Source organism: Macaca thibetana, chromosome 2 (genome assembly GCF_024542745.1).
Source record: "Macaca thibetana thibetana isolate TM-01 chromosome 2, ASM2454274v1, whole genome shotgun sequence".
In the NCBI taxonomy this organism is placed as follows: domain Eukaryota; kingdom Metazoa; phylum Chordata; class Mammalia; order Primates; family Cercopithecidae; genus Macaca; species Macaca thibetana.
In genome coordinates this window covers 1,055,382-1,194,858 of record NC_065579.1, presented here as the reverse complement: position 1 = coordinate 1,194,858, position 139,477 = coordinate 1,055,382, and the positions used below count along the sequence as shown (strand labels likewise).

Genomic DNA, 139,477 nt, shown 5'->3' with positions numbered 1-139,477 from the left:
GTCTGTTGTCTTTTTGTGTGTGTCACTTTTTTTTTTTTTTTTGAGACGGAATTTTGCTCTTATTGCCCAGGCTGGAGTGCAATGGTGTGATCTTGGCTCACCGTAACCTCCGCTCCCCGGGTTCAAGTGATTCTCCTGCCTCAGCCTCCCGAGTAGCTGGGATTACAGGTGCACACCACCATGCCCAGCTGATTTTTGTATTTTTAGTAGAGACAGGGTTTCACCATGTTGGTTAGGCTGGTCTCGAACTCAGGCTGGTCTCGAACTCCTGACCTCAGGTGATCCACCAGCCTCAGCCTCCCAAAGTGCTGGCATTACAGGCGTGAGCCACCGCACCCGGCAGTATGTGTCACTTCTTTGTCTACTCAGAGCATAGTGGTTCATACCTGTAATCGCAGCCCTTTGGGATGCCAAGGTGGGAGGATTGTTTGAGGCCAGGAGTTCAAGACCAGCCTGGGCAACATAGAGTGACCTTGTCTCTACAAAAAAAAAAAAAAAGGAAATACATATATAACAAGTATTAAAAAGGATCACACTTAATTTAGTTGTCATGTAAATTGTGGTTAAATGCCTTTTCTAGAAAAGTGATAAGGTATTTTAAAAATTTGATACAACATTTAGCCTGGTAATAGAAAGTTCACTAATGTGATACAGTAGTATCTTTCTCAATAATTCTCTATTCTGATACCTAGGTTCTTCTGTGTGGCAGTTCGGGATGATGGATCAAGCTAGATCAGCATTCTCTAACTTGGTAAGATATTTTCAGTTGTATTTCTGTCTGCAAGAATGTGAAATATACAAGCATGACTTGAAGCATGAAATAATAACCCAAATCTATTATCAGGTATTCATTTACATTTGAATTGGTCTTGAGGCATAACTGATCCCACAGAGTTCAGCCTTCAATAGGGTTGATTATAGAAGGTCTTGGAAGAATTCTCAGCGTGGTTCTGGGTGTGGTAGAGGGGCAGCCGAGTAGACAAGGTGAACTAAAGAAAGCGCTGATCAAAATGTCTCCTTAGTGAGAGAGGTAAAAAGCAAAGTTGGCCGGGCGTCGCGGCTCACGCCTGTAATCACAGCACTTTGGGAGGCTGAAGTAGGTCAATCACCTGTGGTCAGGAGTTCAAGACCAGCCTGACCAACACGGTGAAACTCCATCTCTACTAAAAATACAAAAAGAAAAAAAAAAAAAATTAGTGGAGTGTCATGGCGCACGCCTGTAGTCCCAGCTACTCGGGAGGCTGAGGCAGGAGAATGGCTTGAACCTGGGAGGTGGAGGTTGCAATGAGCCGAGATCGCGCCACTGCACTCCAGCCTGGGTCACAGAGGGAGACTCCATCTCAAAAAAAAAAAAAAAAAAGCAAAGACTGAATGAGGCCAAGTGTGGTGGCTCAGTCCTGTAATCCCAGCACTTTGGGAGGTGAGGCAGGAGGATCACTTGAGGAGTTTGAGACTTGCCTGGGCAACATAGCAATCCCATCTCTATAAAAAAAAAAAATGAAATTTTAAGAAACATTGAGTAGACAGTATGAGCGAAAGCTGAAAGAACATACAGAAAAGACAGCCATCCAGGACATGATGAAAAGGAGCCTAACTCTTGACACACTATCTGGACCTCAATTCTCTCTTTTATTTATTTATTTTTTGGGATGGAGTCTCAGCGTGGGCTCTTGTTGCCCATGTTGGAGTGCTCACCGCAACCTCCGCCTCCTGAGCTCAAGTAATTCTCCTGCCTTAGCCTCCTGAGTGGCTGAGATTATAGGCGTGCACCACCATGCCCAGCTGGTGTTTTGTTTTTTTTTTTAAATTTTTAATTTTTAAATTTTTAAATTTTTTTATTTTAGTAGAGACGGGATTTCACCGTGTTGGTCAAGCTGGCCTCAAACTCCTGACCTCAAATGATCCGTCTGCCTTGGCCCCCCAGAGTGTTGGGATTACAGGCGTGAGCCACCGCGTCCGGCCTATTCTCTCTTTTCTGTCTTCTATCTTATGCTTAGTCAGAATTTCTGCTTATTTATAACCTTGTTTTATTCTTGTTCCCTGGCTCCCGCCAGCATCATGGTCTGGGTTACTGCATAGTATCCTAAAGTGATTTGTGCCCCTAGTCCCAGCTGCTCAGGAGACTGAGACAGCAGAATCAGTAGAGCCCAGGATTTTGAGGCTGCAGTGAGCTGTGATGACACCACTGCACTTCATCCTGGGAGAGAGAGGGAGACCTTGTCTCAAAAAAAAAAACCAAAAAACCATTTACAGAAAAGGAAAGACTGATTGAGAAGACCAGTGTGAACTAGCCCTTGACTGGGCCCAGGGAAGAATGTTGGTTTGAAAGGAAAACACTGAGGAATACATAGCAAGTCATAGTAATGGCCCAATAACAAGCATATACCTACGCAAGCTTTTCCTAAACATTCCTGTGCCTGTTCTTCATCATGCCTTTTTCCCCAAAACAGTTTGGTGGAGAACCATTGTCATATACCCGGTTCAGCCTGGCTCGGCAAGTAGACGGCGATAACAGTCATGTGGAGATGAAACTTGGTGTAGATGAAGAAGAAAATACTGACAATAACACAAAGGCCAATGGCACAAAACCAAAAAGGTGTGGTGGAAATATCTGCTATGGGACTATTGCCGTGATCATCTTTTTCTTGATTGGTAAGAATGACCATTCCAAACTTCAATATTTTCCATAACCAACTCTGAGAAGTCTGTTATTTCAGTTCAGCATATAGTTATTTTGTGCCTTTTTGTTTTGTTTTGTTTTGTGACAGTCTTACTCTGTTGCCTAGGCTAGAATGCAGTGGCACCGTCTTGGCTCACTGCAACCTCTGCCTACCAGGTTTAAGCGATTCTTTGCATTAGCCTCCTGAGTAGCTGGGACTATAGGGGCTCACCACCACACCTGGCTATTTTTTTTTTTTTTTTTTTTTTTTTTGAGATGGAGTCTCTGTCGCCCAGGCTGGAGTGCAGTGGCGTGATCTTGGCTCATAGCAACCTCTGCCTCCTGGGTTCAAGCGATTCTTTTGCCTCAGCCTCCTGAGGAGCTGAGACTACAGGTGTGCGCCACCACACCTGGCTAGTTTTTGTATTTTTAGTAGAGACGGGGTTTCACCATGTTGGGCAGGCTGGTCTCTAATTCCTGACCTTGTGATCCATCCACCTTGGCCTCCGAAGGTGCTAGGATTACAGACACGAGCCACTTCACCCGTCTACTTTGTGCCTTTTTAAGTCCCACTAGGAAGACAATCATGAGTAGATTCTATACCTGTCATTGAATTTAGTCTGGTTGGAGAGAGAGACCCATGAATTCTTTCAATATGACGAGCAAGTGTTTTTATTTATGTATTTTTTTGTTTGCTACCACTCCACCAGGAAACAAATGTTACACTAAAACATATACACAGGATACTGGTGGTGTAGAAGCTCAGTCTGATGTTTCAAGGAGGTCTTTTGGAAAAAGTACCTATGTTTTGAATAGGTAACTATTTGCAATAAAGCTAGTATACAGTTCATTAAGTGGCTTAAAGTATACAAAACTGAGATGCATTATATACTTTAAAACTACTTAGAATTTGAAAACCAGTATTTTCAAGGCTTACCTGAAAAGTATTAACAGGGATAGATCACAAGTGAAATTCTGAGTTCAGCTCTGGAACTTTGTCTCTTTAGGGTTTATGATTGGCTACTTGGGCTATTGTAAAGGGGTAGAACCAAAAACTGAGTGTGAGAGACTGGCAGGCACCGAGTCTCCAGCGAGGGAGGAGCCAGAAGAGGACTTCCCTGCGGCACCGCGCTTATACTGGGACGACCTGAAGAGAAAGTTGTCAGAGAAACTGGACACCACAGACTTCACCAGCACCATCAAGTGAGCATAAGCTACTTTGCAAGTATCTAGATGAGTAATTCAGGAATTATGATAGGCTGCAGGGAAACAATAATGGTGACACTGTGGGAATGGCTTTTCAGAGAAGACAAGACTTGCCATGTTTAGCTAAAGAGGGTGAGGGGCCTGTAAAGAACTGAAACTATACTGGTAGGAAAAAAGGTAGAACTTCTAGGGAGTCTCCTTTTTCTTAAAAAATTCATAGGCCCTTGATGTTTTCCTGATCTTTGTAGCTTATTGCTTGCTGTCATTCTTTGGCTCTGATTTTTCTTCTTAATCTCTCTTTTTTTTTTTTTTTTTTTTTTTTGTTTTTTGAGGAGTCTTGCTCTGTCGCCCAGGCTGGAGTGCAGTGGCACGATCTCAGCTCACCGCAAGCTCTGCCTCCTGCCTCAGCCTCCCGAGTAGCTGGGACTACAGGCGACCATCACCACGCCCGGCTAATTTTTTGTGTTTTTAGTAGACACAGGGTTTCACTGTGTTAGCCAGGGTGGTCTCGATCTCCTGACCTCGTGATCTGCCCGCCTTGGCCTTCCAAAGTGGTGGGATTACAGGTGTGAGGCACCGCGCCTGGCTCTTCTTAGCCTCTTATAATGTTGTACTAAGCTCTCCTTTGTTGACAAGGGCATCAGTAGCTTTTCTCTTTTATAGGAAACAACACATGCCAGAAGTAGCCTTTTTCATCTTCTAGATCATGGGTAATTTAACTGCCTGACTTAAGTCTCTAGTGCTTCTTAGTTTCTGCTGATACTCACCCATTAACCCATAGGCCAATAAGTATCCAGAGACAGTGTCTCCCTCTGGTGGAGGCTGGAATACAGTGGTATGATCTCATCTCACTGCAGCTTCAACCTCCCAGGCTCAAACGGTCCCGCCACCATAGCCTCCTGAGTAGCTGGGACTATAAGCACGCAGCACCACACCCAGCTAATTTGTTTTTTAAGAGACGGAGTCTCACCATGTCTTCCAGGCCGGTCTGTCCTTAGATTTTTATTTTTATTTATTTAGTTATTTATTTTGAGATGGAGTCTTCCTGTGTTGTCCAGACTGGAGTGTAGTGGCACGATCTCAGCTCACTGCAACCTCTGTCTCCCAGGTTCAAGTGATTCTCCTACCTCAGTCTCCTGAGTAGCTGAGATCACAGGCTTGTGCCACCACACTCTGCTAATTTTGTTTTTGGTAGAAACGGGATTTCACCATGTTGGCCAGGCTGGTCTCGAACTTCTGACCTCAGGTGACCGACCCTCCTGCCTCGGCCTCCCAAAGTGCTGGAATTACAGGTGTGAGCCACCACACCTGGCCAGATTTTTATTTTATATTTATTTATTTTATTTTTAATGGGCTTTCTGGCAAAAGCCAGAAAGCATGCTAGACAGATTCTAAGAGCTGTAACACTTGTCCATATAGTTTTACTATCTTTGCACATCCATGCCTCTGTGCAAATAATAAATTTATCTTTTCCTTTTTTCAAGCTTCCTATAGTTAGCGTGGTACTGTAATTCTTTAGTCTTAAGTTATGGCATTTTCTACTTCATCTAGTTGATGCTTTTGTGCTTATTTACTGTACACCAGATATTATGGATAAAGTGAGAATATAGTCCACCCCACAAACATGTGAGAACTAATATGCTGAGTAAATAGAAAGAGTGATGGGAGATCAGACCAAGGAGCAGCTTTGCTTCAGGGTATTCAGAAATGCTTCACAAGTAGGTGAAAATTGAAACTATGCACCCTGTTTAGCACAGTAGTACTATCTTAGATTTTATAATTGACTTTATAGTAGATCTCCTGGAAGCTACTCATTTCCCCTCAGCAGATACATTATGATGAGGCTCTTGAAGGGGTCCTTTATAGTGGGTAAAGAAGCTGTGAAGTTATAAATTAAGATTTGGGGCACAGTTTTTTTTTCTTAGTTTGTGTTAATCTAGAAGTTTTGGGTCACAGTTCGTTTATCTAAACTATGAGGGATAATATTTTGCTTTCAAAACAATTTGTTTAATCCTTGAGTTAAATGTTTATTTTAAATTAAACTTAAGTTTATTTAAAAGACATTTTCTCCTCCAGGCTGCTGAATGAAAATTTATATGTCCCTCGTGAGGCTGGATCTCAAAAAGATGAAAATCTTGCATTGTATATTGAAAATCAATTTCGTGAATTTAAACTCAGCAAAGTCTGGCGTGATCAACATTTTGTTAAGATTCAGGTCAAGGACAGGTATGTTGAAAGATGGTAAACTTATTTTTATACAGGTAGCTATTTTCAGGTGTGCTAAATATAGCAAAGACTTTTTGTTACTGTTGCTTTTTTTGAAACAGAGTCTTGCTCTGTCGCCCAGGCTGGAGTGCAGTGACACAGTCTCTGCTCACTGCAGCCTCTGCCTTCTGGGTTCAACTGATTCTCCTGCCTCAGCCTCCAAAGCAGCTAGGATTACAGGTGTACACCTCCATGCCCAGCTAATTCTTGTATTTTTAGTAGAGGTGGGGTTTCACCATATTGGCCAGGCTGGTCTTGAACTTTTGACCTCAGGTGATCTGCCCGCCTCGGCCTCCCAAAAGTGCTGGGATTACAGGCGTGAGCCACCACACGTGGCCCAAAGGCTTTTAAAATAAAAATTAAGCTTAAGATTTAGAGGTAAATTTCCTGAAGCCAAATAATGCAAGACATACTAAATGTAAGCTGTTGTGTTTTTTGGAAGGATGACCTTAGGCTTATTTTAACTTCATCTTTTTAACAGTGCTCAAAACTCGGTGATCATAGTTGATAAGAATGGTGGACTTGTTTACCTGGTGGAGAATCCTGGGGGTTATGTGGCATATAGTAAGGCTGCAACAGTTACTGTAAGTAAGGCAAAACAGTGCATGAGATGCTTTTCCCTCTTTAATCATTCAAAACTCATCTTTTCTATTCTTAGGAGTTATACATTTACTTGTAAAATGTAAATTATCGAGAGATATTTTGGTTTTCAACCCTCTAATGACACAGTCAACATGCAATGTCTTCTCTCTCTAATTACTTTCCCCATATCCTGCTTTATTTTTTCTTTATGGTACTGATAGCACCTGGCATTATCTATACCTTTGTTTCCGTTAGAATGTGAGCCAAATGAAGAACCATGGGTTAGTTCTATTTACTGCCATGTCACAGAGCTTTGGAGAATGGCTGACCATACATAGTAGTATTTGCTAAACAAATGCATATCCTCCCTGTGGGGACAGATCTAAATATCCATCTTGGATGGGGCCTAGTCTTAGCTTGATTCATTAATGCTTGATCTTTTTTTATTTTTGTTTTGAGACAGGGTGTCACTCTTTTGCCTTAGCTGGAATGCAGTGGCGTGAGCTTGGCTGACTGCAACCTCCACCACCACCCAGGCTCAAGTGAACCTCCCGAGTAGCTGGGACGTCCTGCTAATTTTTATTTTTTGTTGTTATTATTATTATTATTATTATTATTATTTGTGGTAGAGACAGGGTTTTGCCATGTTGACCAGGCTGGTCTTGAATTCAAACTCCTGGGCTCAAGCCATTCATGCACCTCGGCCTCCCAAAGTGCTGGGATTACAGGAGTAAGCTGCTGCACCCAGCCCTTGATCTTTTTAAACTTAGGCAGATACAGTCAAATTAACACAGAAATAGAGAACAGATAGATGGAATAATTTTCAGCTTAAAAATCACATTTGTGGTTGGGCGTGGTGGCTCACGCCCATAATGCCAGCACTTTGGGAGTCCAAGGTAGACAGATCACCTGAGGTCAGAGACAAGCCTGGCCAACATGTTGAAGTCTACTAAAAATACAAAAATTAGCTAGGCGTGGTGGTGGGTGCCTGTAATCCCAGCTACTTGGGAGACTGGGGCAGGAGAATCCCTTGAACCCAGGAGGCGGAGGTTGCAGTGAGTGGAGATTGCGCCATTGCACTCCAGCAGGAGCAACAAGAGCGAAATTCATCTCAAAAAAAAAAATCACATTTGTGAGTCGGGCATCTCCAGTGGATACCTTTCGAGGCAGGTGCAGGTCTGTGGTGATTCCTTGCCTTTCTGGATACTTGTGCTTTATCACTTTGCCTGGCTGCCTGTAAGCCAGGAGTTTAGAGATGGTAGATTGTTCTGCTAAAGAACATTGAAGATTTTTCTTCAGCTTCCAGCTTTCTGTGTTCAGGTGCTTGGTGTTAGTGTCTGTCTATAGCTGTTCATCTGGACTCTTCTTAGCTTAGGAACATAATGACACATCCAAAGTTGGTGTATGCAAGTCACTTTGTTGTAACAGATGGTATTTTAATTTTGGGACAGATGTATTGTCAGGTCTTTCGGTTAAAACCTCTTTCTATGATGTCCTCAAGGCGGAGATTGTTCCAGGCCTCCAGTCCCATGACCAGCCTACACAGGCCTCTTTAATCTAAATGCCCTTTACATGAAAGGCAGTGTGGAATAAAAGCATGAAAGACATAGGAGGCTAAAACTTTTGATTTTATTCTAATACCTCTGACCTAAAAATTATAAAGTTTTTTAGAACTCATGTCTTTTTTAGGCCTTGGCCTCCTTTTATCTCTTACTTGGGTTGCCTGTCTTAGGTTTGATCTATAAAACTCTTTTGTCTCAAGATTTTAGAGCTGTTCCAATACCATAATGCTCATTAAATCTAATGTCTTTGTTCTAGGGTAAACTGGTCCATGCTAATTTTGGTACTAAAAAAGACTTTGAGGATTTAGACTCTCCTGTGAATGGATCTATAGTGATTGTCAGAGCAGGAAAAATCACCTTTGCAGAAAAGGTGAGTGTGGGTTATTTTATATATATATATATATAATATTCAATACAGTACTTTGGTATCTTACTCTTCAGGTAAGTTATATTTCTTGTTAATATTCTTACATTCTGAAAACCAGCGATCTTAAACTCTCATACCAGATAATATAATTTATTAAAAGTGCTAAGCAAATCAAATAAGTTCCACTTCCCTAATCAGAAATGCTTAAGTGAAAGCTGTTTGTCTGTATAACTCAGTTTTATGCATATACAGAATACAGTTAAAAGCATGTTTTATAAAAAGGAAAATAAATAGCCAAACATACACAAGGAACTAGATTGGAACCTATCAAAGGACAGTGGTGATTTCTGCATTTTTAAAGAAGTGGCAGGGCTCACACTTGTAATCCCAACACTTGGAGAGGCTGAGGTGAGAGGACTGCTTGAGCCCTGGAGGCTGTGAGATGTGACTTGTGCCACTCCAGCCTGGGTGACAGTGGGACTCAAAAAAGTGGTTGTCTTAGATGGGTTTTTGTTATTTTTCTTTTCTTTTCTTTTTTTTTTTTTATTTGAGATGGAGTCTCTGTCACCCTGGCTGGAATGCAGTGGCGTGATCTCAGCTCACTGCAAGCAACCTCTGCCTCCCGTGTTCAAGTGATGCTCCTGCCTCAGCCTCCTGAGTAGCTGGGATTACAGGCGTCTGCCACCACGCCCGGCTAATGTTTGCATTTTTAGTAGAGAGGGGATTTCACCAAGTTGGCCTGGCTGGTCTTGAACTCCTGACCTCAGGTGATCCGCCTGCCTCGGCCTCCCAGATTGCTGGGATTACAGGCGTGAGCCACCACTCCTGGCCTTCGTTATTCTTTGTTTTTTTTTTTTTTTTTGAGACGGAGTTTTGCTCTTTTGTTCAGGCTAGAGTGCAGTGGCTTACTGCAACCTCTGCCTTACAGTTTCAAGCAATTCTCCTGCCTCAGCCTCCCGAGTATGGCTACAGGGGATTACAGGACGGGGCCTGCCACTCCATCTCCTGAGCCCAGCAAATTTTTGTATTTTTTATTTTTAGTAGAGACAGGATTTCACCATGTTGGCCAGGCTGGTTTCAAACTCCTGACCTCATGATCTGCCTGCCTCAGCCTTGCAAGGTGTTGGGATTACAGGCGTGAGCCACCACGCCCGGCCCGTTATTCTTACTTTGCAAACAAGTGAGTTAATTTTTCAGGAAACAATTAACACATTACTAGATAAACAATTTGAAATATTTGGAAGTATTCTGAGTTTAGTCCTCTGTAACCATTTGGCCTTTAGCATAATGTCCAAGATGTATTCTCATTTCATATGATCAGATTTTCATTTTCTGAGCTTTATATGTTTTCTTTTAGGTTGCAAATGCTGAAAGCTTAAATGCAATTGGTGTCTTGATATATATGGACCAGACTAAATTTCCTATTGTTAAGGCAGACCTTTCATTCTTTGGACATGTGAGTTATTTCTTGAGTAAATCGCTGTTTTGAGTTCTTTGAATTGTTCTTGGATTCCTATATTAGCAGAAATAGCACTGTGTCTTCCTTAAATGCTCTTTTTCTGGGAGGGCATTAGCAGTAAGCAAGAAGATAGATTACATTGACTTTGAGGCTTTATTATTTGTTGGTAGAAGTACTTTATCAATAGTACCTTGAACTGAGAATTTCCATGTGCCATGAAAACAGGAGTCACATTGTATAGCCACTCAGATTTTTGAGGCTTCAAGTTGGTAAACTAAGGTTGGGCTGCAGCCTTATACCAAATCCGAATCTTATACCAACTCCGAATCTTACAGAGAACTTTTGAGGAAGTATGTGATGGAGCGAATTGCTCTTTGTTTTTCTAGGCTCATCTGGGAACAGGTGACCCTTACACGCCTGGATTCCCTTCCTTCAATCACACTCAGTTTCCACCATCTCAGTCGTCAGGATTGCCTAATATACCTGTCCAAACGATCTCCAGAGCTGCTGCAGAAAAGCTGTTTGGGTAAGTTTTTATTTGAAAGCTGTCTTGCAGGGTGAGGTTTTATGGTTAGGGAAGAACGGTAATATGTTGATTAAAATGTTAAACATGATTATAATTTTCCACATTTGGGAATTTGGAAGATAGTTAGCTGTTACCTTGGTATAGATAAAAATGAATTTTTCTCCTTAAAGAGATCTTAATAATGGACTTACAAATGCAGGAGAATAAGGAGACTTACAACCCCAGTGAATTCCTTGTGCAAGATTCCTGGCATGCATAACTTCTGCTCAAGTACTTCTGTGCTGAGGCACGATGCCTGTGGCAACCCATTCAGTTAGTGGAGAGAATCTGTTAGAATTCATATTGGGATAAAATCCCATTCCCTGAAACATCCATTTGTCTGGATTTTTCTTCTAAGCAACACGGGATAATTCCAGTTTCCTTGTCTGTAGATTGAGAAGCCTCACTTCTCATGCTGGTTTCCAGAGAAACCATTTATGGTCATGGGGCTCCTGGATATCCTCCCTGTAGTGTTAGTGTTCCTCTTTAAAAACAGCCCAGTTCCGTTACAGTACGTAGCATTAATTTTGATTTGGATGTGGACATATTTCTCATTTCCTGTTATAGGATAGAGATCGAGTTTCAGACCTTTATGAAAGCATTTATCTCCTGTATGACATAGGCTCTCTGATCCTGTTTCTTTAACATAATTCGATAGTGAAAATATATTCTACTTGATAGTCTCAAATGAAGAACGTCTCTATGTAAGGACTATGTGAAATACCATGACTATTGATCATGCTAAGAGGCCTTTAGCGTAGGGGAGGGAGTGTGTAACATACTATGGCCATTGATAATGCTAAGAGGCGTTTAGCATAGGAAGGAGTGTGTAACATACTATGATCATTGATAATGCTAAGAGGCCTTTAGCATAGGTGATTTTTGTTGACTCATTCTACCTACCACCTACAAGTCGTAACCAACCTGTGAAGCCAGTGACGCATCTTACCCTTATGTAGTAGGGGAGTAATAATGTTTCAACCTATATTTGTGTAATTAAGCCCCCTTAGGAACAGCTATTATTTGGGGTAACACAGAGGAATTAGATGGGGGAAGCATAGGATTTTTTTTTTTTTTTTTTTTTTTTTGGTGATAGTCTTACTCTGTTGCCCAGGCTGGAGTGCAGTAGTGTGACCCTGGCTCACTGCAACCTCCACCTCCTGGGTTCAAGGAATTCTGCCTTAGCCTCCCAAAGTGCTGGGATTACAGGCGTGAGCCACTGCACCCAGCTGAGGAATATTTTTTATAACTGAGATAAGAATGTATACTATCCTTATTAGTGGTGACAGTTGGGAAACATAAAAATGTATTACTATCCTTTTATATATTAAAAGAACTTCATTTTGAGTCCATCTTGGTATGTATTCCAAATATAAACTACATAACTATATCTGGCGGAAAGGCATATATCAGATGAGGACAGTTGGAAGTTTTGTAAAATATTGCTTAAACTAGGAATTCATGGTTTTCAGTTGGCTGCCTACAGATCAAAGTAAGACACAAATGGTTCACCACTACAGAGTAAGTTTGTTTTTGTTTTTGTTTTTGAGACAGGAATTTTGCTCTGTTGCCCAGGGTAGGGTGCAATGGTGTGATCTCAGCTCACTGCAGCCTCTGCCTCCCAGGTTCAAGCGATTCTCCTGCCTCAGCCTCCTGAGTAGCTGGGATTACAGGCACCCGCCACCATGCCCAGTTAATTTTTGTATTTTTAGTAGTAACGGGGTTTCACCATGTTGGTCAGGCTGGTCTTGAACTCCTGACCTTGTGATCCACCTGCCTCGGCCTCCCAAAGTGCTGGGATTAAAGGGGTGAGGCACTGCGCCTGCCCGAGAGTAAGTTTTGTTTGTATGTCCTCTTAATCTAGAGCCTCACTAGACAAAAGTAAACTTTGGGCAAGGAACAATAACTCAGAACTTTCTGGTTCTAGAAATATGGAGGGAGACTGTCCCTCTGACTGGAAAACAGACTCTACGTGTAAGATGGTAACCTCGGAAAACAAGAGTGTGAAGCTCACGGTGAGCAATGTGCTGAAAGAGACAAAAATTCTTAACATCTTTGGAGTTATTAAAGGCTTCGTAGAACCAGGTAAAGACCGCCCCCACCCCTCTTGGTTTTGTTGTTGTTGTTGTTGTTTTCTTTGCTGTTCTTAAGGATGTGGCTAGGGAAGGAGGGAGTGTACGATGCTGGCTTGGCTTGGTTTTATGAAGTGCTTAATCTTATCTGTCCTAAAGTGAATTGTTTATGTGTCAGATTTTTTTGTTTTTGTTTTTGTTTTTTTGAGAAGGAGTTTCACTCTTGTTGCCCAGGCTGGAGTGCGGTGGTGCGATCTCGGCTCACTGCAACCTCCACCTCCCAGGTTCAAGTGATTCTCCTGCCTCAGCCTCCCCAGTAGCTGGGATTACAGGCGTGTACCACCATGCCTGGCTAATTTTGTATTTTTAGTAGACAGGGTTTCTCCATGTTGGTCAGGCTCTATGAGGTCAGCTCCTGACCTCACGTGATCTGCCTGCCTCGGCCTCCCAAAGTGCTGGGATTACAGGTGTGAGCCACTGTGCCCGGCCTATGTGTCAGTTTTACTGGGAGGTAATAAGGCCCTAGGAAATTCTTGTTAAAAATTGACCATTGTGACTAGAAAATCTATTTATTCTAAGTTATTGACTAGACCAGTGATAAGCAAATTTCTTAAGGGGGCAGATAATAAACCTTTTGCAGGCTATACAGTCTCTATTTTAGCTGTTCAACTCTGTAGAAGCAAGAAAATAGGCATAGACTGTACGTAATGAATGGGTATGCAGGCTGTAGTTTGCCAGTCCCTGGAGTTGAGTTTAAATGCAATCAAATAGCCAAACCTACTAAGAAATAAGAAAATGACTGCTGGCCCCGCTACATACTCAAAATCTTATTTGCAGATCTCCCATATTGCTGCTCTTTGTAGGTTACTTAAAAAAAATTATTCCTGTTCTTTTTTTCTTTCACTTAAGTAGTCAGTAAATTTAATTAGTAGTGTAGGAAAAAAGTAGCTCTACTAGTAAAGTAAAATTAATATTCTCATGTGAATTTTTAATTCCCAGAGTTTTTAGTCAGATTTGAAGTAAGGTGCTTTTATTCTTAATACATATACTGCACTTTTACCTTTCTACTGATGTGCTAATTGTAGAAAAGTTTAGAAGCTTATTTAAATTCTTCCTCTTTTGTTTTTAAAGATCACTATGTTGTGGTTGGGGCCCAGAGAGATGCGTGGGGCCCCGGAGCTGCAAAATCCAGTGTGGGGACAGCTCTCCTGTTGAAACTTGCCCAGATGTTCTCAGATATGGTCTTAAAAGGTAGAGTACAAATTTTGGTTCCTTTGAATATTGGTGCACTACAGATGGTTCTAGATGTTGTACTGTGCTTTGCTCGCTTTGCCTGCATTCCTGTGGTACCCTCATGCCAGACTCTAGTTCTTAAATACAAGGCAGATTGTCTTTTGTAGCTACCTTTTTCTTTGAAACAGCTTTCCATAAAATGTCTTAGCTGTGCTAAAAATCACCAGTTTCTTTGAGACAGTGGATTATTGAGCCCTAGTGCTTAGTTTGATGTATCCAGCATGATAAGGCGGACCATAGTCCCTAAGTAATCTATTTGAAAGCAGTAGCATACCTCTATACTCATGTACTGAGGCCTAACAGCTATTGAAATTTTGTTATGTTTATTCATTTATTTTTTGAGACAGAGTTTAACTCTGTTGCCCAGGCTGGAGTGCAGTGGCACGATCTCAGCTCACTGCAACCTCCTCCTCCTGACTTTAAGCCATTCTCCTGCCTCAGCCTCCTGAGTAGCTGGGATTACAGGCGCCCACCACCACGCCTGGCTAATTTTTGTATTTTTAGTAGAGACGGGGCTTCACCATGTTGGCCAGGCTGGTCTCCTGACCTCAAGTGATTCACCCGCCTCAGCCTCCCAAACTGCTACGAGTGAGCCACCGTGCCCCGCCTGTTTTATTTTTGAGCCTTTCTGTCCTGCTTGCCACTCTTTCACACTCCTACCCACCCACACATTCAAAATCATCATATTCTTGAATCTTTGGGTCACAGGGCAAATTGCAATGCTTATCTTTATTTAATACAGAGTACATTAATGGAGAAAAAAAAATACTGAGGGAAGTGGGTGGGATGGAGGGCAGTGACATATGTATCCCCAAAAGGCGCTGTCACAAGTGTAGTTTCTCTGCAAACTCTTCTTATAACTTAAATTTGTGAATTTTTATTTTATTTTAGAGTTATTTTTTAAAAATCCAATGTTTTGATTTACTTCTATGCAAATTATTCTCAAGATGTGCATCATCATGCTTACACTGTTTTCAGTGATCTCTGGGTCCAGAAGTTAAGGAACTGAAAGAATGAAATTGTAAAAGGGCGACTACTGGCCCCTGCTATGTACTCGAAATCTTATTTGCAGATCTCCTATATTGCTTTTTGTAGGTTGCTTAAAAAAAAATTATTCCTATTCTTTTATTCTTTCACCTGGAGTCTCAAAGATTTTGTTAGTATTTTTTTTTTCTTTTTTGGCTCAGAAAAGAAGATTTTGGAATCTGCTATCTTGGAGTTAGACTTTCTGATTCATCTGAAGTAGGATACCTTCCATCCTTGCCCGTGTATAACCGTTCCCAAGATAAAGCTAACTTTCTTCTCTTTCAGATGGGTTTCAGCCCAGCAGAAGCATTATCTTTGCCAGTTGGAGTGCTGGAGACTTTGGATCGGTTGGTGCCACTGAATGGCTAGAGGTATTCTTTATCATCATCTATTCCCATATTGGGCACCTGAGCTTGTGGGTTCAGGCTGTCCTCCAGAAATGATGTTCTTATAGGTTTGATTTTACCATTTGTGCCTTTGCGCTTAGTCTCAATAGAGTCCAGAATTGAAAATGAATCCCTATTGCTACTGTATGTGATAAATGAACAGATTTGTACTTATTAGTGTTTTCTCTTCTAGGGATACCTTTCATCCTTGCATTTAAAGGCTTTCACTTATATTAATCTGGATAAAGCGGTGCTTGGTAAGTATCCCTTTGTTTAGCTGTTTATGAATTCAGGTAAATTACTTTTTTTTTTTTTGAGATGGAGTTTCATTCTTGTCGCCCAGGCTGGAGTGCAATGGCACAATCTTGGCCCACTGCAAGCCCCGCCTCCCAGGTTCAAGTGATTCTCCTGCCTCAGCCTCCCAAGTAGCTGGGATTACAGGTGCTCACTACCACGCCCAGCTAATTTTTTGTATTTTTAGTACAAAAAATTGACTATGCTTCACTATGTTGGCCAGTATGGTCTCGAACTCCTGACCTCAGGCAATTCGCCTGCCTTGGCCTGGGATTACAGACGTGAGCCACCATGCCTGGCCGGGTAAACTACTTTGAAGTGGAAGGAAGCTTTTTTTTGAGACAGGGTCTCACTCGATTGCTCAGGCTAGAGTGCAGTGGCGCAATCTTGGCTCACTGCAGCCTTGACCTCCTGGGCTCAGGTGATCCTCCCACTTCAGCCACCTGGCTAATTTTTTTTATAGAGATGGGGTTTTGCCATGTTGCACAGGCTGGTCTCAAACTCCTGAGTTAAGGCATTCTACTTCGGCTGCCCAAAATGCTGCGGTTACATGCGTGAGCCGTTGCCCTCAGCCTGTATCTTAACCTTCCTTTAAATAGTCGGTCAAGTTACACAATGAACACATATTGCCTTGTCTAGAGCAGTGGGTGGTTCTCAATGTGGCCCCCAGATCAGCAGCATCAGGAACTGTTACAATGCAAACTTTCAGGTCCACCCCAGACCTTTGAGTCAGAAATGGGAGTGTTGGTCTAAAAACTGGGCTTTTTTGGCTGGGCATGGTGGCGCACGCCTGTAATCCCAGCACTTGGGGAGGCCAAGGCAGGCGGATCACCTGAGGTCAGGAGTTCGAGACCAGCCTGGCCAACATGGTGAAACCCCATCTCTACTAAATACAAAAATTAGCTGGGCGTGGTGGTGGGCACCTGTAATCCCTGCTACTCAGGAGGCTGAGGCAGGGGAATCACTTAAACCCGGGAGGCAGAGGTTGCAGTGAGCCGAGATGGTGCCTTTGCACTCCAGCCTGGGTGACAGAGCGATACTCCATCTCAAAGAAACAAACAAAAAAACTGGGCTTTTTTTTTTGGGCAACCTTTGGGGAATAAAAACTTACTATTTTCTTAAGGACAAAGTATCCTGAAGCAAAGAAACCCAAACAAATAAACAAAAAACTTTAACAAGCATGCCAGGTAATTCTGATGCACTAAAGTTTTAGGACCATAAGTCTGGACTATTTTGAGGTGAGAAGAAACTAAACTATGCCATATAGAATGGTGCTTAGAGAGTAATTCACATCCTGTTATGTTGTGGCATCACTGATAGAAATATTGGATAATCATACTTCTAGAAGAGTTTGAATGTTCACTGGCAGCAGAAAATTGACAGAGTTTGAGTGTTATTTAAAGTGCAGATTACATTCAACAGGAATGGGGTAAAGAAAGTGCAGATGTAGCTGATGAACTGAGAATAGTGAAATGTCTACATGGGGGGAAAAAGGAAAGAGTTACAATTAAGCCTCTAGGTTAGTTATTTCCCTGTTGTGTGTTTGCCGCAGAATGTGCTGAGTATAGCAAGCATGTTGTAGCTCTAACCTGGGTGAACCAGAAAGTTAAATGTGAAATTGCTAATGGGGGAGGCTGCACATGTGTCGGGGCAGTGGATTTATGGGACCTCTAGGTACCTTTATCTTAATTTTGCTGCTGAACCTAAAACTGCTGATATTTTTAAAAAGATCACTAGGATTAAAGTATGCAAACTCAAGGAGTAGTAAGAGCCTCACTTGAGTCAAGTTATCATAGTTGCTAAAGAACTTGATACCAAAATTACTTTTGTCTACTTGATGAATAGGATAGCTGTTGCGTAGGGCCACTGATGTAGATTACTGTCTTGTCAAGTACTTGTAGAAGTAGCAGTGTGAAAATTACTGGAGTGGAGAAGGGGCAATGATAAAATAATTTCTTTTCAGGTACCAGCAACTTCAAGGTTTCTGCCAGCCCGTTGTTGTATACGCTGATTGAGAAAACAATGCAAGATGTGAGTATATACCTCATTACAAAAATGGATGACTTAATTTTTTGTTGAATCGACCTGAGATAAAAAACACTGATATGTAAAACCATAGTCAGTAACAAAAACTAGGAATTGAGAATAAATTCTATAGCAGCATCATTAAAGAGATACTTGCCTGTTGAACCATATGAGATGAGGAGGTATATGAAGGGCTGCAATCTCAAAAAATATGTCGTCTCTTTAGGAATGTATAACAAAATGCCATGAGGCCTGAGCTGTAGTGCAGGTGCCCACAGGGGATTGTCTGTAGAGTCACAATGCTAAGGAAGGCTGAAATCAACTTGAACTATACTTTGAGAAAGCCGTATGAAATATTCATTGAATAAAGAATTACCATAGTTTTGAGTGAGGGAGCAGCATATGAAAGAAAACATTTGCTTAATGGGATTAGAGGCTGTGTATTGGAGTGAGTAAAGTTAGATACAGGTCAGACAGCAGATATTGGCTTTGATCCCAAGGGATACTAGGGATTATAGGATCTCAAGCAAGGCAATAATGAATTTACCAGTTAGGTTGGTGGCATAAGATGCACTAGAAGGAGGAAACCAGAAACAAGATAGGCATATTATGGAGCCTAAAGAGGGCTTTTACAGTTGTGGGTATGCCACCGTGGTTTTTTGGGTGCTTTTTTTTTTTTTTTTTTGAGACGGAGTCTCCCTCTGTTGCCCAGGCTGGGGTGTAGTGGAGCAATCCTGGCTCACCGCAGCCTCCGCCTCCTGGGTTCAAGTGATTGTCCTGCCACAGCCTCCCGAGTAGCTGGAATTACAGGCATGCACCACCACACCTGGCTAATGTTTGTATTTTTAGTGGAGACGGGGTTTCACCATGTTGGCCAGGATGGTCTCGATCTCTTGACCATGTGATCATCCCACTCGGCCTCCCAAAGTGCTGGGATTACAGGCATGAGCCACTGTGCCCGGCTTTTTTTTTTTTTTTTAAGAGACAGGGTCTTGCTCTGTTGCCCAGGCTGGTCTCAAACTTCTGGGCTCAAGTGGTCTCCCACCTTGGCCTCCCAAAGTGTTGGGATTGCAGGTGTGAACTACCCCACCTGGCCTAGGCCACACTTTTAAAATGTTAATTAAGAAGGAAACATTTTTTCCTAACCATAACTAAAGGAACTGAAAACATGAGCCTAGTTAGTAATAACTTAAAATTGAGACTGTTTTAACTGTCATAAATAATTTCTTTTCAAGAAGATATAATACAAGTTTCCTATTTATAAATTTTTATAGAGTAACATGTTAGTGACTAGCCTGAATAAATAAGTTCCAAAAGGTTAGTTTTAATGATAATTTCTTACAGGTGAAACATCCGGTTACTGGGCGATCTCTATATCAGGACAGCAACTGGGCCAGCAAAGTGTAAGTTGAGAAAAGTGAATGAACAAACTAATAGAAAAGCAGAGATTCTGCCTCCTGTGTCAAGTAGAATCCAAATCTGTCCTTGCATTGAGCTTACTTACACCTAAAGATACTCAACTAAAGAATTTATTTCGGATGTGAGGACTAGCATGATAGAACAGTCTTCTTTAGAAAACTTTCTAAAGACACATCCTTTCTTCTTGCAGTGAGAAACTCACTTTAGACAATGCTGCTTTCCCTTTCCTTGCGTATTCTGGAATCCCAGCAGTTTCTTTCTGTTTTTGTGAGGTAAGTCTGAGGAACCCAAAACCAAAAGCATTCCATCAGTTCATTTAAATGACAAATGGAGAGAGGCTCTCTAAAAGAAATGATCTTTATTTGGGAATGGGAAAGTACATGGGAATGTGCTTTATTCAGAGAGGTAAAGGAAAGCAAGTTTTTAAAGGACAAATGACAAGGATTACATAATTATTTTGAGGTAATTATTCTTGACTACCAAGATCAGTCAAGGTTTACAGGCAGTTGCTCGGCAGATTTTCTCACAAGAGAATTTTTTTGGTGCAAGGTGTCAGTGGCCTCTGTGTAAGGTTGTATTTTCGTAAAAAGGAAAACAAAAACCCTTAGTCCTTGTTATCAGACATAGAAGGGTGAGACCCTTCTCTTCAGGGTTGCATTTTTGTTAACACTAGTGACTCCATTTTGCTTTTGCACGTATCTTAGTTGTTGGGGTTTTTTTGTTTGTTTTTTGACAATGATGTCTTGCTGTGTCACCAAGGCTGGGGTACAGTGGCCCAATCATGGCTCACTGCAGTCTCAAGCCGTCTTCCCCCTTCAGCCTCCAAACCGTTCGGATTACAGGCAAGAGCTACTTACTACACCTGGCCATGGATCTTCTTGTGTCAACTTTGAGACCAAGTTTACTGGAGTGCTTAAAATTTTTTTTTTTTTTTTTTTGAGACGGAGTCTTGCTCTGTCGCCCAGGCTGGAGTGCAGTGGCCGGATCTCAGCTCACTGCAAGCTCCGCCTCCCGGGTTCACGCCATTCTCCTGCCTCAGCCTCCCAAGTAGCTGGGACTACAGGCGCCCGCCACCTCGCCCGGCTAGTGTTTTGTATTTTTTTTTAGTAGAGACGGGGTTTCACCAGGTTAGCCAGGATGGTCTCGATCTCCTGACCTTGCGATCCGCCCATCTCGGCCTCCCAAAGTGCTGGGATTACAGGCTTGAGCCACCGCGCCCGGCCTTAAAATGTTTTAAGAAGTTATACACAAGTGCTGGACGTGGTAGCTCACGTCTGTAATCCTGTAGCAGGACCAGCCGCAGACAAAACCCCCCAGACACCGAGTTAAAGAAGGAAGAACTTTATTGGGCTGGAAGCTTTGGCAAGACTCACGTCTCTAAAAACTGAGCTCCCTGAGTGAGCAATTCTGTCCCTTTTAAGGGCTCACAACTCTAAGGGGGTCGGCGTGAGAGGGTCATGGTTGATCAGGCAGTGGGAACGTGACTGGGGGCTGTATGTACTGGTAATTTGAACAGAACAGGACAGGGATTTTCACAATGCTTTTCCATACAATGTCTGGAATCTATAGATAACATAACCCGTAGGTCAGGGGTCGATCTTTAACTATGCCCAGGGTGCGGCGCTGGGCTGTCTGCCTCTGCCTTTTAGTTTCTACTTCTTTCTTTGAAGGCAGAAATTGGGCATAAGACAATATGAGGGGTGGTCTCCTCCCTTAATCCCAGCACTTTGGGAGGCCAAGGCAGGCAGATCACGAGGTCAGGAGTTTGAGACTAGCCTGACCAAAATGTTGAAACCCCGTCTCTGCTAAAAATACAAAAAATTAGTCAGATGTGGTGGCGGGCACCTGTAAGCCCACTACTCAGGAGGCTGAGGCAGGAGAATGGCTTGAACCTGGGAGGTGGAGGTTGCAGTGAGCTGAGATGGAGCCACTGCACTCCAGCTTGGGCGACAGAGTGAGACCCTGTCTCAAAAAAAAAGTTATACACATGTAATTATTGCATGTTCCTTCATTATCAGTTTTAATATTAGCTTAATTAGCATTTGAGTTTATTGCTAAAACTTCTTTAAGTATGAGTTTTAATAATGAGTGTGGTGGGTCACACCTGTAATCCCAGCATTTGGGAGGCCAAGGTGGGTGGATCATTTGAGGTCAGGAGTTGAAGACCAGCCTGGCCAACGTGGTGAAACCCCATCTCTACTAAAAATACAAAAAAATTAGCTGGGTGTGGTGGCTCATGCCTATGATCCCAGCTACTCAGGAGGCTGAGGTGGAAGAATCGCTTGAACCCAGGCGGCAGAGGTTGCAGTGAGCCGAGATCACGCCATTGCACTCCAGCCTGGGCGACAGAGCAGGACTCTGTCTAACAACAACAAAAAAACGAGGCTGATTTTCTTGAGTGATTGAGCAGTGGCCTGCCTATTGGACAGTCCAGCTGAACAGTATTTTCATCAGGCGGGGTGCAATAGCTCACACCTATAATTCCAGCACATTGGGTGGCTGAGGTGGGCAGGAGTGAGACCAGCCTGGGTAACATGCCTAGTCTATATCTCTACAAACATTTTTTTAATTAAGCTGCCCAGTGGCATCTGTAGTCCCAGCTTCTTGGGAGGCTGAGGCAGGGGGTGTCCCTTGAGCCAGGAGCTCAAGCCTGCAGAGAGCCAGGAGTGCATGAGCACACGCTAGCCTGGGTGACAGAGTGAGACCTCGTCTCAAGGTACATTTCATGTGTGTTCTCTTTTTCCATGATAAAGGCCCAAACTTCCCAGAATGAAAAACGTACAGCCTTAAGAATTTGGCTAGAAATCTATTCGAGGCATATGATACGATAGGACAGGGATTCTGTAGAATCTGGAAGAAAGTCATCACTCTAGGAGTGGGTTAGATTCAGAGAAGTAGCAAGAATGTACTTAAAGCAGCAGATAACGAGATCACACTGGGGTGGGAATGTGTTAGAAGCAGCGGGGAGCTGTAGTAACTTACCTCGATGGGGAAGCCAGAATGTGAGGCTTTTGCTGGTAGACCTCACATGAGTGCCATAGCCTCGCTTTTTCTTGCAGGACACAGATTATCCTTACTTGGGCACCACCATGGACACCTATAAGGAGCTGGTGGAGAGGATTCCTGAGCTGAACAAAGTGGCACGAGCAGCGGCAGAAGTAGCTGGTCAGTTCGTGATTAAACTGACCCATGATACTGAATTGAACCTGGACTATGAGAGGTACAACAGCCAGCTGCTTTTGTTTTTGAGGGATCTGAACCAGTACAGAGCAGATGTAAAGGTGAGCACTGATTCCAAGTATGTTTTTACTGCTGAATGTCAAGTAGTTTGAAGTGTGATGTGTTCCTCTGTGTTCCTGGTGGGTGGAAGGATGATTGTAGCCAAAGTACATTTTAAAGTGAACGGAGGCACAATTTTACATAGAATTTGTAACTTGTTTGACAGAAGTTGGGAGGCTGTGGATCAGAGACATAGGACAGAGCTCAGCAGTATTTCGGAATCTAGAGCAATGTCAGGTTTTCTATCACTCATGTCTCCCAGGCAGCCCGCCACAGAATATGACGGTCTCACAAGGAGTTGGGCTGTGTGCGTTTCAGACATGACGTGGATGGAAAGACAGCACAGCTAGTAGGATTCTGTCTCGTATTGATCCTGTGCATCTAAAATTCAAATATTCCATTAAGTGAAACTGATAAGCAGGGTGAGGTGGTGCACGCCCGTAGCCCCAGCTACTTCTGCTGAGGCAGGAGAATTACTGGAGCCCAGCCTGGTCGACATAGCAAAATCCCATCTCTAAATAAATTAATAAAATTAATATTAAGTGGCTTCCAGATAGTTTTATGGTACTAGGAGTTGATTTTTTAACAGATCTCTTAATTGAAGTAAATCACTGATAACCAAATCTTTTTATGTTTGTCTTTTCTTTTTTTTTTTTTTTTTTTTTTTTTTTGAGAGACAAAATCTCACTCTCGTCCCCCAGGCAGAAGTGCAATGGTATGATCCCGGCTCACTGAAACCTCCGCCTCCCGGGTTCAAGCAATTCTTCTGCCTCAGCTCCCCAAGTAGCTGGGATTACAGGCGTGTGCCACCATGCCCGGATAGTTTTTGTATTTTTAGTAGAGCTGAGGTTTTACCCTGTTGGACAGGCTGGTTTCAAACTCCTTCCCTCAGGTGATCCACCCGCCTCAGCCTCCCAAAGTGCTGGGATTACAGGTGTGAGCCACCGCGCCTGGCCCCTTATGTCTTTCTTGAAACTAATTGTAACTGTTGAAAATGGAACTTACCAGATGGAGATAACGATCCTGAAGTACATTGAACCACAATGTTTTCCCCTATAGGGAAGTTTTCCCCCAGAAGGAGAATTGAACTGGAAACAATATAGTACATAGGATTGTATAATTATGTTTAAATTCCTAATGAGAATGGTTTTCTTACATGCTGGGCTGAAATAGAGTGTATATCACAGTCTATAGAGCTTGGAACCCTGTGCAAGGTGCTTTTGGAGTCTTGAGCTTATCTGCGAGTTCCTTTTATCAGAATCTTATTAACACACGTTAAATTAGAAAGGCACGCAAAAGAGCGTCCTTAGAAACAAAACTCATAGCGAAGAATGTCTGTTTCAGGAAATGGGCCTGAGCTTGCAGTGGCTGTATTCTGCTCGTGGAGACTTTTTCCGTGCTACTTCCAGGCTAACAACAGATTTCAGGAATGCTGAGAAAAGGGACAAGTTTGTCATGAAGAAGCTCAATGATCGTGTCATGAGAGTAAGTGAACTTTTGGGAAAGGAGGAACTAAAGTATGTGTAAAATTTTAGTGGATAAATCTTCCACTTCCGCAGAGTGGACAAACTCTAGGAGTCTAGAATTCCGTTAAGAAGGGAAGAAGGAGCATTAATGGCTTAGCTGTCATTTTCTATTTCTGCTAATTCAGACCTTGGCCAAACCTAGTCTTCTTGGAAGAGACTTGCTGTAAACCTTCCGGGTATACTCCAGTGGGGAAAAGAATCTGAACACATTTAAAGTTTTCCTTCATAAAATGAATCCGTTTCCTTTAAACTTTTTATTTATTTATTTATTTTTGAGACGGAGTTTCACTGTTGTTGTCCAAGCTGGAGTGCAGTGGCGTAATCTCGGCTCACTGCACCCTCTGCCTCCTGGGTTCAAGTGATTCTCCTGCCTCAGCCTCCCGAGTAGCTGGGATTACAGGTGCCCGCCACTACGCCCGGCTCATTTTTTGTATTTTTAGTGGAAACGGAGTTTCACCATGTTAGCCAGGCTAGTCTTTTTTTTTTTTTTTTTTTTTTTTTTTTTTTTTTTTTTGAGACGGAGTCTTGCTCTGTTGCCCAGGCTGGAGTGCAGTGGCCGGATCTCAGCTCACTGCAAGCTCCGCCTCCCGGGTTCACGCCATTCTCGTGCCTCAGCCTCCCGAGTAGCTGGGACTACAGGCGCCCGCCACCTCGCCCGGCTAGATTTTTGTAGTTTTTAGTAGAGACGGGGTTTCACCGTGTTAGCCAGGATGGTCTTGATCTCCTGACCTCGTGATCTGCCCGTCTCGACCTCCCAAAGTGCTGGGATTACAGGCTTGAGCCACCGTGCCCGGCCCCCAGGCCAGTCTTGAACTCCCAACCTCAGGTGATCCACCGGCCTCTGCCTCCCCAAGTGCTGGTATTACAGGCGTGAGCCGCTGTGCCCGGCCTCCTTTAGAATTTTAACCTTAGAAGATTAGCATTAGCCTGGTTCCCAGCATTCTGTTTTCCTCACTCTGCTACAGAAAGTCTGATCAGCTGCTGGACTCAGTGGCTCACGCCTGTCATCCCAGCACTGTGGGAGGCCAAGACAAGCAGATCACCTGAGGTCCGGAGTTTAAGACCAGCCTGACCAACATGGAGAAACCCCGTCCCTACTAAAAATACAAAAATCAGTCGGGTGTGGTGGCGGCGCCTGTAATCCCAGCTACTCAGGAGGCTGAGGCAGGAGAATTGCTTGAAGTCAGGAGGTAGAGGTGGCGGTGAGCCGAGATTGTGCTATTGCACTCCAGCCTGGGCGACAGAGAAACTCTGTCTCAAAAAAAAAATAAAAGAGCGATCAGCATTCCTAATTTGGGAAACTTTATGTTGGAAGTGAACAGTTGTTTTGCTACAGAAGTCACAGGACAGTGTAAATTGCCCGACGTTTTGTTTTATAGGTCGAGTATTACTTCCTCTCACCCTATGTGTCTCCAAAAGAGTCTCCTTTCCGGCACGTCTTCTGGGGCTCCGGCTCCCACACGCTGTCCGCTTTACTGGAGAGCTTGAAACTGCGTAGACAGAATAACAGTGCTTTTAATGAAACGCTGTTCAGAAACCAGCTGGCTCTCGCGACTTGGACTATTCAGGGAGCTGCAAATGCCCTTTCTGGTGACGTTTGGGACATTGACAATGAGTTTTAAACGTGATACCCGTAGCTTACGTCAGAACAGCAGGATAGTCTAGTTTCTAGACTCGTGCTGATTGTGCTACGTTTTCAGTAGGGCTTCAAAACCTGATGTGAAAATTCCATCCCATCATCTTGGTACTACTAGATGTCTTTAGGCAGCAGCTTTTAATCCAGGGTAGACAACCTGTCCTTCACGTTAAAGCGAATAACCACTTAAAAAATGTCCCTGATGGAATATTCCCCTCTCTAGAGTCGTAAGTGCTGTGTAATGGTAACTGCCTCTTTCCTGGTGGTGTTAATGAAAATGTCAGAAACCAGTTTTGTGAGCGATCGCTGTGAACTCTAAGGGCTGGTCTCTGCTGAAGGCTGTAAGGGGTCGCTTACTTCGAGTGATCCTCCAACTTCATTTGATGCCGGATAGGAGACACCAGGTCGACAGACCTTCTCCAAATGAGATCTGAGCCTTTCCATAAGGAACGTAGCTGGTTTCCTCATTCCTGAAAGAAACAGTTAACTTTCCGAAGAGATGGGCTTGTTTTCTTGCCAGTGGGGTCTGAAATGGAGGTCCTTCTGCTGGATCAAATGAGGCTCAACTGTTGATTGCAGGAATAAGGCCTTAATATGTTCACCTCAATGTCATTTATGAAAAGAGGGGACCAGAAGCCAAAGACTTAGCATATTTTCTTTTCCTCTGTCCCTTCCCCATAAGCCTCCATTTAGTTCTTTGTTATTTTTGTTTCTTCCAAAGCACGTTGAAAGAGAACCAGTTTCAGGTGTTTAGTTGCAGACTCTGTTTGTCAGACTTCAAAGAATAATACACTGCCAAATTTTGGCCAAAGTGTTAATCTTAGGGGAGAGCTTTCTGTCCTTTTGGCACTGAGATATTTATTGTTTATTTATCAGTGACAGAGTTCACTATAAATGATGTTTTTTTTTATAGAATATAATTATCGGAAGCAGTGCCTTCCATAATTATGACAGTTATACTGTCGGTTTTTTTAAATAAAAGCAGCATCTGCTAATAAAACTCAACAGATACTGGAAGTTTTGCATTTATGGTCAACACTTAGGGGTTTTGGAAAACAGCCGCAAGCCAAATGTAATTGAATAAAGTTGAAGCTAAGATTTAGAGATGAATTAAATTTAATTAGGGGTTGCTAAGAAGTGAGCACTGACCAGATAAGAATGCTAGTTTTCCTAAATGCAATGAATTGTGACCAAGTTATAAATAAATGTCACTTAAAGGCTGTGGAAGTACTCCTGCACAATTTTATAGCTCAGTTTATCCAAGGTATAACTCTAATTCCCATTTTGCAAAATTTCCAGTACCTTTGTCACAATCCTAACACATTATCGGGAGCAGTGTCTTCCATAATGTATAAAGAACAAGGTAGTTTTTACCTACCACAGGGTCTGTATCGGAGACAGTGGTCTCCATATGTTACACTAAAGGGTGTAAGTAATTATCGGGAACAGTGTTTCCCATAATTTTCTTCATGCAATGACATCTTCAAAGCTTGAAGATCGTTAGTATCTAACATGTATTCCCAACTCCTATAATTCCCTATCTTTTAGTTTTAGTTGCAGAAACATTTTGTGGTCATAAAGCATTTGGTGGGTAAATGCAACCACTGTAAAATGAAATTACTACAAAATTTGAAATTTAACGTGGGTTTTTGTTATCTTTGTGGTTTCTCCAGGTCCTCTACTTAACAGGATAGTAGCATACATTTGTAATGTTTGCTATTGACAAGTCATTTTAACTTTATCACCTTATTTGCATGTTACCTCCTATAAACTTAGTGCGGACAAGTTTTAATTCAGAATTGGCCTTTTGACTTAAAGCAGGGGGACTTTGTATAGGAGGTTTGGGGGGTGTGGGGAGGGAGAGTCCCCAGAAGATCTTTGACACGTCTGCCTACCCATTCGTGGTTATAAATTAAATGTAGGTATGAATAAGTTTGAAGCTACATGAGTGAACCATCGTTATAAACGTGATCAGCTGTTTGTCATAGGGCAGTTTGAAACTGCCTCCTAGGAAGAGGCTCATAGGGGTCTCTTGAGGTTCTTAGTGTAACTCACCTAGATTTACAGCCTCACTGGAATCGTTTCACTACTCACAGTCTCTTTCATCTTCAGTTTTATCTTTAATCTTCTCTTTTATCTTGGACTGACATTTAGTGTAGCTATGTGAAAAGGTCATAGCCGAGATTCCTGGTTTGGGTGTTACGCTTACATACTTAAATGAAAGTGTGTGACATACTCATAGTGTAACACAACATGAATAAAAGGCATACATTTTGCAGCAGTCAGTCTCTTCAGAAAAACCCTCTTCTATAGTAGGGTTGAGTTACTTCCTATCAAGCCAGTGTGTGGTAACAGGCTCAATATTCCTGAATGAAATACCAGACTAGTGACAAGCTCCTGGTCTTCAGATGTCTTCTCGTTAAGGAGATGGGCCTTTTGGAGGTAAAGGATACAATTAGTGAGTTCTGTCATGATTCGCTATTCTAGAACTTGCATGACCTTTACTGTGTTAGCTCTTTGAATGTTGTTGAAATTTTAGACTTTCTTTGTAAACAAATGATATGTCCTTATCATTGTATAAAAGCTGTTACGTGCAACAATGTGGAGATTCCTTATCTGATTTAATAAAATACTTAAACACTGAGTTGTCGTTTTTAGATAAATTTTTTAAAAAGAGCAGTTTTAGGCTTATAGCAAAATTAAACAGAATTCCCACATACCCACCGTTTCTGCCACGTACACATCCTCCATGACTGCCAGCACCTTGCACCTCAGCGGCGTGTTTGTTACAGTGGGCAGCCTGCGTGGGCACACCGTTAGCGCCGTCAGCACCGTTAGTCTGCTGTTTCTATTAGGGTTTGTTCTCCTATGGTTTTTGACAAATGCGTAATACCATTCTATACCTTACAGAATAGTTTTATTGCTGTAAATCTTGTGCTCTGCCCATTCATCCATCTCTTCTGTAAGATCCTGGCAACCACAGATCTTACGATATCCATAATTTTACCTCTTCCAGAATGTTACAGTTGGAATCAGAATATAGCCTTTTCAGGCTGGCCTCTTTCACTAAGCAATAGCATTTGTTTCCTCCATGTCTTCATGATGTGTTCTTCATTTCTTTTTAGCACAGAACAATATTCTGTTGTCTGCAGTTAGCACAGTTTATCTAGCTCACCTACTTACTAAGTAATCTTGTTGCTTCTAAGTTTTGGCAGTTATGAATAAACTGATAAGCACCTGTGTGCATGTTTTTTCTGTGAACCTAGGTCTTCAGCTCTTTAGGTAAATACCAAGGTACATGATTGCCGCTGTCTTCTAAGTGGGCAATCGGCTCACTGCAGCCTCCACCTCCCGGGTTCAAGCGATTCTCCTACCTCAGCCTCTGAGTAGCTGGGATTACAGGTGCCCACTACCACGCCTGGCTAATTTTTGTATTTCTAGTAGACATGGGGTTTTGCCATGTTGGCCGGGCTGGTCTTGAACTCCTGACCTCAGTTGATCCACCTGCCTCAGCCTCCCAAAGTGTTGGGATTACAGGCGTGAGCCAGTGTGCCCGGCCTCTATTGGCAATTTCTAAATATATGTCACCATGTGCCACATACGTAATTTTATTTGTTTTTGAGACAGAATCTTTGCTATCGTCCAGGCTGGAGTGCAGTGGTGCTATCTCAGCTCCCCGCAACCCCCACTTCCTGGGTTCAAGTGATTCTCCTGCCTCAGCCTCCTGAGCAGCTGGGATTACAAGTGTGGGCCATCATGCCTGGTTAATTTTAGTATTTTTAGTAGAGATGGGGTTTCACCACATTGGCCAGGCTGGTCTCGAACTCCTGACCTCAAGTGATCTGCCCACCTCGGTCTCCCAAGATGCTGGATTACAGGCATGAGTCACCATGCCTGGCCCCACATATGTAATTTTAAATGTCCCTGTAGCCACATTAAAAGGTAAAGGGTGAAAAATAAAATAGGTGAAATTTTAGTGTTTTATCTGTATATGTTAAATACTATCATTTTAGCATATAATCATTAAAAATTATCAAGATAGTTTATATTCCTTTTTTTTTTTTTTTCCTTTTTGGGATGGAGTTTTGCTCTTGTCACCCAGGCTGGAATGCAATGGCATGATCTTGGCTCACTGCAACCTCCGCCTCCCGGGTTCAAGCCATTCTCCTGTCTCAGCCTCCCAGTAGCTGGGATTACAGGCGCCGCCACCACGCCCGGCTAATTTTTGTATTTTTAGTAGAGATGGGGTTTCACCATGTTGGCCAGGCTGGTCTTGAACTCCTGACCTCAGGTGATCCACCTGCCTTGGCCTCCCAAAGTGCTGGGATTAAAGGCGTGAGCCGCTGCGCCTGGCCAGCTTTGTATAATTTTTTTTTTTTTTTTTTTTTTTGAGACGGAGTCTTGCTCTGTCACCCAGGCTGGAGTGCAGTGGCCGGATCTCAGCTCACTGCAAGCTCCGCCTCCCGGGTTTACGCCATTCTCCTGCCTCAGCCTCCCGAGTAGCTGGGACTACAGGCGCCCGCCACCTCGCCCGGCTAGTTTTTTTTGTATTTTTTAGTAGAGATGGGGTTTCACCGTGTTAGCCGGGATGGTCTCTCGATCTCCTGACCTCGTGATCCGCCCGTCTCGGCCTCCCAAAGTGCTGGGATTACAGGCTTGAGCCACCGCGCCTGGCCGCTTTGTATAATTTTTAATGCCTTTTTTGAAAATATTCACATACAGTTGAAGTGCAGAAAAGTCTGTATTAAAGAGTATTTTCCTCTTAGTCTCCAGAGATGTCATCCCTCTAAATCTCCACAATTACCCATTTTTCTTTTTTTAGTTTGAGATGGTCTCGCTGTGTCACCCAGGCTGGATTGCAGTGGCATGATTTCAGTTCGCTGCAACCTCCACCTCCTGGGTTCCAGCTATCCTCTTACCTAAGCCTCCTGAGAGTAGCTGGGACTACAGACAGGCGCCACCACGCCTGGCTAATTTTGTATTTTTTGAGAGGTGGGGTTTTGCCTTGTTACCCAGGCTGGTCTCAAACTCCTGGACTCAAGTGATAAACCTGCCTCAGCCTCCCAAAGTGCTAGGATTACAGGTGTGAGCCACTGGGCCTGGCCATTTACCAACTTCTTATGTACACTTTCAAAGTTGTCTATGCATAAATGAGAATTATCTACCAGATCTTCATGAAAGCATATATGGGGGCTCTGGTTCTATTGTCACCACATAAGCCCCCTACAACCTATCCCTTCTGCTGCTTACAGCTGTAAGCTCAGTAAGACAGGGGCAAGCTCTCCCAAACCTGAGATGTAAACAAAGGTAGGTGAACTGTGGAGGGGAGTACAACTTGGAGAAGTGACTTCAAAAGGGAAAGAATTGGCAGAAACCAAAAGAGGAACAAACAAAAAAACTAGTAAGCTGGCATGCCGAGTCCAGCCATATCAACAATTATATTATTGACGTGTGAACATTCTAATCAAGACTGACAATTAAAAAGCAATCAAGACCCATTTATATGCTGCCTACAAGAACTTTAAAGACAGATAAATTGAAAGAGATGGGAAAAAATACAACATGTACACTAGCATAGTATGGCTGGAATGGTTATATAAATATCAGATTAAAAAGACTTCAAACGATAGCACTACAAAATAGGAGCATTTTATAATAGTAAAAAGGGCCATTCAGGAAGATAGCACACTTATAAATATGTATGCACCTTAAAATACATGAAAAAGAAATGAAAATTCTGCCATTATAAAAGATTTTAACACCCATTTATCAGCAGTAAATACAGAAACTAGACCAAAAAAATCGGGACAAATTATTTGAACCACTGTATCAGCCACCTCAATCGAACTGACATTTGTAGAACACCACATCCAACAACTGCAAAGTACACTTTTAGGTCTACGTGGTATATTCAGCAAGACAGACCATACACTGGGTGATACGGTCTGGATTTCTGTTCCCGCCCAAATCTCACATCAAATCGTAATCCCCAGTGTTGGGGGAGGGGGCTTGGTGGGAGGTGGTTGGATCCCCTCTTGCTGTTTTCATGATCGGTCCCACATGATCGGGGAGTTTGAAAGCGTGTAGCACCTTTGCTGTCTTCCTCCTGCTCCAGCCGTGTGGGATGCACCTGCTTCCCCTTCGCCTTCTGCCACAATGGTGTTTCCTGAGGCCTCCCCAGCCATGCTTCCTGTGTAGCCGGCGGAACCGTGAGTCAGTTAAACCTCTCTTCTTTATAAATTACCCAGTCTCAGGTAGTTCTTTAAAGCAACGTGAGAATGAACTAATACATTGGGTGGTAAAACAAGTCCCAATTTTTTTTTTTTTTTTTTTTTTGACACGGAGTTTTTCTCTTGTTGAAGATTATGTAGCTCGTTTCAGGAAGCTTCTATCTTTCTTCTCACGACCTGCAGCATCTATTCTTTTTTTTCTTTTTTTTTTTTGAGACGGAGTCTCGCTCTGTCGACCAGGCTGGAGTGCAGTGGCCGGATCTCAGCTCACTGCAAGCTCCGCCTCCCGGGTTCCCGCCATTCTCCTGCCTCAGCCTCCCGAGTAGCTGGGACCACAGGCGCCGCCACCTCGCCCGGCTAGTTTTTTGTATTTTTTAGTAGAGACGGGGTTTCACCGGGTTAGCCAGGATGGTCTCGATCTCCTGACCTCGTGATCCACCCGTCTCGGCCTCCCAAAGTGCTGGGATTACAGGCGTGAGCCACCGCGCCCGGCCTGCAGCATCTATTCTGTAAACAATAGCCTCGACTAGCGGCTGCCGCCCAGGCTGGAGTGAGTGGCAGATCTCGGCTCTGCAAGCTCCGCCTCCCGGGTTCCCGCCGTTCTCCTGCCTCAGCCTCCCGAGGAGCTGGGACCACAGGCGCCGCCACCGCGCCCGGCTCATATTTCGTATTTTTAGTAGAGACGGGGTTTCGCCGTGTTGCGCAGGCTGGTCTCGATTTCCCGACCTCAGGCGATCCGCCCGCCTCGGCCTCCCAGATGCTGGGACCACAGGCGTGAGCCTCGGCGCCGGCCGGTCTGGATCTTGGCCGCGACGTGACCGTGAGTTCCTTTCCTCGGGTCGCAGCCCCCGGGGCCGTCGCGTCTCCGCTGAGCTCGGCTGCCGTGAGGGCGGTGACGGGTGGTCTCGCCCGAGCGCCTCAGCCCGCGAGCGTCAGCTCCGTCCGTCCGGCAGGGGGCAGGCGAGCGCGGCGCGATGGCGGCCGTGGGCGGGGACCACCCTCCGCGGGAGCCGCCTCCGCCCGACCCCACCACGGCTCCGCCAGCGCCACGCGGGCGGGCACAGGCCGCGGCGGCCGCTACAATTTTTTTTTGTTTGTTTTTAAGACAGGCTCTTGCGCTGCTGCCCAAGCTGGTCTTGAACTCCTGGCCTCCAGTGACCCTCCCACCTCAGCCTGGAGCTGCTGGGATTCCAGCTGTGAGTCTCAGCGTCTGGCCCTGTGAACAACTTTAGGCCCCCAAATTTGACAACTTAAATGTAAGTAGACAAGTTTATTGATATATTCAAATTACCAAAATTAATGTAACATCAGGACATCTGAGTAGACCCGTATATACGATTATTATTATTTTTAAATCTGCATGTCTATTTTATTTCCATTACAAAAATACTACGTGTGTAAAATTGTGGTCCACGTTCTTCTCCTTTACCTCAAATTTTACACTTTTTTGCTCCTTTTTTTTTTTTTTTTTGAGAGAGAGTCTCACTCCCTCACCCAGGCTGGAGCACACAGGTTGCTCACTGCAACTTCCATCTCCCAGGTTCAAGCGATTCTCCTGCCTCAGCCTCCCGAGTAGCTGGGATTACAGGCGCCCGCCACCATTCCTGGCTAATTTTTGTATTTTTAGTAGAGAAGGTTTCACCATATTGGCCAGGCTGGTCTCGAACTCCCAGCCTCAGGTGATCCGCCCGCCTCGACCTCCCAAAGTGCTGGGATTACAGGTGTGAGCCACTGTGCCCGGCCAATTTCCACACTTTAATTTTATTCAAGTAAAAGCAGAATCACATACCTGACATGAGAACTAAATATTCACATCATTAGTTTGGATTAGATATATTCTTGATTGATTGTTTCTCGGGAATAATGACTCATCTTTCCTACCTGTTCTTTCTCTTTTATTGATTGAGGAAATAAATGTAATGACCATCATAGATTTGTGATGAATATCTCTTTCCTATGTTCAGTAATACAGGTGTACGTAGGTGTAATTCAAAACTGTAACTGGATGCCTGGCACAGTGGCTCGCGCTAGTAATCCTAACACTTTGGGAGGCTGAGGCAGGTGGATCACTTCAGGCCAGTATTTGAGACCAGCCTGTCCAACATGGTGAAACCCTGTCTTTACTAAAAGGACAAAAATTAGCTGGGTGTGGTGGTGGATGCCTGTAATCTCAGCTACTTGGGAGGCTGAGACAGGAGAATCCCTTGAACCCAGGAGGCGGAGGCTGCAGTGAGCCAGGATTGCTCCACTACACCCCAGCCTGGGCAACAGAGTGAGACCCTGTCTCGAAACAAACATAACAAACAAAACTAGGTTGTTACATATTTAAGATGCGAATTGTGGCCCCCATGTTAACCGTTAAGAAAATAACTTAAGGCCGGGCGTGGTGGCTCAAGCCTGTAATCCCAGCACTTTGGGAGGCCGAGACGGGCGGATCACGAGGTCAGGAGATCGAGACCATCCTGGCGAACACGGTGAAACCCCGTCTCTACTAAAGAAATACAAAAAACTAGCCGGGCGAGGTGGCGGGCGCCTGTAGTCCCAGCTACTCTGGAGGCTGAGGCCGGAGAATGGCGTGAACCCGGGAGGCGGAGCTTGCAGTGAGCTGAGATCCGGCCACTGCACTCCAGCCTGGGCTACAGAGCGAGACTCCGTCTCAAAAAAAAAAAAAAAAAAAAAAAAAAAAAAAAAAAAAAAAAAAAGAAAATAACTTAAAAATGTACAGAAATGGAATGAAGAAAGGATTTTAAAAAGTACACTAAAAAAATAAATACAAAAAGGCAGTAATTAAGGTATTGAGGAATTTTTAAAATGTAAGACATACAAAAACAAATGCATAAATGGCAGAAGAAAATATTGTTTTATCACTAATGTTAAATGTAACTGGATTAAACTCTCCTGTGAAAAGGCAGGGATTGGCAGAGTGGATTTAAAAAAAAAAACAAGATCCATCTAAATGTTGTCAACAAGAGATTCACTCTCGATGTAAGGATACAATGTTGGAAGTAAATGATGAAAAAAGGTATTTTACCAAATAGTAATTAAAAGAAAGCTGAGTGGCTGTATTATTATCAGATAAAATAGACTTTAAAATGATTACAAAATACAAAGAAGGGCATTACATATTGATAAAAGATTTGATACAAACTTGTTTTGGCACCTGGCCAAAAACAAGTTTTAATACATTTTAACAGACTGAAATCAGACGAAGCTTTTTTTCCAATCACAATGGAATGAAACTAGAAATCAATAACAATGAAAACTTGAAAATTCACACATATATGGAAATTAACCCTTTTTTTTTTTTTTTGAGATGGAGTCTCGCTCTGTTGCCCAGGCTGGAGTGCAGTGGAATGATCTCGGCTCACTACAACCTCTGCCTCCGGGGTTCAAGCAATTCTCCTGCCTCAGCCTCCTGAGTAGCTGGAACTACAGGCTTGTGCCACCACGCCTGGCTAATATTTGTATTTTTAGTAGAGATGGGGTTTCACCATGTTGGCCAGGCTGATCTTAAACTCCTGATTTTGTGATCCACCCGCCTCGGCCTCCCAAAGTGCTGGGATTACAGGCACGAGCCACCGCACCCGGCTGGAAATTCACACTCTTAAATACAAATGAGCTAAGAAAGAATCACAAGAGAAATTGGATAATACCTTAAGATAAATAAATGAAAAAAAAATGCCAACCAAAACTCATGAGATGCAGCAAAAGCAGCATTAAGAGGGAAATGTATAGTTGTAAATCTATACATGAAAGAAAAATACTGCAAACAGTGGATTAGTGTCCCCTGTGATTGTGGACTTGTATATTACTTCTTCTTTTTTTTTTTTTTTTTTGAGATGGAGTCTCACTCTGTTGCCAGACTGGAGTGCAATGGTGTGGTCTCAGCTCACTGCAACCTCTGCCTCTTGGGTTCAAGCAATTCTCCTGCCTCAGCCTCCTGACTATCTGAGACCACAGACTCACACCACCACACCCAGCTAATTTTTGTACTTTTTAGTAGAGACGGGGTTTCACCATGTTGGCCAGGATGGTCTTGATCTGTTGACCTCGTGACCCACCTGCCTCGGCTCCCAAAGTGCTGGGATTACAGGTGTGAGCCACTGTGCCTGGCTGGACTTGTATATTACTTCTATAGTTATAAACTATAAACCATAGTTTATAGTTCTGTAAGCTTTATATAACTGAAATTTATGCTATTAGGTATTTACAAATTTATGAGCTTCCTATGGAATTGATCTTTTTATTACTTTGAAATGTGTATCTTTATGTCTTGTAATTCTACTTTAGATCTACTTTGTCTGATAGTAATATAGCCATATAAATTTTCCCTTGGTTAATATTTGCATGATCTATTTTCATCCTTTCAGTTTTAGAATATGTCTGTCTACATAAAATGTTTCTTTTGTAAATAAAATATGGCTGTGTTTTATTTTTTATGTAATGGACCAATTCTGTATTATTTTATTTTTTACTCAGAATTCTTTTCTTCTTATGAGGCATAATTGACAAATAATAATTATATTAAAAAGAGAAGAAAGATCTAAAATCAACAACCTAACTGTACACCTCAAAGAACTAGAAAGAGAAGAGCAAATTAAACTCAAAGCTAGAAAAAAGGAAATAATAAAGAATCAGAGCTGAGATAAATGAAGTAGATAATAGAAAAACAAGGAAAATCAATGAAACCAAAGTTTTTCTTTGAAAACATCAACAAAAGTGACAAACTTTTAACTAGGTGGATTCAGAAAAAAAGAGAGAAGATTCAGTTTACTAAAATCAGAAATGAAATTAGAGACATTATTACCAATTTAACAGAAAGTAAAAGGTTTATAAAAGAATAGCATAAACAATTGTATACCAACAAACTGGATAACCTAGAATAGATGGGCATATTCATAGACATACACAATATACCAAAAATGACTCATAAAGCAGTAGAAAATCTGAATAGACTCCAAACTACTAAGGTCGAATCAGTAAGACCCTGGCCTTTTCTTCACCAGATGGTTTCACTGGTGAATTCTTCTTCTTCTTTTTTGAGACAGAGTCTTGCTCTGTCGCCCAGGCTGGAGTGCAGTGGCATGATCTTGGCTCACCACAACCTCCATCTACCGGGTTCAAGTGATTCTCCTGCCTCACCCTCCTCAGTAGCTGGGATTACAGGTGCGCACCACCATACCCAGCTAATTTTTGTATTTTTAGTAGAGATGGGGTTTCACTATGTTGGCCAGGCTGGTCTCAAACTCCTGACCTCGTGACCCACCCGCCTTGGCCTCCCAAAGTGCTGGGATTACAGGTGTGAGCCACCACGCCCATCTGCCATTATGAATATTGATGCAAAATGTTTAATACTAGCAAACCAAATTTAGCAGCTTATCAAAATAATTATATACTGTGACTAAGTGAGGTTTATTCTGTAAATGCAAGGACGGTTCAACATAGGAAAATCAACCAATGTAACACACTACATTAATTAATTAATAGAATGAAGTGGAAACCCCAAACGATCATCTCAGTCGATACAGAAAAAGTATTTGACAAAATCCAACACACTTTCATGATAAAGCAGCCAATAAACTAGGAATGGAAGGGAATTCCTTCAAAATAATAAAGGTTATATCTGAAAAACCCACAGCTAATATCATATACAATGGTGAATTTCTTAAAACTTTACCCCAAAGATCAGAAAGAAGATAAGGACTTCTCTTCAACACAGGAGTAGCCCTTGTAGTCACGGGAACTCGACCAAAAATAAATCCCATCTGAATTGGAAAGGAAGAAGTAAAATCATCTCTGTCCACAGAAGACATTACATGTAGCAAATTCTAAAGAATCCACAGTAACATAGTTACATCTCACTCCAGAATTCAGAGACATGGCAAGATACAAAATCAACACAGGAAAATCAGCTGCATTATTACCCACTAGCAATGAACTTTCTGAAAGGATATTAAGAAAACGATTCTGGCTGGGCGTGGTGGCTCACGCCTGTAATCCCAGCACTTCGGGAGGCTGAGGCGGGCAGATCACCTGAGGTCGGGAGTTTGAGACCAGCTTGATCAACATGGAGAAACCCCATCCATCTCTACTAAAAATACAAAATTAGCTGGGCATGGTGGTGGGTGCCTATAATCCCAGCTACTCGAAGACTGAGGCAGGAGAATCCCTTGAACCCGGGACGGGGAGGTTGCAATGAGCCGAGATCACGCCACTGCTCTCCAGCCTGGGCAACAAGAGTGAAACTCTGTCTCAAAAAAATAAAAAATAAAAAATAAAAATTCACACAGGGCGCAGTGGCTCACGCCTGTAATCCCAGCACTTTGGGAGGCCAAGGTGGGTGGATCACCTGAGGTCAGGAGTTCGAGACCAGCCTGACCAACATGGAGAAACCCTGTCTCTACAAAATTAGCCAGGCTTGGTGGCAGGTGCCTATAATCCCAGCTACTCGGGAGGTTGAGGCAGGAGAATCGCTTGAACCTGGGAGGTGGAGGTTGCGGTGAGCAGAGATTGCGCCACTGTACTCCAGCCTGAGCAACAAGAGTGAAACTCCATCTCAAAATAAAATAAAATAAAAAATAAAAATTCATGTAGTGACTTGATTATCTCTGTAAAGAAAAAAAAAAAAGGCAAAATTCATGTGGTTATCTCAAGGGACCCTGAATAGCCAAAACCGTCTTGAAAAAGAAGAACAAAGTTGGAGGACTTGAAACCGCCTTTGCGAAATGATGACTGAGACGGTGAAAGAGATTTAACTTAACCGACTCCATCTTGCTTCTAACCTCCAAGCTGTCCTTGTTCATTCCTCGGCGTAGGCTGAACTAACTTTGGGAGCAGCTTAGTTTATAGTTTAAACAAAGACGATAACAGCCCTTTCCTAAAGCAGACCTCCTCGTCTGAGGACTAGACTTCCTTTGTAGGACTAACATTAGTCACAAGATTCGAAATTCTGGTTTAGGAGCCATGCAGCTGGAGGCTACACGAGTCTGACCCTCCCTACAGGGCTCCTAAGATCAGTGCTCGTGATATTCTGCAGACCCTGCACCTGATGGATCAGCTGGCACCACCCGGATCGATAACCTGGCTGGTCCGATCTCGTGACCCCGACCCAGGAACTGAGTCCGCAGGAAGACAGCTCTGACTCCCCGGGATTTCATCCCTGACCAGTGAGCACCCCGGTCCCTGGCTTCCCCACCCAGCAAGAGACTGATTTGAGTAATAATAAAAGTAATAACAAAACCCTGGTCTCCCACAAGCCGGGCTCTGCCTGAGTTACTCTTTCTCTGTTGCAAGTCCCCCGCCTTGATGAATCGAATCGGCTCTGTCTAGGCAGCGGGCAAGGTGAACCCCTTGGGCGGTAACAGACTCACACTTCTTGATTTTTCAAAACTTACTACAAAACTGAGATAATAATCAGAACAGTGTGGTACTGGCATGAGGGCAGACACATAGACCGGTGAAATAGAATAGAAAGCCCAGAAATAAACCCTGGCTGGACGAGAGTACCAAGGATACTCCATAGGAAAAGTACAGTCTTTTTAACAAAAGGTGCTGGGAAAACTGGGTATCTATCTGCAAAAGAATAAAGGTGTATCCTTACCTTGCACCATATATAAAAATTACCTTTTTTTTTTTTTTTTTTTTTGAGATGGAGTCTTGCTCTGTTACCCAGTCTGGAGTGCAATGGCGCGATCTCGGCTCACTGCAACCTCCACCTCTTGGGTTCGAGCGATTCTCCTGCCTCAGCCTCCCGAGTAGCTGGGACTACAGGTGCCTGCCACCACACCTGGCTGATTTTTGTATTTTTAGTAGAGATAGGGTTTTGCCATGTTGGCCAGGCTGGTCTCGAACTCCTGACCTCAGGTGATCCACCCACCTTGGCCTCCCAAAGTGCTGGGATTACAGAAGTGAGCCACAGCATCTGGCCCAAAAATTAACTTAAATGATTAAATACCTAACCTAAAGAGCTAAAACTATAAAATTCTTAGAAGAAAAAACAGGGAATTTTTTTTTTTTTTTGATAAGCTCTCACTCTGTCACCCTGATTGGAGTGTCATTGCAGACTTGATCTCCCAGATTCAACTTATTTTTCCATCTCAGCCTCCTGAGTAGCTGGGACTGTCGGTGCAAGCCACTACGCCTGGCTAATTTTTGTATTTTTTGTAGAGACAGGGTTTTGCCATGTTGCCCAGGCTGCTTTCCAACTCCTGGGCTCAAGCTATCCTCCTGCCTCAGTCTCCCAAAGTGTTGGGACTACAGGTTTGAGCCACTATGACCAGCCAGAAAACCTTTATAACATTGGATTTGGCAATGATTTCTTGAATGTAACACTAAAAGCACATGAAACAACAACAAAACATGGATAAATTGGGTTTTATCAAAATGAAAAACATTTGTGCATCAAAGGATATTATCAAGAGAGTGAGAAAAAATGACCAACAGGATGAGAGAAAAATATTTGTAAATCATATATCTGATAAAAGATTATATAAAAATATACAAAAAACAAAAAAATCTGATTTTAAAAATGGGCAAAGGGCTCAGCTCACTGCAAGTTCCACCTCTGGGTTCCCGCCATTCTCCTGCCTCAGCCTCCCGGGTAGCTGGGACCACAGGCGCCGCCACCACGCCCAGCTAGTTTTTTGTAGTTTTAGTAGAGACGGGGTTTCACCATGTTAGCCAGGATGGTCTCGATCTCCTGACCTCGTGATCCACCCGCCTCGGCCTCCCAAAGTGCTGGGATTACAGGCGTGAGCCACTGCGTCCGGCCTCTTTTCTTTTTTTTTGAGACGGAGTCTCGCTCTCTCGCCCAGACTGGAGTGCAGTGGCCTAACCTCGGCTCACTGTAAGCTCTGCCTCCCGGGTTCACACCATTCTCCTACCTCGGCCTCCCAAGTAGCTGGGACTACAGGGGTGTGCCACCACACCTGGCTCATCTGTGTGTGTGTGTGATTTTTTTCTTTTAAGATGGGGTTTTGCCATGTTATCTAGGCTGGTCTCAAACTCCTTGTTCAAATGATCCTCCCTTCTCAGTCTAGTGCTAGGATTACAGACATGAGTCATTGCACGTGGCCTGTATTAAATTCTAAGACAGACAAAACTATAGTGAAAGAAAGCAACTGCCAGGAGCTGTGGTGTGGGGCAGGGGTCACTAACTACAGCAGCATGCAAAGGAATTTCTGGGGTAATGAAATGCATTTCAATGGTAGTGTTGTGTACATGACTATATATATTCATCAAAATGCATTCATTTGTACACTTAAAATTACTATATTCTATTGTATGTAAATTAAACTCAATCAGACAATAAAGAATAAACTTTTGATCCTGACAAAACACCTACATACACACAAACTACCTCTGAAACAAACTGCTGTTTCAGAATTTCTAATTTAAATATTCAGAAATATGAATAATGACGGTGAATTTTAACAATGCTTGTGTAATTCAATTCTGCTTTGGATCACACCTGAGAGGCATATCGGCTGCTGGACTGATATGGACTTCCTTACCTCCTTTGCATACGAAAAAATAAGAGGTTGAGACAGAAACAAGATATGTAATTTGTGTACAATGAAACTTTCTACTGCCCAGGAAATGAGGCTTTCTATTGTCCAATGAATTGTGCCTGGCAGCACAATTCACTGCTTCACAATTCATCGTTCTTTTTACCCTCAGAGCATCCTTGAAATGATTGACTCAGCCATGAGAGAAACACTGTAAATATTCTCAGATGCAAACTCACAGTACCAGCTTCACAGAACACCTGCAGCTGCAAGTAACTAAAAATCCAGCTCAATTTTACTTTAAATACAAGGGAATTTATTGACTCAGGTGGGTAGTTCAGAAGGAGGCCAGGCTTCAGGGTAAATCTGAGCACAGAAGCTCATGGATGCTACCAGGACTCAGTCTCTTCCCAATTTTCTGCTCTGCCTTCAGTGAAGTCAGAATCATTCTGCATGTGGCAAAATCTCCAGGAACAATTTCTGAGGTTGCATTCTTCACCAAAGAGGGAGCATGAACAAGCACACCCTTGTTCCTAACAACCTAGCACAACTTGTATTTGACTCTAATTGGAACAACTCAGACCCTTGCCCATCCGCAAGTCCATTAGGGGGACCAAGGGAGTGCTGTGTGGCACCTGGCATGAGCCTCAGTTATGCACCCACCTCGGAACCAGTAACTGACACATGGTGAGACAGTGCTGGTTAAGTCAACCAGGACCCACCCCATGTTTCAAACCACGTGACTGAATAATTCAGGGCTCTGTTAGGAAGGAGAAAGGGGGATGCTTCTTGAATAGCACCCAACACTCAACTACAATTTAATTTGACAGGAACCTGGAGGCCCTGCCATAGAAATCTCTCACAGTTGCTTGGAGTGAGAGCAGTCAATTCAAAAATCCTGTGGCAGCAACCCTATGGCCTCGAGGGCACCGCGGACTTGGTGTGGAGGGTGGGGAAGGGCTCGGTGTCTTCTGAAGATGAAGCAGAAGAATGGATGGCCCTGCCTTAGCAGAGTCGAAAATGTTTAACCCCGAGAGATGCCTACAGAGACAGCTGAGCCACACCACAGACTCCTAGAAGGGCTTGTGTTAGGGTTCCCAAGTGTCTAGGTAAGCAGAGGAGATGGTGAGGCAGACACAGAGGGTCGGTTCAAAGCACATTGGGAAGAGAGATGCCTACAGAGGCAGCTGATCCCAAGACCCCTCAGTCCACCCTGGCAGTCAAATGCTCCTCCCTGACATCGGAAAAAGAAACAATTCGTTTTCTTCAGACATTGAAACAGAACTTTTCTAAGCTCCAGGACACTGGGCAATGCTGCTTATGCAAAGCGAGTATTTAGTGAAAGCCATTTACTGAGCAGGGAGATCCGCAGACTCTTTCTCCCTCTTGGCTCCCAGAATGCTGGGGTCAGCTTGCAGTCTGAGGAGATGGGCCAACTCTTTTTGGAGAGGATCTGCAGATACCAACACTTTTCAGGGTTTCCTCAGGTCCAGGAGTGCCAGGCTCCTGTGCACCCTTCCTTTGGGGAAGCAAAGGAAGACTCCATCTGTGCTTTTGGCCCTGGTTTCAGATGTGGTGTCTCACACAGGAGTTCAGCTTGTCTCAGAATAGTGGACCCAGTATTGTTTGTAAAGACCTACCAATAGCTCAATGTCCATGCACGGGGTGAGAGCACAGCGTCCAGAGAGAATTTCCCAGGGCCCAGAACTCAGGCTGGAGCCCACAGTGGAAAACCTCCACCCAACATCTGGGAGTGCTCTTGGGAACCAGCACTTTCCTGGGGCAGGAAGAGGTGAAAAACCTGTGGCAACACCTGCCCACCACAACACCTGAGTCCACACCTGCCCACCACAACACCCGCCCACCACAACACCCACCCACCACAACACCTGCCCACCACAACACCTGAGTCCACACCTGCCCACCACAACACCCGCCCACCACAACACCCGCCCATCACAACACCTGAGTCCACACCTGCCCACCACAACACCTGAGTCCACACCTGCCCACCACAACACCCGCCCACCACAACACCCGCCCACCACAACACCCGCCCATCACAACACCCACCCACCACAACACCTGCCCACCACAACACCTGAGTCCACACCTGCCCACCACAACACCTGCCCACCACAACACCCGCCCGCCCACCACGACACCTGAGTCCACACCTGCCCACCACAACACCCGCCCACCGCACCTGAGTCCACACCTGCCCACTACAACACCCGCCACAACACCCGTCCACCCCAGCACCCCCCACCACAACACCAGCAGCAACACCTGCCCACCACATGTGGGGAGCCTCAGGCAATCACCACCGCAGGCCCTGGGGCCGCGCTGAGGGAAGCTGAGGCCTGAGCTCTCCATCCTGGCTCTCCGTGTGCTGATCTGAGCCCAGGAGAAGGTCATGGAGAGAAAAGGCCAGGTGTGCTCTTGGACAGTCCCTGAGACTCTCCCAGGAACGGGCATGCAGGGGAGGGGGCTGCAGGGCCGGGAGTGTGAGGAGGTCCCAGAGTCACACATCACGTCAGGAGGGGGTGAAGCTCCTGGGCCCGGCGCAACGTTCCCCAGCCAGAGGGACCCCACTGGCCTCCTTTGAGCTGGTGCTTGGGGAGGAAAAAAAGATCAAAGGTAAGTTGTATTGATGGTTCCACCGTCATGCAGGGTTGGGGTAATGACCAAGCTGACCAGCGGTTTAAGTGTTAGTCGCCTTCTGGGGACGGGAGCAGGTTAACTGAGTGCGTTTGAGGGACAGAAACAAACAGAACATTGATTTTTATAATCCACAAAGGCAAGACCACTAAATGAATGCCCAGCTGAAAACACGATGGGAATTTAAACAGCCTTCGGAAGGAACCCCCTGGTCTCTGTACTCACACCACGGTCAGGCTGTCTGCGTGTCGGTGAGGGAGCAAATATTCCTGCCAACTGGTTTTCTGCTACGTCTGAGCACTTTGAAGATGCTGAGGTCCTTCGGTGTGGCCATGGCTCACAAAGGCCCCATCGGTGGTGCTGGACGCAGCTGCAGCCACCTGCGCCTTTATTCCGGTTTCTGCTCAAACAGAGAGGGCGCAGCTGCCGACTGCCCCTCCCCAACTCTCTTCAGGCTGCTGCGGGAAGCTCGGGCGCTTCTGCTGGGACTGATGTGACGACCGTCCCACAGGTGCCTCCTCCGTCCGCCACGTCCCACAGACCGGAGAGGCCTTGACTGGAGCAGGCCCTGCCCATACCTTGGTTTTGGACCTCACGCCTCCAGAGCTGTGGGGGAAGCTTCGATGGCTTTAAGCCCCTGGGTTTCTGGCAACTGACTACAGCAGGTGTGGGAAGCCAGCATCCTTCCACGCTTGGTGCAGAGGATTCTGAGACATCCAGCTAGAATTGGCTTTTTACCAGGGTGCAATTGAATTGAGATATTGTTTAGTACAAAGTTTAATTTTGAACATTGTGATGGAGTACATCAATTTTTAAACCTGATTTTAGTAAACTCTTTGCCTAATAACAGGCCATGAAGAGTTCTTACGCTTTCTTCTAAAATGTTTATACTTTCGTAGTTTTCATTTAGGTCTGTGATTACTTTCAGTTAAATATTCATAAGATGTGAGGTTTAGATCGAGGATGTTTGCACACACCTGTCAACATGATTCATAACGGTTTGTTGGAAAGGCTCCTTCCCTCCATGAGCTCCTTCTGCATATTTGGCGTATTTGTGTTCTGGACACTGTATTCTGTTTCAAGGATCTATACGTTTGCTACTCTGCAAATGCCGCCGTCTGGATGACTGCAGATTTACAGTAAGTCTTAATAAAGTAGTTTTAATTTTGTTTTCTCCAACTTTGTTCTTCTTCAGTATTAAGTTGCATATTCTCTGTCCTTTGCCTTTCCATATGAAGTTTAGAATCAACTCAGTTTAAACATTTTTGTGGGATTTTAATTGGAATTGCATTAATCTACAGGTCGATTTGGGGAGAGCTGATGTATTTACCATGTTGGGGCTTTCAATCTATGAACATGTTGTTTCTTCATTTATTTATACATACATGCAAAAACTGTCTTCATAGGCTTCTTGTAGTACATGGAGATCCTGTACATGTTTGGAAAGATTCACACCTAAGTGCTTCATTGTTTGGACCTGTTATACAATGGCATTTAAAAAAAAATTGAATCTCCAATTATGCATTGTTATTATGTAAAAATATGATTGGCTTTCTATGTAAATGTAGAAATATGGTTTGTTGATCATAAATTCTACTTTGCTAAATTCATTCATTATTTCTGGGAGTTATTTATTTAGTTTTTGTGTTTCTTGGGGTTTTCGGTGTGTAAAATCATGTCATCTACAACTAAGGACACCACTGTTTTCTCTCGAATCAATATGCATTTTATTTCTTTTTCTTGCCTTATTGTACTGACTGGGATTTTAAGTGTGATGTCCAATAGGATTGGAAAATCTGGGCATTCCTATCTTCTTCCAGATCTTGCTGAGAAAGCATGGGGCCCTCACTGTGGAGTGTGATGCCAGCTGTAGACCTTCTGCTGATGCCCTGTTCAGGTTGGAGAAGTTCTCTAATCTTTGTTGCTGAGTTTTTATCATAAATTGATATTCCTTTGTCAATTGCCTTTTGGCATCAATTGATATGATCATGTTGTTTTATTCTTTAGACTGTTAATATGATGTATTGTATTAGTTGATTTTACTTTTTTAGCTATCAAACCACCCTTGTATTCCTGGAATAAATAGCACCACTCGACTCTAGTGTGGTACTCTTTACTCTCCTGGTTTATTGTCAGATTCGATTTGGTAACATTTGAATGAGGACTGTTATGTCCATGTTCATGAGGAGTATTGATCTGTAGCTTTCTTTATTTGAATGCTCTTTGTCTGGATTTGGTATCCTGATGACTTGCTCTCATTAAATAATTTGGGAAGTCCTCCTCCTCTTCTATTTTTTGAAGACATTGTGTAGAACTAATGGCATTTCTTTGTGAAATATTTATTAGAATTTCTTAGCAAAAAAATGGGCCTGAAGATTTCTTTGTTAGAAGGTTTGGGAATGCAAATAACCCTTTGAGGGTATTGCTTTCACATGGGTGAGTTTGTGTTTTCTGAAGAATCCATTCATTTTACCTGAGTGTTGAGCTCATGTGTGTGGAGTTGTCATATTATGCCCTGTTTATCCCTTAATGCCTGCAGCGTCTGTAACGATGACCCATCTTTCTTTTCCAATGTTGGTAAACTGTGTCTCCCTCCTCTCCTTTTTTATTCAATGGTATTGTTAGAAGTTCATCAGTTTTATTCAAATTTAGTCAAAGAATTAGGTTTGGTGTCATTCATTTCTCTATTGTATTTTTTTTTTTTTTTTTTTTTTTTTTTGAGACGGAGTCTGGCTCTGTTGCCCAGGCTGGAGTGCAGTGGCCGGATCTCAGCTCACTGCAAGCCCCGCCTCCCGGGTTCACGCCATTCTCCTGCCTCAGCCTCCCGAGTAGCTGGGAGTACAGGCGCCCGCCACCTCGCCCGGCTAATTTTTTTTGTATTTTAGTAGAGACGGGGTTTCACCATGTTAGCCAGGATGGTCTCGATCTCCTGAACTCGTGATTCGCCCGTCTCGGCCTCCCAAAGTGCTGGGATTACAGGCTTGAGCCACCGCGCCCGGCCTCTCTATTGTATTTTAAAATAATTTTGTTGTTTTTTGATCTTACCTTTATTATTTCCCTACTCCTGCTTGGTTTTGATTCATTTTGGTTTCCTTTTTCTACCTTTTAAAAAGTGAAAACCTACATTATTGAGAATTTTCTATCTTTTTAGTATACTCTTTATTAACAGAGCAGTGTTACCATTCCTCACTGTGGACTTTGTCTATTTCTCTTTTTGGGTTTTTAAATTTTTGTTTCAAGTATTTTAGAGTTCTGGCATTTTGTGAATTCACATTTAGGATTGTTGTTTTCTTGACCCTTTTGTCATTATTTATTTCTTCTCTTTATCCCTAGTGATTTTATTTGCTTCAAGGCCTACGATGCCTGATACTAATATGGCTTATCCCACTGTCTTCTATGAGGGTGTGCCTGGCATTTGCTTCATTTTTCATCTTTTGATTTTCATCCTGTCTCTGTCATTATATTTGGGGTGATTTAATTTTACACAGTGCATCACTCTCTAGGAAATAAAAGGTACATCGTTAACTTTTCACACGTCACCTGGAATCCATATTTGCTGGAATTTGTGAATCCATCTCCACGTAGGTCTCCTTCACCTGCCCCTCCAGTGACAGGAGAGTTACGAGCTAGGTCTGCACACTGCGTCTCCACGAGAAGACATTCTCATTTAAAACATGCCTTTCTCATGTTTTTCTCTGTTGTTAAGATTGGATAATTTCCGTTGATCTATATTCGAATCCACAGACTCTTTGCTCCATTCTGATATTTCTTTACCGTCTTCTATAATCCCAGCCAGTGAGGATTTTTTCAAAAAGAACTTATTGCCCTTCCATTCTAAGATGTCCTTTTGGTTTATATTTACATCTTCTAGTTCCTTCCTGAGATTTTCTCCTTTCTCTCTTCGTTTCAAGATTGTTTGTGACTATGGGTGGAGTGATTGTATCATAGCTATTTGCATGTTTCTGTCAGCAGATCACAACATCTCAGTCGTCTTGGCACGGGCTGGGCTGACTGGTTCCTGTGTGAGTTGAGATTTTCCTGGTTCTTCATATCCTAGTAAGGCTGAATTGCATTCTGGACACCATGAATATTATGTTTGGAGACTCTGCATCTTATTTTACTCCAGTGAAGAGCGTGGATTGTGTATTGGTTTGTTTTAGTGAGCATTAACCCGATTAAATTCAGGCTGCAAGTTTCAACTAACATTTTGTGGTCTGGGTTTCCACAGCCAGCTCCTTTCTCAAAGCCTTCAGTGCTGTTTGCCTCTGCCCTGTGTGTGCACCACCAGGGTCTAGGCTGAGGTCTGCGTATGAGCTCAAATCCACATGTGAGCAGCTCAGGGCAGTCCAGGAGGCCACATGCCACTTATCAAGACTCTCCCTCTCTTGAATCTCCCTAAAATGTCTTTTCTCCCTGGGAACCCTCATTTTCATTCTCTCGCTAGAAAGCCGGGGATTTAGTTACCTCCTGAGCTGTGCACTCTCACGGCTGAGCCAGGCCTGGGCCAAGTGCTGGGAAGATGAGGGAGAAAGAAGCAGTGGGGCTGGCCCCATCCTGCAGGAGCCCCATGTGGAGAGGAGGTTCCCCCGCGGGGCTGGGTCCGGCCCTCTGCCATTGTTGCCACAGCTGCTGCCACAGACCCAGGTGATTGCCGGGGGCAGGGGGCAGGGGGCAGAGGGCAGAGTGTGGAGAGGGGTGGGGTGTCTGCCCTTCCCCTTAGGTCCTCTCTCCATGACCCCCAGCTCGGTCTGCGTGGTCCTTCCTGGAGTGCCCTGCACGTGGCCCCTGAGCGCTTGTGGACTCTGCTGCCTCCATGCGGGCAGGGGATGCAGGAGGGGCCCAGGAGGGGACGCAGGCACACCCACTGCCTGGTCACTGCTCTTCATGTTCTTTCCAGAGTCCGTGGCCAGGGGCTCCCTGGGAGAGGTGAGTGGCACATCTCCCCTCCTCAACCAGTAATGGCAGCCCCCTGAGCAGGGCCTTTCCAGCGAGGGCTCCAGAGGGCTCTGGCCGCAGACCTGCCACAGCTTGCTTGTATGTTCAGTCCTGACGTTCAGGAACTAACATCGCTTAAATATTTATGCAAACTTCTGTCCACGGAGTCGTGCAGCTTCAACCACTGGGTACTTTTCGTGGAGTCCTAGTTCACACGCCCTAGTCTCCTTTTCTACTATTTATACTTTTGTGGAACGTTAAAATTTGTTCTATAACGTTTCTGTCTCCTAAAAATGTCTTTTACAAATGAAATTTGATACATATGAAATACTGACGCTTCTTCAGTTATGTCCTAGTCTGTCCGCGTGGTCATGAGCTGGGTGGGTCAGCTTATATGGTTCTGAGGAATCACGTGGCTTAAGAGCTATAGCGATTTTCAGGACTTGGTTATGTAGAAGACGATTTCTGTTTCTACTTTGAATACAAATGTACATCAGTAGGAACGGGACGGGTCAGCCACCTCGTGGCACTTCAATGTGTTAAACATTCTGAGACGTATTGTCCTGTGAAGAACTTGCAAAGGGATGGCTCGCTGACTGATGGTTCCTGACCATGTTTCGCTGCTTCAGAGACCATTCTGCTGCACTGGTCTTTCCTCGTGGGTGACAGCCAGGATTTCACCCCTGCGCAACCTACTGAAGCCCCACTCCTCTGACCTTAGAGCTGTCCACAGCCCAGGCTATGAGGCAGCTGCCGAGAGATCCCATGTACAGGTCGGAAGCACCTTTTTTCACGAAACTTACAGGACAACTCCGGGAACTGAGGCCTACACGACAATGGAGAAGTCAGGCTTTGTTTCACTTTCTTAAAAAAGAAGTCCAATTAGATTTACGAGTATGACCATGACCACGCAGAAATATAACTAATTTCTGAAAGTACTGCACACATGAGTGCTGGTTCTCGGATGCCAGCACGACGCCACCTGTGTGAGGCTATCAACATTAGGAAGATGAAAGACACTCCCAAAATACAGGTCAGAACAGGGGCAAGCACTGGAGGAGATCAGTGAAAGGCCATCCCCACCCCAGAGCCTGGCAGGAAGCAGCTTGCCCAGGAGGGCCGGCCGGGTTCTGTGCCAGCTTCCCAGGGCTACTTAACAGTGTTCCAGAGACTGGGGACTTCCACAATAGAAACCTATTACTGTCTCGCGGTTCTGGAGGCCAGAAGTGAAGGGGTGGCCTGCCCCTCCACACTGTGGGTGTTCCTCCTTAGGTGGAACGAGAGACTTGAGAAAAGAAATGAGACACACAGACAAAGTATAGAGAAAGAAAAAGTGGGCCCAGGGGACCGGCGCTCAGCTTACAGAGGACCCACACCGGCACCCGTCTCTGAGTTCCCTTAGTATTTATTGATAATTATCTTTACTATCTTAAAGATAAGGGAGTGGCAGGACAATAGGATCATTGTAGGGAGGAAATCGGCAGTAAGACATATGAACAAAAACCTCTGTGACATGAATAAGTTTAAAGGAAAATGCTGTGCCTTGAGATGCATATGCAAACATCTCCATAAACCTTTTCAGCCTATCACATGGGGAGAAACCTTGGACAATACCTAGCTTTCCTAGGCAGAGGTCCCTGCGACCTTGGCCGTTTGTGTGTCCCTGGGTAGTTGAAATTAAGAGAATGGTGATGACTTTTAACCAGCAAGCTGCCTTCAGGCACTTGTTTAACAAAGACACATCCTGCACAGCCCAAAATCCGTTAAACCTTGAGTCACCGCAGCACATGTCTCTTGCAAGGACAAGGTTGGGGGTAGGGTCACAGATTAACAGCATCTCAAATGCAGAACAAAATGGAGTCTCTTATGTCTACTTCTTTCTATATAGACACAGTAACAGGCTGATCTCTCTTTCTTTTCCCCCACAGAAGTCTCTGAGATCAAGGTGTAGCCACGTGTGGTGGTGCACGCCTCTAGTCCCAGGTGCTCAGGAGGCTGAGGCAGGAGAATCGCTTGAACCAGGGAGGCAGAGCTTGCAGTGAGCCGAGATCATGCCACGCACTCCAGCCTAGGAGACAGAGTGAGACTCCATCTCAAAAAGAAAGAAAAAGTTTCCAAGTAGTGTAAAGAAAAATAAAGCAGGCTGGACTCAGTGGCTTACGCCTGTAATCCCAACACTTTGGGAGGCTGAAGTGGGAGGATTGCTTGAGCTCAGGAGTTCAAGACCAGCCTGGGCAACATGGCAAAACCCTGTCTCTAAAAAAAAAAAAAAAAAAAAATTCGCTGGGTATGGTGGCGTGCACCCGTAGTCCCAGCCACTGTGGAGGCTGAGGAGGGAGCATTGCTTGAGCCCGGGAGGTGAAGGTTCCAGTAAGCCAAGATCATGCCATTGCACTCCAGCCTGGATGACAGAGCCAGACCCTGAGAAAAAAAAAAAAGAAAGGAAGGAAGGGAGGCAGGGAGGGAGGGAGAGAGAGAAAAGAAAGAAAGGAAGGAAGGAAGGAAGGAAGGAAGGAAGGAAGGAAGGAAGGAAGGAAGGAAGGAAGACAGAGGAAGAAAGAAAGGAAGCAGAGATGGGGGCATGCAAGGAAGGGGGCTGGGGACGCAGGGGCGGGGCTGGGGACGCAGGGGCGGGGCTGGGGACGCAAGCTTTCCTGAGTTCCCACAGTTTTCTGCCCCTCTCCTGTCTCACCGGCTGCAGACCCCTGGGGCTCGTGGTGGTTTTGTGCCACGCTAATATCTTGTTCTTCCCAACAGACAGAGGCCGATTGAGGCTTCTCTGTCCTCCACGGGGAACAGCATTGGCCTAAACCTGCAGACACCATTGCAAAGGGAAGTCAGCTCAGGCGAGCCCGCTGGTGAAGAGTGATTCCAGCGTGGGGACACGGAGGCCGACATTTCTTGCTGTGGGTGATTTAATGTTGGGCTTCATCTGTTCACTCCCCCAGTTGCAGCCTAGCCAGGGCCCGAGGGAGGGTGGATGGACTTATCCATCCCACAGGTGTTGCTCGTGGCTGGGTGACGTGCTTCTGCCAACGAGATTTGCACGGACACGGCACAAGCAGGAGCCTGGAACGTGCGGGCACTGCCAGGCCTGCCCTCTGAGGCTCTTGATTTTCCCCACGAGATGCGCGTGCCCCAGGGAACAGCGGCTCTGGCTGCAGGATGAGAGGCGTGTGGAGCACACATGGTTCCCACGCTCAGCCTGGAGTCAAGCCCAGACTAGATCAGCCTAAGCCCAGCCACGCCACAGGTGCAGGAGTGAAGAGCAAACGCTAACTGTCCATGACAGTGGCTTTCAAAGGGGCGTGTCGTGTGCCTCATCCCAGCAACAGTGACGGCATTTCTCTGTCAGTCAGTCGGTAAATGATTATTGACAAGCAGTGTGCTGGGAAGCTGGAGTGATTTGAGTAGATCTGGCCTCTGTTCTCACGGAGCTTCCTTTCTAGACGGGAAGGCAGATGATGGATGAATAAATACATATGATTCTAACAGGTTGGTGCAGCAGTCATTAAAAATAATGACACACAAAAAAAGGGAGGAGCCGCTGCCGCAGTTCATTAATAGTAACGGCAGAAACCGCGATGACGTCTGCACCAACCTAACACAGTGATCACCGGTGTGCAAAATGTGGCAGTGGGGGGTTCCGAGTGCTGGGATGGCATCTGGCTTCCTGGAGTCAGGAGACGGTGGTTGGCAACCGAACCAAGGTTAAGTCCCAGTGAGGGGGGTGGGCAGGGAGCAATATTTCAGTGGAGACTCCAAGGATGAATGGCATTTAGAGAGTAAACCCTGGCCGGGCGCGGTGGCTCACGCCTGTAATCCCAGCACTTTGGGAGGCCGAGGCGGGCAGATCACGAGGTCAGGAGATCGAGACCATCCTGGCTAACCTGGTGAAACCCCATCTCTACTAAAAATACAAAAAAACTAGCTGGGCGAGGTGGCGGCGCCTGTAGTCCCAGCTACTCGGGAGACTGAGGCAGGAGAATGGCGGGAACCCGGGAGGCGGAGCTTGCAGTGAACCGTGATCGCATCACTCACTCCAGCCTGGGCGACAGAGCCAGACTCCGTCTCAAAAAAAAAGAGTGTAAAGCCCGATGGTGAGAGGGGGAGTGTGTCTGGCACAGAGAAGAGCCTGTGCAAAGGCCGGTGGGGCGGGAGGACACCGTGTGTTCATCCACCCGAGGGGCGACCAGCAGGCTGGAGCTGAGCGAGTCGAGAGGAGGATGCGGAGCCTGGGAAAGGCACCCCAGGCAGAGGGCACAACAGGGCAAAGGCCCAGAGTCAGGCCTGAGCCTGTGCGGTTTGAGGAACGGACAGAGGCCTGTCCGGTGGGAAGGGAAGGGCACAGGGGAGAGACCTTAGGCCACAGCAGAGGGCAGGGCAGAGGGCAGGGCTGTGCCGGGCACTGTGGGCTGTGGATGGGTGCTGGCGTGTAAGAGGGGAGACCAGAGGCCAGGGCAGAGGGCAGGGCTGTGCCGGGCACTTTGGGCTGTGGATGGGAGCTGGCATTTATGCTTGGGTGATGGGGAACATGTTAAAATATTTTAAGGAGGGGAGTAACATTTGGGATTAATGTATATTCTGGGAATCTCAACAAAGTGAATTCGTAGTTTCAATTTTCATAAGACTTCTGCACAGGCAGAGAGAAATAAGATTGCGTCTAGGGCCCTACAGCTGTGATCGTATTTTAAAAATTACTCAGTTTTTAAACATGATTTCAAATGGTGTGTTTCTATCTCACATTGGACTTAAGTAGATTGCAAGGTTAATGGCAAGTAGAAAAGTTAACTCATGAACATAAAAGAGACATCGATTTGAAAACAAAACATTTATTCATTTGCTTCCGCTGCAGTTTTCTTGACTGCTGAATTTCACGAGACGGGATTGTTCAGGGAGGGTCACGGGGCTGAAGCCCTGGACAGGAGCTGGTGCTACTGCTGTTCACATCTGAGGGTGGTGGAGCTGGAGCCTTGGGGAGGAGCCGATGCTGCCTTTTAAGTCTATGAGAGTCATTGAGCTGGAGGTCCGGGGAGGCACTGGTGCTGCCACTGATGTCTTAGGTTGTGGAGCTGAAGACAGTGAAGGAGCCGGGGTGGCTGTTCCTCTGTGAGGGTCGTGGAGCTGGAGATCCGAGTGGGAGAGGTGTTCTAGTTTGAGGATCATTCAGCTGGAGACCCGGGAGGAGCTGGTGTTATTTTAATTGGAGGGTCACGCAGCTGGAGACCTGGGGAGGAGCTGGTGTTTTTTAGTTTGAGGGTCGTGCAGCTGAAGACTCAGGGAGGAGCTGATGTTCCAGTTTGAGGGTCATGGAGCTGCAGACCCGGGGAGGAGCTGATGTTCTAGATTGAGGTTCGTGCAACTGGAGACCCGGAGAGGAGCTGATGTTCCAGTTTGAGGGTCGTGCAACTGAAGACTCAGGGAGGAGCTGATGTTGTTCGCATTGAGGGTCTTTCAACTGGAGACTCAGGGAGGAGCTGATGTTCTAGATTGTGGGTCATGGAGCTGCAGACCCGGAGAGGAGCTGATGTTCTAGATTGTGGGTCATGGAGCTGGAGACCCGGAGAGGAGCTGATGTTCTAGATTGAGGTTCGTGCAGCTGAAGACCCGGGGAGGAGCTGATGTTCTCGATTGAGGGTCATGGAGCTGGAGACCCAGAGAGGAGCAGATGTTCTAATTTAGGGTCATGCAGCCTAAGACTCGGGGGGGAGCTGATGTTCTAATTTGAAGGCCCTATAGCTGGAGACCAGTGGAGAAGCTGACGTTCTAGTTTGAGGATTGTGCAACTGAAGACTCAGGGAGGAGTTGATGTTGTTCGCATTGAGGGTCTTTCAACTGGAGACTCAGGGAGGAGCTGATGTTCTAGATTGTGGGTCATGGAGCTGTAGACCCGGAGAGGAGCTGATGTTCTAGATTGAGGGTCATGCAGCTGAAGACCCGGAGAGGAGCTGATGTTCTAGATTGAGGTTCGTGCAGCTGAAGACCCGGAGAGGAGCTGATGTTCTGGATTGAGGTTCGTGCAGCTGCAGACCCGGGGAGGAGCTGATGTTCTAATTTGAGGTTCATGCAGCTGCAGACCCGGAGAGGAGCAGATGTTCTAGATTGAAGATTGCGCAGCGGGAGATTCGGGGAGGAGCTGATGTTCCAGTTTGAGGATCGTGCAACTGAAGACTCAGGGAGGAGCTGATGTTGTTTGCATTGAGGGTCTTTCAGCTGGAGACTCAGGGAAAAGCTGATGTTCTAGATTGAGGGTCATGGAGCTGGAGACCCGGAGAGGAGCTGATGTTGTAGTTTGAGGGTCTTGCAGCTGCAGACCCAGAGATAAGCTGATGTTCTAGATTGAGGTTGGTGCAGCTGAAGACCCGGGGAGGAGCTGATGTTCTCCATTGAAGGTTGTGCAGCTGGAGATTAGGGGAGGAGCTGATGTTCCAGTTTGAGGGTAATGCAACTGAAGACTCAGGGAGGAGCTGATGTTGTTCGCGTTGAGGGTCTTTCAACTGGAGACTCAGGGAAAAGCTGATGTTCTAGATTGAGGGTAAAGGAGCTGGAGATCCGGGGAGGAGCTGATGTTGTAGTTCGAGGGTCTTGCAGCTGCAGACCCAGAGAGGAGCTGATGTTCTAGATTGAGGTTCGTGCAGCTGAAGACCCGGGGAGGAGCTGATGTTCTCGATTGAGGGTCATGGAGCTGGAGACCCAGAGAGGAGCAGATGTTCTAATTTGAGGGTCATGCAGCCTAAGACTCGGGGAGGAGCTGATGTTCTAATTTGAAGGCCCTATAGCTGGAGACCAGTGGAGAAGCTGATGTTCTAGTTTGAGGATCGTGCAACTGAAGACTCAGGGAGGAGTTGATGTTGTTCGTGTTGAGGGTCTTTCAACTGGAGACTCAGGGAGGAGCTGATGTTCTAGATTGTGGGTCATGGAGCTAGAGACCCGGAGAGGAGCTGATGTTCTAGATTGAGGTTTGTGCAGCTGCAGACCCGGGGAGGAGCGGATGTTCTAATTTGAGGGTCGTGCAGCTGCAGACCCGGGGAGGAGCTGATGTTCTAGATTGAGGGTCGTGCAGCTGCAGACCCGGGGAGGAGCGGATGTTCTAGATTGAAGGTTGTGCAGCTGGAGATTCAGGGAGGAGCTGATGTTCCAGTTTGAGGGTCGTGCAACTGAAGACTCAGGGAGGAGCTGAGGTTCACGTTGAGGGTCTTTCAACTGGAGACTCAGGGAGGAGCTGATGTTCTAGATTGTGGGTCATGGAGCTGGAGACCCGGAGAGGAGCGGATGTTCTAGATTGAGGTTCATGCAGCTGAAGACCCGGGGAGGAGCTGATGTTCTAGTTTGAGGTTCGTGCAGCTGCAGACCTGGAGAGGAGCAGATGTTCTCGATTGAAGGTTGTGCAGCTGGAGATTCGGGGAGGAGCTGATGTTGTTTGCATTGAGGGTCTTTCAGCTGGAGACTCAGGGAAAAGCTGATGTTCTAGATTGAGGGTCATGGAGCTGGAGACCCAGGGAGGAGCTGATGTTGTAGTTTGAGGGTCTTGCAGCTGCAGACCCAGAGAGGAGCTGATGTTCTAGATTGAGGTTCGAGCAGCTGCAGACCCGGGGAGGAGCGGATGTTGTAGATTGAAGATTGTGCAGCGGGAGATTCGGGGAGGAGCTGATGTTCTAATTTGAAGGCCCTATAGCTGGAGACCAGTGGAGAAGCTGATGTTCTAGTTTGAGGATCGTGCAACTGAAGACTCAGGGAGGAGTTGATGTTGTTCGCATTGAGGGTCTTTCAACTGGAGATTTAGGGAGGAGCTGATGTTCTAGATTGTGGGTCATGGAGCTGGAGACCTGGGGAGGAGCGGATGTTCTAGATTGAGGGTCGTGCAGCTGAAGACCCGGGGAGGAGCTGATGTTCTAGTTTGAGGTTCGTGCAGCTGCAGACCCGGAGAGGAGCAGATGTTCTAGATTGAAGGTTGTGCAGCTGGAGATTCGGGGAGGAGCTGATGTTCCAGTTTGAGGGTCATGTAACTGAAGACTCAGGGAGGAGCTGATGTTGTTCGCGTTGATTGTCTCTCAACTGGAGACTCAGGGAAAAGCTGATGTTCTAGATTGAGGGTCATGCAGCTGAAGACCCAGAGAGGAGCTGATGTTCTAGATTGAGGTTCGTGCAGCTGAAGACCCAGAGAGGAGCTGATGTTCTAGATTGAGGTTCGTGCAGCTGAAGACCCGGGGAGGAGCTGATGTTCTAGACTGAGGGTCATGCAGCTGAAGACCCGGAGAGGAGCTGATGTTCTAGATTGAGGTTCGTGCAGCTGAAGACCCGGAGAGGAGCTGATGTTCTAGATTGAGGTTCGTGCAGCTGCAGACCCGGGGAGGAGCTGATGTTCTAGTTTGAGGTTCATGCAGCTGCAGACCCGGAGAGGAGCAGATGTTCTAGATTGAAGATTGTGCAGCGGGAGATTCGGGGAGGAGCTGATGTTCCAGTTTGAGGATCGTGCAACTGAAGACTCCGGGAGGAGCTGATGTTGTTTGCATTGAGGGTCTTTCAGCTGGAGACTCAGGGAAAAGCTAATGTTCTAGATTGAGGGTCATGGAGCTGGAGACCCGGAGAGGAGCTGATGTTGTAGTTTGAGGGTCTTGCAGCTGCAGACCCAGAGATAAGCTGATGTTCTAGATTGAGGTTGGTGCAGCTGAAGACCCGGGGAGGAGCTGATGTTCTCGATTGAAGGTTGTGCAGCTGGAGATTAGGGGAGGAGCTGATGTTCCAGTTTGAGGGTCATGCAACTGAAGACTCAGGGAGGAGCTGATGTTGTTCGCGTTGAGGGTCTTTCAACTGGAGACTCAGGGAAAAGCTGATGTTCTAGATTGAGGGTAATGGAGCTGGAGACCCAGAGAGGAGCAGATGTTCTAATTTGAGGGTCATGCATCCTAAGACTCGGGGAGGAGCTGATGTTCTAATTTGAAGGCCCTATAGCTGGAGACCAGTGGAGAAGCTGATGTTGTAGTTTGAGGGTCTTGCAGCTGCAGACCCAGAGAGGAGCTGATGTTCTAGATTGAGGTTCGAGCAGCTGCAGACCCGGGGAGGAGCTGATGTTCTAGTTTGAGGTTCGTGCAGCTGCAGACCCGGATAGGAGCGGATGTTCTAGGTTGAAGATTGTGCAGCAGGAGATTTGGGGAGGAGCTGATGTTCTAATTTGAAGGCCCTATAGCTGGAGACCAGTGGAGAAGCTGATGTTCTAGTTTGAGGATCGTGCAACTGAAGACTCAGGGAGGAGTTGATGTTCGCATTGAGGGTCTTTCAACTGGAGACTCAGGGAGGAGCTGATGTTCTAGATTGTGGGTCATGGAGCTGGAGACCTGGGGAGGAGCGGATGTTCTAGATTGAGGGTCGTGCAGCTGAAGACCCGGGGAGGAGCTGATGTTCTAGTTTGAGGTTCGTGCAGCTGCAGACCCGGAGAGGAGCAGGTGTTCTAGATTGAAGGTTGTGCAGGTGGAGATTAGGGGAGGAGCTGATGTTCCAGTTTGAGGATCGTGCAACTGAAGACTCAGGGAGGAGTTGATGTTGTTCGCGTTGAGGGTCTTTCAACTGGAGACTCAGGGAGGAGCTGATGTTCTAGATTGTGGGTCATGGAGCTGCAGACCCGGAGAGGAGCTGATGTCCTAGATTGAGGTTCGTGCAGCTGCAGACCCAGGGAGGAGCGGATGTTCTAATTTGAGGGTCGTGCAGCTGCAGACCCGGGGAGGAGCTGATGTTCTAGATTGAGGGTCATGCAGCTGCAGACCCGGGGAGGAGCGGATGTTCTAGATTGAAGGTTGTGCAGCTGGAGATTCAGGGAGGAGCTGATGTTCCAGTTTGAGGGCCGTGCAACTGAAGACTCAGGGAGGAGCTGATGTTGTTCACGTTGAGGGTCTTTCAACTGGAGACTCAGGGAGGAGCTGATGTTCTAGATTGTGGGTCATGGAGCTGGAGACCCGGAGAGGAGCGGATGTTCTAGATTGAGGTTCATGCAGCTGAAGACCCGGGGAGGAGCTGATGTTCTAGTTTGAGGTTCGTGCAGCTGCAGACCCGGAGAGGAGCAGATGTTCTCGATTGAAGGTTGTGCAGCTGGAGATTCGGGGAGGAGCTGATGTTGTTTGCATTGAGGGTCTTTCAGCTGGAGACTCAGGGAAAAGCTGATGTTCTAGATTGAGGGTCATGGAGCTGGAGACCCAGGGAGGAGCTGATGCTGCAGTTTGAGGGTCTTGCAGCTGCAGACCCAGAGAGGAGCTGATGTTCTAGATTGAGGTTCGTGCAGCTGCAGACCCGGGGAGGAGCTGATGTTCTAGTTTGAGGTTCGTGCAGCTGCAGACTCGGATAGGAGCGGATGTTGTAGATTGAAGATTGTGCAGCAGGAGATTCAGGGAGGAGCTGATGTTCTAATTTGAAGGCCCTATAGCTGGAGACCAGTGGAGAAGCTGATGTTCTAGTTTGAGGATCATGCAACTGAAGACTCAGGGAGGAGTTGATGTTGTTCGCATTGAGGGTCTTTCAACTGGAGACTCAGGGAGGAGCTGATGTTCTAGATTGTGGGTCATGGAGCTGGAGACCTGGGGAGGAGCGGATGTTCTAGATTGAGGGTCGTGCAGCTGAAGACCCGGGGAGGAGCTGATGTTCTAGTTTGAGGTTCGTGCAGCTGCAGACCCGGAGAGGAGCAGGTGTTCTAGATTGAAGGTTGTGCAGGTGGAGATTCGGAGAGGAGCTGATGTTCCAGTTTGAGGGTGTGCAACTGAAGACTTAGTGAGGAGCTGATGTTGTTTGCATTGAGGGTCTTTCAGCTAGAGACTCAGGGAAAAGCTGATGTTCTAGATTGAAGGTCATGGAACTGGAGACCCGGGGAGGAGCTGATGTTGTAGTTTGAGGGTCTTGCAGCTGCAGACCCAGAGAGGAGCTGATGTTCTAGATTGAGGTTCATGTAGCTGAAGACCCGGGGAGGAGATGATGTTCTAATTTGAAGGCCCTATAGCTGGAGACCAGTGGAGAAGCTGATATTCTAGTTTGAGGATCATGCAACTGAAGATTCAGGGAGGAGTTGATGTTGTTCACATTGAGGGTCTTTCAACTGGAGATTCAGGGAGGAGCTGATGTTCTAGATTGTGGGTCATGGAGCTGGAGACCCGGGGAGGAGCTGATGTTCTAGATGGAGGTTCGTGCAGCTGAAGACCCGGGGAGGAGCTGATGTTCTCGTTTGATGGCCCTACAGCTGGAGACCCGGAGAGAAGTTGATGTTCTAGATTGAGGGCCCTACAGCTGTAGACCTGGAGAGGAGGTGATGTTCTAGATTGAGGTTCATGCAGCTGAAGACTCAGGGAGGAGCTGATGTTGATCGTGTTGAGGGTCTTTCAGCTGGAGACTCAGGGAGGAGCTAATGTTCTAGATTGTAGGTCATGGAACCGGAGACCCAGAGAGGAGTTGATGTTCTAGTTTGAAAGTCTTGCAGCTGCAGACCCGGAGAGGAGCTGATGTTGTAGATTGAGGGTTGTGCAGCTGAAGATTTGGGGAGGAGCTGGTATTGTTCCCGTTGAGGGTCTTTCAGCTGGACACTCAAGGAGGAGCTGATTTTCTAGATTGAGGGTCATGGAGCTGGAGACCCAGAGAGGAGCTGATGTTTTTCTGATCAGTGGGTCATGGAGCTGGAGACACCAGGAGGAGCTGATGTTCAAGTTTGAGGCTCCTGCATCTGGAGACCTGGGGAGGGGCTAATGTTTTTATGATCAGAGGATCGTGGAGCTGGAGACACCGGGAGGATCTGTTTTCCTATTTTGAGGTTCGTGGAGCTGGAGACCTGGAGAGGAGCTGGTGCTGCTCTTCTTTAAGTCTGAGGGTCGTGAAGCTGGAGATCCGGGGATAAGCTGATGTTTTTCTAGTGTGAGGTTTGTGGAGCTGAAGACCTAGGGGGAGCTAGTGTTTTTCTAATTTGAGGGTCGTGCAGCCTACCCTCAAACATCCTCAAACTAGAACAACACTGCTCCGCCAGGATGTCCAGCTCCACAACCCTCAAGCTAGAAAAACACCAGCTTCTCCCTGGGTGTCCAGCTCCATGACCCTCAAACTAGAACAACAGTACCTCCTCCCTTGGTGTCCAGCTCTACGACCCTCAAACTATAAAAACACCAGATCCTCCCTGGGTGTCCATCTCCACAACCCTCAAAATAGATGAAAATCAGCTCCTTCCTGGGTGTCCAGCTGCACGACCCTCAAACTAGAAAAACCAGGTGAAGTTTTTTTGTTTGCTGCTGTTTTTCTAGTTTGAGCATCATGCAGCTGGAGACCCGAGGAGGAGCTGATGTTGCTCTAGATTGAGGGTCATGGAGCTTGGAGACCCAGGGAGGAACTGGTGTTTTTCTAGTTTGAGGGTCATGCAGCTGGAGACCTGGGAAGGAGCTGATGTTCTAATTTGAGAGCCGTGGAGCTGGAGACTTGGAGAGGAGCTGATATTGTTCTAGTTTGACGGTTGTAGAGCTGGAGACCCAGGGAGGAGCTGTTGTTTTTCTAGTTTGAGTGTCGTGCAGCTGAAGACCCGGGACAAAGCTGATGTTCTAGTTTGAGGGGCGTGCGGCTAGACACCCAGGGAGGAGCTGATATTCTCGTTTCAGGGCCCTGCAGCTGGAGACCTGGGGAGGAGGTGGTCCTGTGGTTCAAATCTGAGGGTCCCGGAGCTGGAATCTATGGGAGGAGCCAGTGCTGCCTCTGATGTCTTAGGTTGTGGCGCTGGAGACCTGCGGAGGAGCCGGAGTTGGTGTCTAGTGTGAGTTTCGTGCAGCTAGAGATCCAGGGAGGAGCTGATGGTGTTCTAGTTGAGGGTCATGGAGCTGGAAACCCAGGGAGGAGCTGGTCCTTCTGTTTTTTGAGTCTGAAGGTCATCGAGCTGGAGATCCGGGGAAGAGCTGGTGCTGCAGTTCAAGTCTGAGGGACCCGGAGCTTGAGCCCCTGGGAGGAGCCGGAGCTGCCACTGATGTCTTAGGTTGTAAAGCTGGAGACCCGCGGAGGAGCTGGTGTTTCTGCTCTAGTGTGAGGTTTGCGGAGCTGGAGATCCAGGGGTGAGTGGTGTTGGTCTAGTCTGAGGGTCATTCAGCTGGAGACCCGGGGAGGAGCTGGTGTGTTTCTTGTTGGAGGAGCGTGGAGCTGGAGATTCACGGATGAGCTGGTGCTGCTGTTTTTTTTTTTTTTTTTTTTGAGACGGAGTCTCGCTCTGCTGCCCAGGCTGGAGTGCAGTGGCCAGATCTCGGCTCACTGCAAGCTCTGCCTCCCGGGTTCACGCCATTCTCCTGCCTCAGCCTCCTGAGTAGCTGGGACTACAGGCGCCCGCCACCTCGCCCGGCTAGTTTTTTGTATTTTTTTTAGTAGAGACGGGGTTTCACTGTGTCAGCCAGGATGGTCTCGATCTCCTGACCTCGTGATCCACCCGTCTCGGCCTCCCAAAGTGCTGGGATTACAGGCTTGAGCCACCGCGCCCGGCCGCTGCTGTTTTTTTAAGTCTGAGGGTCATGGAGCTGGAGATCCGGGGAAGAGCTGGTGCTGTGGTTGAAGTCTGAGGGTCCCGGAGCTGGAGTCCCTGGGAGATGTTTGTACTGCCACTGATGTCTTAGGTTTTGGGGCTGGAGACCAGCAGAGAAGCCAGGCTGGTGTTCTAGTTTGAGGTTCGTGGAGCTGGAATCCTGGGCAGGAGCCAGTCATGCTGTTTAAGTCTGAAGTTCGTGGAGCTAAACATGGAGCCGATGCTGGGGAAGTAGAGAGAGAGAGAGAGAGAGAGTGTGTTACAGGACCCCACTTGAAACTGTACATGTAGTTGAATCCCAAGCAAGTTAAGCCTGGGAGCTTCTCAGTCCTTGTGATCAATACATTCCTTTTTCTCTTACACAGTTTGGATTTGTTTTCTGTCTCACGAGACAGAAAGACCCTGATTAATACCCCCAGGAATTGAAAAGCTTAAAAAAACCTAAGTGATATTGGTATAATAATAATAGAAGTAAAACTATGATTATCCTGACTGACGGAGACAAAATCACACACCACACAATATTTATCTTTTCAATCAGTAAAATAAAATATAAATTGAAAAATAGACCCATGCAAAGCTATAAAAAGTTATTTCTTGGAGAAGCGATGGATGACAGAGATAAATCTGAGAGTTACTATTAATGGAGAAACTTAGAACTTACTGTTTTTCCTGTGAGGTTTCGGTGCTGATACTGATGTTCTGTGAGTTCTGGCAGCTGAGTCCGTTCACACAGCCTGGTGATGCAGCAGGTGTCACAGAAGGACCCTGTCCCAGCTGCTCCTGCTCCCCTGCTATGATGGTGTGGCCTCTGCTCTCTGACTGTGCCTTGAGGGGAGACCAGGCCCTTGATCACAAGCGTATCCATGGCGAGGTTCCGTGGATGGAACCTCATGGATGTTCCTTCCTGATGTTCATCGGCCATCTTGCTATTGAATGTATCTTGTCTATAACTGTCCTCTAAATATTGAATAGAAATAAAGCATTTGTAAAATATGGGTGAGGTATAAAGAATATTGACACATTGGACACATAGGACCTCCACCAGGTTTAGGGAATAGAATCTGAAGAGACATAACTTTGGATGCTCCCTGGAGGCCCTGCCTGAGTCCCAGTCCCTTCCCTTCTCCTACAGAGGGAATCACTCCCTGCTTTAGTCTTTATTGTTCCTGGACTTTTCTTCATAGTACGTTTCTTTCACCGTGTATGCGTACATCCCTAAACACCTAAAAAATATGCAATTTAGTTTTTGAACTTTCTGTTGTCTTTTTGAGGCAGGGTCTTGCTCTGTTGCCTCGACTGTAGTTTTGAAATTTGATGTGAGGAAATTCTCCTGTGTGGCTGCTCCTATGCTGCACAGCTCTGAGCATCTGCTCAATGTCTGTTTTTGTCTTCCATTCTCCCCCTGAGACCCACCCACACTGACGATTCATTTTCATTGCTGTGTGATCTCCCGTCGTCTGAGGGGAGCACGGGAAATGTCTTCATGTCCCTGTGGGTGAGTGTTTGGCCAGGTTGGAGCCCTTAGGACTGTGTTTTGCTGGGAACGTTCTTGGGCATTTCTTTTATACACAAGTGCAAGTTTCTTTGGGTCAGTAGCTTTCAAGTTTTAAAATTTCATCCCAGGTAAGAAATGTAATTTTCCTCATAACCCCCAATACACACCCTTTCATATACAAGCATAACAAAAATATATTTCATAACCATTCTTAGCAGTGCCTGGTGTTCCTGCTACTCTCCATTCTCCCCAACACTGGCATTGATTGGGTTGTGAGATTTCTGCCAGTCTGGTGGTGTCATGTGATCTCTCCCCCTGTTAGGTTGAGACCCTCTTCGTGTTTTCATTAGCCGTTCCTCCACATCTCCTCTTCTGTGGAGGGCTGGTTCAGTTCTTTTGCCCAGTTTCTGTTTAGTTGTTTGAATTTTTGCCTTTTTCTTTTATTATTACTATTATTATGTTTTTGTGACAGTCTCACTCTGTCGCCCAGACTGGAGTGCAGTGGCGCGATCTCAGCTCACTGCAACCTCCACCTTCTAGGTTCAAGTGATTCTCCTGCCTCAGCCTCCCGAGTAGTTGGGATTACAGGTTCGTGCCACAACACCCATCTAATTTTTGTATTTTTACTAGAGATGGGGTTTCACCATGTTGGCCAGCCTGGTCTCAAACTCCTGACCTCAGAATATTTTCACTGGATATGCTATTCTAGGATGAAAGTTTTTTTTCCGTCAGCTCTTTAAATATGTCATGCCACTCTCTCCTGGCTTATAAGGTTTCCACTGAAAAGTCTGCTGCAAGATATACTGGAGCTCCTTATAAGTTACTTGTTTCCTTTCTCTTTCTGCCTTCAGAATTATTTCTTCACCCTTGACTTTTGGGAGTTTGATTATTAAATAAATGCCTTTGAGGTCATCTTCTTTGGGTTAAATCTACTTGGTATTCTATAATCTTCTTGTATTTGAATATTGACAGGTTTGGGAGCTGTTACTATCTCTTTAAATAGATTTTCTATCCTGATCTCTCTCTTTACCTCCTCTAATGCTTAAATTTGTTCTTCTGAGGCTATTTTCTAGATCTTGTAGTTGTCCTTTATTGTTTTTATTTTATTTCTCGCTTTATAGTTTTTTATTCTTTTTTCTTTTTCAAGAAAAAAGAAATTTTTCTTGCGTATTTTCAAATAGCCTGCTTTCAACCTCACTAATTCTTTCTTCTGCTTGATCAGTTCTGCTGGTAAGATATCTGATGCATTCTTCAGTATGTCAATTACATTTTTCAGGTCAAGAATTTCTGCTTGATTTTTAAAAATTATTTCAATCTCTTTGTTAAATATATTTGATACGATTCTGAATTCCTTCTCTGTGTTGTCTTGCGTTTCATTGAGCTTCCTCAAAACAGCCATTTTGAATTTTTTCTCTGAAAGTTCACATACCTCTGTCACAGTGAGATTGGTTACTCATGTCTTCTTTAGTTCATTTTGTGTGGTCATGTTTTCATGGATGCTCTTGATGCTTGTGGATGTTGGTCTATGCCTGGGCATTAAAGAATTATTTATTGTAATCTCCACAGTCTGTGCTTGTGTGTACCCATCTTTCTTTGTTTGTTTCTTTTTTCTGAGACAGAGTCTCACTCTGCCACTCAGGCTGGAGTGCAATGGCATGATCATGGCTCACTGCAGCCTCAGCCTCCTGGGCTCAAGCAATCCCCTCACCTCAGCCTCCCAAGTAGCTGGGACTACAGGCACGTGCCACCATGTCCAACTGAGTTTTATATTTTTTGTAGACATAGGGTCTCAGTATGTTGTCCAGGCTGGTCTCGAGCTCATGGATTCAAGTGATCCTCCCTCCTTGGCTTCCCAAAGTGCTGGAATTATAGGCATGAGCCACCATGTTTGGGTCTGTTCTTCTTCTTCTTCTTCTTTTTGATGGAGTTTCGCTCTTGTTGCCCAGGCTGGGGTGCAGCAGCATGATCTCAGTTTACGGCAACCTCCACCTCCCGGGTTCAAGTGATTCTCCTGCCTCAGCCTCCTGAATAGCTGGGATTACAGGCATGCACCACCACACCCAGCTAATTTTGTATTTTTAGTAGAGACGGGGTTTCTCCATGTTGGTCAGGCTGGTCTCGAACTCCCAACCTCAGGTGATCCACCCACCTTGGCTTCCCAAAGTGCTGGGATTACAGGCTTGAGCCACCGTGCCCAGCCTCCCATCCTTCTTGAGAAGGCTTTCCTGGTGTTCAAAGGGAATTGAGGGTTGTGATCTAAGTCTTTGGTCACTGCAGTTATATCTGCATTAGAGGCACCTCAAGCCCAGTAACACCATGACTCTGGCAGACTCACAGAGGCACCACCTTGGTGGTCTCAAGCCCAGTAACACCATGACTCTGGCAGACTCATAGAGGCACCACCTTGGTGGTCTCAAGAAAGATCTGGGAGAATTCCCTGTATTACCAGGTGGAGCCTCTTGTTCTTTTCCTTCACTTTCCCCCAAACAAACGGAGTCTCTCTCCATGCTGAGCTGTCTGGAGGGCGACACAAGCACTCCCACGGCCACCAGCACTGGGACTGTGGCAAGATGAGCTGCAGACAAAACCCCTCCGACAGTGGATTAAAGAAGGAAGAGGCTTTATTTGGCCCAGAGCGTTGGCAGACTCATGTCTCAAGAACCGAGCTCCTGGAAGAAAGAGTTCCCGGCCCTTTTAAGGGCTTACAACTTGAAGGAGTCCACGTGACAGGGTCATGATCGATTAACACCTACAGATAGCACATGTGGTCGGAGTCGGGGGTTAATCTTTTAACTGCAGGCCTGGTCATCAGTGGCGCCGGCCGGTCTTCCCACTGACTTCATTCCTGTTGTTTTTCAGCTTTTACTTCCTCCTTCTCTTCAGAGACAGGAGACGGTAAGAGAAATGGCCTCTCTCCTCAGGACCATGCTGGGTCAGACCTGAAGCCAGCCCGGCACTGGGTCTCCGCTACAGCCTGCGGCAACTGTGGCTTCACTCCCACTGAGGTTTGTTTAAGGCCCAGGTGCTCTTTGGTGAATGCAGCCAGGAGGTGAATGCAGCCAGGCTTGTCTCTTTCCTTTCAGGGCGGCGGGTTCCCTTCTGGCCCAGGGTGCATCTAGAAACCAGGGTGAATCTCGAAATGCTTTCCAGGAGCTAGGGCCTAGAATTGGGAAGTTTTGGAATCTACTTGGTGCTTGATTTTACTGTGGGTTGCTGACACCTGAGTTAAAAACAGAGTCCTTTTCACTCTTCCCTCTCCTTTCCTCAAGCATGGTCTCTCCCCATGGCCACTACCACCCCAGGCCCGTGGCAAGAACTGCTTCGCTACCACCGATGTTTCTTCAAGCCCCAGGGGCTCTTTAGTCAGCAGGTGGCAAATGTGGCCAGGCTTGTGTCTTTCTCTTCAGGGTGCCAGATTCCCTTCCAGTCCAGAGCAGGTGCGGAAATGCCATCCAGGAACTAAGGCCCGGCATCTGGGACTTTAGGAGTCTGCCTGGTGCTTTATTTACTGTGGCTGAGCTGGTACCCCCATCGCAAGACAAAGTCCTCTTAACTCTTCTCTCGCTTTCCTCAAGGAGAAGGAGCCTCTCTCTGTGGCCACCGCAGCTGGAGATGTGCTGGGTCCCACTTAAAGCCAGGAAGGCTCTGAGTCTCACGCAGGGCCCGTGGCGAGTACTGCCTGGACTGCTGGTATTTATTTAAGGACCAAGAACTGTTTAGTCAGGAGGTGAAGAATGCTGCCGGGACAGGACCCTTTCCTTCCAGGCTGCAGGTTTCCTTCTGGCCCGGCATGTGTCTGGAAATGTCGTCCAGGAGCTGGCGCCTAGAACAGGGAGCTTCAGGACTCCGCTGGATGAGTTATTTTTCTGTGGCTGAGCTGGTACTAAGCGGAAGGACAAAGTCCTCTTTATCCTCCTCTCTCCGCTCATCCAGTAGAAGGAAGAAATCCCTCCCAGCGCTGTGAGCTGCCAGCCTGGGGGTGGGTGAGGGTTGACGCAAGCACTCCCTGGGCTGCCCCCGCTGCTGTCTCACTAGGTCATGTGCACCCCAAGTCCACCGGCTCCAGGGCGTTTCCAGGAATTGCAATCCCTGTGGCCTAGGCTGCCTTTCAAGTTTATTTAGGACTCCAGAGCCCTTTAGCCGGCAGCGTGTGGTTTGCTAGAACTCAGGTTCACACCACTGGGACTGAGGATTTGGCTTTGCGAGGGCTGGTGTGAATGCCGTGCCTGTGGGTGCTGCCCTGTGTTGCTTTCCACTGTGACTGGGCAGCACCGACTACCAATGCGAAGCGCTGTCATCAGTGGGCTCTACCTCCCCCCGCACACGGGTTCTCTCCGTGCCGTGGGATAGGAGATGGGTGATGTCAGCATTTCGAGACCGTCTTTCCTGTTCTCTCCAGCGCCTCTTTTCTTGAGATGATATGAAAACCAGATGCTGCAACTGTTCATGTGATTTTTGGTTCTTATGAAGGTGCTTTCTCACCTTGGGAGTTTTCCGTTTTGTCGTCCTGGGCGGGGGAGGCGGGGGTGGGGGATGATTGCTGGAGGGTTCTACTTGAGCATCTCGCTCCACTTTCCTCTCACCACCTTTTCAACATTGTTCGGAAAGCCCTAGCAAATGCGATAAGATTAGAAAAAGAAAGAAAAGGTATAACGATCAGAAATAGGTGTAATTGGGCCGGGCGCGGCGGCTCACGCCTGTAATCCCAGCACTTTGGGAGGCCACGGTGGGAGGATCACTTGAGATCAGGAGTTCGAAACCAGCCTGTCCAACATGGCGAAACCCCGTCTCTACTGAAATTACAAAAGTTAGCCAGGTTTGGTGGTGGGCACCTGTAATCCCAGCTACTTGGGAGGCTGAGGCAGGAGAATCGCTTGAATCCGGGAGGTAGAGGTTGCAGTGAGCCAAGATTATGCCACTGCACTCCAGCCTGGGCGACAAAGGGAGACTCTGTCTCAATACATACATACATACATACATACATACATAAAGTAAGTGCAGCAATGAAAAAGAACGAGTTCATGTCCTTTGCAGGGACATGAATGAAGCTGGAAGCTATCATCCTCAGCAAACTAACCCAGGAACAGAAAACCATACACCGCATGTTCTCACCCGTAAGTGGAAGTTGTACAATGAGAACACATGGACACAGGGAGGGGAACATCACACACCGGGGCCCGTCAGGGGGTGGGGGCTAAGGGGAGGGAGAGCATTGGGACAAATACCTAATGCATGCAGGGCTTAAAACCTCGATGACGAGTTGATGGGTGCAGCAAACCACTCTGGCTCGTGTATACCTATGTAACAACTGCACGCTCTGCACATGTATCTCAGAACTTAAAGTAATTTTTTTTTATTTTTTAAATTTTTTATTATTATTTTTTAAAGTAAATTTTTTAAGACAGAAATAAGTACAATTATATTTATTTGCAAAGTTTATGATTGCTTCTGTATAATATCCCAAGGAATTTACAAAAAATCTTCTAGAACTAATAAATGAATTTGTCAAGGTCACGGGATACAACATTGCTATATTAAAATGATTTGTATTCTTTTTTTTTTTTTTTTTGAGACGGAGTCTCACTCTGTCGCCCAGGCTGGAGTGCAGTGGCGCGATCTTGGCTCACTGCAAGCTCCACCTCCCGGGTTCACGCCATTCTCCCGCCTCAGCCTCCGAGTAGCTGGGACTACAGGCGCCCGCCACCACGCCCGGCTAGTTTTTTTTTTTTTTTTTTTTTTTTGTATTTTTAGTAGAGACGGGGTTTCATCATGTTAGCCAGAATGGTCTCGATCTCCTGACCTCGTGATCCACCCGCCTCGGTCTCCCAAAGTGCTGGGATTACAGGCTTGAGCAACCGCGCCCGGCCAATGATTTGTATTCTTGGTTGGGAGCCGTGGCTCATGCCTGTAATCCCAGAACTTTGGGAGACAGAGGTGGGAAGATTGCCTGAGCTCACAAGTTCAAGACCAGCCTTAACAATGTGGCAAAACCCTCTCTCTACAAAAAAATAAAAATAAAATCATTTGTATTATGTAATGGCATCAAATAATTATTAAAAAATAATTTAAAATAGTGCTAAAGAACATGGAATGCTTAGGAAAAAATGTAACAAAAGATGTTAAAATTTTTAATGCTGAAAACTACAAAATGTTGCTGAGAGAAATTAAAGATTTCAATTAATATACCACATTTCTGAATTGGCAAACATATATCTGATTTATGAATTGGAAGATTCAGTATGATTGTCTTAATCTGTTTGGGCTGCTACAGCAAAATACATTAAGTGGCTTAAACAGCAAACATTTATCTCTCGTGTTCCGGAGGCTGGTAAGTATAAGATTGAGGCAGCAGCAGATTTGGTATCTGGTGAGGGCTGGCTTCCCGGTTCACGGACAGCTGTCTTCTTATTGTGTCCTCACGTAGCAGAAGGAGTGAGGGAGCTCTCTGGGGTCTCCGTTGTAAGGGCACGAATCCCGTCTATGTGGGCTCTATCCTCATGACCTTATCATCTCCCAAAGTCCCCTCATCCAAATACCACCACATTGGGTATCAGGTTTCAACATATAAATTTGGGAGGCATTCAATCCACAGCAATTGTTACGATGTCAAATTTTCCCACATTGATCTATAGCGTTAACACAACCCCCCAAGAAATTCAAGGCTTTTTTATATAAATTGACAATGTGATATTAAAATTTATATGGAAATATGGAGGACCCAGAGAAGCTTTCTTTTTTTTTTTTTTTTTTGAGATGGAGTCTTGCTGTGTCACCCAGACTGGAGTGCAGTGGTGTGATCTCAGCTCACTGCAAGCTCTGCCTCCCGAGTTCAAGAGATTCTCCCACCTCAGCCTCCCCGGTAGATGGGATCACAGGCACGCGCCACCACACCTGGCTAATTATTGTATTTTTAGTAGAAACAGGGTTTTGTCATGTTGGCCAGGCTGGTCTCGAACTCCTGACATCAGGTGATCCACCCACCTCAGCCTCCCAAAGTGCTGGGATTACAGGCATGAGGCACTGTGCTCGGTTGCAATTTTTTATTATCTGTTTATTTGTTTATTTTTGAGATGGAGTCTTTCTCTGTTGCCCAGGCTGGAGTGCAGTGACACAATCTTGGCTCATGGGAACCTCTGCCTCCCGGGTTCAAGTGATTCTCCTGCCTCAGCCTCCCGAGTAGCTGGGACTACAGGCGTCTGACACCACACTCAGGTAATTTTTGTGTTTAGTAGAGACAGGGTTTCACCATGTTGGCCAGGCTGGCCTTGAACTCCTGACCTCAAGTGATCCGCCCGCCTCAACCTCTCAAAAGTGTTGAGATTACAGGCGTGAGCCACCTCACCCAGCCAGAAGCAGTTTTTTTTTTTTTTTTTTTTAGAAAAGAACAATTCTTTCTCAGGCTTTTGGTAAAGACAAAGAGTAGTCTATATGACCAGCTTAGTATTTGATATGTCGTCTATTCGAGGACAATATATTAAATGGGTGTCTAGAGCAAGCAAATAGAACAGGTGCTTATTCTGTCCATTCCACTCATTAATCTGGGGTTGCAGTATCTGGTGCCTGGAGAAGGAGATGGAGAAGTAGGTGTAGAAGAAAGAGAAGGAAGGAAAGAAGGACAAGAAGAAGAACAAAGCTAAAGGTATTACCCTACCTGATTTCAACACTTATAAACTCGCAGGAACCAAGACAGTTTGGTTCAGGCAAAAAAAATAGATACATAGGCTGGGTACGGTGGCTCACGCCTGTAATCCCAGCACTTCCAGAAGCCGAGGCAGGTGGATCAACTGAGGTCAGGAGTTCAAGACCAGCCTGACCAACATGGTAAAACAAAAATACAAAACAAAATACAAAAATTAGCCGGGCGTGGTGGCTCGCACCTGTAGCCCCAGCTACTCGGAAGGCTGAGACAGGAGAATCACAGAGCGAGACTCTGTCTCAAAAAAAAAAAAAAAAAGTTAGACTTCATCAAAATGAAAAACTTGCTTTTCAAAGGTACGATTTAAAAACTGAAAAGGCAAACCACAGATGGAAGAAAATATTTGCAAATTATATATCTAATGATGTATATCCAGAATAGATGAAGATCCCTTATAACTCAACAATGAGACAAGCAGAATGTTTAACAAGGGCAAAATATTTGAATAAAGACTTAACAAAAGATGCACAAATGAAAACTAAGCAGGTGGAAGATGTTCAACGCCATGAGCGGTCACAGGGAAGTGCAAGTGAAGGCACAGTGAGATGCCGGTACGTGCTCATTAAAAGGGCCTAAATTTAAGAGACAGACTATACTCAGTATTAGGGAGGATGTTGAGCAACTGGAATTTTACATGCTGCTGGTGGGAATATAAGCTGTCGCTACTACTTTGGAATACAATTTGGTAGTTTCCTTAAAAGTTAAATAAATACCCAACATGTGACCAGCCGTTCTATCTGTAGGGTTATCCATGAGAAATGAAAGCTTGAATCCACACAAACGCCTGTGCTCAGAGGTTCATGGAAGCTTTATTTGTAATAGCTCAAAAGTGGGAACAATAAACTAATTCAGAAACAGAAAGTCATGAGGCGGGCAGATCACTTAAGGTCAGGAGTTCAAGACCAGCCTGGCCTACATGGCAAAACCCCGTCCCTATGAAAAATAAAAAAATTATCTGGGTGTGGTTGTGTGCACCTGTAATCTCAGCTACTCAGGAAGCTGAGGCGAGAGGATCGCTTGCATCTGGGAGGCGGAGGTTGCAGGGAGCTGAGATTATACCACTGCACTCCAGCCTGGGTGACAGAGTGAGACTCAGTCAAAGAAAAGAAGAAAGAGAGAAGGAGAGAAGAGGAAGAAGAAAGAAGAAAGGAGGAAGAGGAAGAGGAGGAGGAGGAGAAAGAGGAGGAGGAGGAGGAAGAGGAGAGGAAGAGAAGCAGGAAGGAAGGGAGGGAGTCCAGTACTGCATGTTCTCACTTACAAGTGGGAGCTAAACCATGGGTACATATGATCATACAGATGGAATAACGGACTCTGGAGACTCCAAATGATGACAGGGTGGGAGGCAGGTGAGGGCTGGAAAACCACCTTTTGGGTACAATGTTCGTTATTCAGGTGATGGGAGCGCTACAGCCCAGACGTCACCACTCTGCAATGTGTGCACGTAGGAAGCCTACACTTGTACCCTCTAAATATACGTATTTTTCAACAGTGGAAACAACCCAGATAGTGATCAAAATGAATCTGTGCGATAGACTACGACTCAGCTATGAAAAGAAACTCTTGCTTCCATTTATATACAATGCTTGAAAATGCAAATTAATTGATAGTGACAGAAAATCACTGGTTGCCTGGCGACAGGTAGCGGCCCTGGAGGATGTGAGCAGTGGTGGAAGGGAGAGACGCCCAAGATGCACAAAGAAACTTTCACAGATGATGGACACGTGACAGTCGGGATGGTGTCACAGCGTGCACCCCTCTCGAATCCATCAGGTTATCTGGTGTCACAGTGTGTGCCCCTCTCGAATGCATCAAGTTTTCTATTCTAAATTGTATAGTGTATTACACATCAATTATACCTCCATAAAACAGTAAAATTAAAAGTGTGCATATACACCATAGCATCTTCTTTGCTTTGATTTTCACTATTAAATCCAATATAGAGTCTTTTGACTGATTCATAGCTATAGCCTCCCAGTAATAAATCCAGTTTCTTTATTTTTAAAATACTGGGATTAGTTAGCCATTACATGGATATGCCCATCCCAAATTTTTAAAAAATCATTCCCCTTTTAAAGAATCTAAGTAGGTTGATATATTTTAAAAAATCATTATCTAAGTAGGTTGAACTATTTTGCTACTGCATGTTATATTTAACACAGTACCTCTGATTTGTGTGTATGTGTGTGTTTCTATTTATTTATCTATCTTTGTGCACAAGTAGAGGGTTTTTCCATAGGACAAATACCTAGAAATAGAGTTTCCTGACCAAACGGCTTATGTATTTAAAATTTTGTTAGGTCACTTTTAGGCTGACCTCCCAAGATGCTGGACCAACTTGTACTCCCATCGGCAGTGTATGAATACATTTCCATTTCTTCCCCCGGCTCATCAATGAATTGTGTCACCAAACAGAATAGAAGCTTGTTTTTCATTCGTGCTCCTCCCGGAGCTGGCAGGGGTTCTCGTCCACACTGTCAAGTGGGGTCTTTGATGACTGAACTTCCCACATTTTGTGACAGCAGCATCTAGAACATGCAGCACTCTCCATCATCGCGATCTAGAACATGCGGCACTCTCCATCATCGCGATCTAGAACATGCAGCACTCTCCATCATCGCGATCTAGAACATGCGGCACTCTCCATTCGCGTGAGGAGACTGGAGAATCGCCCAGAGCTCTTTATCGCTTCAGCTAAATAAGTGACATGTGTCCTGTCTCATGATTCATTGGCCAGAACTAGTCCCGTGGGCCTAACTGCAAGGGAGCTGGCAAACGTGGAGTAGCAGATGGAATATTTGGTATTTAAATGCCACTGCTTTAATACAGTGGTTAAGAGTAAAGTACTTGAAGTTATAAGGAGATTTGTTCAAAAAATAATGACTTTGCAGACAGGCGTGGTGTCTCAAGCCTGTAATCCCAGCACTTTGGGAGGCTGAGGCAGGCGGATCACTTGAGGCCAGGAGTTCATGACCAGCCTGGCCAACATGGTGAATCCCCGTCTCTACTAAAAAAAAATACAAAAATTAGCCAGGCGTGGTGGTGCACCTGTAGTCTCAGCTACTAAGGAGGTTGAAACAGGAGAATTGCTTGAACCTGGGGGAGGTTGCAGTGAGCCAAGATCGCACCACCACACTCCAGCCTGGGTGACAGAGCGAGACTCCATCTCAAAACATTTTTTTAAAAAGCAGCAGCTACAATATCTGACTTGCTCACTCCTGGATTTCCAGCCAGCCCAATACTTGGCACGTAGAAGTCAGTCAGTATGTATTGAATGAGAAGTATCTACTTCAAAAAACTGTTTCAAGGATTAATTGAAATAATGCAGGTAAAAAGCATTATTATAATGCCTGATCTATATAACATTTTCAAATTGTAACTATTGTTTTTACTTGCTGTTCCTCCAATGCCTAGGATTCTCCTGTATCTTTGATTTTGTTTATGTACCTTCCTGCACCTGGAGGGAAGGAAATTGACAGTTATTCATCGTTTTATACTATGGCCAATAGTAGGGCTGCCCACTTTTACTTTGCTGCATTAAAAAAAAAATTAAAGTATATTTTACATACAACAAAATGAACAGTTTTTTTTTTCTTAAGTTTTAGGATACATGCGCAGAACACGCAGGTTTGTTACATCGGCAAACGTGTGCCATGGTGGTTTGCTGCACCCGTCAACCCATCTCCCAGGTGTTAAACTCCGCGTGCCTTGGCTATTTGTCCCGATGCTCTCCCTCCCTTCACCCCTTCCCCCCACAGATCTTAAATGTAAACTTTATGTAACTTTTTTACAGATGTAAAATGTAAATGTAACTTTTTTAAAGATCTTAAATGTAAACTTTATGAATTTTGAAAAATGTAACAGTAACTATCACTCAAATCAAGGTATTAGAGCTTGATCACAGTATTTTCTGTTCTGTGGTTTTCTGTTGGGTTCTTGAATTCCTTGATGCGGAGTTGCGTCCTGGGTGACAGACGTGACCCCTCTGCCCGTGTGGCAAGCGCTTCCAGGTGTGCAGGAAGCGTTTTGCATACACTTGGTGGAAGGAGGACTTGTTAAGTGTCTGGGTACATAATTAACTTGCAGAATGCTCAGGTAAGGTGCAGGGCTGAAAGCTGAGCTCCCTTCCCAGCCCGCGAAACAGACCGGGATGAGGAGGTCGGTGGCGCCCAGCAGAGGAGCAGCATCAGAACCAATCGCACCAGCAGGTCCAACTCGATGCCTGAAGCTTTCCAGCGCGGCCTTCAAGGAAAGGAACAGAACATTCTGGAGATGAATGCAGTGGAGCAGAGGTTGTGTCCTTACCCCCACGAAAGTCAAAATGCTGAGAGTTCCTGTTGGAGAAGGGCAACTTCTTCTCCCTCTAGGAAACCAACGAGGAGCAGGAACAGGGAACAACAGAGCTGAATGCCAGCAGTGCCGTCTATCACCGCACACAGCAGGCTTAGAGGCCCGAGGGTATCACCCCATTGCTTACCAGGTGGCGTAAACTCTGGGAAAAACCCTTCACCAGTGAGGACCAGGCCCAAGGATGGCATCAGACTCTCAGTGCCAATTCGATGGCCTCAGGCTGCAGGAAAAGCGTCTATAAAGTAGGAAGCACAGCCGCCGTTAATAGCTCTGAGGAAAAACACACTCTCAGGTGATCTCAGAGAAGCTGAGAATCTTGCCAGGTTCGGTGGTGCACGCCTGTAACCCCAGCTACGTGGGAGGCTGAGAAGGAGGGTGCCCGGGAGCTCTGGGTAGCTGTGCCCTACGTTGATTGGGTGTCTGCACTAAGTTCGGCACCAATACGGTGACCTCTCAGGACGGGGGGACCACCAGGTTGCCTAAAGTGGGTGAAATGGCCCAGGTCAGAAATGGAGCAGGTCAAAACTCCCTGTAGTGGGATCACATCTGTGAATAGCCACTGCACTCCAGCCTGGGCAACATAGTGAGACTCCGTTTCTAAAAACAAACAAACAAACAAAAAAACATAATAAATTTAATCAATGTAAGAAAAAGAAGGTAAGAATCTCCCACAAACTCGTAAACGCTGATGGTGAGAGTGAAAACTGATATATGCATTTGGAAAAAGAGTTTGGCATTGCAGACGATATCTGGAAATGCACAGCACGCCTATGACCTAAACTGGAAGAGAGGTCCGTCCATGTTCTCACAGGAGACGTGCATACAAGATGTTCATCACAGAATTGTTTGTAATAGCAAAAAATTGGAAATGCTCAAAATGTCCATGAATGAGGATTGAGAAAATTTTATATTCATGCAATCCTGTGTATCTGGAGATTAAAATGAACTATATGTTTCAGCAAGGATAGATCTCAACATGCCAAATTAAAAATTCATTTGCATGACAGAACATTTTAAAAGAGTGTCATATATTCATAGTTATACATAACTGGATTTTAAATGAGAAGGACTCAGTATGCAGGCAGAAAGCAGCATTATTTTTTATTTTTTGAGACAGGGTCTCACTCTGTTACCCAGGCTGGAGTGCAGTGGCACAATCTTGGCTCCCTGCAGCCTCCGCCTCCTGGGCTCAAGCGATTCTCCTGCCTCAGCCTCCCGAGTAGCTGGGATTACATATGCACCACCACGCCTGGCTAATTTTTGTATTTTTGGTAGAGATGGGGTTTCACCATGTTGGCCAGGCTGGTCTCAAACTCCTGAGGTCAAGTGATCCATCCTCTTCGCCCTCCCAAAGTGCTGGGTTTACAGGACAGGCCTGAGCCACCGCGCCCGGCCAGCATTATTTTTTTTCACACCAGTGTGCTTTATTTTCTATGATAAATTTCCCTCTTTGACCTTAATGTACCTTGGATAGATCTCATAGCTTTTGTTGGCACTCACAATTATCAACAAAAACCTGTGGTCTTATTTTGTAGGCTTTAAAGTCCAGTGCAATAATAAAACTTCAATCTTGTTCCCAAGGTGTCACTGGTCTTTTTAAACTTTTTTTTAAAGCTTTCGATTGGTTTTTAAATACCAATTGCATGAGGGTCTGGGAAATCAGGGGCTAAAGCAGGTTGCACTGTTTTCTCCCCCTGAACTTTTTGTTTGTTTGTTTGTTTTGAGATGGAGTTTTGCTCTTATCACCCATGTTGGAGTGCAGTGGTGCGATCTTGGCTCACTGCAACCTCTGCCTCCTGGGTTCATGTGATTCTCCTGCCTCAGCCTCCTGAGTAGCTGGGATTACAGGCACCCGCCACCACGCCTGGCTAATTTGGTATTTTTAGTAGAGATGGGGTTTCACCGTGTTAGCCAGGCTGGTCTCGAACTCCTGACCTCGTGATCCACCTGCCTTGGCCTCCCAAAGTGCTGGGATTAAAGGCGTGAGCCATCGCGCCTGGCCTGAACTTTGTTTTTTAAACTTTTTTTTTTTTTTAACTGTCTTTCTTTTTTAACTAAACGTCGTTGGTTTCTTTGTTATTTTCCCGTCTTACTCCTTTACTCACTTCGCTGCCCCTGGCTCCATCCGAGATGTGGAAGAGGAGAGGAAAGGTCTGGCTTACCTAGTGCGGTTGTTGCATGGCTGTGTCGGTTCTCCCTGGGGGCAGCAGATGTCCAAATGCCAATGTCCTGTTAAGGAGGGCGTTTGCACGGTCTTCAGAAATCCTTTCTGCTGGAGATCTTTGACTACGGCGCCCTGGTGCAGTCAATGTCCCTCTCAAGTCCTCGGATCTGTCAGCCCTCCTGCCTCTGGGCCTCTGGGACAAGCCACCATTCAAGACAGCCAAGTCTGACTCCCTTTGCTCCTGCCCTCCTGTGGCCATTTCCTTGCTCTGCCATTCTGCTTCATGTATGAGCTGGGTACCAGTCCCTGCATCCCCCCAAATCTAGGGAACATGGGTTAAATTTGAAAACTATGTCTTTCTGGCCAGGCGCGGTGGCTGACGCCTGTAATCCCAGCACTTTGGGAGTCCGAGGCGGGTGGATCACCTGAGGTCAGGAGTTCAAGACCAGCCTGGCCAACATGGTGAAACCCCCGTCTCTACTAAAAATACAAAAAATTAGCTGGGCGTGGTGGCGGCGCCTGTAATCCCAGCTACTCGGGAGGCTGAGGCAGGAGAATCGCTTGAACCAGGGAGGTGGAGGTTGCAGTGAGCCGAGATCTTGCCACTGCACTCCAGCCTGGGCAACAAGAGCGAAACTCCATCTCGAAAGAAAGAAAGAAAGAAAGAAAGCTATGTCTTTCTATCAAATTTACTTTAGCTATCTCATATCCCATCTATCATCCTACCTGTATATATGTACAGAGAGAGATCCAGAATGAATGATGTTTACTTAATGTTTTTTGTTTTGTTTTGTTTTTGAGATGGAGTCTCGCTCTGTTGCCCAGGCTGGAGTGCAATGGTGCAATCTCCGCTCATTGCAAGCTCCACCTCCCAGGTTCACACCATTCTCCTGCCTTTAGCTGGGACTACAGGCGCCCGCCACCACGTCCGGCTGATTTTTTGTATTTTTAGTAGAGACGGGGTTTCACCATGTTAGCCAGGATGGTCTTGATCTCCTGACCTCGTGATCCACCCACCTCGGCCTCCCAAAGTGCTGGGATTACAGGCATGAGCCACCGCGCCTGGCTAGTGTTTGGTTAATGTTAATGCCAGTTATTTCAAGCGAAAAAGATTTGTTTTTCTAATTAATTTTGATTTTGATCAATAAAATACTTACGCATAGTTTTAAAAACTCAAATAGTCTTCAAGGTTTATAACAAAGGATGGCTCTGACTTTCCCCGGTCCTTAGATGCCATTGTTGTAAACTCTTTTAGCAGTTTCTTTTGATATTTATCTCTTTATTTCTAAATAACGTACTTAAAATGTTTCCAGTTTTAGATATTATTGGTTGATTTTCTAAAGCCACAGAAAATGTGGCTTTCGCTCTTTTTTTCTTTCTTTTTTTTTTTGAGACAGGATCTCGCTCTGATTCTGAGGCTGGAGTGCAGTGGTGCAATCTTGGCTCACTGCAGCCTCGACCTCCCAGGCTCAAGTGACTGTCCTACCTCAGCCTTCTGGGTAGCTGGGACTACAGGCACACACATCACACCCAGCTAATTGTTGTATCTTTTGCAGAGATGGGGTCTTGCTATGTTGCCCAGGCTGGTCTTCACCTCCTGGGTTCAAGCAGTCCTCCCACTGCAGCCTCCCAAAGTGCTGGGATTACAGGCCTGAGTCACAGTGTCTCATCCGTCTTTAGCTCTTTTTTTTTTTCCCTTCTCTTATTTTTATTTTACAATAGAGATAGGGTCTCACTACGCTGGTCTTGAAATCCCGGTCTCAAGCAATCCTCCCACCTCAGCCTCCCAAAGTGTTAGGATTGCAGGTGTGAGTCACCACATCCAGCCATCTCTCTTATACCAACTCTCCTTCCCTATTCTTTCAATATGGTTATTAAGTAAACCAAGTCAGTATTTACATTATTATATTACGTGCACATTATTCACAGATGAGCCATTGGATGAACTAAGTTTCCATTTTCTTTCTTCTACAATTCTTTATTTTGTCTGGAGATAATAATTGCCTACATTTTTAGTTTGCTTTGTTTTCTATTTACCTTTCAATATCTTATCCCCAAACTCTTTGACAGACCATAAATCTCCTCTCAGCACATTCAAATCCAGAAGCTAATTGATCAGTTTCTTCTTTTTTTTTTTTTTTTTTTTTTGAGACGGAGTCTGGCTCTGTTGCCCAGGCTGGAGTGCAGTGGCCGGATCTCAGCTCACTGCAAGCTCCGCCTCCCAGGTTCACACCATTCTCCTGCCTCAGCCTCCCGAGTAGCTGGGAGTACAGTAATTGATCAGTTTCATGTTTGTTCCTGTGGTCGTCTCTTCAGGAGCTTCCATCTTCTTGGTCCGAGTCTGACTGTTGGCCCTTTGGACGACTACACAGCTATGATCCCATTACCCAGATCCCCCATTGCCCAGATCCTACGTCTTCTTATTTTTTGGTTTCTTCTCTTGGTGGAGCATATCTTTCAGTAGCTTCCTAAGAGAAATTTCATGAGATGTCATATCAGGAGACCTTTTTTTGTTTGTTTGTTTGTTTTTTGACGGAGTCTTGCTCTGTCACCCAGGCTGGAGTGCAGTGGCGCAATCTCAGCTCACTGCAACCTCCACCTCCCGGGTTCAAGTGATTCTCCTGCCTCAGCCTCCTGAGTAGCTGGGATTATAGATTCACTAACATACTTTTCTCTCATCTGGGTTTTTTGCAGCTCAGCTTTGGCATGGTATTTACGTATGTTATCAGAGGGGTTAGGGAGTTGGGTAAGAGAGAGAGAGTAGGCGCCCTGGATTTGTATCTTGGTCATGGAGATTCTAATCCAATTGCAGTCGCTGCCTTTCCATTGCTGCGTGTCCATGGGTTCCTGCTCTACCTGACAGCCTGTTTCTGCTGAGTGGGTGTTACTCTTGATGTTCTCTAAGGTCTTTTCAGCTCTAACATAAAATCCCTCCCCCACTGAGACTGTACATTTTCTCCTTCAAACTTCAAATCCAGATTCAATTCTACCCTTCAAATTTTTTCTTTTGTTTTATCTTTCTTTCTTTCTTTCTTTCTTTTTTTTTTGAGACGGAGTCTCGCTCTGTCACCCAGGCTGGAGTGCAGTGGCACAATCTCTGCTTCCCAGGTTCAAGTGATTCTCCTGCCTCAGCCTCCAGAGTAGCTGAGACTACAGGCACCTGCCATCACGCCTGGCTAATGCTTGTATTTTTAGTAGAGATGGGGTTTCACCATGTTGGCCAGGCAGGTCTCGAACTCCTGACCTCAGGTGATCTGCCCATCTTGGCCTCCCAAAGTACTGGGATTACAGGCGTGAGCCACCGCACCCGGCCTAAATGTATTCTTTTATAATCTTTTCCTCTGCATCCCAGTAACACAGAAGTGCTGTTGGTGAGACTGTAGAAGCTGTACTTGTCTCGTAGGTGCCCTGCGTTCCCCTGCGAGTGTTCCTCTGCGCCTAACCACCCGGTCACCTTCTTTGGGTCTGCTGGTAGTGAGGTGTCTTGGACAACTACAGCGAATGTTCCAGGAACATGCCTTTTTCTATGGACAAGCCCGTCTCCGCAGAAGCTGCAGATTAGCATCCCTGCGGGGGTGACTTGTATCTGCTGCTTCACCTGCTTCCCTGATTTCTGACATACTCACTGCCTTGTCTTCTAGACACAGAATTTCCTTGAGTTTTAACCCACAGACCTATCTTCGCTGTGGCTTTTTGTGTGTTTTGGCTTTTTGGCTCTTCCAGACCCAACTTTCCACTCTGCTACTGTGACCAATCATCCCTAAGGGCTGCCGGGATTTCTAGAACACTTACACCTACGGGGAACGAGGCGGCCATGCTGCGTGGAACGGGGAGCAGTGCTGAGTGGAACCGGGGAGCAGTGCTGAGTGGAATTGGGGAGCAGTGCTGCGTGGAATTGGGGAGCAGTGCTGAGTGGAACGGGGGAGCAGTGCTGCGTGGAACTGGGGGCAGCAGTGAATTGCGTGGAGCAGTGCTGCGTGGGGAGCAGTGCTGAGTGGAATTGGGGAGCAGTGCTGAGTGGAACCGGGGAGCAGTGCTGAGTGGAACGGGGGAGCAGTGCTGCGTGGAATTGGGGAGCAGTGCTGCGTGGAACCGGGGAGCCGTGCTGCGTGGAACGGGGGAGCAGTGCTGCGTGGAACGGAGGAGCAGTGCTGAGTGGAACTGGGGAGCAGTGCTGAGTGGAATTGGGGAGCAGTGCTGCGTGGAACGGGGGAGCAGTGCTGCGTGGAATTGGGGAGCAGTGCTGCGTGGAAGTGGGGAGCAGTGCTGAGTGGAACCGGGGAGCAGTGCTGAGTGGAACGGGGGGGGAGCAGTGCTGAGTGGAACCGGGGAGCAGTGCTGCGTGGAACGGGGGAGCAGTGCTGCGTGGAACGGGGGAGCAGTGCTGAGTGGAATTGGGGAGCAGTGCGGAGTGGAATTGGGGAGCAGTGCTGCGTGGAATTGGGGGAAGTGGGGGAGCAGTGCTGAGTGGAACGGGGAGCAGTGCTGAGTGGAACGGGGGAGCAGTGCTGCGTGGAACCGGGGAGCAGTGCTGAGTGGAACGGGGGAGCAGTGCTGCGTGGAATTGGGGAGCAGTGCTGCGTGGAACTGGGGAGCAGTGCTGCGTGGAACGGGGGAGCAGTGCTGAGTGGAATTGGGGAGCAGTGCGGAGTGGAATTGGGGAGCAGTGCTGCGTGGAACGGGGGAGCAGTGCTGCGTGGAATTGGGGAGCAGTGCTGAGTGGAATTGGGGAGCAGTGCTGAGTGGAATTGGGGAGCAGTGCGGAGTGGAATTGGGGAGCGGTGCTGCGTGGAACGGGGGAGCGGTGCTGAGTGGAATTGGGGAGCAGTGCTGAGTGGAACCGGGGAGCGGTGCTGCGTGGAACGGGGGAGCGGTGCTGAGTGGAATTGGGGAGCGGTGCGGAGTGGAACGGGGGAGCGTGCGGAGTGGAATTGGGGAGCAGTGCGGAGTGGAACGGGGGAGCGGTGCTGAGTGGAATTGGGGAGCAGTGCAGAGTGGAACTGGGGAGCAGTGCTGCGTGGAACTGGGGAGCAGTGCTGAGTGGAATTGGGGAGCAGTGCGGAGTGGAATTGGGGAGCAGTGCTGCGTGGAACGGGGGAGCAGTGCTGAGTGGAACTGGGGAGCAGTGCGGAGTAGAATTGGGGAGCAGTGCGGAGTGGAATTGGGGAGCAGTGCGGAGTGGAATTGGCGAGCAGTACGGAGTGGAACGGGGGAGCAGTGCGGGGTGGAACTGGGGAGCAGTGCGGAGTGGAACGGGGTAGCCGTGCGGAGTGGAATTGGGGAGCAGTGCGTGGAACGGGGGAGCCGTGCTGCGTGGAATTGGGGAGCAGTGCTGAGTGGAATTGGGGAGCCGTGCTGCGTGGAACGGGGGAGCAGTGCTGAGTGGAATTGGGGAGCAGTGCTGCGTGGAATTGGGGAGCAGTGCGGAGTGGAACGGGGTAGCCGTGCAGAGTGGAATTGGGGAGCCGTGCTGCGTGGAACGGGGGAGCAGTGCTGAGTGGAATTGGGGAGCAGTGCTGAGTGGAATTGGGGCGCAGTGCTGAGTGGAATTGGGGAGCAGTGCTGAGTGGAATTGGGGCGCAGTGCTGAGTGGAATTGGGGAGGAATGCGGAGTTCTTGAGTAAGGGAGTGACATGATGAAATTGATGTTTTAGGAAGATGAACAGGGAATTAAGGAGGTACAGGGACTGAAGTCGGCAAGGTCATCTACACAATGTTGTAATAATGTCATTCAAGGGTGTGCATATCATGGCATTATCTTGTGTAATTCTTACAATCTCCCGGTGAGGGGTCATGTCTGAGACACAGAGGCTGGCTAATGGAAGGATTTGATCCAGCTCACGTGAAAGCCACTTCATGGTTAGGTGTCTGGCTTCCCAAAGGTACTTGATCACCGTTTAAAAAATGAATGTGGGGAAGCTTGGACTTGGACACAGGTTCTTTCTACGTGGAATAAAGTGGTAGCTGAGAGGAAGTGAGAGGGGAGAGGAGGCAGAAGGTTGGACCCCTGAGGTATTTGGGGCTGAAGTAGGCATATTAGGTGCTGAAGGAGGAGATGGGTAAAGGAGGCTGCTAAGAACCTGAGTCTGCTTTCCGGACAAATGAGAGAGCCAGGGGAGTAGGGAAGCAGAGCTGGATTGAGAGTTTGGGTTCTGTTGCTACCTTCTAAGATGAAACAAAAGTCTGGGTGTCCACTCAACATCAGTGCTCAGGCAGGCAGCCGCAGACGCAGGGAGTTCGGTACCTGGGGGCCTCATTAGCTTAGCTGTGGGAGGGGAGTTGGGGAGTGGCAGCGGGTGGAAATGATCTTACCCAGCTGGAGAGGCTAGCCAAAAAAGGAGCAGGTATGGGCTTGCCTGGAAGGCTATTTTAGCAGAAGGAAGACGAACAGTCAGCTAAAGACTGTGCAGTGTCTGCACCGCAAATGGGGAGATTTGAGCAAAGGAGAGGGCAGAAGAAAGGTGCAAGAGTGACACAGTACCTCACCATTTAAAGGCAAGCCTTGACCACAACATTTTCCTACACTTAGTATGGTGGGTTCCAGGGGAAGCCAGATTTCAGGGAGTTAAAGAAGGAGTAGGTGAAGAATCAAAGGGGCCCGTCCTTCATATGATTAGTCTCAACTCCTCCACTAGAAGTTTATTTATTTATTTATTTATTTTTTAGACAGGGTCTTGCTCTGCTGCCCAGGGCCAGAGTACAGTGGTGTGATGATACCCCATTGCAGCCTTGAACTGCTGGCCTCAAGCAATCCTCCCACCTCAGCCTCCTGAGTAGCTGAGATGACAGGTGCACACCACCACAACTGTCTAATTTTTAAATTGTTTGTATGTAGAGAGTCTTGCCATGCTGCCCAGGCTGGTCTCGAACTCCTGGCCTCAAGCAGTCCTCCCAACTGGGCCTCCCAAAGTACTGGGATTATAGGTGTAAACCACCGTGCCTAGCCTCTTTTTTAAAAATTATTTTATTTTGGCCAGGCGCAGTGGCTCATGCCTGTAATCCCTTTGGGGATTACACTCCGGGAGGCCGAGGCGGGAGGATCACTTGAGCTTAGGAGTTGGAGACCAGCCTGGCCAACATGATGAAACCCAGTCTCTACTAAAACACAACAATTAGCCGGGCATGGTGGGTACCTGTAAGTCCAGCTACTGGGGAGGCTGAGGCAGGAGAATCACTTGAACCTGAGAGTCAGAGGTTGCAGTGAGCCGAGATCACACCACTGCACTCTAGTGTGGGTGCAGAACAAGACACTGTCTCAAAAACATTTTAATTTTTTTTAGAGACAGAGTGTCCCTCTGTCACCCAGGCTGCAGCACGGATCACAGCTCACTGCAGCCTTGAACTCCTACATCAACTGATCCTGCTGCTTCTGCCTCCCGAGTGCTGGGACTCCAGGTGTGAGCCACCGTGCCGCGCTAGAAATTCCTTGATGGTGTATGGGGCCACATCTGGAATGACTGTGCCTGACACCAACAGATGACCAGGAACTGAGCTCACGGGTCCGTTACCAACCACAACTCTGGGTGCCACCAGGGGGCACCAGAGCCCAGGGCTCCACGAGGCTCTGTTTCGGAAAAGCCCATGATGACCTCAGCGTTTGTCATCTCTTGGCTCGTCTGGCTCTTGCTGTGGTTGGGCAGAGGGGGCAGGTGTGTGGGAGCGGCTGGCAGTGCCTCCTCCCAGTGGCCTAGTAAGGCTTTGAAAACTGAATTGCTCGGGGGCATGTGAGCACAGCCCCCTTGGCCGCTCCAGGGACCCCCGACTTGGGCAATAGGGTGAAGGCACAGTCTGTTCTCGGTCCCAGGAGGATGTGGCCGGGGTTAGCAGATACGCACCACGCCTGAGAATCCTTCAGAAATCCCTCTCTTCACCTCCGCAAGGAGGCAAGTGATCCCCTCCTGACTCAGAAATGGTGGTCCTTTGTCAAGTGCGACCGTCCTGATCCCAGCCCTCCCTTCCCGGGGCCTTACCCGGCCTCCTTCGAGGCAGTGAGGGTGTGCTTGGGAACAGACCGGCTCCTCATCCCCGCCAGCGGTTGCCTTCAGCCAAGCACCTCCCACATCTGGTAGCAGGTTGGAATCTCTTAGGGAGCCTTTAAAAACTAAGATGCTGGCCAGGCGCGGTGACTCACGCCTGTACTCCCAGCATTTTGGGAAGCCAGGGTGGGTGGGTCATCTGAGGTCAGGAGTTCGAGACCAGCCTGGCCAACATGGTGAAACTCTGTCGCTATTCAAAATACAAAAATTAGCCAGGTATGATGTGATGGCGGGTGCCTATAATCTCAGCTACTCGAGAGGCTGAGACAGGAGAACTGCTTGAACCCGGGAGACAGAGGTTGCAGTGAGCCAAGATCACACCACTGTACTCCAGCCTGGGTGACAGAGTGAGACTCTGTCTCAAAAACAAACAAACAAACAAAAGAACTAAGATGCTAAGGCTGGGCGGGGTGGCTCATGCCTGTAATCCCAGCACTTTGAGAAGGCTGAGGCGGGAGAACAGCTTGAGCCCAGGAGTTCGAGACCAGCCCAGGCAACATCTTGAGATCCTGTCTCTACAAAAAAAACAAAAACAAAACAATAAAATGAAGATGCCAACCGCCATCCAAGTGGTCCTAGGGTGGTGCCTGGGCACCAGCATTTTGTTTTGTTTTGTTTTGCTTTGAGACAGTCTCATTCTGTTGCCTAGGCTTGAGTGCAATGGTGCGATCTTGGCTCACTGCAAGCTCTGCCTCCCAGGTTCAAGTGATTCTCTTGCCTCAGCCTCCCGAGCAGCTGGGATTACAGGTGCCTGCCACCACGCCCAGTTAATTTTTGTATTTTTAGTAGAGACAGGGTTTCACTGTGTTGGCCAGGCTGGTCTCGAACTCCTGACCTCATGATCTGCCCGCCTGAGCCTCCTGAAGTGCTGGGATTACAGGCGTGGGCCACCGCACCTGGCTTGGCATCGGCATTTTTGAAGCTTTCTGTGTGATTCTTGTGTGCAGCTGTATTGAAACTGTCTGCGTCTAAGGCCTTGATAGTCAGAGTGTGGTCCATGGGAAGCTTGATAGAAATGCTGGATCTCAGCACCCTCCTCCCAGTTTGCTGAATCAGAATTTACGGTTCACCAAGATGCCCAGGTGATCGGCCGCACACAGTTCCAGAAGCCCTGAGCTAGTTGGTATATCGTTCTTCACCCATGCTCACCTCCCTGGCCTGAATCACAGCGTGTCTGACTTGTTCCAGTTGTAGCTGTGGGTCTCAATGTTTTGACTGTGACCTACAGAAAGAAATGGACTTTACAACGATGAAACAAGAACACCACAGAAACAATGCCTTCACTACCTGGGGTGCACTCTGCACTCTCATTCATTCAGCAGGTAGTTTTGGCACCTGCTTTGTGCCAGGCCTCGTTCTAGCTGTGTGTGTCTAGAAGAAAGCTGCTGTTGTTGGGAGGTTTCTATTCTAGGAGGAGGGCAAGGGGGTCAGAAAGTTAAAAGTAAGCCATGTATATAAAGGGCATGCTAAAAGTTATTTATTAAAATCTCTTTAAAAATTACATTTTGAGGGTGGGGTTCTGGGGTGCTGGTTATGTTCCGTTTCTTGATCTGGGTGCTGGGTGTGTTACCTGCAAGAATGCAAGCTTTCCGCACTTCTCTGGAGGTATGTTGTATGTCAATAAAAAGTTCAAAAATTACATTCTGATATATATTTTTTTCTTTTTTTTTTTTGAGAGACAGAGTCTTGCTCTGTCACCCAGTCTGGAGTGCAATGGCATGATCCCAGCTCACTGCAACCTCCGCCTTCCAGGTTCAGGTGATTGTCCTGTCTCAGCCTCCCAAGTAGCTGCGATTACAGGCATGCACCACCATGCCTGGCTAATTTTGTATTTTTAGTAGAGACGGGGTTTCACCATGTTGGTCAGGCTAGTCTCGAACTTCTGACCTCAGGTGATCTGCTGGCCTCGGCCTCCCAAAGTGCTGGGATTACAGGTGTGAGCCACCACATCCGGCCAAACATTCTCATATTTTGTATTCCATTATTATCCTCTTTCATGAAAAAAAAAAAAAAGTCATTCAAAATCCACCATATTCAATTTACCTCCCACTAAAAGTTTGCAACCGTAGTTTTTAAAACTGCTTTATTTAAAAACAAGCTGTGTGCAGTGGCTCATGCCTGTAATCCTAGCACTTTGGGAGGCTGAGATGAGTGGATTGCTTGAGGCCAGGAGTTCAAAACCAGCCTGGCCAACATGACGAAACTCCATTTCTACTAAAAATACAAAAAATTAGCCACTTTTTACACCACTGGTGTAAAAAGATTACACCAGTGCACTCCAGCCCGGGCAACAAGCCTGAAACTCCATCTCAAAAAAAAAATAGAAACAAACAAACTGGAAGCCCAACCCCTCAGCAGCACCCACCCGCTCTTGGCTTAGCAGCTGCTGGCAGCTGTGAGCCAGGCTGCCCGCTCCCCAGCAATGGCTTTCCTTGCCCTCTTGCTTACCCCACAGTGCAAAACCGCCCATGGTGGAGATTCTTAAGGGCACCACCCAAAGCCTCCCTCTGGCAGCCTGGCCCACCTCCGCTCCCAGCTAGACCTGACAAGCCCTTCTTGCCGAGTCATTCTGCTGTGGGCAGCTCTCCTGCAGTCCCAGATGTAAGAGGAGACTGGCTCAGGCACGTTAATTAGAGGGTTGGGGTTATCCCTGTGGCCACCTCCCAAATCTCCTGGGACTTATGTTTTTAGTCTGGGGCTCATTCCTCATGTCAGCTCCCTAGTGGCAGAGCAGTCTCCCTCGGTGTCTCTCTGGCCACCACGGTCAGCGTCACGGACACATCCCAGCATAGCCCCAGTGCTCAACCCCATGGTGGGGACCGTCCAGGAGTTGGTGAGGAACAGGGTGGGAGGGAGGAAGGGAGCAGGAGACCTCACTCTTTCCTCTGAACCTAAAGCTCCAGATAACCCTACACTAGAGGTCATGGGCGTGACTCTGGCTTCTTGAGGAAATTGGAGAGATGAGGGGCTGGGGAAATGGGGGGCTGGGCTGCCCTAGGAGCAGGACCAACCACGGTGGAGGCGCTTTGACCCCTAGCTTTGTTTGATTTGGAGCTTGATTTACTGGAGGGGAAGTTTGCTCTAAATCAGTTGTTTGCATCTATTGACCAATAAAATCTAGTTAGTCCTGATGCTTCCTGAAGCAGGGCTCCTGGATTTGGCATTGCTATTTTGTGCCTCAGATTTTTTTTTTTTTTGAGATGAGGTCTGGCTCTATTGCCCAGGCAGGAGTGCAGTGGTGTGATCTTTATTCACTGCAACCTCCATCTCCCAGGTTCAAGCGATCCTCCCACCTCAGCTTCCCGTGTAGCTGGGATTACAGGTTCGTGCCACCATGCTCTGCTAATATTTGTATTTTTTTGTAGAGACAGGGTTTTGCCATGTTGCCCAGGCTGGTCTTGAACTCATGAGCTCAAATGATTTGCCCTCCTCAGCCTCCAAAGTGCTGGGATTACAGGCATGAGCCACCACACTCGGCCTGTGACTTGGACTTTAGAGTCGGAAAACTGGATTTGAATCCTGGCTTCACCACTACCAGCTGTATGGTGCTGAACAAGTCACTTGGCCATGTAGAACCTCAGTTCTACCACGTGTAAAATGGGGACATTATGTTTCTCCTTGGATTGTTGTGGGGTTGGATGAGAAGAAGTGCAGAGGGCAGGGCCTTGCACAGTTGGGCTCCCTGAGCCTTAGCAATGGCCATGACTGAGGCAGTGTGAGGGAGACTGGGAAAAAACCTCCTCAGGTTCCTTCTCCCAAATCTGTTGTCTGCCGCACTTTCTTTCCTGAAGCCAGGCAACAGGGGGGTGGTCCTGGCCCAGCCTCAGGGCTCCCTGGGGCAGGGCTGCCATTACTTGCAGTGTCAGATAATTCAGTGGAAAGTTGCCCGGCCCACCTCGCAGGCAAGGCACCGCCACCCAAATCCACCCAGATGGGGTCTCGCGTAGGTTTCCGGAAGCCACCTCTTTCTCATTGCCCTACTGCCCTCTGGCCATGGCCCTGGGGCCCACTGCTGGGCAGTGTGAGTGCAGAAAGAGCCAGCCCGACAGTTCCCAACGTCTGAGCTTGCCATCTACAGCGAATTGTTTTGTTATTACACCCATCTTCTAGATGAGGGACAGTAACAAGGGCTGAGTGGCCCTGAGCCCTGGGGTTCCAAGCGCCCGCTGCCCAGGGCCGCCTCCGTTTGGGCTGGGACCCGGGCCTGCAGGCTGCCCCGCCGCTGGGAATCAGAGCTCTGGGTTTTCTCCTTCTGGGGTGGGGGGTGGGGTGGGGCAGGGAGGAGACCGCTCAAGTGCAGGAATGATGAAGGTCCCCTTGCCTGGGGCTATTTCTGCCCAAGTCCTCATCAGGAATTGTCAGGCCTGAGACAAACCCTCCCTCCTTCAGGAGTCCTCCGTTGGCCCCGGGGAAAGAGAGGTGATGGTCCGGTGTCTGGGCCTTTCGGTTGCTAAGGTGATATTAGGGCTAGAATCCCAGCCTCACTGGAGTGACCCCAGAAACCTTCCAGTGCAACCTCCTCACTTCGGAGCTGAAACCACCGAGACCGGGTGGAAGTGACTTTCACACTCGCACAGTGCAACGGCAGCTACTCGGAATGAGGGACGTTCCGGCGCTCCTCCGCTGCGCCCCTCGACTCGGCGGGACTTCCTCACTCCACTTCCCTCGGCACCGCAGGAGGGCGCAGGCCGGGCCCGCGGTGCGGGGAAAGCGGGGTGGGGCCCGCAGGCTGGGGGCGGAGCCGGGGGCGGAGCGACGAGGCCGGGCCCTTTAAGGGGCGGGCCGACCCCCAACCCCCACCCCGGGGCGGCGCAGGCGCAGGCGGGCTCGGGGCGCGCTGCAGGAGGGACGGCGGGCGGGCGGGCGCTCACCTGCGGGGGCCGGCGCGGGGCGGGCGCCCGGCGGGCCGACGTTGACGCCCGGAGGCGAGGGCGGGGAGGCGGGCGCGGGACTCGGGGGCGGCCCGGGGCGGGCGGGGAGGCCGGGGCGGGCGGGCGGTGTGAGCGGGCGCCGAGGGCAGCACCATCTGGAGGGGCGGGAGCGCGCGGCCTCTGGGGGGCAAGCGAGTGCGCTGGGCCGAGCCGGTCGAGGGCCCCCGGCGGGGCGAGCAGGAGGAGCGCGGCGGGCTGAGCCCCGCGCTGCCGGAGCAGCAGCCGCAGCGCGTCGGGGTTCTCAGCTGGGGCCCGCAGCAGCTCCGCGGGCTGAAGCTCGGCGTGGAGGAGCGGGGCGGGGTGGGCCCGGCCGTGCAGGAGGAGGGCGGGGTGGGCCCGGGGCTGCAGGAGCGCGGCGGCCGCGGCCACGAGCCCAGCCGGGGGGTGGTGTGGGGGCCGCCGGACGGCGCGGACTGGGGGCGCCCTCCGCGGTGGACGGGCTCGGCGGGCTGGCCTGTGGCGCAGGAGGAGGGGCTGGGGCCCCGCGGGCAGCACCAGGAGAAGGGCGGAGGCAGCCCCGCAGTGCAGGAGCGCGGCGAGGCCCGGGCCGGGGTGCAGGAGCGCGGAGAGGGGAGCCCGCGGAGGCTGCTGCAGCAGCCCGAGCCGGCGCCCGAGGCCGGGGAAGGCCCCCGCGAGCGCGGGGAGGGGCCGGAAAGTTCCGGCGAACTGGGGGAGCGGCAGTGGGAGAGCGTGGGGCGGGAGGCGGTGGTCCTGGGGGCGGCCCCGGAGCGCCGAAGCCGCCCGGAGCTGGTGGGGAGGGCAAGGCCGGTGGGGCCTCGGGGGCCTGCGGGCGAGGGGCGCCTGGGGGTGCAGGAGGCGAATTGGCTGCCCGGAGTGCAGGAGGGACAGGTGGTGCGGGCTGTCCAGGAAACCTACCTAGACGGAAAGGAGCCCCAGGAGGGGGAGGGACCCGGCGAGGGGCTCAGGACCCGGAGGCGCCGGCGGAGGAGGAGGTGGTGACTGGCAGACCGCCGCCCGGGCCCCACGGTGCCTCCGGAGCTGAAGGGAACGCAGGATGTAGGGGCGTGGGGAGTCGGGCAAAGAAGAGTGCGGGGAACCGGGGAGCTCTGCGAGCCACTGCCTGAGGGTAGGCCCGGCCCGCGGGAACGTCTTCTGCTCGCTCAGACTGGGCATCGCTGAAGCTGTGTCTGCGGGGAGGCAGCGGAAGGCGGCAGGTAAGGAAGCCCAGTTCTCTTAGCTGGAGTTGGTGTGCTTGGAAGCGAGAAGCTGCAGGTCACTGGCGAGAGGGTAGTCTCCACACTGCTCTCGTTCTCTTGGCCTTTCATCCCTGGGGGGAGGAAGCAGTGCACTTTTCAGCTGCGAGGCAGGACCTCTCCCCCGCAGTACCGTGTATGGTAGTTGGAGTGATGGGGCATCTTCTTAGAGTCTAGGCAGCTCGCGGGACGTCTGGGTGGCTGCCAGGTCTGTGCAGAGGGAAGAGAGGGGTAGCCCCAGGGAGGAGCTACAGGACGGTCACCCCTCCACCTGCCCCTCGGTGGCAGTAGGGTGCATCCATGGTATTTGCTCTGCTTGGTGCAGTCAGCACAGGTTGCCTCAAGTCCTCAAAACACGTCCCACAGAAGGGAAGAGAGCAGCGTGGGATTAACAGAACCTTATCTTGTAACCCTGTTGGTCACGTGAGCTGAGATGTGAGTGTGACAGCTAGTGGCTTGGACACGGCACGAGCCTGACCCGCTCCTGCCACGCCGTCCTGTCACAGCTGATTTACCCTGAGGGCCCAGAGCCAAGGATGATTAGTGGGCAGAAGGTGGGAGAGCGACTCTCTGGGTGGGACTTCAGGACCCCAGCGTGAGCGGGGCGGGAGAGGAGGGTGCATCTGCAGCAGAGGACTCTGGGCTGCCTCTGCGGCCCCACCGTGGGGAGGTTTGCAGATGGGCCGCCGTGGTATCGTGGGCTCTGCACCTGTCAGGGCAGGAGCTCCCAGCCCAGTCTAGAGGTAGGGCTTGTAGGGGCCAAGGGTGGGGGCTGTATTTGGCTTCTTGTTGACTGCATCATGGCCTGAGTGCCAGACCTACTCATTCCGTGTGGTGCTCCCAGGGCGGCCTGGAGGGCTGCTTGTGGGCCTTACTCTCCTAGAGCTGTTCACCTCTTACCTGGCACTGTCAGGTTCTTGCTTCCCCTGCCCCTGGGTGGGGATGGGTGCAGGGTTGCTGCCTGCCCAGGGCCTTAGCTAGGACCCCTCTCTGCCCCAGCCCGAGGTGTGGCTCTGAGTCAGATGGTCCCAGGCCCCTGTCCCGAACCAGACTGGCTGCTCTCCTATGGGGGCAGAGGGAGTGGTGCTGGAGGTAGCTGCTGGAGGAGCCGGTTAGCCTACTCCTCATACTCAAACTCGCCTGTCAGCTTCATCCCATGCCTGTCGCGCTGCCGCCCGAACATTCATGCACCGGAAGTTCAGCTGCTGTGCCCACGGTGCCCGACGCTTCTGGAATGGCCAGAGTGGCTCTCAGTGTCTGGCTTCAGTGGAAGGAACTGTCTGTTTTAAACGCGTACACACAACACACATCTTCACCTGCTTATTTCAGGTCGACGTTTTTGAACTTGTGGTAGATGAATGGGAGAAAGGCCTTGGCATCACACAGATTGCTTTTGATCTGGTTATATCGCTTACAAGCTGTGCAACTTCCTTGGGCAGCATAGTGTCTTTAGGTTTCAGTTTCCTGGTGTGTGCGGTGGACCAGGGCTTCCCCTGCAGTGTCCTGAGTGAAGAAACCTCAGGCCCTTTGGAGCCTGGTGCCCACCTCCCAGGAGCCCAGCAGACGTTGGGGAGGAAGGGTCAGACTCTTCCCTCTGGCCCCTGAGCCCGAGATTAGCCCCCACCTTGTGCTTTGTCTAGAAGATGCAGTGTTTCTTTTTGTTTGTTTTAAGTAACAGCTTTATTGAGATATAATGACATATGGTAAACTGAGCATATTTAAAACATACAATTTAATAAGTTGTAGCCTTTGTATACACCCGTGAAACCACCCCCACCGTCAAGATAGTGAACATCCCCCTTATTCCCCAGTCCCCAAAAGTTTGCTTGTGGAATCCCTCCATCCCCCCCCTGCTGCTATCTCCTACCCCAGGTAACAGGCTGGTCTACTTTCTGTCACTGTATCTGAGTTTGCAGCATTTACTGTAAACGGAATCCCGTCTTTCATTCCCGTGTTTTGGAGTTGGTTCACATGGTTGCACATATCAACAGTTCATTGCACACGTGTGCCAGTCTGTTTACCCGTTGACCTGTTGATGGGTTTTCAGAGACTGCTGCTCTGAACTCTTTTGTTAGTCTTTGTGTGGATGTATGCTTTTATTTATCTTAGGTAAATCCCTAGGACTGGAATGGCTGGGTCATGTGGTAGGTATACATTTAACCTTTAAGAAACTGCCAGACTGTTTTCCAAAGTGGTTGTACATTTTATATACTCACCCGCTGCGTCTCAGGGTTGTGGTTTGTCCACGTCTTTGATATGCCCACACCGTCATATGGTCAGTGTCTAATTTCAGACATTCTCATGTCTGGTGGTATCTCATTATGATTTTCATTTGTGTTTCCTAATGACTCATGTTGTTAAGCATCTTCTGATGTGCTCATTTGCCATATATATGTCTTTGGTGATGTGTCTGTTCAGATTGTTTGCCCGTTTTTAATTGTGTGGGTTTTTTTCATGTTGAGTTCTGAAGAGTTCTTGATATATTCTGGATATAAGCCTTTTATCAGGTATGTGATTTGCAAATCTTTTCTTCCAGCTTGTGGCTTGTATTTTGATTCTCTTAACAATGCCTTCTAAAAAAATTATCATGATCAGTGATGCAAAATGGTGTGTTTTGAAAGGGAAGTTTTAAATTTTGATTAATTTACTAATTTATTACTTTGTGGATTGCATTTTTGGTGTCATGTCCAAGAAATCTTTGTCTGACCCAGAGTCACAACAGTTTTCCCCTGTGTTTTCTTACAGCCATTTTATAGTTTTGGGTTTTACAGTGAAATCTAGGATTCATTTGGGGCTAATTTTTGTATGTGGTACAATGTGTGAATTTAATGTCCGGTTTTTTGCATGTAGAGATCTAACTGACTTAGTAGCACCATTTGTTAAGAAGATGTGTCTCTCCACTGAATTGCCTTTGAATCTTTGTCAAAAATCAATTGTTGGCCGGGCGCGGTGGCTCAGGCCTGTAATCCCAGTGCTTTGGGAGGCCGAGGCGGGCGGATCACGAGGTCAGGAGTTCAAGGCCAATCTGGTGAACATAGTGGAACCCCATCTCTACTAAAAAATACAAAAAATTAGCCTGGCATGGTGGTGGGCACCTGTAATCAATCCCAGCTCTTTGGGAGGCTGAGGCGGGAGAATTGCTTGAACCCGGGAGGCGGAAGTTACAGTGAGCTGAGATTGCGCCACTGCACTCCAGCCTGGGCAACAGTGTGAGACTCCGTCTCAAAAAGAAAAATAAAAAAATCAATTGTTTATGTGTGTCTAATTCTGGATTCTGTTTTGTTCCATTGATCAATTGTCTGTCTTTATCCCAGTATTGCACTATCTTGATTTCTGTGGGTTTATAAACCATAGTAAGTCTTGAAATCGGGTAAGATCTCAAACTTGGTTTTGTCTTTTCAGAATTGCTTTAGCTATTCTGGGTTCTTTGTACTTCCACGTACATTTTAGAATTAGTTTGTCAATTTCTACAAAAAAGCCTGCTGGAATTTTGATTGGGATTATGATCAATTTGGGAAGAACTGATAGGTTAGCAGTATGGAGCCTTCTGACCAGTGAACAGTGTATATCTCTGTATTTATCTAGGTTTTCTTTACTGACTCTCAGCAGTGCTTTGTAGTTTTTGGTATATCAGTCTTTTCCATCTTTTATTGAACATATCCTTAAATAGTACCTATTTTTATGCTATTGCCAATGATACTGGTTTTTCTTGGTAGTATTTTTTTTTTATTTTTAAAAACTTTTAGTTTTGGTAAAATATACATAATATACTACCATTTTAACCATCTGAAATGGTGGTAAATACATCATACTGTTGCACAGCCATCCCCAGCCTCCATCTCTAGGACTTTTTTCATCTTGTGAAACTGAAACTGTACCTATTAAATGGTAACTTCCCATTCCCTTTTCTCTCAGCCCCTGAGACCAACGTTCTGCCTTCTGACTCTAAGAATTTGGCCCCTCTAGGTGCCTCATAGAAGGATAATTTTACAGTGTTTGTTCTTTTGTGACTGGCTTATTTCACTTCGGCGTAGCCTATTCAAGATTCATTTATATGGCAGCATATGTCAGAATTTTCTTCTTTTTAAAGAGTAAATCATATTCTGTTGTATGAATATACCCCTTTTTGTTTATCCATTCACTTGGATTCTTTCACCTTTTTTTTTTTTTTCTCTAAAACAGGGTCTCACTCTGTCTCCCAGGCCCGAGAGCAGTAGTGTGATCATGGCTAACTGCAGCCTCAACTTCCTGGGCTCAGGTGATCCTCCCACCTCAGCCTCCTGGGTGGCTGGGACTACAGTGTGTACCACCATGCCTGGCTAATTTTTTTTCTTTTTTTGGGGGGGAATTTTCTGTAGAGATGGGATTTTGCCATGTTGCCCAGGCTGGTCTCCAACTCCTGGCCCAAGCGGCTTTCACCTTTTGGCTCTTGTCAGTAATGCTATTATAAGATGGTACCTTTGTTTAAACTTCACTTTCCAATTGTTTGTTGCTAGTATATGTAAATACCATTGATTTTTGTATTTTGAGCTTGAATCCTGCTGTCTTGCTAAATTGACTTGTTAGTTCTAGTAAGCTTTTTTGTAACTTCCGTTGGAGTTTCTACATAGAGCACCATGTCATCTGCTAATGAACAGTTTTACTTCTTCCTTTCTGATCTTTATGCCTGTTATTTCTTTTTCTTGCCTGATTACACTGGCTGGATCCTCTGGTGTAATGTTGTTGTTGTTGTTTTGAGATGGAGTTTTGTGCTTGTTGCCCAGGCTGGACTGCAGTGGCACTATCTTAGCTCACTGCAACCTCCGCCTCCTGGGTTCAAGCGATTCTCCTGCCTCAGACTCCTGAGTAGCTGGGATTACAGGCACCCGCCATCACACCGGGCTAATTTTTGTATCTTTGGTAGAGATGGGGGTTTCACCATGTTGGCCAGGCTGGTCTCGAACTCCTGACCTCAGGTGACCTGCCCGCCTCCGCCTCCCAAAGTGCTGGGATTATGGGGGTGGGCCACCAAGCCCAGCCTCATCTAGTATAATGTTGAAGAGGAGAATATATACCTTGTTTCTGATCTTCTAGGGAATGAATGCATTTAGTCTCTCGCCATTAAGAGTGGTGCTAGCTGGCCGGGCGCGGCGGCTCACGCCTGTAATCCCAATACTTTCAGAGGCTGAGGTGTGCAGATCACGAGGTCAAGAGATCGAGACCCTCCTGGCTAACATGGTGAAACCCCGTTTCCACTAAAAATACAAAAAATTAGCCAGGCGTGGTCGTGGGTGCCTGTAGTCCCAGCTACTCGGGAGGCTGAGGCAGGAGAATTCCTTGAACCTGGGAGGCGGAGGTTGCAGTGAGCCGAGATTGCGCCACTGCATTCCGACTCTGTCTCAAAAAAAAAAAAAAAAAGTGATGTTAGCTGGCCAGGTGCGGTGGCTCACGCCTATAATCCCAGCACTTTGGGAGGCCGAGGTGGGCAGATCACCTGAGGTCACAAGTTCAAGACAAGCCTGGGCAACGTGGTGAAACCCTGTCTCTATGCAAAATACAAAAACTAGCTGGGTCCGTGGTGGTGCATGCCTGTAATCCCAGCTACTTGGGAGGCCAAGGCACAAGAATCACTTGAACTCAGGAGGTGGAGGTTGCAGTGAGCCTAGATTGTACCATTGTACTCCACTCTGGGTGACAGAGCGAAACTGTCTCACAAAACAAAACAAAAATGTGGTATTAGCTATAGATTTTTCATATCTGATCTTTACCAGGTTGCAAAAGCTCCCTTTAATTCCTACTTTGCCGAGAGGTGCTTTTTTTTTTTTTTTTGAGATAGAATCTGGCTGTCGCCCAGGCTGGAGTGCAGTGGCGCAATCTCTGCTTGCTGCAACTTCTGCCTCCCGGGTTCAAGCAATTCTCCTGCCTCAGCCTCCTGAGTAGCTGGGATGACAGGCACCTGCCACCACGCCCAGCTAACTTTTGTATTTTTAGTGGAGATGGGGTTTCACCATGTTGGCCAGGCTGGTCATGAACTCCTGACCTCAAGTGATTCGCCCACCTCGGCCTCCCACAGTGCTGGGATTACAGGCGTGAGCCATCGTGCCTGGTCCTTACTAACTCCTTACTAACTCTTAAATAGCTTTTCAGTAATCCCCTGTATTTTAGCATTGCCCTTCTGACACTCACCGCTTCTTCCAGAGGCTTCTGGGGCTGCCTGTTCCTGGGCTTTTGAGGATTCAGTGGGATCGGTTAAGCGGCTCTCACACTGGGATTTGTGATTTTCTTGGTCAGCTCTCAACTGCCACTAGCCTGTCTGCTTTCCAGCTTCCCAAGTTTTGTGGTGGTTTTTCCCTCTACCATTCTCCCCGCTCCCTAGGGGCTGGTGACGTTCAAAACATTCTTTTTTAATTGTAGGTCTGGTGAGGTTTCAGGAAGGACTGACACTGTGTGGAATCTACTGTTTTTTCCCTGGAACCCCTGTCCCTTCTTTAGCCTTCCTCCCAGAATCCATGCATTCACTCAGCGTTAGCGAATGACGTGGTATCTACTCAGCGAGTCTGATGTGGGTTAGAAGAAGTCTGCCGTGACCTCTGTGGGCCCACATCCTTGGACCAAGCAGTACAGTCCTGAATGGGCTGAATTCCAGCTCTACCTTTTACTCTCTGGGTGCTCCTGGCCGCCTCTCCAGAGCTTGTTCCCGCCTTCGTAAAATGGGGATGATCTGGGGTTGTAAGGCGGGTTTTCCGTCAGCCAGTGAAGAGTCTGTCTTAGTGGAGCTGGTGCAGGGTGTCTTCCTGAGGACCCAGGCTCTGACTTCTGCTCCCTCATATTCCCCCAGAAACTGGCATCAGGTGGGCATGTGGGGTGCATGGCGGGTGTCTAAGGAAGGCGAGAGGGGAGAGGTTTTCCCTGGTCCCTCTCCTCAGCGGCTGTACCTCCTGGGAGCCGCAGCTGGAGGTAACAACGTTGGACTCTTGTTTCTCTCTGTCTCCTGTATACTGCGTCTGCCAGTGAGGCAGGGCCTCTTCTCTGGTCCCCTGACCTTGGCAGGGCTCTTCCCCGACCCCATGGCCAGAAGAGAGTCACATTCCCCTAACATTTGCCCTCCCCTGGATGCTGAGCCTCCATTCCCGATGACAGCTTCCTAGTGCCTTGGACCAGGCAAGCCCCTTCCCCTTTGAGGGTCCCAGGCTCTTCAAGGGTCAAATGGTGAGCAGGATCCAGTGGGATTTAAGGTGTAGGATGTGAAGCCCCAGACATTTCTCTCGCTCCCAGGCTTTCCTGGGCCCTCCGGCCTGCCCTAGATGACATGTTCTGGCTCCTGGGTCTTGGTGTAGACGTGGTCCTGAGGGGGTGTGCTCCGGCCTGCCCTAGATGACATGTTCCCGGCTCCTGGGTCTTGGTGTAGACGTGGTCCTGAGGGGGTGAGCAGTGCATCTTGTAGCCTGAATGTTCAGTTCCCAGCTCTGGCATCCACTCTCCACTCCTTCTTTCCACACTTCACCTCCAGGGCCAACAATAGGCCCCTTCAGCTCTGGGCTCTTGCTTAGGGCTTGGGGGTGGGGTGAGGCCTGAGCTGGCAGCAGGCAGGATGACTAGCCGGGCAGCCTCTGCCCAGCCCTGGAAGAGATCTCTCTGGGAGTGGCTAGCTGCTGGGAGCTAGACTGCATCCTTCCCTCTGGGCCCTTGTGCCATGACGGTGCATGGGCAGGACAAACAACGAGAGGCAGCTCTCTGCAGCACTCAGTGTCCCAGCCTTGGCACCTGGGCATGCGTGGTGTGCATGGGAGTGAGACCCGGACAGCTGCAGCGATGTGTCCTCCGCCGCACACTGCTGCTGCTGTCTGTGTTGGGGAGTGACGGTGCAGGAGCACGTTAGGGCCCTGAGTGTACTGTCTCTCTGTGGGTCGGCGTTGACACCCGGTCTGCAGCTGGCGGGGCATGAAATGGTTTCACTTTCAAGACCTGGGACAGATGGGTGATCTTGTCTCCACATGTCAGTCCCACCAAGTCCGGCAGCCTCAGGTTCAGTGTGGACTGGGTCACATTGTTTAGTCAGATCCTCTCCCCTCCTCTCTCAAGTGACACTCCCTTTTGCACTGGAGTTGGAGGGGACGAGGCATAGCAGGGCCCTGTCTGGTGTGTCTGCCTCTGCTTCGGTGCTCTGCCCTCCCACCCTGTCACTTGCCTGTTCCCCTCCTCTCTCTCGGTGAGCTGGGATCCTGACAGACCCAGGCCTCCTTCCCATCACCCTGTGTGGCAGCCTGCGCCCCGGCACCCACTTCGCAGTCCAGTGAGAAGGCACCTTCCTTAAGACCAGTGTCAGGCCCTCCCTCTGCCTGAGGGGCTGCCTGAGTTGTCTCTGGTTCTGAGATGGCTTTGGGAGACTGAGTCGCTGGGTGCGTCTGGGGTCGCAGTGGCTGTGACGGCATTGACAGCCCCTCTTCCCAGGAAGGTGCTGGCTTCTCTGGATTAGAAATCATGGGGGGAGGCAAAGCCAGGGCTGGGAGAGGGCAGCCAGGCTTGTTGCTGGCACCCACTGGAAAGCAGCCAGGCAGCAGCTCACGGGGAAGCAGCGGCCCCCTTTCTCCCGTGTTCTCACACAGACACAGCCAGGGCTCCTGCCAGGTTCTCCCTTCAGGATGACAGATGTGGAAAGATGGTTCCCTTACGATGTACAAACCACAGCAGAGGTATACACAGGGCTCCTTCAGCACAATTGTGTGCTGATACAAAGAGTTATGGGAATAGTGACCCTTTAAGGATAGGAACATGATGGATAATTTAAACTTTTTAAAATTCTTGGCCAGGCACGGTGGCTCACGCGTATAATCTCAGCACTGTGGGAGGCCGAGGTGGGTGGATCATGAGGTCAGGAGATCGAGACCATCCTGGCCAACATGATGAAACCCTGTCTCTACTAAAAACACAAAAATTAGCTGGGCGTGGTGGTGTGTGCCTGTAATCCCAGCTACTCGGGAGGCTGAGGCAGGAGAATCACTTGAACCCAGGAGGTGGAGGTTGCAGTGAGCCGAGATCGTGCCCCTGCACTCAGCCTGGGCAACAGAGCAGGAGTCTTTCTCAAAAAAAAAGAAAAAAAATCCTTGTGCCTATTTTTCACATATATTATGGTGTAGTTTTACTACTCATGTTTCAAGCATCCCTCCAACAAAACAGCAGAGATAACCATTTGGGGCTAGAAAATGGGAATTTACAGAGGAGATGGCATTGGCTTGGGTCTTGAGGAGTTTGTGGGAGTTTGTCATGTAGACAAAGAATAGAAGTGTCACAGACAAAAAATAGCTCAGACATTAAAATTGTTTTTGTTATTTATTTATTTATTGAGACGGAGTCTCTCTGTCGCCCAGGCTGGAGTGCAGTGGCACAATCTTGGCTCACTGCAGCCTCCGCCTCCTGGGTTCAAGCGATTCTCCTGCCTCAGCCTCCCGAGTAGCTGGGATCACAGGTGTACGCCACCATGCTCAGCTAATTTTTATGTTTTTTGGTAGAGACAGGGTTTCACCATGTTGGTCAGGCTGGTCTCGAACTCCTGACCTCAGGTGATCCGCCGGCCTCGGCCTCCCAAAGTGCTGGGATTACAGGCGTGAGCCACCGGGCCCAGCCGGAGACATTGAAATCAAAGGGCATCCGGACATGGTTCCTGGTGCCTGTCATCCCGGATACTCAGGAGGCTGAGGTAGGAGGGTCACTTGAGCCAAGGAATTCAAAGTTAAAATGAGCCGTGGTCACACCACTGCACTCCAGCCTGGGCAACAGAGCAAGACCCAGTCTCTTAAAAACAAAAAACAGGAAGAACCCCAGAGTATGTCTAGGGAAGGGCAAACACTTGGCTTGGCTGGGACATAGAGACATTTGAAGGGAATGCTGAGAGAGAGAGGTGGGGAAATGGGCGAGGAGTGGAGCCCAGAGGGCCTGTGTGCCAGCAGGGGACTGGGCTCTTGAGGACTTAGCGAAGGGCCTGCGTGCCAGCCGGGGAAGGACGACAGGCCTGTGCTCAGACCACAGTAACAGTAGGCAGCCAGGTGCTGTGCTGGGGGTGCTACTCATTATGTCCTTGACTCTTCATGACAGTTGTATGAAGGAGATTCCGTTTATGCCCACTTTACAGATGTGGAAACTGGAAACTGAGGCTTACAGGTTATTTGCTCAAAAGTTGCCCAACTAGAACAGGATGGAGTCAGGGTTTCAGCCCCCGTCTGCCTGACTCCTGATCTCATTGTTACTGTTGGGAGGAATTCTGAGGCCACCTGACTGGTGTGCCTGGCGGAGAAGGTGGAGGAAGGAGGAGTCTTGGTCGGGGGTCCGTGGTGGGGTGTGCTTTCTACCTTGGGTGGCTGGTGTTGGCTTGTGATGTTTTCAGCAGGATACAGGAGCGTAGCAGCAGAGTTGAAGGGGTGATGCGGAGCCCAGTTTGGATATGCAGTGTGTGGTACCTGTGCAGCCTTCTGGCGGAGCTGCCCTGTAAGTGTGTGGAAATGTGGGTCTGGAGCCACAGGAATTCAGGAATGGAGGCAGCACATGGTGGTAACAGGAGCCCCTGGAGGCGGAGGTGACCCCAGGAAGCAGAGCATCAGTGGAGAATATAAGGAAACATGAGTTCAAAAGTCTTAGGAAATCCCAGCAGTTAAGAAGCAGGGGGTGGGGCGGGAAGGCGCAGTGGCTCGTGCCTGTAATCCCAGCACTTTGAGAGACCAAGGCTGGCAGAATGCTTGAGCCCAGGAGTTTGAGACCAACCTGGGCAACATGATGAAACCTCATCTCTACAAAAACTACAGAAATTAGCTGGGTGTCATAGTGCACGCCTGTAATCCCAGCTACTCAGGAGATGGAGGGCAGGAGGATTGCTTGAGCCTGGGAGGCAGAGGTTGCAGTGAACCAAGATCACACCACTGTACTCCAGTCTGGGGGCAGAGTGAGACCCCATCTCAAACAACCAACCAAAAAACACGTGGGGGAGAAGAGGCTGCAGGGCCAGACCATGGACCAGCACCGCCAGCAGACACAGCCTTGCCTGCCCTCAGGACCTCAGCTGCCAGGCTCTCCTGGGAGGGAGTGGGCCCCCGTGTTCTGGAGATGGAGAGAGTATGGACAGTCACGGTGTGTGTCTGAATCACTCCCTTTTCTTCCTTGGGCCCTGGCCAGCCTCCTCCCCAGACCAGTGTGATGTCAGGCCCAGCTGACCTGAAGGTGCGGGGTTGCCTGGTGCAGCTCCCTCTGGGATGAGGTTCCGAGGGCACCCAGCCTGGCCTTGGGCCAGAAGCTTGGGCTCTGCGCACAGAGGGGTGAGTTAAGGCTGACTAAACTTGGTGGGGCTGACATGTGGAAGCAAGATAATCCTCTGGCCCTGGAGGAGCTGTAAGCCCCCCTCTCCTCTCCAGTGTTCTTTTTTCCTTCAGGGCCTGGAGAAGAGGGAGGTGGAGGTGGGAGAGGGCCAGCTGGGAGGTAGGGTTGGCCTATATTCCTGAGAATACGGTAGATTGTTTTGGAAAAATCCTCTTGGCCGGAAATTGCCTGTCATGTCTGCGCCCTGGTGTGGATTTGTCACTTCGCATGCAGTTGGGGAGGCTGGAGAGGGGAATGGACAGCGGAGCTGGGCTGGGTTCCAGCCTCTTGTTTCCTTTAGCTCTGCAGAGTGGAGATGTAAAGGGACAAGTGAAGGGCAGGGGGGTGTACACGGCGGGGGCGGGGGGGGATTCTCGACATCCTAGAAGTAGTTTGGATCCTGTGGATGTCTTACAATAGGATGGTACTAGGACGCAAGAGATGTCAGGGGGAGGTGAGGCAGGGAGAAAGCGGGAAAGGGCAGTGGTTTGGATCAGATCCTTTATCCAGCCAGGGCAAGAAGGGAGGGGCCTGGTATTTTCTGCCTTGCCTTCTACAACCTCCCGGCTCTGGGGTCTTGCCGCTACTCCCAAGACTAGTGTGTGCCTGTAGCTGCGGCAGGATGCCGAGGAACTTCTGTACAGCATAGAATCAGGCGTCCGGGGCCTCGCCGGCAGTCATCCACCTACCCTGCTGTGCTCGGGCTGGGGAAGGGACTGTGTGAGGAGACGGGGCCCTGGGGGAGCCTCACCTAGTGCCCTCCCAGGGTCTGGCCCAGCCTTGACGCTGCGTGGGGAGGAGAGGTCGCAGCATCTGTCTGTCCTCTGCCCCAGCCCAGGGAGGTGCCCTGAGCTCAGCCCTAAATACCCGGTACTGGCGAGTCAGTGGCTGCTTCAGATGCCACCGGAATGAGAAGTGATGCCTTGGGCCCCAGGGGAGAGGAAGAGCTTCTGCCCTGGGACTTCCTGTGCCGGCGATGGCCTCGCGCCAGGGCTGGGCGCGGCACCCCCGCGTGGGCCCGTGTTGGGGCGGCTTTTCAGCGGGAGTCCGGGCCCTCGTGTCACTGCTCTGAAGTCAGGGAGGCAGCGCGGTCCTCGGCCGGCCCAGCGCACAGCGCTGCGGGAGGGGCGCGTGGTGGGAGGGGCTTGTTGCGGAGGGGCGCGTGGCGGGAGGGGCGCGTGGCGGGAGGGGCGCGTGGCGGGAGGGGCGCGTGGCGGGAGGGGCGCGAGCTGGCTCGGCCGCGGGGGGCCGGGGCGGGGCGTGGCCTGCGCGGAGGCGGTGCTGGGAGGCGCGGGGCGGGCGGAGCGCGGGGCCGAGCCGCGGGGCAGGTGGGCGCCGGGCAGGCTGGGGGTGGGTGGGCTGCAGGCCCCGGCATGTCTAGGGGGAGGGTCTCAGGTGGAGTCGGACGGAGGCCTCTGCTGTGGGCTTCTGAGATGGCCCCCTGTGAATACCGGGGCCTCGTGAATCCCCAAGGCCGCAGTCGGTGGCTCCGGGGCCCTGGAGGCGGCCGAGGGCGGAGTGGAGCCGGTTCCGCGGCCGGGAAGGCAGAGCCCCAGCTCGGTGGGGTCAGCCCGGGGCTGGCACAGCTGGTCCACGCAGAGGGCGGGGGCAGCGCCGCGGAGAGGAGGGACGGAGCTGGGACGGGCTGCGGGGGGAATGGCCGCAGGCCCGCGGCAGGAGGGGCGACCACCCGGTGGCGGATGAGGCGGTGGGGGGCGGGGGCCACAGGCTGGAGCCTCCCCCGGGCTGAGACGCAGCAGCGGCCCTGCGCTCCTTCTGGAGGATGCTCGAAGCCCGGCCCCCCAGGACGCAGGGCAGTGACGCTGCGGGGCCGCTGCGGGGCGGGGGCTGCGGGCACCGCTGCTCTCCCTGACCGCAGCCACCGGGGTTTGGGCTCCATGGGGGAGAGAGCTGCTTACCAGCGCCTGGCTGGGGGCGAGGAGGGACCGCAGGTAATGGGAAGGCCAGAGGGCAGCCGGATACCTGGGCGCAGACCCCTCGGTCTGCTGTGAGCCGGGCCCAGCCCTGCCCTCTGCGGCAGCCTCAGGAGTGGGGGTACCCGCTCCCGGGCCCGGGGACACAGGGCGGAGTGTTTGTGCGGGTGTGGCGGGGGCGACAGTGATGTTGGCATCTGTCTCCGTGTGCATGGGTCCCCTGGGACCCAAAAAGCTGCCCGTTGGGCTTTCTTCTATGCCCCAAGGGAGTCCAGGAAGCACTGCTAGGATTGGGGTTCAGTCCTTTAGGAGAACGGAGTCTGTGTGTCCTGGACATTCCCATTTTCCAGCCTTTTGAATATGAATATCAAGCCAGATGTGCTTGTTTGCTTCCGAAAACGCGGTCACTGTATTGATGGACGAGGCAGCTTCCCTTCCCCTTGGAGAGAAGGCACTTCCTCCCGCGGCCGGCGGAGGGCAGCAGCTGGCAGGAGAAAGGGGGACTCGGCAGGAGCGTTGGGGCTTAAGGTCGGGCATTTTCCTGGGCGAGGAGAAAGGGGGCCAGGCCGGGCGCGGTGGCTCACGCCTGTCATCTCAGCACTTTGCGAGGCCGAGGCGGGCAGATCACCTGAGGCCAGGACGCTGAGGTCAGGAGTTCGAGACCAGCCTGGCCAACAAGGCGAAAAAAAAAAAAAATTAACTGGACGTGGTGGCAGGTGCCTGTAATCCCAGCTACTGGGGAGGCTGAGGCAGGTCAATCACTTGAAGCCAGGATGGCGCCACTGCACTCCAGCCTGGGCGACAGAGCAAGACTCTCAAAAAGGGGGAGGGGGAACGGTCAAAGTATGACCCCACATACTTTGCTTCTTCCCGCATCTGGATTACTGGTCCAGTTATAGGTCTTGTTCTTACGGGGCATCCAAGGAAGGGAGGGTCAGGCATGGCATTCTGGTGACTTTGAGACACATATTTCTGGGGACAGCTAGAGTGTTTAATCTAGCCATTCTGATCCAGCAGACTCATTTTGAAGTAGAGGGAATAACCCTGCTTAAATTCTTCCCCAGTCCCTGGTCCCCAGTCCCTGGGTCTCCTTCCAGGTGTGTTTGGTGCCAGGGTAGGCTGTAGGCTTCTCTGATGCAAGGGCATAGTCAGCCAAGGTTTGGGAAAAAGTCAGCTCCAGTGTATCATAGGCCTGACCTTGTCCATCTGACCTCAGCCCCCACTCAGTGCACACCTGCCATCTCCACAAGCTTTGTGGGGTGGATGGCAGGGGGATGAGGAAGAGGGACTGAAGCTGGGGGTGTCCTCCTCCCCACCTCCTGGAGTTAGACCAGGAAATGGCTGTCCCTTTCGGCATCATTAGGGAGGCCAAGCGCTGGGAGAGGCCCTGGGAAGGGAGCCTGGGATGCTGATCCCCAAAGCCCTGTTCCTCAGCTGCCCACCCCTCCAGCCAGCTGGGGCTCCTTGAGCTGGTGGCCAGCTGGACAGGGACAAGAGAGCAGTGTGCAAGAAACAGGGCTCCCTAGGCATGGCTCAGCAGGGAGGGGGGTTCCTGGGGAGCTGGAGAGGGCTTCCTGCAGCTGTCAGGTGTGTCTGGGGGCCGTGGCGAGGGGGGTGTAAGAGCAGCTGGCACCCTTCGAGGAGGGCCAGGGAGAGCATTTGTCAGTTCTGGAAACACGGGGGCCCCACGGGGGCTTGATGGAGCGTCTCTAGGCTCCTTACTCTGAGGCTGTGGTCTGTGTCCGGGGTGTTATACAGGAGACATCCTACAGCTTTGGGGTGGGGGCATCCCATCAGGAGTCTCAGGGCATGTTTGTTTGTTTTGAGGGGGTTCGGGAGCTTGGCCACCTGGTCTGGGTAGGAGGCACCCTGGGTGTTTGGGCAGCAGACAGGGCAACCCTGGGGGAGGGGGTGGGGATCCTTACCCCACCCTACCCTTGCTCTTGGCCGGGCTGCCCCACTCTGGCAGGCTGCCGGCCTCCTATTTCCGTCGGGCACCAGGGTAACAGGGCCACTTTAGGGTCTGAGCCAGGAGACGCCCAGCCAAGGCTGGGACTGGGGAGTGGGGGAGGGTCTCTGAAGAGTCATCTGCAGGGCCCAGCAGAGCCTCTGGGGCCCAAGCCTCCCACTCAGGCTGTGCTAGTCCCCACGTCCCCACACAAGCCCGTGTGGGGGTCTACAACCCTGCTTTGTACATGCTGTTTGAGTCACATAGCCCCAACCCCCCCAAAGTCCCAGGAGTTGTCTGCGACTGTGAGGGCTGGGGTAGAAGCCAGAGACAGGAGCCTTGTGTATGGGGAGGCAGGGGGGCCAGCGCGGGTGGCTGGGAGGAAGAGTCCCCCCTATTCCTGCTGCCCTCTTGGCAGTGATTCAGAAAGGTCCTTTTTCAGCCAGTGTCAGAGCTGCTCAGCTGGGGAGGGAGGGAGGGAGGGAGGCAGGAGGGAGGGCAGGCAGGCAGTCGGGTGGGGAAGCCGGGGAGTAGGGCTGGACTGTTACCACTGCCCTGGAGAGAAGACAGAAACAGGACAGAGGATCCCGGCTGCAGCCGGCGTGAGGAGGGCTCCTCCGCTCCCTGCCAGACTGGCCAGCTGTGGAAACCCAGCTGGCTTGCAGCAGAGCACAGGGGCCCAGCCCGTTCTTCCGCATTTCCCACCCCCGGTGTGGGATTTGGGGGGCTCCTGGGCGGAGTGCGAAGCTCATAGCCGAGGCCCCTGCTCACCCGCTTCCTGGGCCGGATCCCCAGTGACTGTTCAGGGGGTCCTGCTCCGTGGAGATGCCGGCAGCACGTCGGTTCCCTGGCCTGGAGCTCTCCTTCCCTCTCCTGGCCAGACTGCGGCGACGGCTGTACGCAGTGAGTGGGGTGCGGGGGTTGGACTGCTGGGGACTGTTGGGGCTCCTCAGCACCAGCAATTGACTGAGAGGCAGACAGCAGGACTGGGAGCGGCTGAGGGACCCCGCCAGTGAGGGCTCGACGGGGTCCGGGCCAAGTGGCCTCCCCTGTGGCTGCTGTGTTCATTCTTGTTGGCCTGTGTGTTTGCACGCCAGCCATGGAGTAATGACGGACACAGGTGTGCAGACTCCGCGAGGTGCTGGGGGCCAGGCCTGTGCAGAATTGGAGAGTGTTTGAACTCCAGATGAGCTGCAGCCATGCCCAGTGCTGTGCGAAGAACCTTGGGCTGGAGGGGGACTTAGAGGGGAGGCGGACCCCTGCAGAGTCACCCTGGACTGAGACCCTGACTGCTTCCCTCACTGGGATCCCGGAGTTCCTTCCCATCCTCCCACACGCATCCCCGGTGCAGAGCAGCGCTGTTCCTGGTCAGGGAGCACGGAGGGGAGTGCACAGCTGAGCAGAGGTGTGTCAGCTGGTGTTTCAGGGAGAGGGAACAGGCCGGGCTGTGCTTTCTGAAGAGCTTCAGGGGAGGGGCCTCTGGGTCTCCTCCAGCCCTGACCACCCAGGGCATGGCTTTGAGCTGTTTTCAGGAGCCTGGAGGAGGGGCCTGGATCCTTGGGAGTTGGTGGTGGGAGGAAGAAGAGGGGGCCTGGAGACTGCCTGCCCTGCGGGAGACTGGGATCCCCCATCCTGAGGCTGAGCCCTGAAGGGGATGGGGTCACTTTGCTCCAGGGACAGGGCAGCAGTGGCTGGGCCGTGGCCGGGTGGAGGGGAGATGCTGCCTAGACCAGTGCCTCCCAGTGCACCTCTGGACTGGCTTCTGGAAAGCACCGGCACCTGGTTCTCTTAAACCCCACGTCCCTTTTTTGTAAACAGATTATTTTGTTGAGGATAAATTAATTAATACAGCTTAATACTTAGAACTGTTCCTCGTATATAGTAAGTGCGGTTGAAGTGTTAGATATTAATTTAGTTTAGTTTAGTTTGAGATGGAGTTTTGCTCTTGTTGTCCAGGCTGGAGTGCAATGGCACAATCTTGGCTCACCACAGTCCCTGCCTCCCAGGTTCAAGTGATTCTCCTGCCTCGACCTCCCGAGTAGCTGGGATTACAGGCACGCGCCACCACACCTGGCTAGTTTTGTGTTTTTAGTAGAAACCGGGTTTCTCCATGTTGGTCAGGCTGGTTTTGAACTCGGGTGATCCGCCCGCCTCAGCCTCTCTTTTGTTTTGTTTTGTTTTTTTGATTTTGTTTTTTTGAGACGGAGTCTCGCTCTGTCGCCCAGGCTGGAGTGCAGTGGCGCGATCTCGGCTCACTGTAAGCTCCGCCTCCTGGGTTTACGCCATTCTCCTGCCTCAGCCTCCTGAGTTGCTGGGACTACAGGCGCCCGCCACCGCGCCCGGCTAATTTTTTGTATTTTTAGTAGAGACGGGGGTTTCACCGTGGTCTCGATCTCCTGACCTTGTGATCCGCCCGCCTCGGCCTCCCAAAGTGCTGGGATTACAGGCGTGAGCCACCGCGCCCGGCCTCGCCTCAGCCTCTCTAAGTGGGGATTACAAGTGTGAGCCACCGCGCTCAGCCTAGATGTTACTTTTATTGTTACTTGTCTTAAACAAAATTAATAGAAATATGTAACCTGTTATGTTAACCTGTTAACCTGTGTACAGTGAAACAATACAGTGGGAACGGTAGTATAAAGAGACATAAGAAGAAGCTAATTATAGCACTTTATGTATCTTAATACATTAGTAATCTAGACAATGTAATGAGGAGTCAGCTCCTGAGACCTCAGGCAGAAACACTGTGAAGGCAGCATCTGCAAGTGCTGACCGAGAGACGAGTTTTGAAATAATGAGAGAGGGTTGCCTTCACTGACATTTTTGCAAATAGTGGACTTCCGCTATGTTCTGAATAAAGCAAAGTCCATTTTCCCTTAAGTTTACGCAGTAGTTTCATTCCAGGAAAATTTGTTTTATATTAAACCCGTAAGGCCAGGCGCGGTGGCTCACACCGGTAATCCCACCACTTTGGGAGGCCAAGGCAGGTGGATCACTTGAAGTCAGGAGTTCGAGACCAGCCTGGCCAACATGAAGGAACCCTGTCTCTACTAAAAAGACAAATTAGCTGGGTGTGGTGGCAGGTGCCTGTAATCCCAGCTTCTCGGGAGGCTGAGGCGAGAGAATTGCCTGAACCCCGGAGGCAGAGTTTGCAGTGAGCCAAGATGGCATCATTGTACTCCAGCCTGAGTGACAGTGAGGTCCTGTCTCAAAAAAAAAAAAAAAAAACTATAAAAGTACTTTCTTGTTTATATATAAAGTGGGATCAGATTCTAGGTTTGCATGATCATAAACACCTTCATGAATTGAGTTGTGTGGGATTTGGGACAGTGCGAGAATGTCCTATGCATTGCAGGCTAGCTCACGTTCCTGTCCCCCAGCCACCCCCAAATGTCGTGACAATCAAAAATGCCCCGTAGGGGTCTGCGCAGCCCTCGTGAGAACCATCCAGTAAAGGGTTACGGCTTTAAGTTCGGAAACCACCCGGCCGGCCCAGCTGCCTGGCCCAGTCGCCGTGAAGGAAGCGCCAGGACTTGAACTGAGCGTTTCTCATTCCCCTTTGTTACTCTTTGTACTTCCCTGAGCTGCCTGAGAAAGTCGGAACTGGCACTGTGTTGGCAGGGCCACTGGGAACTGTGGGGGCAGGAGGCTCACGCTGGGCCCGGGCTGTGTGTGCCCGCTTCTCCGAGTGCCGCTCACTGTGATGGGAGCTGGGGAGGAGGCCACCCCTGAGTTGGGGAGGGGGATGGCTTGGTCCCTAGCCGGGCAGCTGGCCTTTTTTCTCTTGCCTGTTTGCCTCTTTGGGGATTGAGCATGGGTCAGGGGCTAGCCTGGGCACGCCCTCAGCTCTGAACGGCCTTCCTCAGACAGGAATGGGTTTGCTGTGCGGTGACAGACCTTCCTCAGACAGGGGTGGGTGTGCTGTGCGGTGACAGATCTTCCTCAGACAGCGGTGGGTGTGCTGTGCGGTGACAGACCTTCCTCAGACAGGGGTGGGTGTGCTGTGCGGTGACAGACCTTCCTCAGACAGGGGTGGGTGTGCTGTGCGGTGACAGACCTTCCTCAGACAGCGGTGGGTTTGCTGTGCGGTGACAGACTTTCCTCAGACAGGGGTGGGTTTGCTGTGCGGTGACAGACCTTCCTCAGACAGGGGTGGGTGTGCTGTGCGGTGACAGACCTTCCTCAGACAGGGGTGGGTTTGCTGTGCGGTGACAGACCTTCCTCAGACAGCGGTGGGTGTGCTGTGCGGTGACAGATCTTCCTCAGACAGGGGGGGGTGTGGTGTGCTGTGAGTTTGTGACGGTGACCTTCCTCAGACAGGAATGGGTTTGCTGTGCGGTGACAGACCTTCCTCAGACAGCGGTGGGTGTGCTGTGCGGTGACAGATCTTCCTCAGACAGGGGTGGGTGTGCTGTGCGGTGACAGACCTTCCTCAGACCTTGCCTCAGATCTTCCTCAGCGGTGGGTGTGCTGTGCGGTGACAGATCTTCCTCAGACAGCGGTGGGTGTGCTGTGCGGTGACAGACCTTCCTCAGACAGGGGTGGGTGTGCTGTGCGGTGACAGACCTTCCTCAGACAGGGTGGGTGTGCTGTGCGGTGACAGATCTTCCTCAGACAGGGGTGGGTGTGCTGTGCGGTGACAGATCTTCCTCAGACAGGGGTGGGTGTGCTGTGCGGTGACAGACCTTCCTCAGACAGGGGTGGGTGTGCTGTGCGGTGACAGATCTTCCTCAGACAGCGGTGGGTGTGCTGTGCGGTGACAGATCTTCCTCAGACAGGGGTGGGTGTGCTGTGCGGTGACAGACCTTCCTCAGACAGGGGTGGGTGTGCTGTGCGGTGACAGATCTTCCTGACGGTGACAGATCTTCCTCAGACAGGGGTGGGTGTGCTGTGCGGTGACAGATCTTCCTCAGCGGTGGGTGTGCTGTGCGGTGACAGATCTTCCTCAGACGGGGGTGGGTGTGCTGTGAGGTGACAGACCTTCCTCAGACAGGAATGGGTTTGCTGTGCGGTGACAGACCTTCCTCAGCGGTGGGTGTGCTGTGCGGTGACAGATCTTCCTCAGACAGGAATGGGTGTGCTGTGCGGTGACAGACCTTCCTCAGACAGGGGTGGGTGTGCTGTGCGGTGACAGATCTTCCTCAGACAGGAATGGGTGTGCTGTGCGGTGACAGACCTTCCTCAGACAGGGGTGGGTGTGGTGCGGTGACAGATCTTCCTCAGACAGGAATGGGTGTGCTGTGCGGTGACAGACTTCCTCAGACAGGGGTGGGTGTGTTGTGCGGTGACAGACCTTCCTCAGACAGCGGTGGGTGTGCTGTGCGGTGACAGACCTTCCTCAGACAGGAATGGGTGTGCTGTGCGGTGACAGACTTTCCTCAGACAGCGGTGGGTGTGCTGTGCGGTGACAGATCTTCCTCAGACAGGAATGGGTGTGCTGTGCGGTGACAGACCTTCCTCAGACAGGGGTGGGTGTGCTGTGCGGTGACAGATCTTCCTCAGACAGGAAGACCTTCCTCAGACAGCGGTGGGTGTGCTGTGCGGTGACAGACTTCCTCAGACAGGGGTGGGTGTGCTGTGCGGTGACAGATCTTCCTCAGCGGTGGGTGTGCTGTGCGGTGACAGATCTTCCTCAGACAGGGGTGGGTGTGCTGTGCGGTGACAGACCTTCCTCAGACAGCGGTGGGTGTGCTGTGCGGTGACAGATCTTCCTCAGACAGCGGTGGGTGTGCTGTGCGGTGACAGACTTTCCTCAGACAGGGGTGGGTGTGCTGTGCGGTGACAGATCTTCCTCAGACAGGGGTGGGTGTGCTGTGCGGTGACAGATCTTCCTCAGACAGGAATGGGTGTGCTGTGCGGTGACAGACCTTCGCTTGCGGTGACAGACTTTCCTCAGAAGGGGTGGGTTTGCGGTGACAGATCTTCCTCAGACGGGTGGGTTTGCTGTGCGGTAGATTTTAGCTTTTTTTTTTTTTTTTTTTTTTTTTTTTTTTTTTTTGAGACGGAGTCTCGCTCTGTCACCCAGGCTGGAGTGCAGTGGCCGGATCTCAGCTCACTGCAAGCTCCACCCCCCGGGTTCACGCCATTCTCCTGCCTCAGCCTCCCGAGTAGCTGGGACTACAGGCGCCCGCCACCTCGCCCGGCTAGTTTTTTGTATTTTTTTTTTTTTTAGTAGAGACGGGGTTTCACCGTGTTAGCCAGGATGGTCTCGATCTCCTGACCTCATGATCCGCCCGTCTCGGCCTCCCAAAGTGCTGGGATTACAGGCGTGAGCCACCGCGCCCGGCTCCACCAGCTTCTTTATCTGGGCCCAGGAGAGTGTAGGTCAGAGGTCACTCACCTGCCCATTGGCTGATTGCGGCCTGCAGTGTGCTTTGGCCAGCACGTTGTGTGCGTGTGCGTGCATTTCAGATTTGAACTATTCAGCATTGTTAAAAAGTCAGGAGAAAGACGAGTATGAAGTGAAATCAGGGAACAGAATGGTATGGTTAATGCGTGGATATCTGTGTAGGGACGACAGAGTCTGAAGGGTCCGCAAAAGACGTCACTGGCAGCTCCTGGAGAGCTGGTGGCTGTGCAGTTGTGGGGGGAATGAGATTCGTGGCTCTGTGGGCCTTCTGAATATTTTACCATGTGCAGATATTACCTTTTCCAAACAAACTTTAATGGCGAGATTTCACATGTAACTTCAGATTTCTTTTATTTCTTGAAAAAATGAAAAGCTTTGACAACACTGGGTCACAGTCTCTTGTGACAACCATTGGTGGGATCTGAGCTCCCTGTTGACGGGGTGTCCGCAAGCCCGCCCCAGGCCCCACCCTTCCCTCTCGTCTTCTGCTTGCCGTGGCCCTGTGGGCACTTGGGTGGTGGCCCGTGGAGTGGTCTTTGGATTGTTAGGAGAGGCTGGGTGGTCAGGCATTGGGAGGAGCTTAGCTCAGAGCTCGTCTGGCCCTGAGAGTTTTCTCCGTCACATCTGAGGAGCCCATAGGTGGGTCTCAGGGCACCCTGCACCCTGCAGATACTTTTGTCACATGTTAGGGGTAAGAACACCTCGATGTTCCCAGAGAGACCATTGTTCGTTTTTACAAGGTTTTCAAGGGCTTTTGACCCCTGGAGACTTAGAGCGGGTGAGGAATGTGAGCACAGACGGGTTATCTGGGTCGTTCAGCCACGGATCACAGATTTCGGGAGCAAGACCCTGACTCCTGACTGCAGGGCCGGGGCTGTACCTCTGCCGCCCTCACTGTGCCCTGTGGCTGGCAGGAATGGGCACGTGGGTCCAGGCGGTTCTCAGTAGCTCCTGTTGGGAGTTAGAAGGTGGCGTGAGCCCTTCCAGGCGGCAGTGTAGTGGGATGAAGGTGAGCCCAGGTCACTCGGGCAGGCCCCCTGTTGTCCCCGCCACGACCCTTGTCCCTGAGCCACTCTTCCCTCCCCACAGAGGCTGGGAGGCGGCAGCATGCAGCCGGAGGAGGGCACAGGCTGGCTGCTGGAGCTGCTGTCCGAGGTGCAGCTGCAACAGTACTTCCTGCGGCTCCGAGATGACCTCAATGTCACCCGCCTGTCCCACTTTGAGTACGTCAAGAATGAGGACCTGGAGAAGATTGGCATGGGCCGGCCTGGTAGGTGGGATGTTGACTTGACTTGTCTTACCCCTGACCGTTTACATCCTCTGTCCTCAGGACCACTGAGTGCATGGGTGGCAGCTGAGAACTCTGTCCCAGAGCCTGAGGCGGAGCAGGCTGAGGACTGTGTCTGTCCCAGAGCCTGAGGTGGAGCAGGCTGAGGACTGTGTCTGTCCCAGAGCCTGAGGTGGAGCAGGCTGAGGACTGTGTCTGTCCCAGAGCCTGAAGCGGTGCTGGCTGAGGACTGTGTCTGTCCCAGAGCCTGAGGCGGTGCTGGCTGAGGACTGTGTCTGTCCCAGAGCCTGAAGCGGTGCTGGCTGAGGACTGTGTCTGTCCCCGAGCCTGAGGCGGTGCTGGCTGAGGACTGTGTCTGTCCCAGAGCCTGAGGTGGAGCAGGCTGAGGACTGTGTCTGTCCCAGAGCCTGAGGTGGAGCAGGCTGAGGACTGTGTCTGTCCCAGAGCCTGAAGCGGCGCAGGAGGGGCCTCAGTAGGTGCTGATGTGTGATGAGAACAGTTGGCAGTTGTAAAGGTGAATTGGAGTTTGAGGAGAGTGAGGCCTTCCCGAAAGCCAGCTACACAGGAGTCACTCCATGCCCCGTTCTGTTTGTTCTTACATAGAGAGTATGTCCTTGATCGCCTCTCCTTCATAAGCATCAAATTGAGTCTGTTCTCATCATTCTGAATAAGGGGTGGTCGGGGGGGGGGTCCACGTCCAGAGATCTGTAGGGAGAACGCTAACTCTCAGATGGTTTGCTGATTCCCACTAGCGTGCTCTTTGTCTCACACGCACATGCATACACGCACGTGCACATACACGCGCACACACATGCGCACACACTTACATGCACACATGCGCACGCACACATGCATACGTATGCATGCATGCACACGCACACGCACACATGCACACACGCACACACGCAGATGCACGCACACATGCACACATGCGCACGTGCGCACACGGACACATAGATGCACGCACATGCGTGCACACGCACATATATGCATGCACACTCGCGCACATGCACAAGGATGCACACACGCACGCACACATGCACGCACACACACGCACATGCACAGACGCACACACGCGCACAAACAGGTTTGCTCTGATTTGAGCTCAACCCTTATCTTCGTATTTTTCCTAAAAGTGGGGCTTGTGGCATCTAAAAGTCGTGATGTTCTTCGTAGAACGTTAGAAACGTATTAGGGCATTCAAGTTAAACTAGCTTAATAGGTAGTCATGTGCTGAGTTGGACATTGACTTATGCTACTTTTGGCCTGGATAGTTGGTGTCTGATGCCAGTAGCATAACAAAATTTTATGGAGGGAAAAAAACCTCAACATTGAGAAAATTCTGTTCATTACCTTGGTTTTTTCCTGAGAACTGGGAGAAGCCCACCACTTCAAGTTTTTGGTTAAACACCTTCACCCAGTTTGAGAGCCAGTGCCGGGAAGTGGAGTGCAGAGACCGTCTGGTCAGTTGAAGCTCCCGGTTAGTTGGGGTTGATTTCATTGGTATCATTGTGCTGAGTGGTGTCCAGTGGCAGACTCACCCGCGAGGGGACCATAGGCAGCAGCCTCTCTCGGGTCTGAGCTGCCTTCACAGCGCTGGGTTCCCCACCCTCCCTGCAGGCCAGCGGCGGCTGTGGGAGGCTGTGAAGAGGAGGAAGGCCTTGTGCAAACGCAAGTCGTGGATGAGTAAGGTGGGTGAGGAGGTGGGAGGGTGGCAGCTTCGAATGCCCCCTACCGCTTCCAGTCCTGGGAACCTTCCCCAACTCCCCAGCAGGTCGAATCTCGCCATTCCGCCGGCACTTTGTACAGAACCCCTGCATCCAGGGTCTTATCGGGCAGGGCACTTGTAGAGCTGCCGGGCTAAGTGTCTGTCTCTGCCAGATATGGACACGCAGGCAGCCTGTGTGTGGTGAGGCCTTCACAGCCCCTCTCAGCGCCTGGAACAGGAGCTCACTGACAAGTGTGTGCCTTAACTTAGCCCTGCTGTGTCTGGGCGTTGGGGCCAATGTCCAGCGTGGGGCGGTGGGCCTGTCTGGACCCAGAACATCTTCACGTGGCTTCCCACCTCCCCGACCCTCTGTAATCTCTGTGTTTCTCTGGTCATCTGTCCCTGCTGACAGCTTCCTTCCCCACAGCCTGTCCCCACCTCTCCCCACACCTTGTCCTAATTTGGGTCTGTGGTGTAGTGAGTCCCTGGTCTGACTCAGTGGAACTCTGCCCATTGTCTGGAAGACAATGAGAGAGGAAGTGAGCCAGCCGTGGCCTTTCCTCCCCACTTCTGGCCTCAGGGCTGGGGTGGGGGGTGGGCAGGGCCCAACAGCTGGAGTGGGATTGGGCAGCAGAGATTTTCCTGGCTGCAATCCGGCAAAGGGGCTGTCTCTTGGGACCCTGTGGCTTTTTCTGGGAACATTGTCCTGGTCCTTTGCCCGGGTTTTAGGGAAGGATGAGTAGTGTCCGGCTGGTGGAGGCCGGAGAAGAGAGCAGCGTGGTTTGCCGAGATTTAGGGGTGCTGAGATTTAGGGGTGCTGAGATTTAGGGGTCTTGGATCTGCCACTGGCTCTTGATAGGTCCCTGGGCAGTCAGTGGCCTCCCGATTGTCTTTCGTCATGTCTTCAGTGAAATGATGCTGGGCCCACTGCCCAGCTCATCTCCCAGGGCTGTGGGAGGCACCAGAGATAATGACTGTAAAGGGTCTTGTAACCTGAACATTGCTTGCAAACATAAGGAATTCTAGTTACTGTGAGGAAGCACAGAGGCCAGAAGAGGCCCTCAGATTTGAGGCACCCTAGCCCGAACGGATAAGGCTCCACCAGCTTTGGGGACATGAGACCCAAACTGGCAAGAATCTGCAGCCTGGCGCCTAGGCTGTGGGTGCCTCGGTGGAGGCTGCCAAGTCAGACTGATGTGGTCAGCTTTGACCCTCATGGCCTCCTTTCTTCTGTCTCTTGACCTTTGGCCCCCTTCCTGTCCAGTCTGGCCTCAGAGTCTCCTCCACTCTTCCTTCTGTCTCAGCCCTCAGCTCTAGTCGCCCCTCCGGAAACCCAGCTGTCTTCCCAGGCCCTTCCCCAGTAAGGACTGGCTTCATCTGAACCACACACACACACTCACGGTTCAACCTCAGACTAAAATTATCCTCTCCCCTGGGCAGGATGAAGGGCAGCCGACTCCCTAGTGAGGGTGGAGACAGACAGCACCAAATGGTCAGGCCAGAGAAGGGGCCAGGGCTAAAAATGGACAAGGAGGTGTTTGCGGAGGCCCCTGTGGCTCCTGCACATCTACATGAGTTAGGGCTGGAGTCTGCTGGGCGGCGGGTGCAGGAGGGGAGGGTGGGGCAGGACTGGGAGGAGACTCAGACCTTGGGTGGGCAGTGCTGGGAGGGCTTTGGACTCTCCCTGTCCGCACAGCTGGGTGTGGGGCCACTGCAGCCACAGGCTGATGCCTGTTGGTCTTTTTCTGGCACCTACCTTGAGGCCAGCGTCAGGCTTTGAGTTCTGTATTTGGGGTGTGCCTGGACGGAGTGCAGCCCTCCAGCCAGGCTGCCCCACTGGCAGTTTGGCAAAGCCAGGACTTATCTGGAAGCCGAGCCAGGGATCACCAGGTGGACCCAGCAGGGTGGGACTGAGTGATCCTGGGGTGTTGGATTCCATCTGGCCCCCGGCTGCCCTCAAACAGGTGTTCAGTGGAAAGCGACTGGAGGCTGAGTTCCCCCCTCATCACTCTCAGAGCACCTTCCGGAAGACCTCGCCCGCCCCTGGGGGCCCAGCAGGGGAGGGGCCCCTGCAGAGCCTCACCTGCCTCATTGGGGAGAAGGACCTGCGCCTCCTGGAGAAGCTGGGCGATGGCTCCTTTGGCGTGGTGCGCAGGGGCGAGTGGGACGCGCCCTCAGGGAAGACGGTGAGCTCTGTGTCCTGCCGGCGCGGCAGAGGCGTGGGACCCAAGGCTGGCAGTGGCTCTTCGGCCCCCAACTGGGATGTGAATGGGACTGGGGACGCATCACAACAGGATTTTTGGGTTTTTATTTATTTTTTTGAGACGGAGTCTTACTCTGTTGCCCAGGCTGGAGTGTAATGGGCACGATCTCGGCTCCCTGCACCCTCTGCCTTTTGGGTTCAAGCGATCCTCCTGCCTCAGCCTCCTGAGTAGCTGGGATTACAGGTGTGCGCCACCACGCCCGGCTAGTTTTTGTCTTTTTAGTAGAGATAGGGTTTCACCATGTTGGCCAGGATGGTCTTGAACTTCTGACCTCAGGTGATCTGCCCACCTTAGCCTCCCGAAGTGCTAGGATTACAGGTGTGAGCCACCACGCCCAGCCCATGCTCAGGTTTAACTAAGCACACTTATTATTTCAACTATAAAAATAATTTACTTATTATAAAAGTTTGGAAACTATTTGAAAAACAAGTAAAAAAAATCGCCTGTAATCCCATCACTAAGAGGAAGCAGAGTTGGCATTTCTGCCTCTTCCTCCTACTTTAGGTATTTTGTCGGATTTAGTTAAGATACAAATTCTGGATACAGCTTTTAAAATCTTGTTCTTCCTGGCATTGCATTTAACATTTTCCCCTCAGGATAACATGTGTGCACCACAGCATACAGTTCTGGTGTGACTGTTTCCTCCTATGCAGAAACCATGTTCTTACTGCCCAGGTCACGTCCGGTGCATTCCCGGCACCTCAGAGGGCTCCGCATGCCCTGTCCACTCAGTGCACCTGCGCCTTTCTCGAGGTGAGGCCGCTGTCAGTCAGTGCGCCTGCGCCCTTCTCCCGGGGAAGCCGCTGTCCACTCAGTGCGCCTGCGCCCTTCTCCCGAGGAAGCCGCCGTCCACTCAGTGCGCCTGCGCCCTTCTCCCGGGGAAGCCGCTGTCACTCAGCCCTTCTCCCGGGGAAGCCGCTGTGCTGACCTCTAGCTCCACGTTTGTTTTTGGCATTACATTTAAAGCATTTTCCTTCCACAGCAAAAGAACTTTTAATATTCCATTTTATGACCAGCCTGAGCAACATGGAGAAACCCTGTCTCTACTAAAAATACAAAATTAGCCAGGCATGGTGGTGCCTGCCTGTAATCCCAGCTACTCAGGAGGCTGAGGCAGGAGAATCACTTGAACTCGGGAGGTGGAGGTTGCAGTGAGCTGAGACCATGTCACTGCACTCCAGCCTGCATCTCAAAAAAAAAATAATCCATTTATAACATTTGAATATTCTCTCATCATACTGGTTATCTCTTACTTTTTGGTTGGTATTTAAGCCCAGCATTCCCCCTGGAAGGGGAGGCATGGCCAACGATGGCTCCTGAGGGCCAGCCCTCTGCCCTACTGCAGCCAGGCCTCCTGTAGAGCATGTAAGCCCAGGCACTGGTGGCGTGCTTACCCACCCAGATGAGCGGCTCGGAGGCGGGGATCGTTGAGCCGAGTTGGAGGGCGGAGCAGGTTGGCTCCGTGTGTCCGGGACCTGGCAGGTCCTGAGTCCTTGCACATCCCGCTGTGGACAGGTGAGTGTGGCTGTGAAGTGCCTGAAGCCCGACGTCCTGAGCCAGCCAGAAGCCATGGACGACTTCATCCGGGAGGTCAACGCCATGCACTCGCTCGACCACCGAAACCTCATCCGCCTCTACGGGGTGGTGCTCACGCCGCCCATGAAGATGGTGAGTGCTGTGGGCAGGAGCGGGTGGCAGGGAGAGGGCTGTGGTCCTAGACGTGTGGTGCAGTTACTCTCTCCGTCCTGAGGTCAGAGGCGCCCTAGATCCTACTTTGGTCCCCCCACCTGATGGAGTAAAGGGGTTCACAAGGGCCCAGCCTGGTCCGGGCTGTGTCTGCTGCGGTCGGGTCTGGGTCTGCCTCTGGATTTGCTGGTGCTCAGTGTCAGAGAGTTACTCCCATGGGAGGGGCTGGCCATTGAGTTTAATTTGGGGAAATTATGTTTTATTATTTATTTATTTTGAGACAGAGTCTCGCTTTGTCGCCCAGGCTGGAGTGCACTGGCACGATCTCGGCTCACTGCAGCCTCCGCCTCCTGGGTTCAAGCGATTTTCCTGCCTCAGCCTCCCGAGCAGCTGGGAGTATAGCTGTGCGCTACTACGCCTGGCTAATTTTTGTATTTTTAGTAGAGAAGGGTGTTTCACCATGTTGGCCAGGCTGGTCTCAAACTCCTGACCTCAAATGATCCACCCGCCTCAGCCTCCCAAAGTGCTGGGATTATAGGCGTGAGCCACCAGGCCTGGCCAAGTTTTGGAATTTCTAGCCATTGCCTCTTTGAGCTCCTTCTCTCTGGGTATCAGTTTCCTACATTGTCTCGAGGGAGAGGCCTGAGAAACTGCAGGACTCCTAGAGGTCCCCAGACAGCAGGCCAGGAAGGAGTGTGCAGCCTGGTTCCGGAAGGGGGCTGGGGGCCCAGCGTGGCTGCTGAGAAGGGGCAGGGTCCTCCAGCTCATTCCTCCTGCCTCCTCCGTGACCTCAGGTGACAGAGCTGGCACCTCTGGGATCGTTGTTGGACCGGCTACGTAAGCACCAGGGCCACTTCCTCCTGGGGACTCTGAGTCGCTACGCTGTGCAGGTGGCTGAGGGCATGGGCTACCTGGAGTCCAAGCGCTTTATTCACCGTGACCTGGCTGCCCGCAATCTACTGTTGGCTACTCGCGACCTGGTCAAGATCGGGGACTTTGGGCTGATGCGAGCACTACCTCAGAATGACGACCATTACGTCATGCAGGAACATCGCAAGGTGCCCTTCGCCTGGTGAGGGGCAGGTGCTGCCAGCTCACAGAGTCCCTGCAGACCCCGGCCTCAAAGTTCTGGGGCTTTCTTGACCCACCACAGCCCCTGGTTTTGCTTGGGCCTGTCCTTGTCTGTTCTAAGCCTGGGGTGCCCTCCTTTGCACCCATTCACTCACCATCCATCTAGGAATTCTTGAGGGCCTGCATGCCAGGATCTGAGTGCTGGAAAGCACAGGGATAGATGCTGTGGGGCTCTCCAAGGGGCATTGCCGGGTGGGATGTTACAGGGATAGATGCTGTGGGGCTCTCCAAGGGGCATTGCTGGGTGGGGTGTTACAGGGATAGATGCCGTGGCCTCACTAAGGGGCATTGCCGGGTGGGATGTTACAGGGATAGATGCTGTGGGGCTCTCCAGGGGGCATTGCTGGGTGGGGTGTTACAGGGATAGATGCTGTGTCCTCACCAAGGGGCATTGCTGGGTGGGGTGTTACAGGGATAGATGCTGTGGGGCTCTCCAAGGGGCATTGCCGGGTGGGATGTTACAGGGATAGATGCTGTGGGGCTCTCCAGGGGGCATTGCTGGGTGGGGTGTTACAGAGATAGATGCCGTGGCCTCACCAAGGGGCATTGCTGGGTGGGGTGTTACAGGGATAGATGCTGTGTCCTCACCAGGGGGCATTGCTGGGTGGGGTGTTAACAGGGATAAATGCCGTGGCCTCACCCAAGGGGCATTGCTCGGTAGGGTGTTCAAAGGCTTCCTGAAATGTCAGGGGAAGTTTGCCAGGGGAAGACTCGTTGGTAAGCATGTTGTAGGTGGAGCTAGCGGTAGACAGGCCCAGGCCACAGCAGGCCCTGTAGATGGGCCAGGGCTGCTCACCTGTGCACTGGGGGTGGTACTTGCCCTGGCCCCTCTGTGGGCTTATCCTCTGCTGACATTGTGGTCCTCTGGTGCGAGAAGCACCCAAAGGACTGTGATCTGCCTGCTTTGAGGTGGGAAGGGTTATTCCAGTTCTGCTTGCCGAGCGGTGACTGTGGGCAACCCTTATGATCCAGAGCGCATGGTCATCTTAAGGAGCAGCTGGCTTTACCCCTAGGGTGAGCATAGGTCTTAGATTATGCCTGTCGTCCTGCAGTAATTTATAGCAGCCTCTTTTGTATTCAGGCATCCTGGTTTGCGTGGTAATGTATTAATACAGTTGCCTTTAAACAACACGATGAAGGGGGCGGGTTATTGTTCTCTTTTCACTGATGAGGATAATGAGCCTTAGAGATCTCGAGAGACTTTCCTGGCCCCATCCCCTTTGAGGGGCAGGGCTCGCTCTGGTTCCCTGTCTAGGTGCCACCCTCCTCTCTGCACCTCAGCCCACGCCGGGATGTCCGTGTCTAACCTCACCACAGTGGCGCTTCCCCTTCACCCGGGGGGTGCCCAGAACGAATGTATTTGGGTGAAGCCAGTATGACTGTTTCTACCCATTTTGGTTCTTCCCCAGGCCCTATCTGAATTTCCCACCCACTCCTTCCTGCCGAAGGACCCAAATCCCAGGATCCCGCCCCAAATCTGGGAATTGTCATCCTCCCACCACAGTCCGAAAACAGCCAGTGATCTTCTCTGCCTGCCCCGTCCTAGAGCCTCTGACCTCCTTCATTTCCCTGCTTCTCTGGCTGGGTAACTTCCCCTCCTCTTCCCACGCCAGGCTGCAGTGAGGAAGACACCTGGGCTTAGAGGATTTTCCCCAAGTCTGTGCACCATGTAGTCAAGGAGTCCTGCCCCTTCACACAGCGCCCCCAAGACCCACTGTTGAACGTGGCACGGGGTCACAACAAGTGTTCGCTGAATGAGTGTTTTAAGTCCCCAGGGCGGATGCAAGTAGGGTGTTTGAGAGGGTTCTCTTTGACCCCTGCCTCTGCCAGGTGTGCCCCCGAGAGCCTGAAGACACGCACCTTCTCCCATGCCAGCGACACCTGGATGTTTGGGGTGACGCTGTGGGAAATGTTCACCTATGGCCAGGAGCCCTGGATCGGCCTCAATGGCAGTCAGGTGAGGCTGGGAGATGGGCCCCTATAGGGCTGGTGGGGTGAGTTCCATTCCCAGCTTGCAGCCTGGCCCTGCTGGAACTGCCTCTCACCCACGGACTCCCTCCTCCACGCCCCGTATCTGTATGGCCTCAGGGAGAGCCCAGCAAAGAGACGGGGAGGGAAAAGCTGGGGCCTGCCCTCCTCTTGTAGCCCTTGCCACATCCACTCGCTCCGAGGCCCCAGACCTGGGAAGAAGGGTCTAGGGCTCTGGAGAGGGCCCCTCCCGGGCAGGCAGATCCCTTCTGTGGAGGCCAGGCACGGCAGCAGCTGCTGCAGCTGTGGATAGGCCGGAGGGAAGGCGGGAAGTGAAGGGCTGGGTGCTCTGTCTGTCTTCAAACGCTGCACCTTCTCACCTTCAGATCCTGCATAAGATCGACAAGGAGGGGGAGCGGCTGCCCCGGCCTGAGGACTGTCCCCAGGACATCTACAACGTCATGGTCCAGTGCTGGGCTCACAAGCCGGAGGACAGACCTACATTTGTGGCCCTGCGGGACTTCCTGCTGGAGGTGAGGGACAGGTCAGCCCAGGAGAGCTGGGGTGTCCAAGCGGAGGGGCTACCCAGGCGTCAGTCCCAGAGCTGGCAGTGACCTTTCTCTTCCCCCAGGCCCAGCCCACGGACATGCGGGCCCTTCAGGACTTTGAGGAGCCAGACAAACTGCACATCCAGATGAATGACGTCATCACCGTCATCGAGGGAAGGTAGGGAGTGCAGGGCTGGGCCCGCCCTGGGATCGCTTGAAGGGCACAGGTCAGAGGGGCCTGTGGACAGATCTCTTTGGCCTCCAAGATTCCCTTGGCCACACACAGGCTGGTGGTTGGGCCTGAACCCTGCAGTGTGAGGGGAGGACAGGCCTGCCTCCGTCTCCCTAGTGCCTTTCCCTGCGCAGCTTCTCTCCACCACCCTTTCCCACTGGGCTCCAGCCCTGGCTCTGTGGTTGGGCCAGGCTGCCTTTATGGAGGGGTAGGGAGTGGCCTGGCCTGGCCTGGGTCGCAGCAGAGCTCTGGACTCCCGTGCTTCCTCCTCTGCTCCTCCCTGGCACAGGGCCTCAGCCTTCCGCCTGGGTGCCTTTCAGTAGCTGAAGCAGCCCAGCCTGCCCTCTTGCCAGCTTTCCATCCTTCCTGCTGAGCCCACTACGCGCTCCCAGGCCTGCCTCCAGCCTCTGGGCCTCTCTTCCCATCTCCCCTTGGGGAGACCCTCTCTGTACCTAACCCTCCTGCCACAGCCTCTGCAGAGCCCCTGTCTTCCACCCGAGCCCCGCAGTTCTAGCGCCTGCCCTGAGGCCCCACCCACTGCTGACCCTGCCTTCTGCTAGCTGATCCCCAGGGCGTCTGAGGAACTGGTGGGGGCAGGGCAGGCGTGAGGTGCCTTTGAGGCAGGGGAGTATTGAGGACCAGGAAGAGGCGTGAAGTGGAGGAAATTCCCTGTGCTCTCAGCTCCTGTGACTCAGGCCAGGCAAGGAGGGGGTGGGGCTGCTTCCCAGGAAGCCTCTTCCACCTACACTACGGGTTTTAGGGGTCTGCAGCCTTCGGCGCAATCCTGTGCCTCTTGGGGGCATAGGGAGGAGACCTGGGGGGCTGCGTGGAGTGTGACCTGCACCACTGTGGCCCCGACACCCCGAGCCTTCCCAGGCCTGGCTCCCTCACCTTTGGGCCCAGGGTCCGGGAACAGGAATGACATACTGAAACTGCAGGGCCTGTGGTTGGGGGTGTTATTCTGGGGAAGAAAGCAGAAGGTTCTAGAAAGAGAGGCTTGGCGACAGGAGGCACACAGTCTGCGGGTTTGGAGCGGAGGGGTCAGGGATGGGATTGCAAGCGTGGTGCTCCGGGGAGCATTCTGGAAATAGGAAGATTAAGTGTGGGGGTCCCCTGGAGGTACCTGGCAGGGCCTCCAGCCCAAAGTTCAGCCCCACGTCCATGTCTGCCTCCACGAGCCGGAGAACCGTTGGCCTGGCCCCTCTTGTGCTGCCGCCGGAGCCCCAGATCTTTACCGCCCGCTTCCCTTGCTCTCAGCAGGAGCTTGTGTGCCTGCCAGTGTCCCCAGGGGTGACTCGGAGTGGCCTGTGTTTGGGGCGTGTGTCTCTGGAGCTGGTGCTTTAGGTCACCGATGGGGCAAGGCGGGCAGAGGGAGGGGCCGGGAGCGGCTGCTCCCGGGAGGATTGTGGGTGCGCCCTGCCCTGCCCTGCCCTGCCCTTCCGTCGAAGGCTCCTGTTAGCCCCAGCCGCTGGTTCCCTGTGGCTGCTGCTGGGGGCTGCTTCCCCAGGGCCACCAGCCCTGGCTTGGACCACAGCACCTGCCCTCCGTGCCTGAAGCTGCTCAGGAGGTGGGAGGTGAGGGGCAGGAGGCCACAGCAGCTGGTGAGGCTTGGGAGCGGGCCTGGGTGTCAGTGGTGGCAGAGCTTGACTCTGCCCCTTGTTTTCTCAGTCCCGGAATATCTCCATGTTTATGTGACTGCCTCCGTCTCCATGTCTCCGGGCAGATGCTCTGTCTGTCTTTGGGCCTGGCTTTGCACATGTGGGTCTCTGTGTTTGGGCCTCCCTCCTAGCCTGGCCTTCTCTTCGCAGTGACTTCCCGCTTGCTGTGTCCAGCGTTTGTTTCCTGGTGTGGAGTCGGGGAGGCCACCTGCCCCAGCTCTGAATCTAGGCTCAGTCCTTCTCAGGGTACTAGGCTGTGGGCAGCGGGAAGACACCTAGGTGTTTCGTGCTCTGTCTAGATTTGGAGACACAGTTGATGACTGGTCTTTCCTGGGGGCTCATTTGGAGGAAGGGATGGCTGGCAGCACTTCTGTTCCGCATACAGAGCGGGTGTTGGGATCCGTTGCGGGTCGTTGGCCTGGTCTGGCCCTGGAGCCTCGGCTTCCTGTTGGGGTGGGAGCCAGACATCCTGGTTATCCCTCCAGGCCTAGGCGCCTGGGACCCCCAGAGAGAAGAGCGGGCGGGCGTTGTGAACAGAATGTCTGGCATTGGTTGAGCCATTTCTGGACTACCTCTGGCCAGGACGGGAACACGGTGCTGAGATTTCCAGAGCTGGGGTAGCCTCAGGCAGTTCTCAGCGCCCGGCCTCTGTTTTCCATCTTGTCAACCCCAGAGATGCTGACCAGAGGCCCAGGGGCAGCAGGAGGTAGAAGGTTCACGCTGGAGGTGTTGGGCCCTTTGCCTGCTTCCCCGGGAAGTCCGCACCTGCCCCTGCTTCAGTCACGCCTGGTGGCAGCCCTGGCCCTCCCATGGCCGCAGGGACTCTGGCCTGTTGGTGGCCGGAGAGAGAGGGCGCGGACAGGGTGGGCCTGGAGGGAAGGGCTGGCCTCAGTCCCCTCTGGGCTGCTGGTGCCTCGGCCACAGTGAGCCTCACACGGATGTGTGTGGGCTGTGAGAAGCGACACTGGTCCTCTTGGGGGAGAAGCTGCCTGGGAATGTGCTTGGGTGTGACCCTGAGGGGTGTTTCTTGCACACATTCTCTGCCTTTTACTCTCCTTCCCCCAGGAGCAAGCATGTTTTCTGGAGTGGCCAGGACTCCCAGCAGCCGTGGGGGCTCTCGGCTCGGCCACGCCTGTGCTAAGGGAGGTGGGCTTGGTGTCTCCTTTCCCTCGCACAAGTGGGTCCCAGAGGAGGCTTGTGTGCCAGGAGCTGGGCAGTGCTGGTGGAAGGGAAAGGCCAGAGGGAGTGGCCTCCTGCCTTGGGCACCAGTCTTGCTGCTCTGAGCGAGGTCTCCGCCTCAGCTGCATTCTCACCTGGTTAAGGAGCGCCCCTGAAGAGGTGGAGACCAGAGTCCAGCAGTCCAGCGTCTGGCCCGGGGCCGCCACCAGGGAGCCCGTGGGTGTAGCAGGAGAGCCGCAGCCGGGCTGGTGCCGGGGTTCCTCCCCTGCGGGCCGCCGCGGGAGGCTGTGTGTGCCTGTGCTGGGGAGCCGTGGCTCTGCTCCTTCGAGTAGCCCAATTTTTCGGATGGGACTTGTCCCTTCCCGGGTGTTGTCCTCTCTCCTTCCTTCCCACCCTGCAGGCAGGGTGGGAATCACAGGGTGGCTGTGTGTGGTGGGGCCGGGCCAGTGGCCCTGTGTATGGGAGGCTGGGCAGGGGGAGCCTCCTGCCTCCCCGCGCCCCCCGCCCTCCCTGCACCTCCCTGCACCTCCCCGCGCCTCCCCACGCCTCCCCACGCACCCCCAGGCCCCCAACCTCCCTGCGCGCCCCCCCAGCCTCCACGTGCCTCCCCGCGCCCCCCCCCCGGGGGCCCAACTTCCCTGCGCCTCCCCCACCGTGCCTCCAGGCGCCCCCCTCCACGCGCCGCCCCCCGCCCCTCCACGTGCCTCCCCGCGTCCCCCCGGGCCCCCAACCTCTCTGAGCCTCCCCCCTCCCCCCTGCGCCTCCACTCGCCCCCCTCCACGCACTCGCCCCCCGCGCCTCCCCGCGCCCCCCCAGACCCTCAACCTCCCTGCGCCTCCACCACGCGCCGCCCCCGGCGCCTCCACGTGCTTCCCCGCACCCCGCCCCCGGCCCCCAACCTCCCTGCGCCTCCCCACCTCGCGCCTCCATATGCCTCCCCGTGCCCCCCCCCGGCCCCCAACCTCCCTGCGCCTCCCCACCTCGTGCCTCCATATGCCTCCCCGTGCCCCCCCCCGGCCCCCAACCTCCCTGCGCCTCCCCACCTCGCGCATATGCCTCCCCGTGCCCCCCCCCGGCCCCCACCTCCCTGCGCCTCCCCACCTCGTGCCTCCATATGCCTCCCCGTGCCCCCCCCCGGCCCCCAGCCTCCCTGCGCCCCCACCACGCGCCGCCCCCCGAGCCCTCTGCCTCCCTGCGCCTCCTCCCGTGCCTCCATGTACTCCCCGCCTTCACGTGCCCCGCCCCGCGCCTCCACGCGCCCCCCCCAGGCCCCCAACCTCCCTATGCCTCCCCCCAACTCCTCCAGGCGCCCCCCCTCCCCCCTCCATACACCCCCCGCCTCCACGAGCTTCCCTGGGCCCCCCTCCCCTCACCTCCCACCCCCCCGCGGACTGTGGTGCTCTCCGGTTTGACTTTGGTCTCTGGGATGGGCTGTTGCCGGAGTTGAGCCGCTCCAGCCAGGCCTGGTCACCTCACAAGGCTGTGGGTCTGGGTGCCCACGCGTTGCTGCCTTCTCCACCCTCTCTCCCGGGGCTGACTGTGTTTCAGAGGAGCCCTTCCTCAGGCTTTGGCCCTGGGACAGGTGATGCGGGGGTTGGTGGGGAGGGTGTGCAGTGTGGTGCCACACGTGTCCACCCCAGCAGCACGGGACTGTCACCGCCCCCCCTGCGCAGACTTTGCCCAGCGCATCACTTATGAGCAAGTCCAGCGCGGAGGCGGGAGCCTCACAGCCTTCGGGTGTCAGGAGTGTCTCGCGGGAGCCCTGTGCTTCCTGGCGTGCCTTCCCTACCCCAGCCGGGCCCCAGCCCCGGCCCCGGCTTAGGCTGTAGCAGCAGAGGTTTCGTGTCTGAGGTCAGAGGGGACTGAGGTCAGAGGGGGATTGAGGTCAGGGGGGACTGAGGTCAGAGGGGACTGAGGTCAGCGGGGGACTGAGGTCAGCGGGAGACTGAGGTCAGAGGGGACTGAGGTCAGCGGGGGACTGAGGTCAGCGGGAGACTGAGGTCAGAGGGGACTGAGGTCGGGGGGGACTGAGGTCAGAGGGGACTGAGGTCAGAGGGGGACTGAGGTCAGGGGGGACTGAGGTCAGGGGGGACTGAGGTCAGGGGGGGACTGAGGTCGGGGGGGACTGAGGTCAGAGGGGGACTGAGGTCAGCGGGGGACTGAGGTCAGCGGGGACTGAGGTCGGGGGGACTGAGGTCAGAGGGGGACTGAGGTCGGGGGGGACTGAGGTCGGGGGCGACTGAGGTCGGAGGGGGACTGAGGTCGGAGGGGGACTGAGGTCAGGGGGGGACTGAGGTCAGGGGGGGACTGAGGTCAGGGGGGGACTGAGGTCAGAGGGCACTGGCAGCCCCACTGTCTGGTCACTGTGTGAGTACTGAGTTCCCTTTTGGACTTCTTGTTTTAAGACACAAGTAGAGCACCTCCTGAGGAGACGGGGAGGCTCCTGCAGGCCTGCCAGGAGGTGATAGAAACTGCCGGAAGCATGTGAAGTGGTGGGGAGAAGGCCTTGAGTTGCCCGGAGTGCTTCTAGACTCTCACGGGTCTGCAATGCAGGAGGCAGGTTGTAGTTGGAGGTCTGGCCCCCAGCCTAGTGCAAGGCCCTCGGTGTCCTGACACCCCCACACCTCTCAGAACTCCTGGAACCCAGCCGAGGAGTGAAAGCCAGTGGCCAGAAGAGGACTGGGGCCCGGCCTTGCCAGGGGACTGACTGGGGAGCGAGGAGGAGCTGTGGTTGGGGCACTGGTCCCGCAGACCTGAAAGCTGGGTTTGGGTCCCGGGATCTTTCTGGTAACCGTAGACAGGTCATGTTGCCTGCTGCAGCAGCGTGCCTCCTTATTTGCCAACCGTGGGGAAAGTGCCTGCTGCAGCAGCCTCCAGCGTGCCTCCTTATTTGCAAACTGTAGGGAAAGCTTCCTGACCCACCTAGAGAGTTGAGGGTAAGGCCGTGTGCAAACAGGCCTGTACGCGGCATGGTGGGTCACGGGGGCTGTGGGGGAGGAGGGCCGGTGGCAGACAGTCTGGTCCTGAGGCCTGAGCCCCATCCTCGTTCTGCCACAGTGGCCAGGGTGTGAGGAGGGTCCCAGTGCCGGGGCTGCCCGCCACGCCTCGAGTTCACTGTGCCATCTCTGTCGGGTAGGGCCGAGAACTACTGGTGGCGTGGCCAGAACACGCGGACGCTGTGTGTGGGACCCTTCCCTCGCAACGTGGTGACCTCCGTGGCCGGCCTGTCAGCCCAGGACATCAGCCAGCCCCTGCAGAACAGCTTCATCCACACGGGGCATGGCGACAGCGACCCTCGCCACTGCTGGGGCTTCCCAGACAGGATTGACGAGTGAGTACCGGACGGGGATGGGTGCCCCGCTCGGGACTCCAGGGCCCTCAGCACGGCACGCGTAGGCGGAACCTGTTCTGCACCTTTCGCTCGGGCTTCAGCCCCCGACCCACCACCCGCGACCCTCCCCTCCTCACCCCTGGCCTTACTCTCGGGAAGCTAGAACCCTAGAAAGCCCAGCCTGGTGGGGATTCTCCCGGGGAACGTGCTTTCCCTGCCGTTTTCAAGCTTCAGGGGCCGATCTCCTAACTCCGAGACTGACTTCATCTGTGAAATGGGTCCACCCCCCGATGAGGGGAGGGCTGTAAATGCACTCTGAATTAGAACGTGCTGCTCAGAGGCAGGGGTCCTGAGAGAAGCTTTCCTGCCCATCACAGATGAAAGTAGGGTCAGGAGCTTCTGAGGATGGACTCCTGTTTGGTGGAAAGGTCTCCGGAGCCACAGCTGTAACCCCTCTTGGGACCCGGGCCTTAGGAAAATGGACTTGGGAGGAACCCGGTGGAAGCTGCTGAGGGGCAGAGCTTCTCCCGTGACCCCCCCGTGACCCCCTGTGACCCCTGCACGCGAGCAGTGGTTTTCCTTTTCCTGCCGGTGGTGCCAGAGTCCTGGAGACTTGAGCCCACTGGCTCGGGCCCTGGGGATGTGTGCAGGTGCACGTGGGAGTGAGCCTGCTTCCCAGAACCACAGCAGGACTGGGGACCTTGGGGACTGCAGAGGGAACGTTAGGTGGCAGGTCCGCCTCCCCACCGCACAGTGCAGAGCTCACTCCATACCTGGGAGGGGCGCTGCCTCCTGTGTAAGAGGATAAGGCCACTGAGGGGCATCTGGGAAGGACACACAGAATCGGTCACTTCGGGATGCTACACCCCAGGGAGGCCCTGGAAGCTGCTTCCGCCAGGCCTCCAAGCCTCTTGCTGGCCACAGGGGGATTCCAGGTCCCTGGCCTCTGCAGCCCTTCTCCTGCTGACTTCTCATACTCTGGTCTGTCCTGAGAGGCATGGAAAGCAGGGGCCTCCAGCCACCGGACCCCACACACCAGAACCCCAGGCTCACAGGGCTCAGCCCATGCATTTTGCCTAAAAAGCCCAGCAAGGGCCTGAGGCTTGGGGTGAAAGGTTGCAGACACCTCCGGGAGAGGCTGGTGCCCTCTGCCCCACTCCTGGCACGCCGTGGCCAGCCCAGCCCCATTCCTCCGGGCTTTAATCAGCCCCAGTGACTAAGTCTTAGATACTGACGGTTGGTGCAGGGACGGAGGGTGGATCCGCAGCAGGACAGGTGGCCCAGCCTCTCCCGCACCTCCTGGCCACCCTGGCCGGGCACCATAGCTGGATGCCTTGTTCTCAGGCCCCCCATCGTGGCCTGCAGGACGGAAGTGTGTGCCCTCCTGCGGCTGCCTGGTGTGGGCTAGGGGCCTGGGGTTGTTGAGGACCACCTCTGCCCTTGTAGGGTACAGTTGGAGCCCCTGAAGTCCTAGGCTTTCCATCTCCTGGGGTCAGATGTCCTTTCTCTGCCCTCTCTCCAGGACACCCTGGTGTCCCTCGTCTGGTTCCAGCTGAGATGAGTGGTCAGGGTCTGTGGACTGGGAGGCGGGAGGCCTGCGCTCCAGACCTAGGACTACACCCGGTTTCCTCCAGGAGGGGGGGGTTCCGATAAGATTCTGCCACCCCTCCACATGCTTCCCCTGCTCTCCTGACCTGGCTCTCTCCCCCACAGACTGTATCTGGGAAACCCCATGGACCCCCCCGACCTGCTGAGCGTGGAGCTGAGCACCTCCCGGCCCCCCCAGCATCTAGGAGGGGTAAAAAGTAAGATCTCCTCTGCTCCTTGGTGTCCCTGATTCATTGGCTGCTCAGGAAGGAGCACTGTGTTCACAGGCCACCCCAAGCCTGCTCCTCTGGCTCTGGGGACAGTGGGGTCAGGGCAGCAGGCGGGACAGCTGTGTCCCTGGCTCTGGCTGGGCGTGGGGTGGAAGACAGGCAGCTGTTTCCGCCGAGGTGGGCCTCCTCAGGCTGGGTCTGCAGCAGCCCCGTCCGCCCCGGCGTCCTTCCTCCCTCCTTCCACGGCCGAGCTCAGATCCTGGCTTTCCTCACTTCCCCCTAATCCTGCTCTCCTGTCCCAAGCCAAACCCCCCACCATGGTCCGGCTCTGCCTGGAGCCTCCTCCATCTCCCGGTCCTCTGCCTGTCATACCAGACTGCCGTGTTCCTCATCCTGCCGCCCGCGGCCTCCCGTGTGCTGGGGGCTTGTACGTTCACTCGCCCCCATTCACTTCTCTCCCTTCCTCTCTCTCCACACTCTGCCCTCTCGTCCGGCCGTCTTCCTCCCTCGTCCTCTGTCCTGTTCCGTCCCTCTCCCCCTGTCCGCATGGCCTTTCTTGCAGGGGAGCCTCCACCTCGCCCACCTCAGCCTGCCTTCTTCACTCAGAGTAAGTGGGGCTGCTCCCGATGCCTCGGCCCCCGCCCCCGCCCCCTGTCTCTCACTCCTCTCCTGGAAGGTACAGAGCCCGGGCAGCTGGGTGGGCGGGGAGGCTGTTGTGTGCTGTGAGCTTCCGCGGCTGGCCTGGCCTAGCATGCCTGCCTCCTCCGGCCTGCCCCCCAGAGTCTGGGCTTTGGAGCACGAGTGTGGCGCTGGCTTCCGCCTCGGCCTCACTCCCTCTCAGACCTGCCTGGGCTTTTGGAGCACGAGTGAGGCTGAGGCTTTCACTTCCTCTCAGACCTGCCTGGGCTTTTGGAGCACGAGGGTGGCCCTGGCTTCCGCCTCGGCCTCACTGCCTCTCAGACCGGCGGGCACTGTCTGGGCTTCGTGGCGGTTGGTCAGGAGCGCTGTCCTCTCCAAGGATAGTTCCTATGGCCCTGATGGCAGGAGGCGGCTCCGTGCCTGCACTAATGGTGTGCCGTGACGGGGGCGGGGGTGAGGGCTTACTAACTCGCTGGGGCCCGGGCGCAGAGCTGCCAGGGTCTTGTGCTGATGGAGGGAGCGACGGGCAGGAGCCAGTGTTGCTTGCTCCAGCTCAGGTGGAGGGAGGCGGGGCTCGTGGGCCCACACGGGGCTGCCTGCTGGGCAGAGCAGGTTCTGCCCTCCTGATCGAGGGGTCGGAGGTGCACTGAGAACCTGGCAGCCAATGGCTGACCTCAGACCTCGGGGCGAACTGGGAGTGGAGGGTTGCTGGGGGACACTCGGATTTCTTTCCCATGTGCCACCTCCCCTGTGCCCCTGACCCGGCCTGACTGCCTTCCTTTGGGGTCTCCCTTTCCTCACAGAACCAACGTATGACCCTGTGAGCGAGGACCAGGACCCCCTGTCCAGCGACTTCAAGAGGCTGGGCCTGCGGAAGCCAGGCCTGCCTCGAGGGCTGTGGCTGGCGAAGCCCTCGGCACGGGTGCCGGGCACCAAGGCCGGCCGAGGCAGCGGGGCCGAGGTCACGCTCATTGACTTTGGTGAGGAGCCCGTGGTCCCGGCCCTGCGGCCCTGTGCGCCCTCCCTGGCGCAGCTGGCCATGGACGCCTGCTCCCTGCTGGACGAGACCCCGCCTCAGAGCCCCACGCGGGCACTGCCCCGGCCCCTGCACCCCACGCCTGTGGTGGACTGGGATGCCCGCCCGCTGCCCCCTCCGCCCGCCTACGACGATGTGGCCCAGGATGAGGATGACTTTGAGGTCTGCTCCATCAACAGCACCCTGGTGGGCGTGGGGGTCCCTGCTGGGCCCAGCCAGGGCGAGACCAACTACGCCTTTGTGCCTGAGCAGGGGCGGCCGCCCCCTCCCCTGGAGGACAACCTGTTCCTCCCGCCCCAGGGTGGGGGCAAGCCGCCCAGCTCTGCACAGACCGCAGAGATCTTCCAGGCGCTACAGCAGGAGTGCATGAGGCAACTGCAGGTTCCGGCCGGCTCCCTGACCCCCTCTCCCAGCCCAGGGGGTGACGACAAGCCCCAGGTGCCCCCCCGGGTACCCATCCCCCCTCGGCCCACGCGCCCACACGTCCAGCTGTCTCCAGCCCCCTCGGGTGAGGAGGAGACGGGCCGGTGGCCTGGACCTGCCTCCCCTCCCCGGGTACCTCCGCGGGAGCCCCTGTCCCCTCAAGGCTCGAGGACACCCAGCCCCCTGGTACCACCTGGTAGCTCCCCACTGCCACCCCGACTCTCAAGCTCACCTGGGAAGACCATGCCCACCACCCAGAGCTTTGCCTCAGACCCCAAGTACGCCACCCCCCAGGTGATCCAGGCGCCTGGCCCGCGGGCCGGTCCCTGCATCCTGCCCATTGTCCGGGATGGCAAGAAGGTCAGCAGCACCCACTATTATTTGCTGCCTGAGCGGCCGTCCTACCTGGAGCGCTACCAGCGCTTCCTGCGTGAGGCCCAGAGCCCCGAGGAGCCGGCCCCCCTGCCTGTGCCCCTGCTGCTGCCCCCACCCAGCACCCCGGCCCCCGCCGCCCCCACGGCCACCGTGCGGCCGATGCCTCAGGCTGCCTCGGACCCCAAGGCCAACTTCTCCACCAACAACAGCAACCCAGGGGCCCGACCACCAGCCCCGAGGGCCACTGCTCGGCTGCCACAGAGGGGCTGCCCTGGGGACGGGCCAGAGGCGGGCCGGCCAGCAGACAAGATCCAGATGGTGAGCACCCAGCCTGGCTGTGGGTGAGGCGGGGCAGGGCCCAAGGGGCCTGGAGCAGTGGGCCCTCGTGGTGCTGACGGGGGTGGGGGTGTGCCCAGCTGCAGGCCATGGTGCATGGGGTGACCACAGAGGAGTGCCAGGCGGCCCTGCAGAGCCACGGCTGGAGCGTGCAGAGGGCTGCCCAGTATCTGAAGGTACCACCTCTTGCTCGCTCTGGCTTTTAGGGACCCTGAAGCCTGGTTCTGCTGCCCCCAGCCCCCCGCCCCCTGGCTCCAACTCTCCTCTTCCCCACCCTAGTTGGTGCCCTGGGTCCGCGTGTCCATGGCACCACCCTTACCCCCAGGTGGAGCAGCTCTTCGGGCTGGGCCTACGGCCCAGAGGGGAGTGCCACAAAGTGCTGGAGATGTTCGACTGGAACCTGGAGCAGGCCGGCTGCCACCTTCTGGGCTCCTGGGGCCCTGCCCACCACAAGTGAGTGAGCCCCACAGTCTGCCCCGCTCCGTGCCCCAGGAGGGTTGTCCCGGAGCCTGCCACGCTGGGAGGAAGCCCAGCACCTCGCAGGCCACTCCCAGCCAGGGAGACACGGCTCTCCAGCTGCGGGAGGGAGGCGCGCACGGGGCTCAGGAAACCGTTTCTCCTAAATGTGTTTATTTGGACATATTAGCCACTTGGTTTTCAAACGAGTACAAGAGGGAATTGGAGCCTCTCCAGTTGAAGGGACCTTGCTCCCCTAGCACCTGCAGCGACCCTGAGCGGTTCCAGGGAACGGTGCTTTAGGGCCCCGTGATTTACACACCTCTGTCTCACCTCTGTGTTTCCGTATTTCTGTTTAAAGTAACATTTAAAATTTCAATGTTGGCCGGGCACCGTGGCTCATGCCTGTAATCCCCAGCACTGTGGGAGGCCAAGGAGGGAGGATCACCTGAGGTCAGGAGTTCGAGACCAGCCTGGCCAACATGGTGAGACCCCGTCTCTACTAAAAATACAAAATTTAGCTGGGTGTGGTGGCGGGCACCTGTAATCCCAGCTACTCGGGAGGCTGAGGCAGGAGAATGGCTTGAACCTGGGAGGCGGAGATTGCTGTGAGCTGAGATGGCACTGCTGCACTCCAGCCTGGGCGACAGCGAGACTCTTGTCTCCAAAAAAAAAAAAAAAAAAAAAAATTTTTTTTCACTAAAAAGAAAATGTATTGTCTTTCCTGTAAAAGGTTTATATTATAGTGTAACAAAATATAGACATTTAAAATATATACATATATAAATATACTTTATACATTATGTAAATATGTATGTGAGAGTGCTGCCAAAGCAAAAAGCAGTGAACTGAGGTCAGATGGGTGGAGCCAGCATCATGGCAGGAGGTGGGGCTGACACGGGCCAGGCCCTGGAGATGGCAGCTCAGTCAGGGCCTGCTGCCCTTGTCCCAGCCACGTGGCCTGTGCGTGGCGCTGAGTTTCTCCATATGTAAAGTGTGTAGATAATAGTGCCCACCCTAGGTTGGGCGCGGTGGCTCACGCCTGTAATCCCAGCACTTTGGGAGGCCGAGGCGGGTGGATCACGAGGTCAGAGATCGAGACCATCCTGGCTAACATGGTGAAATCCCGTCTCTACTAAAAATACAAAAAACTAGCCGGGCGTGGTGGCGGGCACCTGTAGTCCCAGCTACTCGGGAGGCTGAGGCAGGAGAATGGCGTAAACCCGGGAACCAGAGCTTGCAGTGAGCCGAGATCGCGCCACTGCACCCCAGCCTGGACGACAGAGCAAGACTCCGTCTCAAAAAAATAAAATAAAAAAATAGTGCCCACCCTGTGGACGGGACTGGCACGATGGATGGGGGGTGTGTCTGTCACATCACGCACAGCATGCCTGGCACGAGGACACAGGCACCCCGTGTCCCCCGTCTGTCTCATACTGTCTCGGGTGGTTCTTACTGATTTACACCCGGGACGCAGGTACCCCGTGTCTCCCGTCTGTCCCATACTGTCTCGGGTGGTTCTTACTGATTTACACCCGGGACGCGGGCACCCCGTGTCCCCCGTCTGTCCCATACTGTCTCGGGTGGTTCTTACTGATTTACACCCGGGACGCGGGCACCCCGTGTCCCCCGTCTGTCCCATACTGTCTCGGGTGGTTCTTACTGATTTACACCTGGGACACGGGCACCCCGTGTCCCCCGTCTGTCCCATACTGTCTCGGGTGGTTCTTACTGATTTACACCCGGGACGCAGGCACCCCGTGTCCCCCGTCTGTCCCATACTGTCTCGGGTGGTTCTTACTGATTTACACCCGGGACACAGGCACCCCGTGTCCCCCGTCTGTCCCATACTGTCTCGGGTGGTTCTTACTGATTTACACCCGGGACGCAGGCACCCCGTGTCCCCCGTCTGTCCCATACTGTCTCGGGTGGTTCTTAACTGATTTACACCCGGGACGCAGGCACCCCGTGTCCCCCGTCTGTCTCATGCTGTCTCGGGTGGTTCTTACTGATTTACACCCGGGACGCGGGCACCCCGTGTCCCCCGTCTGTCCCATACTGTCTCGGGTGGTTCTTACTGATTTACACCCGGGACGCAGGCACCCCGTGTCCCCCGTCTGTCTCATGCTGTCTTGGGTGGTTCTTACTGATTTGCATCCACTTAGGCTTGGGCTTTTTCGTACCGGTCGTCCGCAGATTCTCTAATACGCAGGAGTGCTAGTTAATTTACTCATCGTTTATTAACATACAGAGAAAGGACATCCAGGATGATAAATGTCACAGTTCTTGCCGGGCACTGCCAGCTTCCAGTGGTGTTCCCTGGCACCAGGAGGCAGCGACTCCTGCGGCTCCCGGTACCCGCCCCGCTGACCTTTCTGTAACCTGTGTAACTGCTGGTGGTTTCCCATTCTGCAGGCGCTGAGACGTGTCTGGAGAGCCAGAGGACCTGGCTGAAGGAATCGCCTGAGCCTGTCCATCCACCAGGGGTGGGGAGATGCTCCCATCCAGGCCTGGAGGACCTGCTGCTCCCTGTTGCTCTTGGGGACGGAGCAAGGCCAAGGCTGCGGGAGGCTGGGAGCCCCGCCCTGCCCATCCCTCCCGCACCAGCGCTGTCCCTGCAGACTTTGGTTCGGTGCCCCAGCCAAGATGAGGAAGGGGCCCGGTGAAGACAGGCCTGGGGGCTGCCCCAGCAGGCTCTGGGTATGACCTGCCTCTGGCCTGGGTCCTGGGTGGGGCCTGTGGCTGGAGTAGTGCCCCCAGGCCCTGCCCTGGGTGACCGGGCGGGGAGGAAACCTGACTGGACCTGGGCAGGCAGGATGTGTTGGCCACAGAGAGAGGCGGACCAGCACCCGGTAGGACCTCCTAGGACTGGGCCTTCTTCCAGGGGGCCCCTGGCAGGCAGTTGGGGTGTCGGGCAGAATGTGACGTGTGGCCTCACCATGGACTTGAATGGGACTTGGCTGGCCTCAGGATCTTGTGCCTGGAAATAGCCTGAGGTGGCTCAGGAGGCAGAGAAAGGGCGCCAGACCATTCTCTGGCGGGGACCAGGGCCCAAGGCCCCAGGGCTGGAAGGAGACCAAGGGGCAGCCGCCCTGGAGGGACATCAGTGCTTCCTCTTCCACCCAACTTCCCGTGCGGTTCCACGTTTTCCCACCAGCCTGTCGGTTGCTGCCCCAGCATTCGGTACCTGCTTCTTCCAGAGAAATAAAGTTAGTTTCTATTTTATGTTACTTACTTGCACCTGCCTGTTCCTTTGCCTGTTGGTCAGCAAGCTCCAGCCCCAAGTGAGGCTCCCCGGGCCACCAGCATCAGCTCCGGGCGGCTGGCCTCGTGGCACCACCTGGAGGCAGCGGGAGGGCGTGCAGCCCCGGACACCGGGAGGCGTCTCCCCTTACACAGCCGGCAGCCGGGCCAGAGTCCCCACCGGTCTGGTCAGTGACTTTCACAGGGCCTGGATTTCTGTAAGGCACAGGGCCTGGATCCCTGTGGGGCTCAGGGCC

General features: G+C 50.8%; 2 protein-coding genes, 3 long non-coding RNA genes and 1 other non-coding gene across 48 annotated transcripts in view; 4 read left to right on the top strand and 2 right to left on the bottom strand.

The window, feature by feature from the left end:
- Window positions 1-28,265, top strand: part of TFRC (transferrin receptor) — a 32,704-nt gene extending 4,439 nt beyond the window's left edge. The window contains exons 2-19 of the mRNA XM_050779151.1: window positions 693-751; window positions 2,451-2,652; window positions 3,667-3,862; window positions 5,942-6,091; window positions 6,612-6,714; window positions 8,531-8,644; window positions 9,999-10,097; window positions 10,487-10,626; window positions 12,593-12,750; window positions 13,869-13,988; window positions 15,342-15,427; window positions 15,636-15,699; window positions 17,700-17,767; window positions 19,106-19,164; window positions 19,371-19,452; window positions 22,240-22,461; window positions 23,804-23,944; window positions 25,365-28,265. Coding sequence (XP_050635108.1) covers window positions 716-751; window positions 2,451-2,652; window positions 3,667-3,862; window positions 5,942-6,091; window positions 6,612-6,714; window positions 8,531-8,644; window positions 9,999-10,097; window positions 10,487-10,626; window positions 12,593-12,750; window positions 13,869-13,988; window positions 15,342-15,427; window positions 15,636-15,699; window positions 17,700-17,767; window positions 19,106-19,164; window positions 19,371-19,452; window positions 22,240-22,461; window positions 23,804-23,944; window positions 25,365-25,607 — 2,283 coding nt within the window. The 5' untranslated portion in view covers window positions 693-715 and the 3' untranslated portion in view covers window positions 25,608-28,265. The remainder of the gene's footprint in view (window positions 1-692; window positions 752-2,450; window positions 2,653-3,666; window positions 3,863-5,941; window positions 6,092-6,611; window positions 6,715-8,530; window positions 8,645-9,998; window positions 10,098-10,486; window positions 10,627-12,592; window positions 12,751-13,868; window positions 13,989-15,341; window positions 15,428-15,635; window positions 15,700-17,699; window positions 17,768-19,105; window positions 19,165-19,370; window positions 19,453-22,239; window positions 22,462-23,803; window positions 23,945-25,364) is intronic.
- LOC126949482 (U7 small nuclear RNA) lies at window positions 5,215-5,274 on the bottom strand. The gene has a single exon (XR_007723767.1). It is a non-coding gene; the product is annotated as a U7 small nuclear RNA (small nuclear RNA).
- A 4,614-nt stretch (window positions 28,266-32,879) lies between the features above and the next one.
- On the top strand, window positions 32,880-35,845 carry LOC126948008 (uncharacterized). Its single transcript, XR_007723304.1, has 2 exons — window positions 32,880-33,107; window positions 35,691-35,845. It is a non-coding gene; the product is annotated as an uncharacterized LOC126948008 (long non-coding RNA).
- A 55,842-nt stretch (window positions 35,846-91,687) lies between these two features.
- On the top strand, window positions 91,688-139,207 carry TNK2 (tyrosine kinase non receptor 2). 29 transcript variants are annotated; one of them, XM_050776261.1, is made up of 16 exons: window positions 91,688-92,313; window positions 114,992-115,172; window positions 116,811-116,881; window positions 118,863-119,084; window positions 120,678-120,830; window positions 121,643-121,920; window positions 123,810-123,936; window positions 124,334-124,480; window positions 124,579-124,673; window positions 130,701-130,895; window positions 132,609-132,700; window positions 133,275-133,319; window positions 134,155-135,503; window positions 135,602-135,697; window positions 135,847-135,974; window positions 138,393-139,207. In XM_050776261.1, the coding sequence occupies exons 2-16, from the start codon at window positions 115,010-115,012 to the stop codon at window positions 138,397-138,399; spliced, it is 3,168 nt and encodes a 1,055-aa protein (XP_050632218.1). In that variant the 5' UTR covers window positions 91,688-92,313; window positions 114,992-115,009; the 3' UTR covers window positions 138,400-139,207. The 29 variants fall into 29 exon arrangements, with proteins under 29 accessions (XP_050632218.1, XP_050632174.1, XP_050632260.1 ...); XM_050776217.1 differs by having other exon boundaries at window positions 133,275-133,388; XM_050776208.1 differs by lacking the exon at window positions 91,688-92,313 and adding an exon at window positions 104,947-105,002 and having other exon boundaries at window positions 133,275-133,388.
- On the bottom strand, window positions 111,361-112,978 carry LOC126946231 (uncharacterized). 12 transcript variants are annotated; one of them, XR_007722613.1, is made up of 8 exons: window positions 112,887-112,978; window positions 112,650-112,729; window positions 112,534-112,573; window positions 112,359-112,398; window positions 111,861-111,900; window positions 111,651-111,730; window positions 111,531-111,610; window positions 111,426-111,490 (listed from the first exon to the last, which is right to left on the bottom strand). It is a non-coding gene; the product is annotated as an uncharacterized LOC126946231 (long non-coding RNA). The 12 variants fall into 12 exon arrangements; XR_007722611.1 differs by lacking the exon at window positions 112,359-112,398 and adding an exon at window positions 112,239-112,278; XR_007722612.1 differs by lacking the exon at window positions 112,359-112,398 and adding an exon at window positions 112,080-112,119 and having other exon boundaries at window positions 111,691-111,770.
- LOC126946259 (uncharacterized) lies at window positions 112,178-113,151 on the top strand. 4 transcript variants are annotated; one of them, XR_007722623.1, is made up of 3 exons: window positions 112,178-112,269; window positions 112,525-112,584; window positions 113,118-113,151. It is a non-coding gene; the product is annotated as an uncharacterized LOC126946259 (long non-coding RNA). The 4 variants fall into 4 exon arrangements; XR_007722621.1 differs by lacking the exon at window positions 113,118-113,151 and adding an exon at window positions 113,020-113,060; XR_007722619.1 differs by lacking the exon at window positions 113,118-113,151 and adding an exon at window positions 112,663-112,752.
- Window positions 139,208-139,477: the final 270 nt, after the last annotated feature.

Coding starts and splice junctions, on each gene's coding strand:
- TNK2 (XM_050776138.1), top strand. CDS start 114,819: ATGGGCACGTGGGTCCAGGCGGTTCTCAGTAGCTCCTGTTGGGAGTTA. Junction 120,831..121,642: donor TCACGCCGCCCATGAAGATG/GTGAGTGCTGTG, acceptor CCGTGACCTCAG/GTGACAGAGCTGGCACCTCT. Junction 135,698..135,846: donor GGGCTGCCCAGTATCTGAAG/GTACCACCTCTT, acceptor CCTTACCCCCAG/GTGGAGCAGCTCTTCGGGCT.